Source organism: Drosophila willistoni, assembly GCF_018902025.1.
Source record: "Drosophila willistoni isolate 14030-0811.24 chromosome 2L unlocalized genomic scaffold, UCI_dwil_1.1 Seg196, whole genome shotgun sequence".
Classification (NCBI taxonomy): domain Eukaryota; kingdom Metazoa; phylum Arthropoda; class Insecta; order Diptera; family Drosophilidae; genus Drosophila; species Drosophila willistoni.
The window spans coordinates 9201792-9338725 of record NW_025814048.1 but is presented as its reverse complement, the minus strand read 5'-3'; the positions used below and the strand labels follow the sequence as shown (position 1 = coordinate 9338725).

Below are 136934 nucleotides of genomic sequence, written 5' to 3'. Positions count from 1 at the left end.
ATCAGCCTGGTCTTGAGATTTAGACCGAACTGGAGTCGTCGCTGTCATGGAAAGATTTTGTAAACCGAGTAGGAAGTCCAAACTAGTTTACATAAATTCATATATCAACTTGTAGATACCCTCTAGCTCGCAGGTAATGTAACTAGTTCGATCAAGGCCAATCAGCAAGTAGTACAGGGTATTCATTGTATACGAAAACCAATTGTTGAATGACAACTGTTTGCTTTTTTTTAGGGGTCTTTGTTTTGCCGCGCCAAATAGATAAACTTTTATCATTTTCTCGATAAATAATCGATTTTTATCGCGAAATCCCGATATGCATATAAAAAAAGCGCCATAATTAAAAAATGTTAATTTTGCGAATGCATCTCGGCAGAAACTTCAAATGTGGGGAGTCATGAGTGTAGGGCAATGGGAAATTAAATATGCACCAATTGCCAAAAAAGCAGAGGGACGCAACAAGGTTGGACTTGGCGACGTTGGGAAATGAAAAAGACGTATAATAGAGAAAGATATCATGAGTGACATTCACTGATATAAATTATAGGGAGCATACCTACATGAAAGCTGTAGATATTCTTTTAATTAGGAGTTGAGCATCTGTTTCGTAATGGGTCTTGTTTTAATTTTTATAAAAACTTGAATTTGTAAGTTGAAGCTTTCGCGCCTCACATTGCAAATAATGGTGGGACGGACAAAATACTGGGAGTCGGTAAAAAAATACTCTCCAAATTGGCATCTCTGTTGTTTTGTGGTTAAATTGCCCAGCACTAAAGTAAGCCAACGCGTGCTTCTTATTGTTTATTATTTATTAATTTTTTATAATGGCAAATAACTTTAATAAATTCCGCCAAGGTGAGTGATCAAAATTTGCAAAGCTTCTATTAGAGCTAATCAGTAAATTATTGCAGACGCAGTCAAAAGAGAGTTACCGAACTCTGATGATGAGGAAGAAGCGGCGCAATTGGCGGAGGATGGGGATATTTGTGAAAATGTGGTAACAGAGTTCCCATTTCAATTTAATCTTAAAGATGAGGTTGCGATATCCCTGCAACAGGATTATGTGCTTAGTTTGGGTGCGGATACACTGTTCACACGCCTGGCCGTAGGTCTATCAAACAATGCGGTACAAATTCATGATATTAATCCGGCCGGGTCATCCATTTCGAATCACTACAATCTGATGGATAATGGCGAGGGCAGTAAGGTGTCCATATGCGGTTTGCGTTTCCTTGACGATACTCCAAATCTGCTCCTGGTGGGCTCCACAGATGGCCCGGTGCGTCTGTTCGACTTGCGTACATCCGCGGAACAGGCCAGATATGAGTACAAGACACAGTCCTTTGACGTGCCCGAATCCATAACCAGTTTCGATTCTAATGCCAACGGAAGGATTATTTGCTGCGGGACGGAGCAGTACATGAGTAACACCTTTCTCCTGTTCTTCGATGTAAGGACACGCAAGCAGATGGGTGCCTTCTTTGAGAGTCATGAGAAAGATGTGACCAGCGTGCGGTTCCACAAGAGTAATCCAGATCTCTTGTGCTCGGGCAGTGTTGATGGGCTGATTAATATATTCGATATTAAAGAGCCGGATGAGGATGAAGCCCTACAAAATACCATCAATACAGAGAGTAGCGTCTATCGTTTAAATTGGCATAAGAATGTCTATGAGAAGGATATCATCTCGTGCATCACATCAACTAACGATTTCAAGAGCTATGAATGCGGGGAGGGTGACGAGGTCGCGTCCTTTGAACGCCCCGAAATAGTGACAGGCATAAGGCGTAAAAATCCCGCAAATTTCAACTTGATCAACGCCCACAATATGACGGATAACAGTATATTCCTTCTTGCCGGCACGAACCATAAAGAAGGGTAGGTCAAAACTTTATAAATTAAATGTGTTTGTCTCTAATTCATCTACTTTTAATAGGGAAATTCTGCGCTCCGTTGGTGTCATGAAGAACAAACTCCAGCCTTTGGCCAATTTCACCGGCAATAAGCAAATTGTTCGAGATAGTTTGTTTGATGCAAAACGTAATATTTTATTCACCGGCGGCGAATGCGGTTTTATTACTCTCTGGACAAGCGATACGGTGCCTGAAACGATCAAAACCAGTGGCAAGATGAAGGTCAAAACAAAGTCAAATAAAAGGACACCATACTAAGAAAAAAGTTATTTGAATTTGGAATATACCAAAACATGTTGGAAATTGAAAGGATTACGAAGTTCCTTTATAAAGCTTAAAGATGCCGTGATGTTGTATTACAGAAGTTATACATTTTATAAAATATGATGAATATTACATATTTCAAACTGAATTTGTTAATGTTATCGCATCCCAACGAATAATAAATTAAATATTAAAATTAAGTTACCTCAATTTTGAAACTGTGCTACCGGGAAACAAATTCTAAATACATTTACAAATTGTTGCATACTTCTATGCTCAACTACTGAGGTTATGACTCGAGAGGGCGACAGCGGACCAAATGTAGATAGCTATCTACACGAAAAAGAACTCAGAGGCGGCATAAGAAAAACAAAAATTTCAAAAATATATTTAAATTATAATTTTATTAGACTGCTGCTACCCTTTATTAAGCTTGAAAATCAAAGTAAATTAAATTGATTAAGAAAAAAAACATTATAAAGAATAAAATAAAGGCAAAAATAATGAAGATACAAGAAAAAATGAATAAATTAGAATTGCAGGTTATGTGACATTCCTCTTTATACATAAATTTTTGAGCCATTTAACTAATAACAGATATAGTCAGGCTCAATTCAAGCAAAATATATAAATTAAAGCTCAAAATGTCAAAAATAATGAAACAAAAAGAAACCAACCATCAATTTCAAAATAATTGTGCTTATTTATTATAATCTCTCTATTAAACTTGTAATGCTTTCATAATATACAAACAATTGAGACCCAATTTACCTACTTAGGTCAGATCAATGTGAGTTCTGCTTAGTAAAAAATTAACACATCCTTAAGCAGCATCCTGTGCTGCATTTATGTTTTCCTTTTTCCTCTATCTCTCTCTCTCTCTCTGTATCTCTCCCGCTGTAGTTTCTTTTAGAGCGTAACTCAATTAGTCCTGCAGTGGGCATTTCAAATGCCATGCCCACAAATCGCCTAATCCAACTGCCACTGACCCGTTTCTGTTGCTGTTGCCTTCTTTTTCTCTTGGCTAAATGTTGACAAATACAACACCTACGATACAAATAAAATTGCTACAGAAGTCCCACCTAAAAATATCAAAAACCAACCATCAATTTCTTGGATAGGCCTAACCGGAACGACTTAATTTTCACAAATTTACGCCAAGTCCATCGAGTGAGTGCTCCGTTGCCGTTGCCGTTGCCAGTGCCGCCACCGTTGAGAGATGGTCGTCGTCCTGCAGCGCACAGGACTCTCAATCTATACGCTCGGACAAAAACCGCCACTCACCGTGGCTAATTGCTGAATGAATAAAAACTGGTCACTGGGCACTGTGAAGAATTCCATCGAAATGGACCAAAAACTGGTAGTTGACTAGACCGAGCCATGCCGAGCAACCAAAATATTATGGTGTTCCCCGCTGTTCCAGCGCAGTCGGAGCACAAATTTGCTGCGGTAAGAAGATGCTGTTTGTGGGTCTATTGCTTCTTCTCTTCGTCTCTCTCTCTGCCTTTGGCGGCATATTCTACACATATTCAGTGGTCCTGTCGTCGTTGTTTTCTTATGATTTGACATATCTGTTGGCAGGACGCTTGACCCTGAACCGAACTACACACAGGGATGAGCTGAGATGTTTTGGGTGTTCCACTTTGATGTGATTCGTCAATGTGGTAGACTACTGGCTACCGACAGGCCCAAAGATACCGAGTGGTTCTGCTGTGCTCTGTGGCTTTCCAGCGGTGTTTGTTGGCGAATCTGTTTCGGTGTCCGAAGGTCACCATCGGTGCCGCCGCCTGTTGGGTCTCATACCGCAATACGCTGTATTTATAGTAAACGTAAAAGATTGATTTTCCATTTTGTGGTGGCTTCCCGCTAACAAACCATGTCCACAAATCCAAAGAAGACTTTATTCTAAGATTGAGGTTCGACTTGCAAATAATGAAAGGCAGATTTGGCTTAAAAATTTTATCAGATTCTAACTGAAGGCAGGACATCGTTAATGAGTGTTGTAATAAACCTTCGAATCAAGTTTTCGAATCGGTTTCCTCCCAAACTAAAACAGGCAGAATGGTTTATTTTTTAATAAAGTCATTTTGCATCTTTTTGGGTTCACTTCGTTTTAATAAAGCTGTGTTCTTATGTAACTACTACTAGAATTATGAATAGTGCTTTTAAGATGTATTTCGCAAAGAACATAAAAAAATTTAAAAAACCAAGATAAGATAAACGGAATCCAATCATTATGCTCTTCTTTGTATCCTATTCTTTGAAATGCAGTAGAATCCTGTTATAACGACTCCGCCTATAACGTCCGTCCAGTTATAGCGACTAAAGTTCGATGAGTGATTGGTTGGTCCCAATACAAACTTACATATATGAAAGGGCCTCCAGTTAGTGACGAGGTAGTGACGAGAGCTGAGCACCGCCAAAAAATAGTTTGTTATAAATATATTGCCATTCAAAAAGCAAGCAAGAGTTGAATCTATTCAGCTGAGAGGCACTGTATTTATGTATTATCTATAGACAATGTTTGCTTACAATATTATTATTTTTTACACAGGATACTAAACAATTTCTTTATATGGGCATTTTTTTTTTACACAGGATAGGAACAGGACAGGAAAATTTCTTTATATGGGTATTTCCGCGGAAGTGTCAACCAAGTGCAAAAAATTAAACCATCTTGAAACTCTTTGTTTTTTTTTTTAAATCCTTATCAGAAAATGTTTAAATTTTAATATTTTATGTATTTTGAGAATATATGAATTTACCGTAATGAGCAAATTGAATGCAATCATATATGTTTAAGTAAGTACTTGAACTAGCTTATGGCATACTTTAAGGGGGCAAAGTTTTACCATTTCACAGCCTTCAACTATGTATGTATGTATGTGTTTACCTTGATTCATTTTTAGCGAATGATTTTAATTTATTTCGCAATGGCGACAATTAATGTAATTTTTGTGTAACTAACTATATACTTGCCTTTGATTGAAATATAGTCAAATAAAATACAGAATTTATGAAAACATACAAAACTTGCTGTTCGAAAAGTCGAAAAGTGGTCATAAATGGGTTAAGATGCTATCCAAATATTCTAAAATGTATACAGTTTTCCATTAGTTACTCGTACTAAGATAATAAATATGAATATGTTATATTATGATTCTTTAATTCATTTTTTATAGACTTTCCAATCTCATAATGAACTCATTTGTCGTCTTTTACTTCTGTTTGTTTTTTCTGTAGCCATAAGTATCTGCGGTACTTTCGTGTTCCCATTTTTCCATTCTTAAAAAAAGAAAACCACCAAATCATATCCTGACAATGCCAGGACAATCGCTCACCTAATTATTTGGCACAATTGTTTAGGGCCTCTTTAGAGGCTCGTGCTTGTAGTGTGGACCAAAAACAAAAAATAAAAAGAAAAAACGCGAGCCAATTTTTAAATTTTATGTGCTCTTTTTATGAGTTTTTTCTATTGTGTTTGTCTAATTTTTCAGCAACATTTGTTTTATTTTTTGTGTTTCTTTCTTTCTTTGCTCATGCTGACCTACAAATTGTCCTAATTACTAGGACCTGACCCAGGTTCTGGGTTTTGTATTTGTCGCATTTTATTACGCGCTCGCATTTCCACTAAAAATTGGAACGAACCTTTGGAAAAAGAAGGAAGAAGGAAAAAAAACGGGCAAACGGTAGGTAGGTGATCCGGACGCGCCTTTTTATTAGTGCAGAACCTTCGGCGGAACTAGAACAACGACACCAACGACCACAACAGCCCACAGCGGGCCACTTCGCCACTCCGAGGAGATCGCTTTGCATCGAGAGAGTATCAAGCGGCGGCGGCGACGACGACGTCGACCTCGACAGCATTAGAAAACTAGATCAGTTTTTTGTTTCGGTTTTCTTCCGATTTTTGTGCTGCCTTAGGTCTTCGTTCGTTCACATTTTATGATCTCGTTTTCCATTGTTTTGCAACGAAAAATTATGGTATATGCAGATTTTTATGGGCACCATTTCCCGGGAACATCCATATCCTGTCGCGTTGAACGGTATTAAGAAACTAGATCAAGTTTGTTTTTTGTTTTCCACTGTTGGTCCCCATTGTTTCGATTTTTACGCTGCGCTACTTTTTTTCCTCGAACGCAACGAAATGCTCTAATTTTTTAATTCCTCAATTCTTCAAGACGTGGGTTTTTATGGTTCAGAGTTTTTCCACAAGGTTGTTGCTAGTCGTCTCTATGGACATTGCTCTATTTACCTGTTAATTGTGGCCATAATTTACATTTTCTTCAAATATATATATTTTTTTTTGTTATTTTTTTCGAAGGATACATTTTCATATTTTGTATACAAATTTTTATTGAGATCTTTTCGAGCTGTTCGTTCACAAGGTTGCATTGGCATTTGCATAAGCAAAGTGTTGGACCATGCAGATTTTTCTTGAAATTTAAAGACTTTAAGGAACTTAAGAGAAAAAAAAAGGAGGTTGCCTATATCTCACTTAATTTTCAGTATTTTTCACACATATTGTTTTAATGCTGTATTATCACACGGGCAAAAAAAAATTTAACTGAGACTATACGTATCGCCAATAAAAATTCTTTAAAAATTACCGATTTGTGCACGAATTAATTATACTCCTCCCTTAAATCAAATAACATAAAGCCTGATGAAAATACATTATTATTAATTATTAGGTATATTAAATATTATATGCACATAAGTTGGAATTTTTCCAAATTTTAAACATTCGGTAATCAGAATTTCCTATGCAAATATACAAGTACCACATATCAGACTGAAATTGAACTGAAAAATCGCCAAAAATTTTGAAATTTTTTTTTTTTAATCTGCTGGTTTTTATTAAAAAATTATAAAAGGATATTTGCTATATAGCCAATAGTTAAAAATATTTGTATAGAATAGTCAACGATATCCCAACATTTAGGTATTTATCTTCCAATAGTGTTTACTTCAAGAATGATTATTGTTTGCAAAACATTTTTTACGTTAAATGTATTGTTGAAAGAATAATTCTAAAACTAGTTGTGAATTACAACTCAATAAAGAAAGAACACATTGGCAAAGCTTATTAAAGTATGATCTGCCTCAAGTCTGCTTATGTGATACTTCAATACTCCTTCATTCTTTTTATCCAACGAAAGTTATGAACTAAATACACAAAAAACTGTTAAATATTGGAAGATCAAATGTACAAAAATTGTCGAACAAACCCTCTATGTTATAAAAAATTTTAAAAAAGAATATTTGTTTCTTATTAATTTCAAAAAACATTCAAAAAAACTGAATGACAATGTAAAATTTCCTTGCAAAAAGTCTTGGCAAAAAATCTTTTTCAGTTTAGGCTTTCCTTTTTCAATTTGCATGGTGAAAATGTTTGGTTTTATAATTCTAAATATCCTGATTATTACTTTATCACACAAATAAACGAATTGTATTTATTCAGTCATTTATTTGCCAATGGCCTCAAGGTTTTTATTGCAAAAGGAAAAAAAAGGGAGACAGGAGGCGAGAGGAGAACAAAAATGTTGCAAATTGCATCTACTCCTAAACACACACATTTCCCAATGATGACGACCATAATCAGCGAGATCGGCGCTTTGTAAGTGCAAAATGTGTCATAAAAATCAAACAAACGCTGAGAGCAGAGTCTTCCCCGAAAGGAATGTAAACGAAAGGAAAGGAATGGAAGGGAAGGGAAAGAAAAGGCAAGGAAAGTGTTCAGAGCGGATTGAGTTTGAGTTTTGAGGTGAACTGAACTAAAGATCTATGAACATCAGGTAGATACATAGATCACTCTGATGATGTCCGACACTTTCGCCAGTGAAAGGTCTTCTCATTGTGTGAGTGTATCTGTGTGTGTGTGAGCTGTCATAAAGGGTATTTACTGTCGCTGCCGCAGTGTCGCGTTGGACGGACTGAGATCAAACAAAAAGCCCATGAATGCACAATAGGCAAGGTTGCGGGTAGGGTTCGCAGTGGGTCAGTCAGGAAGGCTTGGACTTGGGCATTTACCAGGTCAATTTCCAGGTTTTAATGCCAGGTAGATATACCTATATATATATTCACTCAGGTCGGATCCAGCCAGCCAGCCAGCCTCAGCGAGTTAATGCAAATTGCCGCGCAATATAACCCAATAATTTTAACTAACTCATGGAATGGGCAAACTAGAGCAGGAAGGATGCCTTAGTTACTTGGGAACTATGCTGAGGTAACAATAGGCCCTCTGGGCAATGGTTGAAGGTTACGTTAATCCGTTTGCCATCAGCAAGATTATTAGTCAATTTCAGATGAGTTTTTCACTTTTCCTCATCGTTGTTGCCTTTCGCTTTCCGCGGCGTTCCGACGAGTTAGATTTTATTGCAGCATCTTGAACAATCAACTTGGATTTGGTAACATGCTGCGCGATGTGCTCTCAATTTTTCCTTTCAATCCATATAGATGTATCCTTTGCATTTATAGAGAATTTTACCTTGACAAAGCCAAGCCAAAAGCAAACTAAATGTAACCAAGAGGCAATCGACTGACCGGGTTGCCTCTGGAGTTTCCACAACTTTGTTTATTTGTTATTTGTTTGCGGGATTAACTAGTCCTAGGGGCTTGACTTGAACTCTCTATCCCTGATCCCATTTGGCAACTTCATTAGAAAGTCATAAAAATGCATAATGATGTCGATGGGATTAGATGGGAATGGGAAGCGGGATGGGTCAGGTAGAGTAACCCCATCCAAACCGTTGGGCACTTGCTCCATCTTTAGCTGAAAGTACAGTTGCCACCACATCAAGACGCACATGATTGTATCATCATAATAAATGCTTTTCCTGAAACGGAAACTCTTCCCCCCGACTCCTCCCATCTCTCTTTCCCACAAAAACCAAACAAAATGGAAACTTTTCAAATTAAGTTTTCTAGCTACCCAAAAAAAAAAACATAAAAGCAAAGCCAAGTAAATATTTCATTATAATGGACATACACAAAAATGGTTACATTTTGGTGGGGGGAGGGGGGTTCGAAAACTTTGGGTTCATCCCTGGGACTGCGACTTCATCAAGTGTGAGTCTGTTAAACGTGCGGAATATTAAGACTTCATAAAAGGCGCAAATAATTTGGTTCACTGACGATCGATACTCTCAACCCAAACCCAGACCCATACCCAGACCAAGACCAACCACCAGCTATGACTTTGACTCTGGCAGAGAAGGCATTATGCCATATCATTCTTGATGAAGCTGATAAAATCCCATTATTAAGGGGGCACTCACGTCTCATTCGCTCCTGTGGAGTTGCCCGCTGGCGTTCAAGTGAAACAAAAGATTCGCTCATACGCTATGAATACAAGACGAGCCATGCAGCAGCAGAAGTCCCTCTCTCTCTCTCTGTGAGAGAGAAAGAACGCCCACTCGTTCTGTATTGCTCTTTTTTGCTCTCTCTGGGGTAGCTCCCACCCGCCTTGAGCTTTTTAGGTCTGCATTTCTCTGTTTGCTTTTTTTCTGTTCCATTGTTCCGGCATCGTAATTGCCTTCATCGTCGCATAATTGCCAGCCCAGCATCCTCAGTCAGCACCGCAACATTAGCACCGCTGCTATCTTCCATCTCGCTTGCACACTACACAGTTTTCAGCGACCTGCTCTCTCATTGGCCGAGTGCGAGAAGACAGCCATTGCCAGCAAAGTGAGCGAACAGCGAGCAGGGAGGTATAAAAGGTTGCGGGGTTGACTGAGAGAGGCACACTTGAGCTGTAACCATCGCAGAGTGAACATCGCACACACACATACAGACACACATCAGTTTGAGGAACGTTTCTCATCAAGTTTCGTCTTTGGCTTCCCTTTGAGCCAACGCCCAGAAGAAGAATTTTACTCTCTCTCTCTCTACATCACCATGCACGGATATAGAACCTACCAAATGGAGAATCATCATGCACATCAACACGACAACACCGCGGTGGATCAAAAACCGTTGGTTGTTGATCTCATTTCCGCACAATACGGCAAACCCCAAACGCCGCCACCTTCGCCAAATGGTAAGTTAAAAATTAAACCGAAATTTCAAATTTAACAATTTACTAATCAATTGCTTCTCTTTGTGTTTGCTTTTACAGAATGCCTATCCAGTCCGGATAACTCATTGAATGGTAGCCGCAATTCCGAGATTCCCGCTGATCCATCAGTTCGTCGCTATCGAACTGCATTCACACGTGATCAGTTGGCACGTCTCGAGAAGGAATTCTACAAGGAGAACTATGTCTCCCGTCCACGTCGCTGTGAGCTGGCCGCCCAGCTCAATTTGCCCGAGTCCACCATCAAGGTGTGGTTCCAGAACCGCCGCATGAAGGACAAACGTCAGCGCATTGCCGTCGCCTGGCCCTATGCAGCTGTCTACTCTGATCCCGCTTTCGCCGCTTCCATCCTGCAAGCCGCCGCCAATAGCGTGGGTATGCCCTATCCTCCATATGCTCCAGCTGCCGCTGCTGCCGCCGCCGCTGCTGCAGCCAATCCAATGATGGCCACAGGCATGCCCACTATGCCAGTACCCGGACACTCGCCCTATGGTCAATATCGTTATGCTCCATATCATATACCAGCGCGTCCAGCTCCACCAGCTCCTCACATGCATCCGCATCATATGATGGGTGCTGCAGGAGCCGCCGCCGCTGGACCCATGGGCTATCCTGGAATGTTGGGAGCCGCCGCTGCTGCTGCTGTGATGCCACCAAGCTCCTGCTATGCCGCTCTCTCAGTACCAAAGACACAGACGCCCCCTTTGGATTTGCAATCCTCCTCGTCGCCGCATTCCTCGACACTGTCGCTGAGTCCCGTCGGCTCTGATCACACCAAGGTCTTTGATCGCAGTCTGAGTCCTTTGCGTGCAGTTGCTCCAATTCAGTTGAACAGCAATAACAGTTCCGCCACAACAACAACAAGCAGCCCACTGCCTGCTCCTGGTCTGCTTATGCCCAGTGCCAAGCGTCCAGCATCTGAGATGTCGCCGCCTCCAACGATGATATCTGAGCCCAAGCCAAAGCTGTTTAAGCCCTACAAGACTGAGGCGTAGGCCCACCCCCCGAACTTTTCTCTCCCCTTCTACCCTCAAGAATTGTACAAACTAGACTTACTCCCCTCTACCCCCTCCCTTCCTTTTATCCTTTTCTCTCAGTGTGTAGAGTCACATTAAGCTATTATTTATTGAGGATTGATTGTATTATGAATTTAATTTGATAATTTAGTTTAAAATTAATTAAGATGCCACGACAAAATCAAAAAAAATAAATTAGAAAAAACTCATAAATGAAAAATTACTTGAAATTGTTTTTATTATTTTCCTACCTGAGCCACACCCTCACCCAATGCAAAACGCCCACCCACCCGCCGCCCAACCGCCCTCTCTTGGGTTTGGGTTACCTGAAGCAATTCTAGTTTGTTTTTTTTTTCTTTTTTTTTTTTGAAATTTTTATGGCCCAACTGAGAGTTGGATTAGCAGTGGAGAAACCAAAAGACAGCTGCCGCACCTTTATAGGTAACACATCCCTTCCCTTCCCTCCCTTCCTTTGGCTCACCCTCTCACAGTCTAGTTCTGGCTCTGTAGGGAACTCTTGCAACAAATTGAAGTGAGAGCGTGCCATGAACGAACGACCTTCGTCTTCTGGCCGGGGGACACCTCACCTGAAAGTGCAGGAAATGGCAGAGAGAGGAGCAACGACGGGAGATTGGCACAAGCCCATGTCCCTGTCCTCTGTCCCTGTCGATGCTCATCCCTATAACCCGAAGAATTGCTTATTAATGCGATTAAAGCAAATCGAACTCCGCCTGGCCCGCCTGCTGATTGTCCTTGGATGATGGGCCTCCCTGCCACGCGTCAGGCAGGTTGCCTCTGTGTGTGAGTGTATGTGTGTCCCTGTGTGTGCCTAGTGAATGGCTGTCAATGTTTATCCTTGTGCTCATTAATTGTCACCTCGAGTCGGTAAAGTCAGTGCCGTCTGTTTGTTTTTGTGTCATAATTGAGAAATCATAAGCAAGGATAACCCAAGGATAACACACCCAGAGAGACAGAGAGAAGTGAAATTGTAATGTAATTGCCCGTGCCCAAAACATGTGTTTCAATTGCCCCTCAAAGGGGTGTCAATTGGTTATCTCCCCCCTTCCCAAAAAAGTTGCTACTAAAAAACTCACAAAAGGAGCGAAGGAAGCGGCAAGGATAATCAACAATCAACCCTCCCGTGTGCGTAAACCTAATTGTGCTCGGTCTCTATCAAAACATGTTTTGACACTTGCCATGGATATGGAGGGAGGGCACATAAAAAATTGACTGCCTCAAGTATGATGCACCCCTTTCCCGAGAGTCTTTGCTCATTGCGTGGGGGATGCTGCAGCAGCCAAGTGGCAACATTTTATGATTTGATAATAAAGATAGAGCTACAGATGCGGGGCGGGGCGGGGCTCAGCCCTTGGGGAAAAAAAGGTTACACCGAACGACAGATAGATAGATAAATGGCGAGACCAAAAGCGAAGCGAAACAGTAAATTAAAAAATAACTGCCAAAAAAGGCAAAACAAAATCTCTGCCAGCAACAGAACAGAAGTGTTCCAGGGGGAGGGCGTGTCGGGCAGGTTGATAATTAATCATGTGGGGATTAGCAATGTTTTTCACCAAATGTAGAAATCATCAGTTTGTTTATTGAAAAATTATGCGATACATAAAAAAACTCAAGCGAATTCCAAGTAGATGACTTTGGAGTCATGGAGATTGAGATGGATTAGCAGGAGGATTCACAGAGAGTCGCAGAATGGACATCAGCTGGTCTTAGAAGCTGTAGCTGATGCAGCTGTCCATAAACAATGAAACAAACAGAATTACAAAGAGTTAACACAATTTACAGGCCTTGTTCTCTCTCTCTCTCTCACTCTCTCACTTTGGCTCTAAATGTGGTATTATTATCAATTAGGCGGCTGTATCTAATTTGGTGGCTTTTGTCGAACTGATTTTATTGGGGCAATCAATGGGATTGGTCGGGGGCATGGGGAAGCGAACATAAACATGAATGGCTGCCACTTCATGAGAACAAACTTCTCCCACACTGTCAAAACAATGCATAATTCAATAGATTTCCCAAAAATAAAGAATATCATGGGCGTAGTTAGAGTTTTGTTTTGTTGAGAGAAAGAGATAGGGAGATAAGAAATACTTTAAAAAAAATTTTTATTTCAAGAAAGTACAAGAAATGTTAATAATTTATTTATTAGTATTGATTGTTCAAAAAATTACTCCAAACATACTCGTCTCAAGAAAAGTATGAATAATATTTACAAAAAAAGATCAAAAATATTACTGATCTATTTTTTAAATAGAACAACTACCTAATATAGACCATAAATCATAATAATTATTCACTTAACTAATAAATATATATTATTTATCTGAACTAATAAATAATAAATATTGAATAATTTGCATAAAATAGTTAATTAGTTAAATTATGTATCTACATATACTGTAACTAATTTTGTAACACAATATATTAATCGTAATTTTAAAATAATATTATTTTTTAGATTTAAATAATTTTTACCTACTTATGACTGTTACAAAGACAGCAAAAGGGTAATAAAATAATAATCAATAATAATTCCAAAGAGTTTTCTCTATCTTTAGAAATGTTCTGATATAATTGAAAATTTTAAAAAATATTATTTATATATTAATGTAAAATTAAATACTTTTCTTTTTAAGTAACGCATAGTTAATATTAACTAACTATATTAGACAAAAAAAATTTAAATCAAAAAATTCTACAAATTAGTTTTTAAGAGTTTTTAAAATTATATTTATGGATCTCCCAAATCTTTAAAGAAATAAACCTATACCACCCATTGTAAAATATTACCCAAACTCATGTAAATATACATAGGTTAACAAAAGAAATGTAAATAATTATTAATTATAAAGAACTGTATAGTATACATATTTTACAACTAGCTTAAAAGCAGTTATAGCTAGCACATAGATTAGAGGTAATTTATAGTTATCTACTAATCATAGTCTAAATAAATAAATAAATAAATAATTCAGAGTTTAATTTCCAGTTAATTATAATTCATTCAACAGGTCAGGTTGTTTTAAAGAGTTTTTCTAATGTTGCTTACTAATTTGACCGTGTTAATCCTGAATCTTCACTCAGTTCATTTGCATCATCTCTAATAATTAAGATATAGGTAGTATCTTGAATTTTGATGAATAAGTAAAGCCTTAAAGCGTTAAAGCCTTAAACCTTAAAGCTGCTTTTAAATATTTCTTCTTAGTCCTTTCTTAAAAAGTATTACTAAAATTGAGACTGCGTACATGACAGCTAAAAACATTTGAAATCTTTTTTTCTTCTTAAAATTCTCCGAATTGAGGCTTCAAATTTAAACAACAATATTTAAACAACACAAATAAATAGATAATTATCTTAAAAGTTAGGTCGTTAATATAAATTATGGATGCAAAATAGCCATTTTAACGACACTACTTTTAAGATTATTATATATTTATTTGTGTTGTTTAAATAATGTAATAAATCAATTTATATAAAGTAAAACATTTCATTTATAAATGGAGCTGAAACAAAAGTTGAAAAGCAAAAGTAAAGGAAAAGAAACCAATAAATTTGCTTTTTAAATTTAAAACATTTCATTTGAAAATGTAGCTAAAACAAAACATACAATGGCAAAAGGAAAGGAACAGAAAATACTCAGCTGGCATTGAAGGATTTTGGCAAAGAAATCAAATCGAAATATGGTTTGGAAAATTATCGACATTATCGAATTCTTCCATACTTTCCTGGATGTTGGCTAGTAGAACAACCATTAAAACCTCAACATCACAAGGTTTATTTGTCTATCGTTCCCCTTTTCCCTCCACCCATGTTAGCCATAGACATCTATTCTCTAGCCTCACTCCTTCTAACAAAACTCAAGTCTAGTACAAACAAAATTAAGTTTTATTGGTGCGCACAAAACAGACAGATGATGATGAGTGAGTGACTGAGTGAGCCAAGGATTCGGTTTTCAGATTCGGATACTGTCTTTGATTTCTTTTAATAGTGAATTAGCACCTCAGCCAGAGAGAGATGAAGTTGAAGTTGAAGATGAAGACCCAAAAGATTCAAAGAGTCTGCGGTTTATGGCACTTTCCCGTACAGCCTCAAAATCGCAGCTAAACCGATAAAAGGCAGCTTTTGTATAGAGGGAATGTCTTTGGGAATCGGATATTCTTTATGATGTATGAAATTCACACTAACTGTCATTGAATACCTTACTATATAAAGTGATCATCAGAGAGAGAGAGAGAGAGAGAGAGACTGGGGGAGTATTAAGTTTGAGGCGTGGCTGTCCCACTGAGATTTAAACGGCAAAGATCTGAGACTTGTATGTTATACAATCAAACAAAATGCCAGAGAGAAACATATGGACAGAGAGGGAGAGAGTGAGAGAACCGTCTCAGACCACTAAACGACGTTGAAAATGTTTTATGATTATGCCAATAGGTCTCCCTCTTTGGCAATCTCCCTCAAGAGCCTCTGTATGATGTGAGGAGAAGAGATGAATAAACATCTTTGTAAAATGATGATGCCAGCATTGAAATAATTTCACACGTTTTACGCACACACAACTCACCCGAAAAACATGAATACATGAAACAAAACTCGTTTGTCGTCTGTCTGAATGGATTGGTCATATGTATCTAAAACGCTTGGACTATATATCAGTTGGATCTGGCTATAGGCCAATTTGCACGCTGTCCCCATTAACATAAACCAAATGCCTTTTTTTTGTTTTTGACATTTTGCCAGCCTCATCATTTTCATGGATATTAACAACTGATAATCGCAACAATCAAAATCAAATTGCCGAATCTGCCGAATGTTTTGCCAACAAAATACATTTCCATATCGTGTCCAACCCCCTCACACGAGTAACCAAAAATTCCTTATGTTTAAGGGTAGAAAAATAAATCGGAAAATAGAAATCAATTGCCATTTGATGAATGCTGCGGCTGTCCGAAAAACTTTTCCAACTTGGAGTTGGAGTTGGAGTTTTAGGGTCAACGGAGACGTCGTCGTCGTCGGAGATTGTGCAGCAATGGCCATAAATCTGTAGCTGGAGATAATGAAACTAGAATGATTGCGGCAATCACTGGTGTGGCCGAACAGGACCTAGTCCCATCCTGCCCATCCTTCCCTTTCTGATGGTGAGGGATGGGCTGTGGCTGTGTTTGGTCATTGCGCATGTCAAGGATGTATACATGTATCCCAAATAGGATGAGTATATGTATATACAGAGTCTCATACATTATGTAGTCGCCAAAGTTGAAAGAGTCCAAGATTGAGTCCTCATCCTGCCTACCGTGTCCTGCGCGCAACGTGTCAACTTTATTGCGGTTTGACTTTGCTGCTTGAAAAGTCAGTCTTAGATCTTGGTCCAAAATCCTAAAACAGTCCACAACGATGACGGTTTCATATACCAAATGACCATGATTTACAGCTCTCGTTTTTTTCGCGTTATTTTTTTAGGGCGTTAATGGCCATCGTAAAGCCACAGGACTTGCTTTCTCTCTCTCTCTCTCACTCTCAGTCTCATTTCGCGAACTGGATTCTAAAAAAATGAAATCAGTTTTTATGAAATTTCATGTTGTGAGTTTACAGGACATTTTTCCTTGCTCGACCTATTGTCTATGCCTGAAGAGATGCGTTTTTTTTTCTTCCTTTTTTGCCAATTTTTCGTCCGTTTCATTTTTTTTTACCTACATTTTTATGGACAACAAAAGCGGCAAATGCTGGCAAATGATAATATTTTGGTTCCGTTTTTTAGGATCATAAAAAAACTGCATTGGAATTCTAGTTCTAGTTTCAAATTTTTAGATTTTTAGGTTTTTAGGTTTTTTTTTTTAAGGATCTCATTTCGCCGAATTCGGAAGCGGAACAATCTGGCCAATCATTTTTTTTGACCTTGTCCAATGGCCAGGTTATAAAAAAATTGACTCGCTGCGGTGTGCAAAATTTCATTTCAGTTTACTTTAGTTTCATTTCGTTTCGTTTTTTTTACGAAAATGACTTTTTCCTAGTTCAATTGTGAGTGCAATCGTAAAAAAAAGATCAACAAAAAAATATGATTTTTTTATTAGACGATCTCACAAAGGAAAAGTAAAAGTAAACCTAGGGTCACAGCTCAGTTTCAAAGGTGCATCAAGGATTCTTCACCATTTGCCATTCTCTACAAATTTCCCCATCATCTGAATTTTCTCTAGTTTTACCTACTTTCCCTTGGCAGAGAACAGACAATTATTTGACAATTATTGCATTAAATTCAATTAAATCATAAAAGAATTATCATTTTGATTCTAATTATAATACGATTGTGATTTTATCTGTGTTTGTTGCCACGAAGACAAAGTAAAAACCTGAAAAACATATACTTAGATTTAGAAACCTCCATGATACAAGGCAGAAGGATAAAGGATCCTCATAAGTCAGAGAATAAAGATTAAATATTTAATTGCTGGATTTCATATACCTAAATTCAGTTTGTTGTAAGTTTTAATGCAAAATTGTTAATATTTGACAATTTTTTAGACTATTTTAAAGAATTGCCTACAAAATTTCTTTTTTCCCGAAAAATGCCTATAAAAATTATGAAAATTTTTTGAAGAAGATAAAGACATTACTTTTTTAAAGTAGTTCCAAAACTAAAAGAGTTTAAAAGTGGTAAAATTTGGATTTTTGTTTAGATATATTGTCTTTGCCCTAAATCAATGATCAATATTATGGATTCCACATATCCAGTAAATCTATATAATAAAACACTTTTGCAATCAGACAGTAAATATAAAGAAGAATGTAAACATATAGCTCTACTAGAAATCCGCTTTTGAAAAATTAAAATTGCGACTATAATTTGAGATTTAAACTATCCTGTCTCCAAAGTTAGATTGAACTGCACATGGTGTGCGAATTTTATTATAATCGGTTAAGTGGTTTAGGAGTCCATTGAGGACAAACATTGTGACAGATTTATATATATTAAGATATAGGCATTTCATAAAGTTTGTGATGGTTTCTTTTATAGAATATTGTAGAAATTTATATTTTTATTTTTAATTAAATTCTTTTGGAATGGAATAGATAGATTCAACAATATGTAATGAATTTAGTTTGAGGAGAATGCTTTGAATTATTTTGTATTGTTTTTATATCAAAGATTTATTATTATTATTAAAGTATAGGATATAGTTATAAACTATCAACCTAACTATATTTTACAAGCACTGGCAACTGAAGCCTAAAACTACATCCATACACTAGCCTGGGATTCGAACCCGGATCTTGCTCAGTACTCTAAAAAAGGTATTTAGGAATGACTTGACAATTTTCCTCAAAGTCTCATTGAAAAACACTTATTTTGAGACCGCTTGAATCTGTCAACAGTTATTTGCAAGCTATGACTTACAGCATTTCTTAGGTTGACCATATTCAAAATTTCTTAGGTTTTCAACCAAATTGAATTGACAGTTTAAAAAATTATCTCACACTGTGCAGTTGGTCATAATAACTAATAATGTCAATACTTTAAAACTATTATCTAAAAATATACGACTATATGAAGTAAAATTCATATGAACCTTTTTTCCTATATCTAATTCAACATCCTTTTATCCAGTTACAAGAATTTATATATTTCTTATATTTGGAATAAATGCAAGTACATTTTCACTTCATTTTTAATCAAACCAAAATGAAACAATTCTCAAGTGCATTAAGGACTTTTTTAGGATGTCTTTCCGGTATTAAAGAACAGAAAACAGAAAATGTTTTCCACATAAATTGTGTAACAATCTTGACCAAGTTGCATGTATTTGCGGAAAACCGCAGGATACAATCAATGATTCGTTTAGATCAAAAAACATTTTTGCGCTTTTCCGCTATGCGTAATTTTCCCATGAATTTTCGCACCATTAGCGGCATTTTCCCCCTTATAACTAACTTCTCGTTTTCCTCCGTTTTTTTTGTTTCGTTTTCGTTTTGAACTGCACCGACTCGGACATGCAAATTATGGAGATTAATTGAAGCAAGGTGGTCACGCCTCAGAGCAATTGGCCTACCAAAAACCAGCCGTCTGACCAAAAAGTAATGGCCTTGAGTTTTTTCCAATTATTAGTTGTGTGTGAGTTGCTTCTCATTTTTTTTTTGTCGAAAAGGCCATTTGCGTTTTCATTGCCCTCTCTATCTCTGTGTGTGTGTGTGTGTGTGTGAACGTTGCCTGTTTTTGCGGTCCTTTTTAGCATGTTGTAGAAAAAATCTGCGCGATCTTAGCCGGAATTTGTCTTGGGATTAAGCATTTATGATGGCATCAATAAAACGCTAAGCGCTTTCTGTAACTGTTGATTTTTTAATGAAAAAATCTTCAAAATGGCCGTGGAGATCGCCAGCTCCCTCAATTTGGATTGGTTGGGCCTGGAACTATTTGGGAGGGAGGGGAGCTAAAAATAAATGGGATACATCCACTCCCATTCCATATCCATGACAATGCCAATCAATTAGCATACAATTAAACGATGCTTAAATCAACTTGAGAGTTTCTTCGTCTTTGAGATACATTTTTGTATCTGCATCTGCTTGTAAGTGGTTTTGGTTTTTCTGGATGTTTTGGTGGAATGGAGATCAAAAGCGACGACAAACATAATTGCTGCTTCACTTCACAGTTTTCCCCTCATATCCGACTTTGGTCTTGAGTGGTCTATATATATGGATTGATCTTTAAGATCTTTGCCTTATCGATCTTTCGACTTTTTATGTCTTTTGCGGCTTTGTTGGTGGGTTTTCGATGGCGCCATTTAGTTTGCTTCCGTTTTGCCTTTAGCTAATTGAGTTTTAAGTAGTAGGAATCCACTTGAACGGCATGTCCTGTCACTTCCTCTTAGGCCAAAATGAGAGAGAGAGAGAGAGAGTAGTCTCGCTCAGTTTCTTAGTTCAACTCTTTTGCCTTTTTGGGGTTAGGCCCAGATTGACCCGCTTGGCCTCTGTTTACCACAGCCAAGTGGCCGAAAAGTGCAAATCCTTTTGCCGTAAATCGCAAACTCAAGACAATGGCAAGAGAATGAACGACAAGTAGCAGACGAATTAGCAATCCTATCATGCTTTTACGACCAAAAAAGGATTCGCGACCAGTTAAAGGTGACTTCGGTTGAAGTCTTACTCGCTCACCCTTTTAGGGCGATAATCCTTCTAAATGTTTTGCATTAATTTCGGGGCGTAAACGGATTAAGGGCGTTACCCGCAGCAGAAACCGCTGCTAAGGAGAGAGAGAACAAGGAGGACACCGACCTGCAAGAACGACCTGCACCCACGACAGCAGCAGGCTGCCACGCCCCTGCTAATCCGCCAGCCAAAATCGGTCCAAAAATTTTAATCCTTTCGCATTTCGCCGACTGACTTCTGACTTGGCCCCAGAGTCCGAGCCCTTTAATCCTTTGACTCTGGTACAACTGGTAACGGGATTATCGCCGATTACCCCAGATGATCCGCAGAAAGTCAATCTGGTTCGGGCCTAATTGCAAATAGGGCCTGAACTCCCAAAAGGCCCCGAAATTTAGTTACGCGTTCCGCGTTTGCTATGTTTATTTGTTTATTTTCGTTTGTTTTGAGAATTTCTGACAATTAACTGCAACTTGGGGGCGTGCGAAGCAAATCCTTTTACCCATACCTGTCCCAAAATCTGCTCAACCAAGGACGAAAAGTCACAAAGTCAGAGAAACGAAAAAAAAAAAACAGAAAAGAAATATTGTTTTGATCTTTTGTTTCTTGTTTTTTTTTGGCAAAGATTATGCATTGATTGCGTGTAATTATGAAGTCCTGCTGGCTGAGAAGGATAGACAATTCGCTATAAACACTTTTGCAGAAACCCTTTTGTCTGCCAGGACCTTGGCCAAAAGGCAAAAAGGACATTAGTCAGGAGTTGTAGCTGCTTGCGTAAAATTTCATAACCCTATGCGTTTCGTTTTCTCTTCCCTTTTGCTTACATTCCTAGAAATTCGCGTATCCTTTTTACCTCTTGCCAATCCGTTGGCTAAAAAATGAACAAGAAATCCTTCCGAACTTCCGCGTAAAAAACAAACATTCAACAATTGTCCAGGTAGAGGACGAAAGGAGCAAATGTTTCGCAATAAATACGCAACTTAGCGAGGAGTTAGGTCCGGTTATATAACGGGGTAGAAGGAAAAAATGCTTAAAAAAACGAAAACAAAAGAGGAAATCCATTGTCCTGGCTTAGCGAGGGACAGCGTATGGACAGAGGATGACAGAGGAAGCAGCGTTAATTACTCACCCAAAGGCCAATTGCTGGCAATTATAAAGAGCGCAGATGTGGCGCATCTTCCCGGGAACCAAGAGCCGAGAAGATCTAAGTGTCGGTGTGTGTGTGGGTGGGTGCACGGGGGGGTACATGGAACGGGTGAGTGATAAATGTGCGTGATTTGGAATGAATGCGCATCGATTAAAACCGCAAGGCAATCAATTTGCGCCTTTTACACCAAATTGGCTCGTACACAACCAATTAATGTCAGCGGGTGAATCCCCCCCCTACCATTCCATCTGTCTCTCACCCTTCTGGATTTTACACCCTCGCAAACCAGAGCAAAACAATTACAGGAGGGTCAGGGGTAGGGGTAGAGGATTTTTGTCTGCAACAACATGAGGAGGGTGGAGTGGGGGGTGGGGGGGAAATAAATAGGACGAACATTCCACACAATAAACTTCCAATAAAGTCAAACACTGTGCCGAGACGAGGCCTCCCTCCTTGCTCTAATTGCTGTTCACTCATCAGAAACGCTGCTAGGGGAATCTTTTTAGACTCCTCTGCTTCCCCCGAGTGAACTGGAGCGCGGGGGCGGGGAGACACTGCCAAAGCGTTTACCTAGAGGTTGTTTTGCATCATCCAACACCGCAATGAATGAGTGGCCATAATTGTGACTTTTAGACGATATTGGCGACGTCAGCGCCAACGTTAACGCCAAAAGCGACGACGGCGACGGCAGCAGCAGCCATTTTTATTGCCTTCCTTTTCCCCCAAAAACCAACTTCATCAACTGCAAACAGCTTCCGTTATTTTGAGAGCAAGCAACTCTCTCTCACTCACACTCCCCCCCTCACTATCACTCTCTCTCTCTCGTTCTCTGGTCTGCGCAGACTCTTTGAGCGTCGCTTGCTGATTGGTTTAAATTTTCTTGGAGCCATTGCTCCCATTTTTTTTTTCGTCTGTTCTTCTATTTTGGGCGTGGCATCTTTGACGCCGCGGTACTACGGCTTAAAGGGGAGTTGAGGGAAGGGGCCTGCTCTGCTTAAAGCTAATAAAGTAAAACAAAATAAAATGCTGCCATAATTGGCATCGTTAATGCTGAAACCATGAATACTAAAAAGTTTTTACGAGTTGAGAATATGAGGCAGATGAACTGTAAGGAGGGATATCAAGTGATGGCAATGCTGCAATTTCAAGATACTTCAATTTTTAGAAAAAAACACTGCACGACTCTTGGGAAAGGGCACTGGATTCATGTGTTCCATGCCATTTTCCTAATGGTTGTGTTTCTTTTGTTTTGTGTCACAGTTTTTTCTAATTCACTTAATTTTCTTTGCTTAGACATCAACAAAATGTAAAATTCTTTAATGGGTAGCAATTGTCTATTACTATTAAACGTATTTTTTATATTGTGTGTTTATGGCGCCTCTGAGTTCAAGCTGTTGGCATTTTCTTTGTGTAGTTAGCTATCTACATTTTGCCCACTGCCGCCATCTGGGCAGTGCTAGTGAACCAAACAAGAGCTCGAAAATATGCAACAGTTTTGAAGCAAAACTAAAACAAATTTTTACCGGTAGCACAGTTTCCCAATTTACGTACCTGAATTTTGAGTTTAAATAATAAATCCAAAATGGGTCCTTGTAATGGCAAACCCCCTTATGCTTTATTTGTATTGTTTTTTTAATGTTTGTCAATTAAATTTCCATAAAATTGTAACTTAAAATATATTTCATTACCTTTAATATATATAAGAAGTCCTTACGGAGGTGAGCTTTCTATTTGTTTATCGCTAAGATCGACCCGCAAACGTTTCCTCTGATGCTCCTCCACCAATTCAGAGATGCAAATGTTATTGTTGGACATCTGCAGCCATTTGACATACTGCGCATTAGTTTTCATACCCGCTATATGAAGATTGGCCTCAACGTTATCCAGTCGATGTTCCGTCTTGCTGATCCTGCTCTGGTCATCATTCTTTGATATGTCCAGCAGATGACGCACTCGTTGACGCAGTGTCTCGAAGATTATTCGCCCTATGACATGATTGCTATCATAGGGTGTCAAATAGCGGCCGAATTCATAGAAATAAGGATGTAAGCGCCCTAATTCAATGTGTGTTGTTTCTGCCTCGCAGACGGCCTTGTGAACATTTTTGTAGATTTCCGGAATGCAAACGGTGAAATAAGCATTGTTTACCTTTAGCTCTTTAATGTACCAGAGAGGCAAGTTGACAATGCGTCCCGGTTCCAAGTGGTCAGTTTGCGAGTCCCCCGCATCCAAGAATCCCATTCGCTGCAGCCTTGTGTTAACCCTGCACTCCACCTTTTCCTGCGTCACAAAAATGTCCTCGATGGAGTAGTAATGTGGAAAATAATTCATTTGTGCAGAAATTTGCCAACGATTTTTGCGCCAAAATACACTCACAAACCCAAATGTTTGGTCACACTGACAACACAGCACTATCCCCCATATTTATGTATTTCGATAGTCGATAACCGATCAGTTAAAAATCCCACTATTTTCATCCAGAGAGAGTGTGGCTCCACTCGATAAAACCGATGAGAAATATCGATCTATCGGTTTGTTGTTGTTGTTTTGTAACAGAGAAAGGTTGTGCGGGCGGATGTCGAATTTGTTTAAAACATTAGATATTTTGTTAACTGAAAGAAGGAGCGTGCATCTAGAGCCGAGAAAAAATCTACATAAATTCGATTGTACAAAAGTCGCACAGTGAAAACCGCATAAATCACTGCAACGCGTATTGCAAACGCGAAAACGTAAAACCAAGTGTAAAATCGACGGCATCCGCGTTAGTAACTAATATTAACTAAAAACCCGCAAAGTGCTACAGTTTCGAAACGAGAAGAGGAAAGAAAAAAAATATACATAGAAATTGCGGCGGCAGCAACAACAACAACAACAAAAAGTGAAAGTATTGGGTCAACCAGAAAGGAGGAAGAAGAAGAAGCAGAGAAGCAAAGCGAAAAAATCAGAATATTAATGAGAAATTAAAGTGCTTTAAAAAGAAAATTTTGTGAAAAATAAGAATCATCAATCACTGCTGAAAAAAGGCGTCAATTAAAAGGAATTAGTTTAGTTAGTTTACAGTGCAATTTTCCTCCTTTTTTTTTTGTTGTTATATGTGACGAATACTGAGAGAAAGAGCGAGAGAGAGAGCGCAAGAATATGGGCACAACAAAAGAGCAGCAGCACCAGCAACAACAAAATGAAGGCGATGCCGACGCCAGCACCACCCACACTTCGCAGTCGCAGTCGACAACGACGGCGCCCGCACCAGCGCCAGCGCCGACGTCAGAGGTTTTAATCATTCCTGCCACACAGGCCTCCACATTGGCCACAAATGCCGCCAAAAAAATACGCCGAGCCTTCTCAATGCCACGCAATCCATTTCGTTGGTCCCGCAAATTCAAGACCACAGCACAGGGTGTTGGAGGAGTGGGAGGAGGAGGAGGAGGAGGTGGGCCTGGTGGAGGAGTCGCTGCAGCCGGCAAGGATAATAATGGCAGCAATTCAGCCATTTCTTTTTGCGTCAGTGGCGGACGTGGTCGCAGTGGCAGCATTGTGTCTCTCAATAGCTATGAAGCAGCCTCCGAAAGAGTCACCACCAGCAACAGCAACAACAACAATAATAATAATACAAGCAGCAATACTACTACTACTACTAACAGCAGCAGCAACAACAACAACAATAACCAGAAACGGTCACGTGCTCTACGTCGTTCGTCCTTCAGGAAATTTCTAAATCGCATTGCCCAGCATCTGAGCTCTGGCATAAATGTGGGTGTAAGTTGAATCACCTCTATAAAAATCTCATTTAGTTATAGTAAATATATATGCATATTTATAGACTTGAAATAAATTTATATAAATCTTGTTGTTGTTCTTTGTTAGACGCTGCAGCTGCCTCTGCCGCTGCCGCTGCCTCTGCTCGAGTCTTATCAAATATTTTTATAAAATGGCAAACAGCAGCAAAGGGAGGCAGCAGCTGCAGCAGAGGGTAGAATCTTATACGATACGAATTAGGGGAGAGTGCAGCAGCAGCAGCAGCAAATCCCTCTTATAAGCGACGCCTCTGCTCGGTCAGGCAGCATCGTTTAGTCGCCTGTCTTATCGTTGACTTTGTTTTGCTCGTCTGCTGCATCTCTTTGTCTTCATCTTCGTCTCCCGCTAGTTGTGTTTTTTCTTCTTTTTTGTTTTGTGCAACGCACACACCCAAAGAAAGGGAGAGAGAGAGAGAGTTGGTATGTGTGTGTGTGTGTGTGTGTGTGATGGAAGAAAGAAATTTACTCCTGAGACTGAGTTATGTGCGTGTCGGCATGGCCGTTGCCCACCCACTGGGATAGAAGAGGAGGCCTCAAATCAACTTTTGCCACGTTTTCATGTACGTTTTTTTTTTCTTTTTTTTGCTGTTTCCTCTTTCTTTTTTGTTTTTGTTTTGTTTTTTGTTGTATTTTACTTTGCTGAGTCACATTTTTGGCTTGTCGATGATAAGAGCGCAAAGAGACAAGCTTAACCGTACCCCAAAAGCCGCTTGTATTGTTAGTCTTATCCCATACCCTTTCCAATCAAAGGGTACACCACTCATTGGGTTAATTTACTTATTAGTCGTTGTTTAATGAATTGGATAATGGATTAATTCTGATCTCAAATTTTTTAACCGATTTTTCAATTGATTATTTCATTTTTGTTTTTGATTTCGAAAATGGAAACAAATTATCTTCAAATTGTTTCTTAGTATCTTCTAAGGGTATTTTGTGAAAAGAAGTAAAATTAGATTTTAGATCATAGGATCCACTTTCTCATTCCTTTCAAAGATTCCTAAAACTCCTTGACACAAATATATTTTTATTATTAAATCACCTTTCATTATGAAAAGTGAGCTGATTATGTGTTTACAATTCTTTGTCCGAATAAATACAACGTATAAAAATAGCATTTTAAATATTTTTTATCATGCCATAAACTGATCAAAGTACAGTTGCATTCAACTTTTTGAAAAAGTACCCAAGTACAGTGAAAACTCATTTTGAATAGACAAAAGCCGAACCTTTTTGTTAGCTGGCTTGAAGACGATGAATAAGAACACAAGATTTTGTTCTCTTTTCTTTTTTTCCAATACATTTCGATCTTCTTTGGCTATAACAACTGGAAAATGGGAAAAAACATAAGTTTTTTATACATAAAACAATTAACAAATTTTTGTAAAATAAATATTTTAGACGCTTGACGTCTGTTTTGTCCGACCAATCCAAACTAATTAATCGATCTTCATCTGCTACTCCAAAGTTAATCAGGAAAACAGAAATATAAAAAAAAAAAATTGCTTTAACCAATCCTATCAGAGTATTTTCATTTAACCATGGAAAGTTTCTGATCAATATTTTAGAGAATTTAGAAAATTGAACAAGCAGTCAAATAAATTTAGAGCTATTCAGAATCCTCATTGGCAGATCCTTGAAGGGGATAAGACGAATGAAATTTACCTCCCCAAAAATGAGAGATTTCTCATCCCAAAATCTGCACTTGGATCAATTGATAAGCAAATATAGGACATTTACATAGATCCGCTACTGATTTCTTTGTGTGCCATTTATGACCTCTAATAAAAATTATATTAGTCAATTTTTAATTGTTCAATAGAGAAAGAGCGATACAGAGGAGAGGATGTACATATACAAATTCTCCGACATTCAAAATGATCATTGCTCGAGGACAGTCTATGGAAATTAATGTTATTTTTAAACAATTGCTGTCTCATTATTATTATTATGTATTTTCGTTGTTTTATACTAAAGTGAGAGAGAGGGAGATAGAAGAGACAGAACGTTAGTGGGCGGAGGGGAAAGCAGTTAACAAGTGTAACTAGGTGTTGAGGGGGACAAGGAGGGTAAGTCTTTTGTTTCGCAGACAACAATTGTTCAAATAAAATTGTGTTTTTTTCCCTTTCCCCAGTTTTTTTTGGCTTTTTTGTGTAAATGTTGGCAACATTTGTTGCTCGCTCGCGATATAATAAACAAATAATAACAGCAACAACAACAACAACAACGAGAAAAAAATTTATTTTTTCAGGTCGTGCGCTGTTGGAGCGCGAAGTTGCCGAACAATAAGAAAAGGGAACAGAGAGAGAGAGAGGGAGTAGTTGCCACCCTCTCTTCCTCTCTCTCTTACTTTCTTTCTCTTCATTCCTGCACTGACAAATGTGTGCCACGCTTTTGTCAAGAAAAATAACAACAAAGAAAAACAAGACAAAATCTCTCCTACTAACCATTTTCACCGAAAAAGAAAAACCAGTCGTAGAATGTAATGACAAGAAATGAACTGTCAGATACCGTGTAGGAAAAGAGCTGAATATGTGATGTTCTTAGTTGAGTTAAGAGACTTTCTTACTTATGAATGAGAAAACCTTTAACATTCTAGAACTTGCCAGTCAACTGTAGATACCCTGCTTCATTGCAACAATGCAGGGTATCTATCCATCAGATGAAGACAAGTGCAGGGCGCAATGACACACAGACAGACACACATACAATCCAAAAGGCAAACAGACAACAGACACAGTTGCCAGTAGTATTTGTTGTTGTTGTGCCTCCGATTGTGGAACAATATGAAGATGATGGCATTCCAGTAGCAACTCAGCAGCAGATCATTGCAATTGAATTTGATCTAATAATAAATTGTATACATATATAAACTTGTGTCTATTGTGGTTGTTGTTGTTGTTGTTGTTGATGTTTTGTTGTTGATTAATTGTAGAGGGCAAGACCTTAGAAAACATTTTACTATTTGACCTTTTTAACGCTTTGAATTCCAAATTTCGCCCCTCCCGCTTCACGTCGTTTCAGTCGTCATCGACGTACAAAAACTGAATTCCAAATTAAAATTAAATGAAATGCAATGCAAAGGCGCGGGGGTGCAAGTGGAGCGAGTCGGCCAAGAGGTTCAATGAAATCGAGACAGCAGCGAAAAAAAAAAGAAAAACGAAACTAAATAAAAAACAAAATATAAAAAAATAAGTAAACTTCTTGATTGTTGATATCAGAATACAGTAAAATCAATTTGAAACGCTCATTAAATACTTTTTACAGATTATGCAAAACAAAACAAAAACGAAATAAAATACAAAAAATGGGATTTTTCTGTTGGTTTTCGATTTCTTGGAAATTCTAATAAAGTTTATCAACAATGTCAACTTTTACAGTATCGAAACTTTAAAGCCTTTAAACCAATTGTTCTTATACATACACTTGATGGGCTTAAATGTAAATTCTTTATAGAGTTGGACAAATCGAACAATTCAATGAGGCAAAAGTTAAGTGTTTTTCTAATTTCTGAAGGCTTGTTTTTGGTTACAAAAATTTAGTAGAATGAGTTCGAAGTTATGTTCTTCTAATAGGCTTATATTTGTTTGTGATCAGCACTACGAGAAGAGTCCATTGGGTGCATAGGCGGGAAAAATGAGGGAAATTTGCTCCCAAAAGTATGCAATAAGTCGAGAAGAACTTGATTTTTGAAACATATGTAAAAAGCAATTTTAGAAAATTCTGCGAATGACAAAAATTCTAAAATCAAGCATTGCTTGTACACAAAGATATAAACTTTTTTCAAATATTCAACACTTCCAGCCTATTGCATCCCCCGTTCACAGTCCTAGATCCGACCCTATAAGGTGAAATGGTACATTGAAGTCGCCAAAATGTATGTAACAGGCAGAAGGAAGCTTCTCTGACCCCATAAAGTATATATATTCTTGATCAGGATCAACAGCCGAGTTGATCTAGCCTTGTCCGTCAATCCGTCTGTATGAACAATTAGATCTCAGAGACTCTAAGAGCTAGAGTAACCTACGGTGATCAAGTTTATTTAAAATTTTTGCCACGCCTACTTCCGCCCCCGCAAATGAAATAAAACAACTTTTCTCAAAAACTAACAAAGTGTTAGAGTCACCAGATTAGGTATTAAAATTGCTCGCAGATTATGATTATTTGAAATTTTTGTTTTTTTCATTTGATTCCTTTTCGTGGAAATGTCCATATATATTTTAACATGTTCCAATTAAGCCAGGAAAAGTTTTTATTTATTGAACGATTACAACAAAAGCTTATTATAAGCTCTAATTAGGTCACATTTTATCAAAATCAGATAAATATATCATTTGAACTTAGTTAGTAGGCCATTGGTTGGTAGAAACCAAAAACTAAGAAAAAAGTAATGAAAAGATTTGCCTCTTCCTGGTCTCTGGTTTTTCTTTTGAATATAATCCTTATCCTTATCCCACTAAGCCTGAATATAATTCAGATCACCAAATCAAAAAGTTATAAAACTCCATATCGAATATTAACATTTGTTTAATATTCAAATTACCCAAAGTTGTTCCAAGTTTTTTTCTTTCCCATTTAAATGCATAAATTCAAATCGAATGTATTACTTCATATTTTGCGCCTAGTTTTTGTTGCTATCTTTTGGCATCTTTCACCACCTTTCCCAGTCGCAAAAAAACATAAAACAAAGGGAAAAAGAAAAACACAAAAAAATAGCTACCTACTTATTGTTGTTGTTAATAACATAATGTTGCAATGGGGGTCCATTGTTTTGTTTTTGTTTCTTTCTGCTCTTTTTTTTTTGTGTTGAAGTGGAAGTTGAGGCTGTGGCTGCTACCGTGTGGCCGAAGAAGAATTACTTCATTCATTGGCTGCAATAGGTTGGCCTTTTTGATTTATGATTCATGCTGTAAGCATGTTCAAAACAAGTTGAAAAGACAAGTGGAAAAATGACTTATTAATATGCCATTTGTAGTTGCATGAGGCGACTATGAAGATCTGGCAAAACACGTGAAATGTGGGGGAGGGTGGAGGGATGGATGGTTACCTCGAGACGACTACCTTCTCCTAGATATTTCCGTAAACTAAAGAAAGAGCGAGAGAGAGAGAGAGTGCGAGTTAAGCGTGGCTCGTGTCGTTTGTTGTACTTGTTGATGAGCATGAGAGATTAGTACGTAACAGGGCGTTTACGGGGGGTTGGGCAGAGAGGGGCAGCTATATGTATCTCTGCTCCTTCTCGCTCTTTAGCTTGCTGTTTGTGTTTGCTGATTTTCTATGGCCGTATGAGAGAGTGTGGGTGGAGAAGGGGGCCGCCTATGGAGGAAGGACGTGTGCGGTGTATGTATTTCCGCTCAGTGGCTAAATACGTAATGTTTTCGGTTTTCGCACGTTTTTGCACAATCTCTCTCACTCGGTGGTCGCTTTCTCTCTCTCTCTCTCTCTCAATTCTCATTCAAGGTAAAATCAATTGAGATCAAACTAATTGAAAAATGTTGCTCGTTTCGTTTGCCTCTCATAAACAATAAAAATTTTCAACAATTTTTCGTTCTCTTTTTCTTATAAAAATAGTGTATTCAAATGGCCATGAACTTTTCATATTTTTAGATAGGGTAACGAGGTACACGTCATTGTCTAACTTAATTAAGCATATATACATATATATATTTAGATATAAATCTCAACCCAAGCAACCAACCAACCATCCACCCTCTGGCATGATTTATAAACTTGTCTCGTAGACTTAAATTTACGGTTAACGGGGCCCGTCCCTAACTAACTTATTTAATAATGATTCAACCGTTTGTCCTCTACATACCAGCTAGACCAACGTCGCGTGGTCTTTTTACCATCGTCCCTCTCCATACATATATATATGTGTGTACTTAATAATAATATCGCACCCCCACAACCAACAACAACAACAAAAAACAACATTGTACACGAAAAAATGATAAGCAAGGTGGTCTGATTAGAGAAGCCACCAATTTCAATTCCATTTCCACTTCCAGCACTCGCATGGCAATTTTTTTTTTTTCATTTTTTGTAGACACAACCTTGACAAAGCATTTTATTTTGCTCTCTCTCTTAACGTAACAACAAGAAGGCGTGCCCCAGCCCCCCCAACTGGCCCACTCACACCACGTGTGAGAATCATTTACGTAAACCAACCGCGTAAAAGCAGTGGGCAAACAATGCGCTAATTATTAGATCGCACTTGTTAGATAGGGTGTCAAAATCTGTTTGTCAATTCTCTCACTCTATTTTTGATATGATAATCAAAAAAAATCACTTCAAACTTATATAGTTATATATAGTTGCCAATATTTAATCTTAACTGATAGCTTAATAAGCAGAGTATAAGTTATAAATAGTTTTTAAATTGTTAGATTTCTATTTGAAATAGTTCTGACCATGCGTGAGTGAGGTGTTTGAGTATATAGAATTCCATCTGAACTCTATTAAGAGATACTTTAATTGCTTGCAAATTAATTAAAAAGCAATTATATTATTAACTAACTAGATCTATAACTAATGATTGTCAGTGCCGCAATCATAGGCGAATCTAGGCGGAGGAAATGAGGGAAAAAAGTTTTGGAAAATTCTGCGAATGAAACAAATTCTACTATCAAGCATTGCTTGTACACAATTTTTATGTTACAAGGCATAACACCACCCTAACAATTAAACATATAATCGTAGAATGCAGAGATCTAAATCGAGCAAGAACAGAACTCCTGCACCCAAACCCCTACGAAACCATAGCTTACCCTTCCAACAAAAATATCACTGCACTAATCAAATTTTTAAAAGCAACCAACATATACCACAAAATATAAAACCCCCCCAATAATTTAAAATATTAAAGGTAAAATCCCTCTTTATATAAGAACAGCTACTTTAAAAACATATTTAAGTAGATTTAAACAAAAATCAATTAGTCCATTTGTTAGCTTAAGGCCTAGTAGCTATAGCAAGTAAGAATATTGGCTTTAATTTACAATCACTGCCCAATCATATTATAAATAAATAAATAAATAAGTTACAAGGCATACGAAAAGTTAAAAACTTTTTGCAAATATTAAACACATCCAGCCAGCCTATTGCATACTTAAAGGAACTTATTTCCCCCATTTTACAGTCCTAAAGGAGCGCCTATGGCCGCAATTAAAACTGTCTGTGGCATTAGTAGTCTTAATTATATTATATTTTTCAAAAATAGAAAATATGTCCTAAAGGGACAGACAAAATTAATGCATTTTTATAAAATTTTGTGCGAATTTTGACTTTAACAATTAAGTGTAATGTTAATAAGCAAGTTTAGTGTTCTTAAGAAAGTTCAGGACCATCTTTGATCTTTATTTCTAAAGTTTTTTTGTGTAATTTATTTATATCATCAAAAACTGGTCATTAGACCATTATAATTAGGCCATTATATCATCAAAAACTGGCTTGAGAACCATAAATCTTATCAAAAATCAAGTCTTATTATCAGACTTTTTAATGCTAAAACTTATTGAGAATTATAACTGAGTAAAGCGAACAAAAAGATGTAGAACGCTTGATACAACTTGCAATCAGAAAAAAGAACAGTTCGAAAACAAACAAACTAAATAAAAACATTCATTTCAAATAACTAAACTATCTAGATTTGATCATAGTTAAATATATTTAGCATACTTTTGGCTTTAAGCGATTTAATTAGTTTCGAAAAATGATTTTATCGATATCAGACATGAGTAAAATTTATTAAACTAGTCTAGAGAACCCCATCGATTTCAAGGCCTGCTGTCCTAATCAATTGAGCGAGCTTCTTATCTCAGTTGTCTGACATAACGAAAAATCAGTGCAAAAATGAAATAAAACACATTTCAAGTTTCGCCGCTCGGTTAGTCAATCATTAGTCTGACTGAGTTTGTTAATATATTTTCATGTCAATTAAGACTAAAATATGTGAATCGGTATCAATAGAATATGTCACGTGATCCGACGTCAACCACCTGAACTTAGCACCAAATCGAGAATAACTGAATATGAAAATCGCTTGATTTGGCATGACGAATGACAAAACCAAAAAAAAAAAAAAACGAACGAACGAACGATAAGGCGACTGTCGCCTAGTGACTCTAATAATAGTTTTTTTTTTTTTTTTGTTTTTTGGTTGGGCTTATATGAAATGCCGTCGAACCAGTCTCAAAGCTCTCAGAGAGAGAGCTGATAGAGATCGACTGAGCTAAGCCAATTTTCATTCATGCTAAAGTCAGCACTGAAAGTATATATAGAAATAACAACGTCACGGCAGCCGCAACAACAATTATCTTCAATTATTTACAATTATTTAATAAACAAACAAACAAAGAAAAAAGGTAAACTAAAAACGTAACTGCATCTAGTGGCACTTTTTTTTCGTTGCTGTTGTTGTTGTTTTTTCTCCTCTTGTATTTGGGTTACGTAAAGCTAAATACATACATATACTCAATTCAGTTCAATTCAATACCCCTCCGGTTTTTAATCGTATCGAAGCGTATCGAAAAACTTGCCTGGCTAGCTTATCAAGCACCATTTTGCTTTAACTACCTAAAACCAATTGGAATTCTTTCGATGCCAGACAAAAATCGACACTTCAGTATAAGTAATCATATAATAATTCAATACTCCAGTTTAAATGGAATAATAAACATTTTCACAAAACGTAAACAAATGTAAAATTTATTGCAACGAAACAAAATATACTCTAGAAATAATTTGAAGTTTGGTCAAAAGAAAAAGATTATTTGAAGTCTTAATCTTAGCATTAATTGCAAAATGTTCATTTTGGTAATTAAGTTCCATTTAATTTTCGAAAAAAACTGTCGATCTTAGTTGATATAGTGGATTTGTTAGTGGATTGCGTTATTCTTAGTCAAAGACTATCTTTTACTTTTCATTCCAATAACTTTAAGATGAAAGATTTAATAGCAAACATTTCATAGAACGAAATTTTTAAGTACTTAAATATTTTATTATTATTTTTGGGTTCATTTGCATTAAAATTATGCGCTTGATGTTTGAAACCATTTTACATAATTAAAGGCAATTGCCATTCCAAAGCTTCAGTGTTAGAACTAGTTGGGAATTCTAACAGATTAAAGCGAAAAAAGATTGGCAAAGCTGGCCACAACTTGCAAATCAACAAAGCTTTTGACCTAGTCAAATGAATTAAGTACTTCAATTCAAATAGCTAAACTAACTTGATAGGATCAAAGTTAAATATATATTTTGAATACTTTTGGATTAAGTTGATTAATTTAGTTTCAAAAAATGAGTTTTTTGATATCCAACACGAGTATATTGTATTCCTGCTGAAAGCAGAAGATTTTGAATTCATTTTCATTATAAAATATCAAAATTCATTCCTATAAATCTGGGTTTTGGTCCAAATTATGGTACAAGCTTGTAATCTCAAAAGGATTTAACAAAGATACTTAAAAAACCATATAATATTAATAAATTTTGCTTCACTCTATTATTATTATTCAACTTAGACAGTATTTTCTTGAAAATATTAAACAATCTTTCCGACATAGTGCAAAATAAATGCCAATTTCGAATGCCCTTAAACTCGGGAAGGTACAAATGAAGCCACAAAATCTAAACCCCCCATTAAATGCCCTCTCTAAAAAAATAAAAACAGCAGCACATATCGTATAGTATAAACAATAAACTTGCCACTTGAGGCGAACCAAACGTCGTCTTCTCTTTTCGCCCATCTTTCCCCCCTCTGCTTGTTCTCTATATGCTCCTGTTGCTTGTTCAGTTTTTGCAGTCTATATATGTGACTTTAATACAAACAAAAATAGAGAAAGAGAGAGAAATGTGCTTAAATTTATAAATAATAATAATAATGATGATGATAAAATTGCCACAGTAAATTGAGACAAGTGGCAAAAGCAAACGACGATGTTAGACTTCTATTACCGGGGCCCACAGTCTCAAGCAGGCAGAGAGCTCAATTAACAAAAAAAAAAAAGAACAGAGCAAAAATATAGAAGGAGAAGTAAGAAGATGAGGGATTCAACTTTAGCCGGTATACGCGGCGTATGGGTAATATATACATATACATTTTCTGTGTTCCATCTCCAGCTGTGTGTGAGAAATACTTTACATATTGGCCGCGATTAGGTCAGCAGAGACTGTTCGAAGAGGAAAAAAAGGCAAAAATTCCACTCAATTTACTTATTTATTTGAGGCTTGACGTTCCGTTCCGTTCAGTTCAGTTCAGTTCAGTTCAGTTCAATTCGCTTCGTTATCGTTATATTTTAATTTCTTTCCTCTCTACCTCGCTACCTACCTTCATCTATATCTACCTAGCACTTGGCCACTTTAAGCCATAGAGCTTAGGTTCGGTTTACATCATTAGGATTTCAGTGTTTAGGTTTTTGTTTTTGTCTTGTTTTAATTGGGTTTGTCTAATGAACTAAGCTCAACGGCTTAAATTCTAAACCGGCTGTTTTTTTTTATTGAGAAAATCGGCTTATTATTCGCCAAGTATTAGATAATTAAAGCAGATGCAAAACAATAATTCATATTATGAAATCATATCTTTTGTTAGATTTGACCAATTGTTCTGCATTGCCAATGCTTTTGGCCTTGTTTGCATTTTAAAAAGCCAAGTTCATGCCCTTTTCAAAAACGCAAAAACTTGGCAGTATCAGGCCACTTATTTGCTGCATCAATTGAATGTCAATTTGTAAAGAAATGGAAGAAAAAACAAATACAAACACACACACACACACACAGACAGACACACACTGAGGCAAAATCACAGAAAATTGCCAATGACGTGATTCACAGAATAACAAGTTCAAAGTTTTAAGATCTATATGAAAATTAATCGTTATGTTTTCAAGTATGCATCTGGTTTTTGTTTTATCTTTATCTTTAGCTTTAATTTTAGACATTTAGCATTAAATGACGTGGGTCATATATATATTTATATATATGGGCAATAATCTTCTTTCGTCTAGAATTTCAAGAGGTTTTTTGCCATTTAAATGAATATTAGGGATGGATTTTAGCAGGTCACATCCTTAACTTTCCATTTTCTAGTTACAACTATTACTAAAATATAATCTAGTTCGATTGGCTCCTTCTTTACCTTAGCCCTACATTATATCCTTTATATATTTTGTAAGGTTTACAGTTGCGAATTTACAGTAATGGTCGTCCTAGGTCATCATTTGGTCCACAATAAAGTATACGCACAGTGTGACAGCTAAGTTTAGCTGTTATTAGTTAATAACATTTACGTTTCGGCTGATTGCTGATGATGTGACTGATGACGGAAGTTGCAAATTTACATATTCCACATTTAACACATTTATTGTAGGACACTAAAATATTTTGATTTTGTTTGAGTCATACCTAGCCAGCTCAAGTTTAATCTTTTATCTGTTTAGATTACGATTTAATCTTTTAATAAAGAATAATCATTTGCTTTTAATGTATGTACATTGTATATATGCCAGATTAATTCAATATCTTTACAATCTGTGCCTATGACCTATAAAGGAATACAAACTTGGAAAATCTTTTGATTCATCCACAGTAGACCTGTATTCCTTTATAGGTCAGAGTTGCTGAAATGATTAAGGATAAGATTTATTGCATCTAAAATCTTTAGTTTAAAAGTTACTTATTTTTTATCCAAACTTTTAAAATTGTAAGCATTTTAATCAAATCAAGACCTAGTCATAGTCAGTAATCACAGAGAAGGCCAGAACGTGAAGATTTCAAAGGTGTACTTATAAAAATTATATTTCAAGTTCTACGATCAGAAAACTTATTCTTAAATATCAATCTTTACCATCATGAAGTAAAATAAGTAAGTCCCAGCAAATTAGTCAGTTAACCCTAAAGTTGGTCTGGACATAATAATCGGAGTGTTTTAGACATTATCAAAAAACAAATTAAACAAAATTGAGGTAATTTTTTGCAACAAATCTATTTCTTAAATAGGTGATAGTATTAAAATATTAAAAATGCATTAGTTAGAACTTGTTTGTAAGAAAGGATTATGGATTATGCTGCTCACTGGGGGAAACAAGCACGAAAATTTTGAGTGGAAAAGTAAATCTTTGGATCTTATCTCTAGTAAGAACTTTTAAGAACAACCTTAAAGACCAATTATTAAGCCTGATGGCACTAATATCACGTAATTTTTAGGGGGAAAAATCCTATATAAAATCAGGATGCCATACCCCGTGTAGAATCCTGCAGGTAAACAATGTCGTCCGTGCCTTGGCCCAAAAAAATATTACTTTACTTTATTTTACAAGGATCACTTTATTTAAAGAATTATAGTTGCACAAGTGAGTGAGACTTATGTACATAGAAAAATTAAGAGTGCAGGACACACAGTAACATTTTCTACTTAAATATGGTGGAGTAATAGAGAAATTAATTAGTTAATGAAAATTAGTTCAGTGATTCTTAGTTGAGTGATTCTTAAGTCTTAACATCAATCTCTTGAAAAATAACTTTTGTCTCTGGATGGACATTTTTGCCAATGTCCTTACAATTTCGAATTTGCAGTTTTTCTTAATTTAAATCTACAATTGAATTAAATTAAATTGAATTGTAAATTTTTGGAAATTTTGGTGTTCATTTAAAATACCTATAAATTCGGCTCATCTGCCACAATCAGAACTCAAGATTGGATTTGCTTGTGTAAATTTCCCTCTATCTTCCGTTCTTGTTAACAACTAATCTAAACTCTAGAGTCCACATATGTCTTTCATTCTCCCCCTAATATTTATTATTACTAACTTACTATGTTTTCACACATTTTCATCTCTTTTCTTCTTCTTTTCCTGTGTCTATTTCGTTCAATTTTTGGTTTTGTCTATTAGTCTGCAGAGGATAATAACTCTGCTGGCTGTAATCGTATAACACTTATAGAAATCGTGCCATTCTATACCGGATGCTGGCGCAGAAAAGAGGTAAATAAATGGTTTTTCCTTCAACTTTACTTTTTGTTGTTGTTGTTGTTGTAATCGCATGTTTGGTTAAATGTCATGATCATGCCATGCCAAAAATAAAGAGGAAAGAAAAAAAAAGCACTTTTCAAGTACCAAAACACGCCAATTCTTCTGCTGCGAGACCTAAAGACGCCTACACACACACACACACACACACCCGACCACACACTCACCGCCCACGCCCATCGTTTGCCTTTTTTTTTTTTTAGGTTTGACTTAGGTCTGGCCAATTGACTATTATGCCGTTGATTTCTTTTCTTTTCTGTTGATTTTTTTGTTCCTTTTTTGCTTTGTTTGTTGCGTGGGTTTTCGCTTTCAACAAATAAGTATTTATTATATATATAAATGTATATATATATATATGTGTATTTTGGTAGAGTAGAAACCGGCTTTTGTATCTGTGATTTGCGCTTCTCACTCTATTCATTGTTTGGCTCTTCCCATCCCCTCCCCAAGATTTTGGTCTATTCATTTATTTTGTTTGGTTTCTTCTGCCAAATCGATTGATGACGCTTTGTTTTTAACCACATCTGTGCCCCGTCTAATAGTTCTTCCTTCTTCTTTTGTTGGTTTTTGGTTTCGTCATTATCTTGCATTTCCTATGGGCAGCAAATAAAACCCACTTAGCATTGACCCCCAAATAGCCTCGGGGCTAATGCAACACCGAAATGACCTTTAACCGTTTCATAATTCATAAAAATTCAACTCATTCCACTTTCCAGTCCAGTCCATTTAGTTTAGCCCCAGTTACTTAAAATGTTAACTGTTTTAAAGTCAGCCAAAGGGAAAATGTTTTGCAATTGTCTAAAAATTTTATATCTTATTTGACTTTGCTCTATTTACAGTCCAAAAAAAAAGTTTCATTTAACCATGAACAAAAACAAAGAGAAAACTTTTTTTAAATATTTAAATAGATTTTTGAGAAGAAAAACTTTTCTTTAGAGAAATTGTCGTAAGAAATCGATCAAAAACTTATTAATAAACTAGGAAAAACTTAAGTAAAAATTTTCTCAACCATTTTGTAACATATTTTTACCTTAGGGTAAACTTTTAGCCTATCAATCATTAAAAAATTTGGTGAGAAATTCATTTCTGATTTCATTTTCATTTCCATTTTTTTTTTTTTGTTTGTTAAAGTTGAATGAAAACTTCCATTCTTTGAATTATTTATTTACAAAACTTTCCGCTCAATTGCCTCCCTTTACCCAGTTGATTAGCGACCTTTAGATAAACTTAACGTGTACATATATATCTGTATCTGTAATTTGGTTATTAAATATTTACTTAACACTACTAACAAGGTTATTACTATTATGATAAGAGGTCTAGACTGTAGACTGAGATACATATGTTTGGTAGTAGTGTGAACCGCTAGAAACTGGCTTGCAAATCCAATTAATCCACAAAAATCTCTACACATTTCTTGCAGGCTAATAAAAATGGACAAACTGCTGTTGGCCTGGGTACGACGACAACGGGAAATGGATCTGCTGGTGGTGGTGTTGGTGGTGGGGAACGTGTGCCCCCCATTGGTGGCTATCAATGGCCGGCTGATCAAACGCCAGGTGTTATGGGTCTTAAAAATCATGGTAACACCTGTTTCATGAATGCAGTTCTGCAGTGTCTCAGCCATACGGATATATTGGCCGAGTATTTTGTATTGGATCAGTATAAGGTGAGTTTGAAATTACAGTGAAACCTCGATATAACGAACTTCGTTATAACGAAAAACCCAATATAACGAATTTTTTGTTAAGTCCCTTGAAAGGACTAAGGTTTTACATTTCAGTACCTATAGCGAATCAATAGATATAACGAATAATTTTGCGATCCCCCTCAGATTCGTTATATCGAGGTTTCACTGTAGTTTCTTTTCCCATCACTTGAACTACTTTTGACCATTATTTTGCAGGCCGATTTGAAGCGTCGCAATAAAATCAATTCACGTAAATTTGGCACCAAAGGTGAACTAACCGAACAATTGGCCAATGTTTTGAAGGCTCTGTGGACCTGCCGCAATGAGAGTGATCATAGCACAGGCTTCAAGGCTGTGGTCGATCGTTATGGTTCACAATTTCGCAGTTCCACACAGCATGATGCCCAGGAGTTTCTATTCTGGTTGCTGGACAAGGTGCATGAGGATTTAAATACGGCCAGCAAGCGACGCTATAAGAGCATAAAGGTAAAGTAAAGAGAAACCAATATGATTCCTTAATCCAACTTGTCTTTTGTTGCTTTCAGAATTCCTATGGCCGTTCGGATGAGATAATCGCCGCCGAGACACTGGCCAATCATATACGCTGCAATAATAGCTTTGTCCAGGCTGTATTTCAGGCTCAGTTTCGCTCTTCGCTGACCTGTCCGCGTTGCAAGAAGCAATCGAATACCTTTGATCCGTTCCATTGCATTTCGGTGCAATTGCCCCAATTGACGCAGCAAACGATATTCGTAACCGTCGTCTATATGAAACAGCAGCCACGTCAGATCAAGATGGGTCTGCGGGTGCCGGCGGGTTCCCCAATTGTGGCACTGCGCGAACAACTGCAAACGGACACGGGCATAGCGGCCTCTCGCATGGTTCTGGTGGATCTTAATGCTGAGGGATTCACGCGCGTCTTCTATGACACGCAGCCGGTGGAGACGCTATGCAGCATTGAGACTATCTATTGCATTGAAGTACCCGAGGCAACTCCAGTGCCAAAGTCGGTTAACACACCGACACCGGCTCCGGTCAAAGATGGGGCAGAGAAATCCAGTGTTTCGGCGGGAGGTCAGGCGGCTCCAACGCCGGATCTGCTACTCCTTGTGGCCAATGTTAAGAGGGATAAGAATGCCAAAGAGTGTTTACGTTTCGGAGCCCCGTTCAGTATGAAAGCTCCGCGAGATTGCTCCTATCAGGAGTTGCAGAAACGTATGTTACGTGAAATTTCCACGCTGCTCAAGCCGGAGGTTTTCTCCTATGCCACACCACTCACCGATATGTTCAGAATACGACTGCAGGATCCGTCAGCCGATCCGGACACTTATCTGGAGCAGGTGGAGCATCCTCTGCTAACCGAAATGATTGATATGGCCTTGTCGGTTCTCTCCACGGAGGCAGGGCCGCCGCACATTAAACTCCTGCTCGAATGGAGCTCCCCTGAGGATCATTTCGTAAAGCTCCAGCAAGAAGAGTTGGTCGAACACGAGAGCGTCGCTCGGCTGAGTGCCAGCAAACCAAAGGACACGGCTTCGCTGACTTTGGAGCAGTGTCTGGAACACTATACCAAGGCGGAGACGCTTAGTGCCGAGGATGCATGGCGTTGTCCACACTGCCAGCAATATTTGCCAGTGGTAAAGACCTTGGGCCTCTGGTCATTGCCTGATATTTTGGTGGTGCATTTCAAACGCTTCCGACAGCATCAATCGAAAGGTCCGCAGGCGGCCAAGTTAACCACAATGGTTAAATTTCCGTTAAATGCTTTTGATATGTCGCCGCATTTAGCGCGCGGTTTCCATGAGAGCAATAGCAACTCCTTGGGCTTGGATGCCCGGAGTAATAGCGGAAATCTCTGGAAGAAGGCACGCTCCTCGGGCGATTCACGCTCCTCCACGCTCAATTCCCGCAACGAGCCCAAAGATACACGTTACGATCTGTATGCCGTGTGCTATCACCAGGGTGACACTTTGGAAACGGGACACTATACGGCTGCTTGCAAGAATCCCTACGATCGCCAGTGGTACAAATTCGATGATCAGCGTGTAAGCAAAGTGCCCGAAGATGCTATCGAAGAGGACATCATCAACAATGAGGCCTACATGTTGTTCTATCAGCGGCGCAGTGTCGATGCCGGCGAATGCTCGGGTTCCAGTTCGAATTCGGGTGATCATTGGGTATCCAAAATAACCCCAGCGACAAGTGTTGGCACCACCAGCAACAGTGGAAAGGAGAAACCAGATGCTTCAATTCCATCCAATGAGGTGGCGCCTCCTGCCGCTGCTGCTGAGCTAGAGACAGCAGCGGCGCCTACAGAGAAAGCTCAATCCAAACCAGTAGATATACCCAAAGTTTGTCAGGATACTGATGAAGGTGAGATAATTGAGTGTCCTTTTGATGCTTTTAATATTAATACTTTGCATTTTATAGTCACCCCCATGGAAGTGGAGGAACTCGTTGTGGTGGAGCCAAAACAGGTGGCTCTTAATGTGGAGGACTTGGCTTTTGCCGATGCCGATATTGAAGTGGAGAAGACAAAAACTGAATCCAATTCTCTGCCAGTTGACACCCCACCAGTTGCCTCTCAAGAGCCTGAAATTGCCATGGAGGAGGCGACACAAATATTTGCCATGGACGAGGATGATTGCACAGAGCTCAAATCAGAAGCATTAGAGGAACTTGTGATACCAAAGGAACCATCTATTGAAAGCCAACTTGTATCTCCGATTGCTGAGATCAAGACCAATGGACATGCGAGTGCTTCACCCACATCCTCATCCAGTTCAGCCTCATCGGTGGCATCGTTATCATCCAGTTCATCGCCGCGTTCGTTGACCACATCGGTGACGGCGGCATCCACATTGCAGAATAAATTCAATGGCTCATATGGCCCAACTGCCGCCGCCCTCTTCAATGGCCAGGCCACACCCCAGCTATCGTCTAGCCTACAATTGTCACGCCAGGTTTTGCATAATCACTGCAACAGCAATCACAACTGGCATGGATCACGCAGCAGTGTGTCGGCTGTGGAAAATGCCACTCAACAGCAGCAGGCAGCAGCCGCCAGCATTAGTTTGCGTCACTCTTTCTCCACCAGCTCCAATTACAAGTTGCGCGAATGCAGTGAGACATTATCCTCGCTGTTGCGCAACTCGGCCAATACTTGCAGCAAGGATACGCTGCTATTTATCGATCAGCAGAGTCATCATCATACATCGGGACTGATTGAGGACGATGATGATACCTATATGGGTCGATCCCTGTGGGTCAGTACAAACAACTTACACTCGTTTTTCATTGAAATTGATTTTAATAGTTTACTTTTCTATCTCTCCGTCTCATTATAGATTTCCCCAGTGACGCCACACAAACTCATAACCGTTTCGCCCAAGAATTAGTTTTCAAAATTGATCCACACACAAAACGCACTATAGACATAAGCCTAAAGATTACTTTATATAAAACAAAACAAAAAAACAATTTCTATATATAACGAACGAGCATTACTTTAAGCTATATACACTCATATATATATACATACATATATATACCGATATCTACAATAGTTCTGCCATATTGATGGCACTAAGTTTGAAAAGAAAAGTTGAACAACTTTATATATATATATATATACATACATAAGTTCTTAATTCCATTTAATTAGTTTTCTGTAATTTATTTTAAAGGCAATTTTTTTCTAAAAACGCCAATGACGATTTTTCTTTGTAACCAATTGACTTTGCATTATTTATAAAAAAAAAAAAACCGAAAACAAAACACAATATTTATTTAGCTAAAACTTAAAGTACAATATTCATATGATTTTCTTTATATATGATTTCCCATAAAAATGCCTGGCATATAAACATAATTTTTTCACAATTTTTGTTTTGATTTTCCTATTTTATTTTATATACGAAACCAAGTTTCAAATTCTATAAATATATATATATATTTGATTTCAATTACTCATTTCTATATACTTGTAACATTTACACGTAAAATAAAAAAAAAAAATGGCACAGCTGCGTAAGGGAAAAACAAATATTACTTGAATAATATTAATATATTGATTTTCTTTTTCATAAACCGTTTTAAAATTGTATATTTAGGGCAAAGCATTAAACCAAAAGTAAACAAAAAGAAACATTGTTTTTTGCATAATGTATACTTTATTATACAAAAACGATAAACATGATTATATATACAAAAAAAAAAAACAAAATATATACGTACATACTATATTATACTTATATACAGAGTAAATCGAGATGTGTTTGTATGTAAACGATAATGTGTCGAGGAAAATTTCCGAATTACTTCATTTAATCGTAATGAGGCGATAAAACAATGTGTAATGTTCATTGAAAAATTTGTTGGATATGAAATACGATTTTGAAATAAAAACAATATATTACAAAAAAGAAACCAAATACAATTAACAATTTAATCTTGAATGAAGTTGAATTCATTTGGAAAACTTTGTAAACTTTATTATCAATTAGCTTTTGGATCATTTTTAAAAAGTAATAGCTATAAAATTTTGCTAAGCTTTGGCGTTAAATTCTGGAAATTCAATGTGAAATCTTTTGAAAATTGACAAAAAAACAAGGGATAATATTTCTGAAATTTTCCCTTTTCCTGATATGAACTTTTAGCTATCCCTTGTATCCCACTAAATAGTTTGAAAGCATATTTTGGCATTAGAATTAGAAAATGTTTGTTGCTTTTAGTCTAGAGTTCCTTTTCCCTATTTAACAATAATTTGACGTTTTTAAAGGTGTTAAAAAGGAAGGCAACTTGTTAAATGTTTATCTTGGAAATGTAGGCAGCAATTCTGAATAATTTTGAACGCCGCACAGTTAAAACATGTTTTAAGAGACTTCACTTATTAAACTTTAACCATAAAATATTAACTTTGAGTTAAGTGAAGTCGCTGAAATGGCATGCTTAAAAGTAGACTACACAATTGTTAAAGATATCAAACTAGAGAGAAAATCCCTCGCTCTCTCTCTCTCGCTCCGTCACACAGGTAGTTCTTGTGGGAAAATATTACAAAAATATTCAAGGTAAAGCTTTCTTTCCACTTTCTTGCGACCAGGCCAAGAGGTTCAACGTTTGATGGCCGTGACTGGCCTCTTCAGTTTCAGTTCAGTTGTTGCATTTGACGGATCGTTTTTGTTGCCACAACAAAAAAAAGAAAAGAAAAAAGGAAAATAAAATCCAGTGTTTATAATTCACTTGAAAGTGAAGAGGCAAAGGCAACAAGTGTGTTTAGTTAGAATGGATTATCGCCTTTTGTTGGTAAGTTTTTGTTGCCCCCCGCCACCAATTTTTTTGTTTCTTCTGTTCTTTTTGTTCTTTGCTAAGTCAAGTTCGTTGCCCAAGTCATTTGTTTCGCAATGTGCTAACTGTATAATATGGCCAAGAGATTCTAGAGCAACAAGAAGAACTTGCTATCCGCTATTAGCCGTTGGTATATGGACTCGGACTTGGACATGGACATGCTAATGAATTAAAGTGACGGGGCAGACCAATCTCTTGCAGCAAGCAAGTTCGTGTGTCGCTTGCGATCATTATGTACAATTTTTTTTTTTGTCGTATATATATAGAATTTATTTTTTTTTTTTCTGCTCGACAGCTTTCCCGTTAGCGCCAAGAGAACGTATTTAGAACACAATTTTCAAAGCGGTTCTTCGACTTGTTCTTGGTTAGTGGGAATGGCACATAGATTTACGGATGCGGGAATGCGGTCAATTTGCAATGCAATTTAGTATAAAAAATATTTCGGTATTATTTACTTATGCTAATGCCAACATACTTAAAACATCTCTCTAAAACGAGGGAAACGCAACTCATTAGAATAAACAACTCACAAATATGAAAAGACTAAGAAACAAAGTAAAGAATTGGTTAGCTTTGACCCAATTTCACATATTTGTGGCTTTTGTTTGGCATTCCAAGCACCCGCATCCATGAAATACAATGGAGAAGAAGTTGACACTAGGGGGAAGAAAGAAAGAGAGAGAGATAGCAAGTGAGACTTGTCTGGCATAATTAACCATGACTGCCAGAAAAATCCGCCCACCACACAATGCCACTTGACTTGACCCGAATCTCTACCTGAATCTTTCTCTCTGAGAAGAAAAGTCTTCTTCAACTTTTGATTTCATTCAGTTCAGTTCAGAATTTCAGGGAAAGTTTTTCTTATTTTTGTTGCTGTTGTTGTTGTTGTATGATTAATTTTCAAGTGCCTTAACAATAAGAGCTGCAGATGCAAAAGTCTTCTACTTCCCCCCCCTTCTCCATTACCAGTTTTGTTTATTTTGTTTTTTTTTTATTTTTTGAAACTTTCGCGCTTTCGCCAAATAACTTCAGACTGAGAGCATTTCTTTCTTCTCAATAGCCAGACAATGCCTGACCATTCAGACTGCTAGCTACTCCATTCCATACCATTCCACTCTGCTGTGCTCTGCTCGGTGGGGCAATTAATTTGATTTATGTGCGTTCTTTATGCATAATTTTTTTTCGCCTAGTCGATCATAAAACACACAACAAAATCAGCGGATGTCATATCCATGAACTGACTTTAAAATACCCTACATTCGGGAAGAAGAGGATTATAATTTATAAATTTTGTCGACTTGGTTTAACTTGTCCACCACTTTGGGACATTTCCAATCAGCTGGTCACTTGGATTTTTTAGGCAACTTTTTTTAATAGCTATCCTTATTTCTTAAAGTCGATGTTTCTCTTAATTTTAACTTATTAACAAAGGAAATATAAAAGTTGGTGTTCTTTTTGGCTATCGTTTTTGTTTGATAAGGTATATAATTAGATATTCCTAATGAAATATAAGTAGATATAAGATTGTCTCCAAAGAAGAAAACCGTGATTTCTTGTAAAACTTTTAGTATATTTTTGTTTTTAAGATCTCTGATGTCAAAATCTAAGGAATGGCCTTACCCTTTTTCGACATAAAATTTTAAAATTAAATCTTTGGAAATCAATCCCTTAGAGACTATATAAAATTTTAAAGTTAAATCTTAAGAGATCAATCAATATATAAAATTTTAAAATTAAATCTTTTCTTAGCCTCAAAAGTGCTTAAAATCCATGGAGACTTTTATGTAGTCTTAAATGAAATCTTTTTTAAGCCTCAGAAATGCATCTAAGACCCATCAGATTCTTACCAATTCTTTATGACCCAATCAAAGCTATCCTTTTCGTGTTGGCATCAACTTCTTGGAGTGGATATTCAAATCTTTTTTCAATTCCTATTTCTAAACAAATCTGAAATTCGAAACTTTGTTGGAAATGAAAAAAGATTTCAATATCCACTCCAAGAAAATGAAGGGACATTCAAACACGTTGAAATTTAATCAGAGCTATATTTCGTTTATCGTTTTGAAATCGCTTTCTTGGAATTGATATTTACTTACTTAAATATATCTTAAATTCGAGTCTTTTTGATCAATATATCACCTCAAAAACTTTGAAATTTAAGTATAAAATTCTAATATGAAATATGAATATGATAACGTCTTACTTTTGATAATCACTGAACAGGCTTGGAAATTGGCATTAAAGATATGAAAGAAGGGCAATACACTACCCAAGGCGGCATTACTGATAAATCCAATCCCGTAGTCTCTTTTAGTAGCAATTTTAAGCAACTTTTGGCATGGACAGACTCTTCGTAATGGAGATCATAAGTAAACACTTATACCCTTTAAATGCAGGGTATATACACACATTTGAATATCGCCTAAGGTTGCCCCTTTTACCACTGTTTTTTTTTCTTCTCTTTGTTGTTTTTGTTTTTAGAAAATCATCAGCTTTCTGTTGTTGTCCCACTTTGGAGTGCAGCAGCAGCAGCAGTCGCCACAGCAAGCGAACCAACAGCAGCAACAACAACAACCAGATGTTGGCGGCGAGGAGCAACCACCGGAGGGTTATTATGCCTTTGTGGAGTCACCAAATGCTGTGCCACCTCGTGTACGTCCACCGCCATACACCTTTGTGAATGTGGACTGCAAGGATGTGGCTGCTGGCAGAAAATCCGCAGTGTCTGTGCATAATATTTGCGGCGATTTGAACAAGGGACAAATACCCAAAAATCCTCTGGGTCAAAATGTCCTGGGTGAACCGTATCCTTTGTAAGTGCCAATGTCATGTCCTTTGCTTACTTCGATTCTCATTATTTCACACACACAAATCACACAGTGAACTCATCCGTAATCAGACATTGAAATTCCTGTCCAAAACTTTGCCCGTTTTGAAAGCGGATGACACTCTGCCCAAGGTCACTCAAATCATACGAGATGAGCCAGTGGAACAATTGGATAACAATAATATAGATCGTCATTATCCAACGACTTCTACACGCATACGACGCAGTGTGCCGGAGAGTGTGGAGAACAATGAGTATAGTTACTTTGATCCTGCCCTAGATGAGGAGCAGCGCAATCATCAGCAGGAGCAGCAACAACGTCGGGCAGCGGAAGAGCGCAAACCACGGAAATTCTGTGATGGCGGCGGAGTGTAAGATTGATAGATTGAATAGATTCTGGTGTCCCTTGCTAATCCATTTCTTTCTGCAGTTTCTGCACTCTCTATAGGGCTATTCAGGGTGACTCTAGTCCTGCTGTCCCAGCTCCCACGGCCGAGCGTCGCGAGGAAGTTGGTCCCATACGGTATGAGGGGCCACCGACCCCCTGCCCCGCCAAGGTGGAATATGCCACACCAGTTTTTGCCAAGAACTATCAGGGAGCCTGGCGCTATGTTGTCCAGATCCCCTACGAGGGCTACTTCACCCAAACCGTTGAGGTTACCCGCTGCATTCAGGCTCGTTGTCATTATCTCGATGGCGGCTGTTTGTCCTCTCCACGTTGGGTTAGTCTACTGGTGGCCGAAATCTTCTATCCCAATGCCGAGGACACTGTGCCCATCAGTTCGACAACACCGCAGACTCCATCCGTTCAGGATTTCCAGGCATATCAACAGTATTTGCAGAAACGTGCTGGCGTGGCCACCGCCTCCGATGGCACTTCATCTGGCGCTGCTGGCAATTCCCAAGCCTCGACACCGGATGCCCATTGCGATGGTCATGATGAGTTGGGCTGCTTCCAGGTGCGACTCTATTACGATTGGTTCTTGATTCCCGGCTCCTGCAAGTGCTGGCGTCCCGATTACTTTGCCAAATATGTGCGCCGAAAGTCGGTGGCCGATTTGTGAGGTGGCCAAAAACTAAGTTAATTTTTAGCTAATAGTTGAGAATGAAAAAAACGGAAATCATCCAGATGAAATGCTCATTCTAGCAATCCCTTTAGATCACAGCAGCCACCTTTAAGCTGGAGAGGAATGCGCAGAGTTTGCAGTTCAATTTAATATTATAATTTAAGGCACTATATATATCTTTGACTGAATAACAATTTTTTCTACTCATAAATAAACAAAATATTTCTGCTATAATTTTAAACCACGGTCTCAATACTCTTCTACCTTTCCGAATGTGTGTGTGTGTCTGTGTGTTAGTGATCCACCAAAAGCAAATCCCAAAAACAAAAACCTGTCTAACTCTTCCCCTTTACCCCATCTCCCTCTTTGAGGGGGGCATCAGTCTAACCAGTTGCTTGTGTGTGCAGTGTCTTCATAACCAGTCGGTTGGGTTTGAATTTTATTTTGTGTTTTGGTTTTGGTTGTGGCTTGTGTTGTGTCTTGTGTCCCCCCTCAATTGCATTTAGTTTAGCTAGAGCTGCTCCACAATATTGTAGCAACATTTCCATAGGTGCAAAAATTGTGCGAAATACCTTGACGAACGGCCTCAAAAAGGCTGACAATTACTTGCCAGCCAATCTTTTCCGCATCATACAGAAAACGAGTGAGTCAAATGGAAGTTTGCTTTACAATTTGTTTGGAAAATGTTCTTAGAAAATTGTCTAAAAATATTAAGAGCCGGGTTTTATATGGATTCTACATTACTTTGAAAATAAAAAACTCAATAAATTCAATTTTCTAATAATATTTATAATTTGTGAATCGTTTTTGTCGTAAAAATGTTGTGTAAAAATTACAAACTTTTTTTCTGTTCCGTTTTTGAAAACCATCTTCAAAGAATAAAGTTTTTTTTGTGCCTGGGAATTTTTTATGACATTGTTTGTTTTTTCTTAAAAATCATCTTCAGTTTTTGCTGCTAATGCAAATGAGTTTTTTTTTTTTAATGAATATTCAAAAATCAGTGTGGGCGAAATTTTTTTTGTTAAGCCTAATCTACATATAGACACACTTTCCCTGTTTCATTTTTTTAGAGACCAAGACCCAATTTCAAGTCCAAAGAGATGTTGCGTGGCCAGAATAGCTCCAGTATGTTGGCCTTAAACACAACCAGCTCCAGTGAGGGATCAGCAAATGCTTTGGATATGGATGCATTGCCCAAACAATTTGTTTTATCGATGAAGAAATTATTTGATATTCTGGATGATAAGCAAAGTGGTTATGTGAGATTTGCGGATATTGAAAAGGGCTGGCAAGATGATGGCTCAAAGGGTTTACCAAGAGGAGTCCTTGACTCTTTACGTCGTGTTACTCCTAGTTGTGGTTTGCTTTCATTCGATCGTTTCTGTGCCGGATTAAAATTATGCTTATTAAGAAATCAACAGCAACAACAACAACAACAACAGCAGCAGCAGCATCAGCTTCATACAAATGAAAAGCTAACGAAATCTCTGAGGCCACCATCTGCTCCACAGTTGGATAATAATGTGGTGACAGCAGCAGCTCCTTTGGCCAAAGTGCGTCCCCGTTCACAAGTGCCATTAAGTCCCGGGCCAGAGATGGAATACAGTTCTCCGGCGCCACCACCAAAGCCTCCGCGTCAGGTGGTAGCCAAAGCGGATATTCGTCATGCCTTGCAAAACTGGCAATTGAATATGCTGAGCAATGAACGTGATCGGGAACGAGATCGTGATGTGGATGTCAAGCAAAAGTTCGAGCATCGCGGCTCGGCAGATGGTGGATCTTCATCAGCCTCGGCATCGGCTACAGACTGGGGCCTAGCCCTGCCTCCCAAGAAGATAAATAGCAAGCGACGTGAATCCCGTAGACATACACTCCAACATGGAATCGATTACAATATGCTAAAAAGGATGAAGCAGCTGGAAGAGCAGCGAGAGCTTTTACTCTTTGGTCTGGAAGGTGTTGAGAAGGCTAGGGATTGGTATATGCAACAAGTGTTCAATATCCAAGAGCAGATCAAGTATTTCGGACGCTTGGGCAATAGATTTGTAAGTCTGGATCTATATACCAGCCGATTTGGCGATTTAAAATGCCTTTTTCTTTGCAGGAGCAATGGTCAGAACTGCAGCAGGAGCGTTTGAATTTCCAACGTGCCCGTGTCTTGGAGGCGAATCGAAGTCTAGCCATTCTAACCGATACCTGGGAGCATGGCGGCTATCCGCTTCATATTAATTTGGCGCTGCCCGATCTCTTGGGTAGAGGAGTAGCAGGACGACGAGAGAACAAGTCACCACTTCTGTCCGATCTCTATGATCACAATTTACGTGCCATGTCTAACTTTGTGCTCAGTCAGCCATCGCCTGTGAGTCAATCTTCTGCCGGTCTAGGCGATGCTGATGTCGTATATTAGGAATCTAGGATTAGGCGGTATAGAAACGATCTTTACTGGTTCAGTTATTGTACATAGTGTACCTATAATTATGATTATTAAATGACTCAACAACAATTAACTGCGAGGGTATCTACTGGGGATTCGGAAACCTTCGCATATATTTGTTTAGTTGCTTGTAGTTCAAATTGCTGCCAGGCTGGACAATGCCTTGATTGACGGTTTTCTTGGCCTCAAATTTCCGATCCATGTAGACCTTGTAGCACTTTTGGAACCTGCTGATCTCCTTATCGCAGTATTTCTCCACAAACTCGTTGTCCTTGAGGCAGGCAAAGAGCACACCCATCTCCTGGAGGCATGCCACATCCGAACCCGAATCAGCCTTTCCACTAACTGTGTTCTGCATGAGGAGAAGAGGGAATCAAGTCGGATTATCAAAACATTTCAACCGGTCTTACCTTGAGGCGCAGGGGGAGTATTTCCTGGAATGGCACTTCCTTCTCGTTCTGTGGGGCTCGGCCACGGGCCGCATATAGCGCTCCAGGAATACGCATTCTTGGACTTTCAGTCAAAAAATCGAAGGAAATTCAATTAAAAATGTTTCGTTACGTGAATTCCGTGTGTTTTGGTAAGCAGTGTTGCCAAATGCCCACATGTGGTTAATCTGGCAGCTCCATATCGACTATCAGCTGTTTTCTGCCTATCGACTTATCGAGTAAGATTAAATCAAGGAGGAACAAAAACAACAACATTTACTAACAATTTCCACGAAAGATGGAAGCCGCTAATGAACGGGCTGTCCATCACGCCCACATCCCTCTGGCCCAGGAGGCCGAGGCGGATGACGACGGAATCGTGGGTGTGGGCGGAACCAATAGCACGAACTACAATTACAAAAGACAACTATGCCGCTTTCATCCGTATCATGGCTCAAATATACAACTGGACGACGATGCAACTGTGGCATATAGACGGGCCAGCTTTGCGGATGCATTAACATTCTCGGAACGCCCACTGGCACCGGGAGACATTTTCCTTGTGGAGATTGAGAAAATCGAACGCGGCTGGTCGGGACATATGCGACTGGGATTGACAGAGCTGACACCAAATGTGATTGGCACACGAACCGGTGGCCTGCCGCACTTTGCTTTACCGGACTTGGCCAATTTAGGCAATAGTTGGATATATCCTTTATCCAAATTTGATATGAATCAACGCCAGCGTCATGAGGACCCCAACGAGGAAGATGAGTACGAGCCTCTGTCACGACCCGCACGGAACTCACAAAGTCTTCTCGGCGATGCCACACATGTACGAACGCCCCGCGGTTTGCTGCCCAAAAGACTACTCCGACCGGCCATGGACAATGGCAATTCGGATATCCTGCTTACGGACAGAGGCTCACGCATCGGCATCATCTATGTGCCCACAGAGACAGATGCCACCAAGGGTGAATTGCACTTTATAATCAATGGCGTGGATAAGGGTCCCGTTTCCAGAGACATTCCACTCAATCGTTCACCTCTCTATGTGGTCATCGATGTATATGGCACCACTAAACAGATACGGATCATACAATTGGAGGGAAGTGAGTGCCGCCCCATGAATATATATCGAATAGAATGGTTTTTAATTCTAATTAATTGGCTTCTTTCAGTTTTGTCCTTGCAAAGCGCTTGTCGTAATGTCATCTTGGAGAGTTTCACAGCGGCCTCCATTACATTGTTGCCGCTGCCTGAGAGCATAAAACGATTCCTACTGCGCCGAGATTAGGAACACACACACACAGACATGCCTGCACACCAGAGTGACTCTATGTAATAGATTGTATGCAAGTGTGTGTGTGTGTGTGTATGTGTGCATGTGCATACGACGTGATAGTCTGTTTAACCATATATATTTATATATATTTTATAGAGCAGCAACTGGGCACTTCAATTCATTGACTCTATATATGTATATATATATATATACAAGACAGACGCCGCACTAGCCCTTTGTATTAACTTTTTCGTTCTGTAGATATTATATATCTTTTATAAACTAACAAACAAAATTACCTTTTTTCTGTTTCACCCAGTTCATAAGAGACACGGCTATGTTAATGAACATAGTAGAAAATGTGCGAAAATTACGAACATTCAGTTGAAGTTCCAAAGTAGTGAGAAATATATATATATTCGAATACTTATTTAAGATGTAGCCCTTATTTCAGCGCAAAAACCCATTAGTTGTATTTGATTGTAAAAGACATTTCCCTCTGACAATTTTCCTTGTTTTTTTTTTCCAACAAATTTGTTTTTTTTTTATGCTATTATTATTAGGTAACTCAGCCCAGAAACACAGCCCATGCCTTTATATAGTGTTTCGTTTCCATTAAAGTTAAGTAAATTGTTGCTACATGTAAGTTAAGCCTACAAATACTTCTATTAAATAAACAAATCGAAAAATAAAACAATATAGAATTTATAAACTAAACGTTTTTATTGCAAGTGTGTGTATCAGTGTGTGTGTGTGTGTGTGTGCCATCATATTGCAAGTGTCTGTGTCTATATATAAAGGTGTAGTTATAGGTTCATATATTATATAAATGACATCCATTCATCTAAACCCTCTACTTGCCGCGATTCGCAGCGAGCTTATCCTTGAAAATAGTCTTTAGTTCTTCGGCACCAGTTTCATTGATCTCCTTGTAGTAGGGTAATTGGGCCAACAATTTCAACCAGGCCAACACTTTGGGGAATTTAAACTCATCAATGGGTGCTGCATCATTCACGGATGTCACTGTGGCTGCACAACAGAAATCAGCAATGGTCAACTCATTGCCACACAAATATGGTTGATCCTTGAGGAAATTCTCCAATATTTCATAACATTTCTGTATATAGGCAATCTTATCAATTGAGCAATCTGTCGAACCATAATACAAAATGGGCTCGTAGAGGAAACGAAGACGAGCAAACAGATGACCCGAATCCAAATGCAAACGAGCATCAACATTGGCACGTTTCACCAAATCCTTGGGATACAATTGCTGTTGGTCCTTACCATATTTCTCCACCAAATAGGCGCAAATGGCATGAGAATCGATCAATGTATCATCGCCATCAAGTAGCGTGGGAATGGTATGCTGTGGATTCATTTTGATGAATTCTGGTGTCAAATGTTCACCTTTGATTAGGTTAATTGGTCTGTGAACGATTCGTTTAGATGCATTTATTAAAATCTAACTCTTAATTGGCGAATGCCTCAACTTACCTTAATTCAAGTTTAAGACCAATTGCTTTGGCGGTGAGTAGAACAGCCCGGGAGGGAGGACTTAAGGTGGCATAGTAAAGGATTGGCTTCGACATGTTTAAAAGACTGTAAAGAAATCAAAAATAAAAAAAAAATAAACACGTTTTCCTAAGCTCCCAACCAAAAAAAGAAAGCCTTTTATCATATCTAAGTTAATCTAATAATTCAAGTAGTTCTTGCCTTATCAAATATTTGTAACTTAAAAAAACTTTCCGAGTCCAAATTCTAGATTAGTTTAGACTTATCTTCATAAGAAATTAAAGTTCTTATAAGAACTTGAAAAAATGTAAAACAAAAAGCCTTAAAGATTAAAAATTGTTGACCTACCTCAAGAAATATCCTTAAAGTCTAAATTTTAAAAGTTCAATTTTAGTCTTTTCTTATCTAAATTTTACAAAAATTGCCTTATCAAACATTTACAACTTAAAAAAGCTTTCAGAATCTGAATTCTAGATTAATTTAGATTTACCTGGACAAAAGCAGTTTATAAAATTTGAAACAAAGAATCATAAAAATTCTAAATTTTAGACCTACCTTAAAAAAAATATCCTTAACGGTGTCTATTAATCAAAAAGATATCTTTAAAAGGACAATTTCAATTCCAAATCCTTTTATGAGCTACCTCAACACAAACTTTTAACTATTACAAACTTTAAGAAGGATAATTCTAGTCAAATATTTTAATTTTAATTAGATTTAAGAGCTACCCAAACGGATCTCAAAACTTATATGTCTTCTTATTCCAAGGATTTCTTACTTAGATCTCGACTGACACGACTGTTCTTGGAGAGCTTAATACATGTCTTTTATAAGCCGTCTTATCATTATTTCTTGCAAAATCTTGTGAAATACTTTGCCACTCGCTGCTGTGACTGAAGCAGCGCAGCCTCTGTCTAACGAATTGATAGCCGTCTATGACTCGATTCAGTCATCCAAACATCAGATAACCCCCCCGCCCCCTCAAAACAACAAAGCTTAATACAACAAAATGATAAGTCCATTATCAGCAACACAGTAAACAAATACAATTATAAATAAATGAAATTAAACCGAACAAACACCTGGAAACATGATGAATTTTCCTCTAACGACAACAGGTTATCGCTCGAAAAGTCTCTCAAACAAGAAATTTTGACATGGAGGGGGGCTCGAGCTTTAGAAAATGTATTTAATTAGTGAGGCACACACAACACACACACACACATCTCAACACCCCATCACATAAGCACACATGTACATAAATCCAAAACACAACGCAATAGGAAAAGTACAGAAAATAAAAAAAAAAATCGTGCCCTGAGATCGCCATCGTATTTGCCGGCAATTTGTTTTTATAGCACTTATGCAGTTGCATCTGTATGTGTTTGTGGGTGTAAGTGTATCTACCCCACACTCCCCTCCCCCAACATTCTCTTCCTTTCAGAGCACTCACAGTTTTTTCTTGTTGTTGTGGTTTTGCTTTGTTTTTTTTTGATTTCTGCTATGACCGTTCGCTTTGAGCTCGGAAACGTAACTAAAAAAACTTAACGACAGAATTTCAGGGGGCGAGTTCTGCTTTAGATAGAGACATAGGTAGATAGAAAGATAGATGGATGGATTGCATTAGTATGGGTGTGCATTATTATGGGTGAGAGCAAGTTAATTCCTTCGTTTATTCATAGAGACTTTTGGTACAAGTGTAAACGTAATATATATGTATATACACATACATATATATATGCATTAAAGTCTACGAGTATATAATTATAGATATATGTATATAGATAACTATTATATCAAATAATGAAATATAATACCAGCATTTTGGATTAACCGCAATGGCATACAGACATACATACATACATACACACATCTGAGTACCATTGAGCACGAAATAAATGTATATTGTATATATATATATATATTATAATATAGGTATAATGTATAAAGATAAATACAGTTCTAACAAGGTAGCATTTTTCGGGGGAGATTTTCTGTTACTTTTTTTTTTTTTTTTTAAATATATTTATATATGCACACATCACATTCACATTTTGTTAAACAATATAGAGCCAGAAGAAGAAAAAAAACAAAAAAGAAAGAAAATGGAAAAGCACCTCAATTATCGATCATGCTACGCTTGAGGGCCTCTTCAAGATCGGCATCAAAACTTTCGGGTTTTGAATAATCAGCTGAGAATTTCTCAGTTGCTTTCGGTTCAATTTTGTTTTCACCAATCGCATTATTATTATTATTATTCTTTTTCTTGGGGGTACTGCCATGTTCGTTAAATGAATTACTAAAATCATTTGAAAAATTATGCGCATCGAATTTAGCAAAAGAATTATCCAATTGTTTGGTTGTTGTTTGTGTTTTTGTCACACCAAAACAATCATCTTCATCAAAATTGTCATTGAAGGCATTGAAGAGTTTCCCATCAGCGGCAACAACTGGGGCAGCAATTGTGGTTGCACCACCACCAACACCACCAGAAGATGCAGTTGCAAATGCATCAAATGCAACCGCTGGTTGCAGTTTCTTATTATTGATTTGTTCATTATTGGCCAATGTCATTTTGTTGTTGGTTGTTGTTGTTGAGTGGTTTCCGTTAAGATTAAAATTGTCATTAAATGCATCGAAAAAGGAATCATTCAGTTTGTTCGTATTGCTCGTCTTTGTTGTTGTTGTAGTTATTATTGTTGCACTAGCTGCTGTTGTTGTCGTTGTTGTGATTGTAGCAAAGTCCTCAAAGTCAGCAAATGCATCCAGCGCTGTTTGTGACTTTTTATAATTTGAGTTCGAAGCACTTGAATGATGCGATAAAGCCGGACTGGCATTCAAATTGAAGGCCTCAAATTGTTGTAAGATATCATTGCTCAAAGGTGTCCCAGATTTGGGTGGAATCATGTTGTGATTGTTATTGGCCAAAGCAATTTCATCTGCATAAAAGAAATTTAGGGATTAGTTTAGATTCGAAGTATAATTAAATGACAAAAAATACCCTCTGAGCTAAAGTCCTCGGCAAAGTTCTTTTTCCTGCCAACTCCTCCGGCAGTTGCCTCCTTTTCCTCTTCTTCGGTGTCATCGGCAAATGGATCTTTAATGTCAAATGGATCCTCATACCTATAGTCTTTGAATGGATCGTCTTTAAAGTCTGTGGGTCCAGTGATAATACTTGGTGTCGTTGTCTTTGGTTGACCAAAGGCCTCAAATACACTCGATCCTCCAGCTCCGACGCCGACGCCAACTCCTCCTGTCTGCAGCGGTGTATTGGAACGCGACAAATGTTGGTTATTTGTGGTCGTGGTCGTGTTGGTACTTGTGTTCATAGTGGCAGTGGAATTTAGTGTGGAAGTGGCGGCCAATGATGAGGAGGCTGATGGTGATGCTGATGATGATGATGTCAGTAGCAAATTGTGCAATGTTGTTGATGGTGTCGATGTGCTAGCCGCTATTATTGGACTTTGTCTTGAATTTGGGGTATCTTCGAACAGCGAGAAGCTATCGAGCAGCATTATGGGCGTGGCTGTTTTGCTATTTGGAATGTTTTGTAACTGTTTAAGTGTTTCAATGTGTGTGTGTGTGTATAAATGAGTCATAAGTGTGGGGAATAAAAAAAAATTAAAAGAAATGAAAATTAATTAAGAACAAATAAACTTAATAAAAACAAATAAAGAAAAACTCTTAATTAACTATTTTTTCAATTAAGCTGCAACCACAAGAAATCAATTCGGCTAAGCCGAAAATTGTATACTCTTGCAATAAATTGAAAAAGGTTTAATTAACACTCATTTCTGAACAAGTTATACATTTTGATCTTTGATCTTTCTATTATTCAATCGTTAAGTGTTTGTCATAAGATGAGCTAATCAAACAAAACGATTGTCAATTACATTGATTGATAATGTCATAACAAGTTGATTATATTATATACATTTTCCATTTCTCATATTGATTGCAAGAGTATTTTAAAATAAATATTTTGGGTTAAAATAACTTTTGTCCATGGTTACAATTTGGTTTATTACAACTCTCATTTGTATTTTTTTTTCATTTTTGTTTTTGGTTTATATGCATATGTATTTCATATATATGTATTTAATGATGTTGAACATAGATATCAATTATTAATTAATTAATGCAAAAGTTGTTTTCGTTAGGTATTTAAGGTAGTTAAGAGGATCCATCAATGATTTTTAGGGAAGCTTTCTGTTTACCATTATCATCTATAGTTTCTGTGTGAGTGTGTGTGTCTGTGTGTGTGTTTGTGGAGAGAAGCTATCAAAACTTTCAAGTCGAATTTGAACTATATATGCGGCGGCAGTTGTACATATATATATCCCTATATAGTATATATGCTTTATTCTGTATAATTGCTATAAACGTTTCGTTTTTTGTTTACTTTTTTTTTGTTTTTCTTTTTTGTTTTTATAGTATCAATATGCAGAAACAACAAACAACTTGCATTCGAATAAACTTTACCCTTAAAAGAACTGATACAGATTGTTGATATTCTGACTGACACACTGATTGAAAATATTGAAAACTCAAAAATTTGAATTACAATATAATTAAAAATACGATATTGCACAACAATTTGCTTTTTGGTTTTGACTACATTTAACACGACATAACGTTTAATTTTTGTTTTGTTTTTTTGTTTTTAGAGAGATTTTAGGCACGATTTCTCATCGGTCTACAGTTTATAAAGCTGAAGTTAATAACTTTGAAGAAATCGTTGCTTGTTATTTGCTTTTGATGTTTTCTTTTTTTAATTGATTTAGTATATTTAGCTAATTAGGCAAGTAATTTCTGCTAAAGAGCTGACTGGGAGGAATGATAATAATGCTGATCCAACTCTGATATATATATATATATGCTTGTATATGTTTGTTTTTCATACGCTAAAAATTAATTTCAATTAACTGATTAAGTGTGTGTGTGTGTGTGTGTGTAAGTGAGTCTGGGATGTGTGTAAGTACTTTAGTTTATAGATAATTATGTATAAATGGGTTTATTCTTAAGATGTTCACTGAAAATATATAGAAAATTGCCAGAGAATGAGAGAGAGAGAGATATATAAAGAGAGCAAAAAAGAAATGCTTAGTTAGTCTCAGCTTAATGGCTTAAGGGAGATTTTTGTGTTTTTGTGTCTTAAATCAACTACAGAAAAGAAAAGTTCTACAATTGTGATTAGCCATTTGAAAGGTTTATTTTGTTTGGATATGATTAGTTGATTATTTGTGTTTAGTTAGTAAGTTTGTTAGCAAAACAAGAACAAAACTACAAACTTAAAGAATACAACAAGAATAAAAAAATTTGGGACGGAAAAGCTAATTTAAGTGTTAACTATTAATATAAACAATAAATATATAACAATCAAAATGTGTCAAGTGGTTTTTGAATTTGTTTTTTTGATTAACTATAGATTGATGGGTATATTTGGGTGGTGGGGGTGGTAAGGAAGAGGAGTGGTGGTGGTGGTGGCGGTGGTGCATGCATTACCACCGATCCCAACGTACACTGAAATTGGTGGTACCAACCTTATTGTCAAAATCATCGAAATCAGCAAATCCCCCGCTTCCGCTTACACCTCCTCCAAAACCACTTGTTGGCTAAAATGAAGCAAACAACAAAAAATTTATATAGATTGTTTAATACTAATCAAATTTGAGTTATTACCTGGCTGGCCCTTGGTGGAGCTGGTCTTGGAGGCGGCACCTTGGATTTCTTTGGCGGCAAGGCTGGGCTTGGTGACTCTGGTCTGGGTGGTGGACCTGATTTCTGTGTATTGGGACTTAACACTTGACCCTGTCCCGTCGGAGCATGCAAAGCCGCAAATGGATCGCTCCCAAAGTCATCTTTGCCGGGCTATAAATAATCACAATCAACACAAATTCAATTTGATTTCATTTCTCGTATTTTACCTCTGGTGTTATGGCATTGGTTTTGTGACCACCAAAGGCATCGCCTCCGAATGGATCACGTTGCGTTTGTCCAAAACCTCCTGCTGCCGTTCCACTCTGTCCAAAGGCATCAAAACCACTATCAAAACCGCTTGACATACTGAAACTGTCATCGAAGCCCGTGCTGATGGTTGGTTTGGCGGCTCCTCCGAACGGATCACTATCGAAGCCATTGGCAGTTGCCTTATTAGCGGCTCCACTATTATTCTCATCGAATGGATCGTCTTTGGGTATATCAATTTGCTTTTCCAGTGTTTTGCGTGCGTCGTCAAAGTCCGGTTCGATTTTCAATTGATATTCCGAGACGAGCTCAGCATTTGAATTTTCCATGGCAGCGCGACAAATCAACAGGGCATCGGTCATTTGTCGCTGAGTCTCCATCAATTGAGTGACCATGGAGCGCACCTAAATTTGTCATAGAAAAATGTGAGTTAAATTGAGATAAACACGCGAGAACGTTAAGTTTTCTTACCGAGCTTATTTGAAGTTGGGTATTTTGCAGATGTTTGGTCAGTTTGTTAAGTTCCCGATTGTTGTCATCATATTCCTTTTGCAGTGATGTCTCCTCGTCCTTAAGCTTCTGTAGTTCCGAACGTTTGGCATTCAATTCGCCTTCCTGTTCGTTGATAGTCTCTTCTTGTTTCTGGCACTGATCGCGTATTTTGGTTACCTAAAACAATAAACAGAAATCGAGATTAAAGAATGCTTATTTCGACTGTTAATTAACAAATTTCGCACAACAACAACAACAAACTTACTAATTGCTAATTAACATAAAGCCAAACAAAACGAAAAACAAAGACAACAATTACAACAAATATGCGGAAAATAAAAAGGAAACTGAATTGAAAACAAACCTGATTGCTGGTGCGGGATATATCAAGACTTACATGGGCCATTATGGCCATATTTTGTGTAACCTTAGATGATAATTGTATATATATTTTTTGTTTGTTTTAGTAACGTTTTATGTGTAGGATTGGGAAGTGATGAAAACCAATAATATATAAAAGAAAGAGGAAAGTCAAATCAAATAAATAAAAATCAAAACAAAAACCCAATTAAAATAAAAAAATTTGAATATTAGATGAAAAAGAAAAGCAAGCAACCCTAAGCAAGATTCGTGCAAAATAACTACTTGAGCCTGGAGATCATCCAAACGTTTTTGAGCCTCGCCACGTTGATTTTCCAATTGCTTCAGTGTAGCCGTCAAGGTGTCCAGTTCGCTCTATGATTAGAGATTAAATTGGATAAACTAGGAGAGAAAGATTCTTCGCATTATCTCACCTGAAGACTGCGCACTTCGCCATTCTTAATGCGGACATCGGCTTCCTTTTGTGCTATTTCCGTTTCCAGGGCTCGCCGTTCTCTAGCTAGTTCTTCAATCTCTTTGGATATCATTTCTAGTTCGGGATTGGAATACGTCGGTTTGGCTTCCTGGGGCTGCAAATCCACTCCAGAGACTATAGAACGCATTGATGGCGGCACCATATTGGCATTCAGAACATGGGGCGGATCAATGCCTCGTTGTTTTCGTTCCACAAACCACATGGCCAAAGCGAATTGCTCCACGGTGAGTTTTCCCGATTGATTGGTGTCGCAGAGGGCCCAAATGTCGGCCAAACTCCTCTGAGGTATACCCGATTTCATGAAAATATCCTTCACTTCTAGGCCAGAAACGAGTCCATCTTTATCCAAGTCGGATTGCCGGAAGATATCCTCAAAGCGTTTCATTTCCACAGCACTAACCACCCAATCAGCATTAGCAGTCACCGAGGGTGGAGCACCAATGGGTATCAGAGGATCAGTTTGTATCAGTGGCTGACTGACTGCTCCAACTGGCGGTATACGTGTCATTGGTGGCACAGCCACGGGCAAAGGTGGTATGGCTGCCGGCGGAGCAATATCCTTTGGGAAATTGGCCACAAATCCACCATCACCGAAACCCTCGCCGCTGGGTGCACGCGGCATGGCCGCCGCTGCTGGTGGTGGTGGCATGGCGGGTTTGACAGGCGGCGGACCAGCACTACCTGGCTTCCTAAGCTCAGGAGGTAGCACACTCGGTACCGTGCGCTTTTGCAGAGTCTGATAGACCAAATGCATGGCCACAATAAACTCATGCTTATCCAAATTGCCATCCTTATCCTGATCGGCCAGATCCCAAATTGTACCCAATATATTCATTGGCAGCTTCGAGTCCATTAAAACGCCCTTCACTTTATTGCCCGGAAGCATGCCAGCCTGAGGATTGAGGGACTCAAATAGTTGCTCGTATTTCAAGCGATCGATTACACTTATGGTCCAGTCTCCAGTGCTCACCCCACCGCCACTGGGTACTGGAACAGTTTGAATTCGAGACGGCAATACTTTAGGCAGTTCACCCTGAACGAAATTAATTAGAGATTAATTAGAATGACCTCATGACGATTTTGGGCTTTTCAAAAACTCACCACTTTGGGAGCATTCGCCGTCTCCACATAAATGTTATTCATATTGGCCACCAAACCAGCCTGTGATAGCGACACCAATTTGAGGGCCACAAAGAAACCCGGTTTGTCCAGAAAACCCTTGCCATTTGGATCCGATAAGTCCCAAATGCGGCTTAAGACGACATCACTAAGTCCGGATTTCTTAAGAAACTTGGCCGCCGTCATGGCCTCAATGCCTCCGGTGCCTTTTGGGTCAATCTAGGGAAAAAATCAATAAGGGGTTGCACAAAAGACCAAAACGAAAATCCTGTCAAACTGCTCCTCTGCTTCAATTCTCACCTGTTTATAGTAGGCCTCATAGATGCCTATGTGCTTGCCGCACACCTTGGCAAAATCCAAATTCATATTTCAATCAATTTAATCAGCCGAAAATACTACAACGCGAGTAAGCCCCTCTTATCAAAATCGATTTTTCTTCCTATTGGCGGAGGGCGGAACTCTATAAAGAAGAGAGAGGCGCGCGCTGGTTTCCTGCTCAATAGTTTTGGGTCTTCTAATCTCGTCAGTTGCCACGGTTTACACTCACAATGCTACGGATGACATTGTGGCCATAAATGTACACTTAAATTTGTTAAATATTAATGAATTGAGCAATTTTCATCAATTTTTTTTTTATCAAAATATTATAGAACACAAAATGCTCTCTTCTCTGTCTTGCCCAACACACATTCGATAAGTCACGCTCTTATCGAAATATCAAAAAATAATCGATAACATTGAAAAGACGGTTAACAGACAGTAAGTCCAAAAATAATATGTACATACCCTTTTTTTAAATACCATAATCTGCAAATACTTCGAAATTGTTGAATGAAGCTATAAAATTTCTATCATATTTCAGAAAATGGGTTATCAAAAAAAGAAAAATCCCTTTCTTCAAACAGCTTAATTTAGGAGATGTTGAAATAAAGTTTATTTATTTTATTTTGCCATCATTTCATCTTTTACCTTATTTTTAGTTCTATTATATATATTTAAAGTAATCTTATGCGGCAATTGGCAGCTCCACATTGACAATAGAGAACCTTGCCAGGAACCACACCAACTTCATAGTTATAATTCCAAGTCAATTCAGTGCCGGATCGTATGTGCGATGCCGAAAAGAAGGCCACCCAAGGGAAACGAAGATCATGAGTGTCCACGAATACATTCTGCACGAATAAATTGGGATTACAAGAGTGCTGAAAGAGAAATAATTGAGAAATTATAATTATAAACCAAATGCTGCAGTCTGTGATTATCTACCAACTTACATTGAAATAACGCCCTAGATTGCCAGTTGTCTTGGCATCCATAATGTAAGGTGCCTCATCTTTACCAAACAAACGACGCACAGAATTTTCACGCACTGTTTCATCTAGATCCGCATTCGGATTGAAATTAATGACCGCTCGCTCTTGCGAATCCAATTCATTGTTTTGAGTGGAATTACTGCGTGAGACACGCAATCTGGTGTCCCTCTTACTGGGCTGATAGTGATTATGTGGCCTGAAATCATCATCACCATCTTCTCCATCACGTCCCATATTGTCATCATCCATATCATGCTCCGAATGCTCTACATCCGATTCGAAACCTTCTTTCAATTGTTCTGCCACTTCGATATAATCCAAATCGGCAAAATACTCATCACCCGCATCTTGACCACCCTCATTGGCTTTAGTCTCGGTTAGCAGATGTCCGGCATAGATGCAGATAAAGGCTCCCTTAGGTATGTCGTTGACACATCGTAAGCCCCAACCACGATTGGAGGTCTTGAAAACTTGCAACTTCATTTCCAGCGAATGCTGCACTACACGATTCAGACAATTCATTTTGCACTTGCAGCGGGAATTACATTCATAGATGCCAGTGGGCACATGCTCATGGAGTCGTTTATACTGATAGCCAATTTCCTCAATGGGCTTTGCGGAATTACAATATTTTACGCCAGCTACAGTTAACTGCCAGCATGAGCACTTGGATTTATCGGAACAATCATCCTCACAGTCGCAACCAACTAGGAACTCTTCATCGAGATTCAAATGCACTCCCTCGGTGGGAATACGTTGCTTTGCATAGGTGCAGGGCGGTGGCAATGTGTTGTCATAGTAGTTAACCAGTGGAATGGCCATCTTCTCTTGACCCTTTGAAATATCCGCTTCCTTAACAATTGTCGGATCAATCGAGTACTCAGCCAGACATCTCAAATCGGGAGTAAAATCAAAATTATCCACATTTAAAACATTATCCGTGGCTCTTAAATACTGATGAACTTCAGCAAGATTACGAAAACTCTTGCCACATGGACCACGATAGACTACACTTCGTTTGATCTTCTGGCGCAGGACTAGACGCTCCCAACCCGATAGCAATGGCTTGGCTAAAGGACTATAGCTATCCAGGCGATGAACTATCTTAAAGAGACAATTTGGCGTGCATTCGTGATGTTTGTAGATCTTAGGAGGTAAATTCCGTTTGGCAGTGAAGTAAACCACATGACCTTTTGGACGATTCTCATCATCCACATAGATCGTAGAATTATTGAGATGTTTCACCGTGCTGGCACTGGTATTAGTTCTAGATGCAGCCGGTGCAGCGTGTGATTGGGATGCCGATGAGGATGTGGCAGCAACTTGTTGTGGTGCCGAGCTACTCTTTCTGGCAATAGCACGCATTTGTTGATTCACCTGCCTGCTGCTGGATTCCATCTCTTTAGTATAGCGTATAAAGGGCTCAGTGCGCTAAAAGATTAATTGAAATTAATAGATGATCTTGCTGCAAGAGTACAACTTACCCTTGGCACTCTTGTCTGATGTTGCATGCTATTCAATGAGTTTTGCGTCTCCTTGAACACAGGACCAAGACGCAAGGAACCACGATAGATCCATTCTGTATGATTCTTATCACCCTCAAACTGCATTAGCACCAGGCTGCAGTCTATATCGATGACTCTGGCATATAACCAAGTACCATTCGATTCCGTATTCATGCTCTGTCCACGTGTGCACTGCACCATGGGCCTATCTACTGAATATTTCTCAACATATTTCTGTATGAAATCTCGTGAATTTGGATGCACATCCTCCCACACTTTCTCCGATGCTTGACAAACCAAACGTACATCTTTATGCAACACATACTGGGTATAACCATCATCGTAAAAGATTAAATAACGAAAACGATTTGCCTGTTTTATGGGTTCGGCTATAATGCCAGGATAAAAGGCGCTCTGAACCACACCACGTTCCTTGCGCTCTCGTCCACGTATGAGAGTACTGCCATCGAAATAAGCAATCACTCGAGTGCCTAAGATAAAAGAACTTGGTAAAGGAATCAATTCAATCAATTTTACACTTACCAATGGGTAATCTCACTGGCGGCGGCTCAAAGTATGCTATATGCTTGGCTGTCACGGTTTTAACCATTTGATATGGTGTATTTAGATATTTGATCTTAAAACTCTGCACTGTATTTCCACCCACAGTGGTGCTTTCCACAAATTCAATAACTTTAATGGACACCCAACTGGCAATGGCTTTGTTTTTCACCGCATAATAAGTCTCATTTAACTGAATGGGAGGACGTTCAATTTCGCCAGGCGGAGGAACTTGCTATGAATTAGATGGAACATATTAATGGATGTTTGGTGAGTCATTTAGATCCGTCAGCCACTTACCACATAGTCGCTTAAATTCTGATACAGATCCAATGGAGGTTTATGCTGTTGCACCACTTGACACGAATTATAGAGAGCGAAATGCATTTGATCTGCAGACTTTTGTAGTCTACCCAACTCTGTGCCGACCACTTTGAATTTGTTTTCCAATTGCTTGTATTTTTCTGTTAATATTTTCTTTGACCAAGTGATTTGTTGCTTAATGTCCACCCTTTCGAATACACTTTGTATGGCATCTTCCAATTCACTCTCAATCAATCTCAAATCGTTGCACGAGAATTCACCTTCAGCTGCAATGGGAAGGAGTTATAAGGATTAAGTAATAAATTAGTTCATCGAGTACTTACCAGGTGCCACTTCGTTATCCTCTTCATCGCTACTGTCGAGAGCTACAAATTCTGTATGTTCCTGCTTAAATTCTTTGAGTAGCAATGGCTGTTTGGCAATTAGATGACCTGCATATTCCTATAAAATTTATTCAAATTTATTCTCTGATTCGAAGGAAAATGGATTCCTACTTACCTCATACATTTCTATGGCGTTATCATGGCATCCCATGCAAATAAATTGTCGTTTATTCGCCTTACGGGGAACTCGGTAATAGTTAACAACTGCTGCACTGGCCAAAATAAATTGTTTATGCTGATGTTGGCAATGACAATTGAGGCATTCCTTATTGTAGAAGATATCCCCATCGGAGATGGATTTATCTTCAGGCGGTTGGACCACCTCTGGTTTAGTCTCTGTCTCTTCCAGTTTGACTTCAAATTCATTTTCACTCTTGGAAGCAACTTCGTCAGTCGCAGTTGATTCTGCTGCTGTTGCCTCTACTTCCATGACAACATCTTCAATTACATTTGTTATTGCTGTTGGTTTGTCTGCAATAACTTCTTCTTCCTTTGAAGACATATTGTCATCTTCCGGAACATTTTTAACCTCTGCAGATGATTCTTTGTTTATTTCTACTTCTTCGTCTACTTCCATGGGAGTAGCTTCGATGGCAAGCTCACTATCGACTTTCTCATCTGTCTCAGAAACAGTTTCCTCTGGAGATTTCTTTTCCTCTATCAAGCTTTCAGGCTTTTCGGTGTGATCCTCTTGCTTTTCAGTCTCTTGAGCTGGTGTAGATTCCTCCAATAATTCAAGGTCACTGTCATCTTTTGATTCATCTATGGTATCCTGTTGCTTTAGTGCCTCTGATTTTTCTGGGCTTACTATAACTTCAATACTGCTATCTGATTCGGGTTCTTTTGGCTTAGCTTCCGCCTGTTGTGTCTCCTCATTGGGCAATTCTTCTACTGGAACCGTCTTGGGACTTTCAATTAGTTCTATGCTGCTGTCCAAGTTATCTTCTCCAGCTTTACTGGGTTCTTCCAATTCGTCCACATCCCCACTAGACACAGTTGTGATTTCTGTCTCATTTGGTATGGGACTGCTAATCACCTCAATGCTATTATCAGCATCTGCATCCTTTACATTGATGTCCAACTCCTGGACCATTTCATGATCTGCCTGCCCCACTTCGCTTGTTTTGTCGGCAGGTGAAGCTGGCAATTCGATATTATTTGAATCATCTTTATCCTCATCTTTCTGAGTTGGTGACGCTTCAACTTCGTTTGTGGATTCCTTTTCAATAGGCTTTTCTGTTGCCAACTCTTCTGTTAAATCCATAATTTCTGCATCATTTATATTTGCATCCCCGGGTGTTTCCTCTTCCTTCTCTTTCTCTTCGCCCACAACAACCACACCGCTCTTAGGTATTGTAACTTCACCCGGCTTTTCAGCTTCCACTTCATCTGTAGCTGTGACTAGAAGCTCACTTGGTGGTTTCTCTGCAGTCTCTTCGGAATCCATTTCTCTTAATTCGGAGACTAAACTTTTCGTAAAATAATTAAACAAAATAACTAAATGCCGCAGAAAACAAAAAAAAAATTCTGCATTCACTCGCACAATTAACAACACTTAAAAAAAATTTTGATGTATTTTACAGTACCGCTTTCCCAGACTTCTCAACACTGTTTTTGCATCAAACTAAATTCTAACGGAAATAAAAAATCTCGATTTGTTTTCTTGTATGCAGTTGTTCTTCGTTTCGTTATTTATTTTTTCTGATGGTTTTGAATTCACTTAAGCATGCACAACTGGATGGTAACCGGTATCATCAGCCGTGTAGGTAACCTTGACGGGAGAGCCATCGGGAGCAATGTATTCATATTCACCGTGCACAACCCAGTTGTCATGATCCTTCAGTTGTCCTTCCTGGGACACTTTAATATGATTGTCGAGTTCCAGGTTGTATTTGAAATCCTCCACATTTACTTCACTATCCTCATGCAGGACCTTGGCATCTTCATTGGCAAAAGCGATGGCCAAAAGGCAGGCAAAAACAATCTAAAGAAACGATAATTATTTTTAATTCCAAAAATTACTGCATTTTCTTCTTAACTCACCAAGAACTTCATGTTGAGCTGAGTGAAACAGATCTAATGAATTTCTGCCGAAATTCAATAGCTTTTATAGCAGTTCCCTGACATGAAGTAGCGCCGTATAAATCTTTCAGGAACTGGAACTCTTGACTTTATTAAAAACAAAAGAGTCAGCAGTGCAGTTATTTTGCATAATACTTTATGAAATAAATATATTTTATGAGCAAAGATACATCGGTAGTTATCTGATCTAATGAATGTATTTTTAAAGCAAGATAATAATAAATTGAAATATAAATCGAGTTTAACAGATGTTGATAAGAAAAGAAACCGGTATATTAATTATTTTTGGTTTGCTCCCAAATTTGCATAATTTCTAAATACACACTCCACTCTCTTAGAACAGGTTTTCATATTTCAAAAATTCGCGCTTAACTATTAACAGTGTTGTAAGATGTAATTAGGCCAGTTTTTCTTTTTTATTATTACACGTGCTGATACGAACAGCGGACCATTTGTTTTGTTTATTATTATTTTATTTGGCTCTACCATGTCGGATTCAGACAGTGACTACGAAGTGGAGGCATTTGTTAAGCCCAAGCGTGTTCGGCGCACAGTCCACGGTGATTCTGCCGATCTTCTGGGTAATTTTGATGATGAGAAGCGCCAACAGATTTTCGATGGAACTTATGTGGACAAAGAAGAGGAAAAACAAATTTCCAGTGAATCCGAGAAAGACGAAAGCGAACCCGATGAAGAAGGAAAGCCAGATAACGAGGAGGACAAGAAGCAATCCGGATCCGAGCAGGAAGAATCAGAATCGGAGGAGGAATCGGTACCAGAAGGTCATATAACAAAGAATCAATTGGACAGCCTTTTGCGCGGAGCCTCTAAGACCAACAGACATGTCCTCTATGTGACAAATCTAAACTTTGAGACCACAAAAGATGATCTAGAATTGCACTTCTCTCGCGTAGGATCAGTTAGATCCATAAGGATTCCAAAGAAACGCCGCGGCGGCTTTGCCTTTGTTGAGATGAACGATTTGGAAAGTTTCCAGAATGGCTTCCAGTTGCATAATACTGAACTACAAGGACGTAACATAAAAGTCCAAATATCCGAAGCAGGCAAAAAGAAATCGGCCAACAAGAAGAATATAATCAAACAAAAAAATCGAAAGCTAGCCGAGATGCGTAACGAACAGAAGACTTTCACCAAAAGCGGCAAGTTCTATGACAAGGATCTGAAGAAGGAAAAGGCCAAGGAACTGAAAGCCAGAAAAAGATGGCGCAAACCGGCATCTAGACCTAAACCATAAATAAATTCAGTGCAAAACTAAATTAAAGCAAATATCTTATAATTAGGTCAACAATAGAATATAACTTATTTCCAGCGTATGATATAAAAATTGCGTTTTCCCACTCTCAGCAGGGAAATATCATTGCGAAGTATGTGAACTCCAGTGGTGATGACTTCGGCTATGTTCTGGACTCGCTTCTGATTGACATAGAATCCACCGGCATTGATAATGCGCACAGCATCGTCTGAGATAGAGATTTGAGGGAAAATTAATTTATACACTTAGTTTTTAGTCTAGAAAAACTCACTCTCTGTGGGAAAACATTTAGCTTTCAGGGCTAGTTGGAGTATGGACATGCCAGATTCTTTTAACATATCCACTAAAATGGCTCCTTGAAGGGTCTGTTTGATTTCTGCATAGTTAAGTTCCGCTAAGGCCTCTACATTTCCTTTATATAAGGCATTTGTGACACGTTCCGCCTGCTTCAGGCCATTCTCTAAAGATATAAAATTCAGTAAACATTTCAAGTCAAGATTTAGCTAATTTTACCGCCATGGACTAGCAGTGTAACATCTTCTGCCAATAAAGTCTGGGCCTTCCTCTTCTCCGGCTCTTTCTGGTGTTCTCTGATCAGTTGCTCCACCTCGGGCAGGGGTATAAATGTAAAGAGCTTCAATAGCTTCTCGACCTCTGAGTCCGGCATGCGCAGGAAAAACTGATACAGGGCAAATGGTGAAGTCTTCTCTGGATCTAGCCAAACGGCATTTCCTGCAGATTTGCCAAATTTATCGCCCTCCTCATTCGTTACTATAGGCAGTGTAAGGCCAAAGACTTCACGTTTGCGTTCCACACGACTGATTAGCTCATGACCAGTCATCAGATTGCCCATTTGATCGGAGCCGCCCATTTGGAAGCAGCAATTGTGTTTTTGTAGTAAATGAAGCCAATCGTAGGCTTGGAATATCTGATAAGTAAACTCGGTGAAGCTCATGCCATCCTCTGATTCCAAACGCGATTGGACAGAAGAGCGCGAGAGCATGGATCCCATACGAAAATGCCGACCCATATTAGCTATAAACTCCACAAGGTGCAGATTGGCATACCATTCGGCATTGTTGACTATACTGAGGAAGATAGATTCATTAGTTTAGTTGCCATTCGCCTACATTATCATGGTCTTACGTGAGAGGAGCTAATGGGGACTTGTTTTTCTTAGTATCCCAGAGGCAATCCTCATGGTTTTTAAAGACACGAAGCAACTGTTGCTCTATAGCCTTTAGGTTCGTCTCAATTACAGATTCGCCTAGCTGATTGCGCTCAGTTTTCCGTCCACTTGGATCACCAATTAGACCAGTGGCTCCACCGACTAAGGCAATGGGTTTATGACCGGCTCGTTGGCAATGAAGTAAGCCCATGATCACGAGGAGATTACCAACATGTAGGCTATCGGCAGTAGGATCAAAGCCGGCATAAATGCTTTGCCGGCCACTGGTGAACAAATGCTTCATCCTAGGTCTGCGGGGGAAATAGTTTTCATTCAGCTTGACAGGATTTCAAGAAACTTACGCAGCTGTATCCGGAAAAATACTTTGAAAGAAACCCCTATCCGTTAGCTCCAATAGATTTTTGTGTGTGAGATGACGGCGGGGAGATAGATGGGTGACTTGGAGCCGCCGGAACAGCCCAAGACCCAGTTTAGGAGGAAACATTATGCAAAAGGAGGATGCAGAATATTAAATCAGAAACCACTTTTGTCAGTGTTGTGAAGTGGTTAAAGGCACCACGCTGGAGGCTCGAAAGGTAGCACATTTGGCATAGCATGAGAAGGTTGCGCCATGGAATTTAAAATAAAAGTGTTGAATTTCTATAACTAAAATCAATCGACAGCGTTTAGCATTTAATTTTTTATTTATTGATTATTATTTAAGTTGATTAACTTTCGAATGGAATGGAAATTAATGACGTAGTCACTCATTTCTTGTGTTATCTTTTGATTATGGAACGTTTCTTTACCGTTCAGTGTTGTATAACATCATTTGTTATTGTACGCAGCAAAATTGGGAGTCCAAATTCTGAACCTGGAAATGGACTCCTCCTGACCACAAAAGAGATGTTACTCAAAATACGCCACGCCCTCATCGAAGTGGCTAATGCACCAGGAGCCAAGCAATCGGCTATTATAATAAACAACGATATCATCATTAGCTCTGGTAGCCTAATCCAAAGTTGTATTGAGTCAACGGGAGAGAAAGACAAAGGAGCGGAAGGTGGTTCGGCCGCTGGCATTATATCAAGTCTACAACAATGTGAATTGGTCAAAGTCCAGGATGAGGACAACGAGGCATGCAAATATCTTCGCTCCTTGACTTATCTGGTGACCTTTGATCGACAGCGCCCCCAACTGAATGCCACTAACCAAAGTTCTCCGACCTTGATCCCTGTCAATCAGAGTAAACAAAGACAACACATTTTGACACGTTACTCAGCCCGACCATTGTATGTGTTTTGTGCCGCAGAAGTGTCTCGAAATTTACACAGAATCCTTCTCAATGCCGATTCCCAAGATGCAAATGCAATTTTACGCTCCAGTTTCATACTGCTGAGCATGCGCCCCTCCACAGAGTCCACGGAGTCGTTTCAACGTTTCTTAGACAATATTGCCAACTATTTAAGGTATTTGCATTCCATACACACACTGGACGATGTTCTGGTTATGTGTTCGCCTTTTGGGTTGGAGAATTTCTACAAGACTATAAGCATTGGCAAGGTTTCCAATGTTATGGGACGAGGTGCTTGCTTATTTTCACTGTCAAATGCCTTACCCTTGGGCTGTGAAGGCTCAGCAGTTTTTAATAATAAGCTGTAAGTAGGATGTCAACCAAAGCTGAAAAAGTTTTGCAATTTACTAACCGATTCCTTTTATATTTAAAGCCGTTTAATTGGCATAGTGATATGCACGTCATTCCAGAGGCAGCAGGAGAATGTTAATCTCACGTTAGCTGCCAATTTTGGTTATCTATTCAAAAATTTTATGGATCAATTGGGTATACCTATAGCCAGTTTTAATCTACCCAGAGATTCCACAAATTTTCCCTGTAAGTGGTGCCTATTTTTGTTTATCATATTTTTGTTTATGATATATAAGATAATTTGGAAATATTCTTGCAGGGGAACGAACAATTGTGGTGATCCAATCCCAAGGTCAACAGGGCACTGGCACTTTTATCAAGGTTCGCAATAAGCGTTTCATACTCACATGTGGCCATGTTGTGGGCCAGGTATGTCATCTTTATTTATTTATGCCATTTTAGGCTATACGCCCTTTCCTTGTAGGTGAATTCCCAGGTTATTTGCCGAGCAGCTGATCGGGAATTCCAAGCGGATGTGATTTGGTCAAATCCCGAGGATAATCGACCCTATGATTTGGCACTACTTACGGCTCCCGATGATGTGCCCGAAAGGCATTGTGTACGCTTGGCCAGACAACGTGCCACATTGGGCCAGACTGTCTATAATGCTGGTTTTCCCTATTTTGTGAATTTTAATTTTAAATACGATTTCAATCCATCCATATTCCAAGGAAGAATTATAAAATGTGATACGGGTGCCATTATGTCGGATGGCAGTGTTCAGGCGGGACAGAGTGGTGGACCGATGTTTGATCAGAATGGTTATATGATTGGTGTCTGCGTCTCCAACATTAAAGTGGATGATATGATCTATCCAAATATAAATACAGCCATTCCAATTTGTGATATACGCTTTACTCTCCATGAATTTGCAAAAACTAATGGTATTTTATCAAAAGCATAATTAATATGTATTTTAAAATAAAAATAATAAATTTAATGCGGCTTTCTTTGCAGATGTCAAGATTCTCAACAATCTGGTTGCCAGTCAGGATGTTCATCGTGTTTGGTCTCTTGAGATGCCACCAATACAAAGTAAATTGTGAATAATATAACATAGCCGAAGCGATATTTTCAATTTCTATTATATCTATGTATATATATATATATATTTGATACCTTAAAATTAATAAAAAAAAAATAATCCCATTTATGTTAATGCTGGTCCAAACAATCATTTACATGGCTCTGTAATACGCTGAGAGAATTGAAAGATTTGGAGCAAATGGGGCAACGTAAGTTATACGAGGATGTTTGCGCAGCTGCTCCTGTTGGATCCAAAACCTAATAAAGTACAAGTAATCATTAGACGCTTACAATTTGCAAATCAAAAGCGTAAGCCTACTCTTACGGGTCGCTGATTATCTCGGAGGCTATTACTACTTGATGAGCCCAACGAAGTCGACGCCGATGATAAGCCAACGGATGGGCTATTATTTTTATGCATTTGAGCCATATCCTCGATAAGCTTCTGATTGCGTCGCTGTAGATCACGCAAGTCCATCAAATACTGTTCCTTTTCGCCGGCATTTTTCTCACGATCTGCTCGCTCCATTTCGAAATCTCTGCGATAGATATCATTTTGGGTTTGCAAATAGGCAATCTGTTCTCGTTGCTGGGCATCATTTGTTTTTAGCTCTTGTATGTCCCGCTGCATTCTGCCAACCAACTCCTCTGCACAGGTTAGGTTTACTTTCAGGCAATTAATTTCATCAATATAGATTTTTTTCTACAAAAATTAATATTTGTGTAAATTTTTGAAATTTCTCGAATATTAAATCATTTACCATTTCCATAGTTTCTATATTTTCAGCCATCAATTTGGACATTTCGCGTTCAAGTTCCTTTATTTTAACCGCCTGTTTATGGCATTCGTCACAAGATGAGTTTTCTTGAATTTTCTTTGCATCCGTTTTCTCTTCTTTCTTTATTTCCTGTATAAAGTCATATGATGGCTAAATGAGTAAATAAAACGTATATATTTATGATAAGTGATCTGATCGGGGGAATTCACACCAAACATTCTCGATTTTTCGATGATTAATGAAAATGTAAATATCAATATTTGCCTACCATTTGCTGTTGCGATAGCTTTTCAATTTCCACACGCATATTTTGAATCAAGGATATTTTTTCCGACAAAGTTTGTCTTAGCTCCTGGGTTTCTTTTTGTGTGAGTTCCTCTATGGACTGTACTGCTGTACGAGTTGATGCCACCTCATCTTTTAGTTGTTGATTTTCTTGACGTAATTGTTCTATTTGCTCATTGAGAGATTTTGCCTGCTCCTGGTAACGTAATTCTCGGGCCGCTGATTCTTTATACCTTTCTTGAGAGATTTTATAATACTCTTCCATTGTGGCATTAACTTTAAGCAAAGTCTCTAAATGAGAGAAGAAAAACATTTATTAATATCCATTATGAGATCTTATTTGGTTGGTTATTCCTACTTTTTAGAGCATCGTGTTCGGTTATCAAGTTTTGCAACTTTACCACATCCTCGGCACAAGACTCCAATGAGGTCAAGGTGGGAAACTGTGAGTAAACGCTAGTCTACAAGTAAAGAGAGAAGGTGAATATATAGTTTGAAAGATTATTATAAACTTTTTGAGGCTTACCTTTAAGACAGAAGAGTTTATTTCGCCCAAAATAAAACTAGTAGCCAGAGATTTGGGTGCATGACCATTAGTGCCATTACTTCCATTTGTTTTCACATTTTTATCTAGAGAAGTCTGCAAACTGTTTTCATTGCTTTTGGGTTGAATGGAGCTGACACTTAACTGTGTCAAGCTTGCCGATTCCACTTGAGATGCTTCTTTATTTTCTTCGCCAATATCTGCAATCTTCTTATCATTATGTAAGGCATCGTCAATCAAGCCAATTCCATCCGCGCACAGAGAAGGAAGAGGCGAACTGCCCAATATAACAAACGATTCCTCTTCAGACATGGCGCCTATACACGTTGGCGATCGCTGTTCAACTGAAAAGATTATATGAGCTAATTCGGTATCTAAGTTTTGCTGACAGATTTTACATGGGAAGCCCCGACTTTTACTATTTTCGACACTCATTTCATCTGTTTATTACCTGATGAAGGCCGGAGGGTAGTCTGGGCCCAGGGGTAGGTGCAGTTCAAAATCAATATATAAAAATGAAAACAAATTGACTAATACTTCTACGTAAGTAATATACATATATGTATATTCATACATACGTATGTATATAGATAAAAATGTATATTAATTCCAAAAATATGAGCAAAGCACCACCTGCATTTGTTGTGTGTGATTCATTCATTGTGTGAAAAGTGTGATTTTTTTTAGCTGCGTAGCTTTTGCAAAAAAAGGAACCAATCTTGAAATATTTACCCTTATCTGGCGATATTGTGCTATCTATTATTGTTGTGCTGTAATGCGGTGTATGCGTTTCTAAATTTGGTACTTTTCCAGATCAGGGACTGTTTTGCGTTTTACTGGCTAGTGCAGACAGTTTAGCCGTTTTCACGCCAGGCTAAATGTGTGAGAAGCCAAGTTGCTAAATTGCCATTTAAGTCTAATAAAATATAATGTCCGTCAAGTTACCGACACTGTTAAACTCGAGTTAGCGACGGTCCTCTGTTAACCCTCCGTTAATTTTTTTGTAAATTATAAAAAATAGATGAAATTATCGTTTTAATTCAGTTTTGGGGGTTTTTGAGCATTCCATGTATTGACAATTTCTCCTCGAAAAAGTCCTTTTTTCGCTTTCGTGTATATCCTTTCCAAAAACATGGCTCAATGAAGATTGAATGCCAGATTATTCCTCAGTTATTCATCTATATTCCCACCAAGTTTCATTATGTGGTTTCATACAGTTTTCGAGAAAATTGCATTTTTATGAACCAACCATGATTTTCCCCATACAAAATGTGCCAAAAAATAGATAGATTTCAACGGGCAAAAACTAGCTTCAAGCAATATGGCTCAATGAAGATTGAATGCCAGAATCATGGGAGTTCTTTTTTCAACATGTTTGTCATAGTCCCAATACCCAATAGCGTAAGGTTTTCGAGAAAATTGTTAAAATGTGAGGGTACCTTTTGCCCGCAAATTTTGTTCAAAGCCAATTCGCTCACCCATATGAACCAATTCGCCACTCGGTATATGGTCACAAAATGTATGAAAAAATGGGCTGACTTTGTTGGGCAAAAACTAGCTTCAAGCAACATGGCTCAATGAAGATTGAATGCCAGAATCATGGGAGTTCTTTTTTCAACATGTTTGTCATAGTCCCAATACCCAATACCGTAAGGTTTTCGAGAAAATTGTTAAAATGTGAGGGTACCTTTTGCCCGCAAATTTTGTTCAAAGCCAATTCGCTCAGCCATATGAACTAATTCGCCACTCGGTATATCGTCACTGACTCACTGACGTCACTGACAAAATGGGCTGACTTTGTTGGGCAAAGTGCAGACAGTTTAGCCGTTTTCACGCCAGGCAAAATGTGTCAAAAGCCAAATAGCTAAATTGCAATTTAAGTGTAATAAAATGTAAGAATAAAGTAAATTCTCAAAGCAGAATTATTATTTATGACTAATTATGCTTGAAATTGACTTATGCGTAGTTATGATTAATGTAAATTATTATTCAAAATTGTTATGACCTTACCTGGTCCTATGCTCGTCGATAACTCGAAGAGGCTCGCCGGCTAGCTATAATCGGGTCGTGGGATTCGATAACCCTGCCTCTTTCGCGCACAACAATAAAAAAATGTATCAAACACAATCCAGGTTACATCATTGAGGACGACATCCACTGGAGACTGTTACTCAAGACTAAAAAAAAATATTACTACATATACTTCGGTCATTATACACACACAAACGCTTCACACCCACCGGCTTGGGGATCTGGCCTTGGGCTTTGAATTGATCCCGGCATACCCACCCTTCCTGGCAGTTTTGGTATCCTACTGCCCCATTTAAACACATTCGCTGGTATTATCGGTTCATTACCGATCGCTCATCCCATTTCTCCGGGTTTTACTCACCGTCCCCCCCCTCTTCCGAGAAACCAAACTACTCGAAATGCATCATCTTTCCTCAATCGTTTATAATAATTTAGAAAATGATAGGTTAATCTGGCTGACAGCACTTCTTCCATACGCCTCCAGCTTGTCGTTTGAAAGATGCCCGACATTGAAGGTGGTGATGCTGGCATCAATGTCGAACACCTTTTTCAAAATTTTTTCCAATGAAGTACTAAACCCCCATAATAATTGTAGGGTTTTGTAATTTGAACCATTGCACATCGTCTCTATATCGTCCAGTTGGCTCTTATAAGACTCCCTCTTAAAAAGAGTCGCCAGTATTTCCTCCATACTGGCCCGAGTGAACGGGTCCTTCTCCATGTTGAATTTACTGGCAATCTGTGTCGAATCAAATATGACAGGAGGTAGATTTCGCCCCAACATTTTCTCTGCGTCCTCCAGAGCCCGCACATTCATCTTATTCCGGTCCGACACCAGCGCCACAATATTTTTCAGGCGACATGGTGGGACCTGATACATGACCTTAAGCAAAGTCACGGCGACCTCTTCCGAATCAGTGAGCTGCAGCAAAAAAAAAAAAATGAATTCAAATTAATATTATCTATGTATGTACATATACACATTTTGTCAATTGTACTTACAAATCTCTTTGTCTCCGTCCTAGCGCTTGGGCAGCAGTTGGCAGCGTATACCAGCTTCATGTGGCCCGTGTTCAAATTTGTGAGGAGCACTACAAATATCTGCAAATGTATGTGAGACACAATTGATTAGTTTGGAGCCTTGCATTCTTGGATAATGTTTGGTCTTACCTTATGGACAAAGGGGAGGGTGTGGTGCCAGAACTCATCAATATTGAGGCTGTATGGCACCGATTCCTCCATTTCGCAAAGCACATCAGGATCAAAATAGGCCCCATTGATCAACCTTTTTATATGGCCCTCCATGGTGGCCACGAAATTCTTTTTTACATTTTCCTCCAAATTCCCCAGTCCAGGAAGGGCGTCCAAATAAAATATCCTGTTTTTGTATGCGAAAGACATCTTTATATATATATATTTATATATCTTTATATATTTATCTTTATATAGCCAAAGTGACGCTTAGTGATTCTTCTTCTTTTTAATAAGAGTTTAAAAAGTTTCCTTTCAAACGGTTAATTTTAAAAGCTTCTTTAAAAGCTCTAGAGCTTTTAGAGACGCCGTCGCCATGATGTTTTGTTTAAAACTTGTCCCTTTATTTAATTTTGTTTGTGCCGCCAAAATGTTTAAATGCCAAAAGTGTGAAAATTTCGAAACAAATGTGCAAAAATGTTTCAAGAGGCACTTGTTGACCCACACCAGGGTATATGAAGGGCCCTACAAATGCTCCTTCGAAAAATGCAACTTCAGGACATTTACCAAGCGGTATTTGCCTGAACATGTGGCAAGGAAGCACCCGGCAGGAACGCCTGAGAAGCCCGACGCCCCCGCTCCAGTCCCAGTGCCGATAATGGAGGGGAGGAGGACTTTCATCCCCTACCCTCCATGGAGTCTGCGCCAGAGTCCCCAGAAGAATTGGAGCTCCAATGTGGGCTCAAATGGCAGAGCGTGGCTGGGCAAAAGAAATATTTCTATAAGTCCATACCGCCAGTCGAGAATGACACTGGTGTGGATCTGTTCAGGTATGTGTAATTCGTATGAATTGAATGAGTTTGAATTCATCTAATGGGTATCTCTTTTTAGTCTCTATATTTCCGTAGAGTTTCGGGGTGGGTTTGATAATCCACCCAATTGGAAATACGTGGCCCAGAGAAAGGAAGCGATTGCGGGACCTTAAGAATAGAAATATACCGTTCTGGTGGGACTACGGTGAGTATGTCTCTAAGACATACCAGCCAGTCCCACACAGACGAAAGCCGTATGATATTTGTACAGTGGAGAACACGCTGTACAAGATATATTATAATTATTTTATACCCAGCATTGGGACACGCTTCTGCGTGAAAGACTCGTGGTTGTATATAGTTAGAATGGATCCGCAGGATCTTGTAGAATATATGCGTAGTTTTAAGTAGTTATAAGTTGTAAATCTATGTGTAGTTTTAAGTAGTTATAAGTTGTAAATCTATGTGTAGTTTTAAGTAGTTATAAGTTGTAAATATGTTAATAATAAGAAATAGTCTATGTGTAGTTTTAGGTAGTTATAAATTGTAAATATATAAATAATAAAAAATAGTCTATTTTGTAGTTTTAAGTAGTTTAAGTAATTACAAGTTGTAAATAAATAAATAATAAGATAAGATAAGATAATATGTGTAGTTTTAAGTTAAGAGTAATTATAAGTTGTAAATAAATAAACAATAACATATTGTCTATAAGATATTATAAAATGAATTGATTTTGCATTTCTTTCTTCTCGATATCAATACATGCATCCTGATCTTTCGACACCAATTCCTTATGCAATGTCAATGAATTCGACGCCGACTCCTTCGTTTTCTCCTTATTTGTTTTCGTTTTGGTGTTTCATTTTCCTGTTCGCTGTCAGGTAAATCTTCTATTTCCGGATTCCGGAGTGTGGTGGAGGAGGAACTGCTTCACTAGCATCACTAGTTCTGTTTTGAAGTATTGGTAATGCATCCTGTTCTGGGACCGTCTTGTTTATGGATTTCGATCGCCTTTTATGGCGATTTTGATTCTCAGATTTTTGGACAGGCCCTGACATAGCCTCTCTACAAGTGACACTCGTTCTTGATACGATTTTGCATGGTTTTCTTAAGAGCCATATAGGTTTCCAATTCATTGGTCTAAAATAGATGAATTTTTTTTACTAAATTTGATTATAATGTGAGTTAATAAAGCTTACTATGGGTGGTGGACCCATTCCCATGTCCATTTTCCTGATTTTCGCTGACCAAATCTTCAGATTTACTAGCATCGAGATTCCTACGCATTATTGGATAAATGAGGCGTCGATCGAGATTATAGCATTCTCCTGATTTTCGGTAGGTATCACTACTAGGGTGTACGAAAGAATATCAAGAAATAATGACATCATTTTCGTATGTATCCCGGTGGCTGTACCGATAGAGTGCTCGCTTTGTGATGTATCTTGGGGAATGTCCCTGGTTCGATTCCCAACTCGAAATCGTCGGCTTAAATAAGTTTTTTTTTCTATTTTATAATTTTGTTTTTTTTGTGGATTTTTTGTTTCTTTATTTTTTGTTTATTTTTCTTTTTTATTCATTTATTATCTATTTATTTTTTATTTATTTATTTATTAAAAAATAGAAAAAAAACCATATTGGTCGGTCCTGAAATGGGAATCGAACCAGGGACATTCCGATCGACAAGCGAACACTCTATCGGCACAGCCACCGGGATACATACGTAGATGATGCCATTATTTCTTGATATTCTTTCGACAGCGGCATATCCTATTCGCATTGTCGCTGTTTTGTCGAAAATTAAAAATTTTGGTCGAGCGAGCTGTTGAAATGCGATGTTGTACAACTTCACGTCACACACACACTACGAAGCCTGAGCATGTACAGACGAGTGTACACATACATAGACAGAACGAAATCACAAGCGACATAGGCCTGCCTTCGTCGTTCTGTAGTCTGTGCTAGACTGGGGTTCCATGACTAGGCTAGCGTTTGCAATCAAAAAATCATGAGTTTGTCCCATCTATGTGTTCTATGGTTAGTGATACTATGTCCGGGATAGTTTGCAGAATCTGTAGAATTTTTTGGTGGCTTCCACTTCCATGTGATTAAATTAGAAAAATCAAATTAATTTTAACTTTATATCAATTAACTTCATTTATTTAATGATAACTTTTTAACGGTAACTTTTTGCTTTTTCGCGGTAGCTTTTTGCCGTAAATTTTTGCCCTCTCGCCGTAAATAAGAGAGTGCAGGCAATTTAGCCGTTTTCACGCCAGGCAAAATGTGTCAAAAGCCAAATAGTAAATTGCCATTTAAGTGTTATAAGTTAATTGTATGAAGTAAGTTCTCAAAGCAAAATTATTATTTATGACTAATTATGCTTAAAATTGACTTATGCGTATTTATGATTAATGTAAATTATTATTCAAAATTAAATTAAATTACTTGGCTATGATTCTGACTTTTTTCCGGTGAAAGATTTAGCAGCCCTGCAACTGTTGGATAACTTGGCGCCACTGTGCATTGTCACGCCATCTGGTTGGCGCTAATTGAAACTACGTTTACGAGATTTGAAACCTGCCTTCTTTATTTTTGAATTGACCTTTTTTTTTGTTTTTGAATGGAAAAAGCCCACAAAGTATAATTAAGTGGCGTTTTGTTAAAGAGGCTTGATTTATGAAGCAGATTTGCCAGTTACATTCTATATTGTAATTCCAAAGAATTTTACGTATTTGTTTTCAATTCTAATTGGGATTGCCATTAATACATTTTTTTTGTTTGCTGAACCGGATTTCCATTGTTCAAGATTTTCAACCTGATGTGGGTTAATAAGACTTTCGCGTGTTCGCGAGCCCCAGACACAAGGAACAGCCTGACACAGCTGGAACTGGCTTTATAAAGATGTGACTTTCATTATGCATATACTTAATATTATTGTTATTAACAAAACCAATATGGTCCGAACCGGTTTTGTCATCTTTTGTGCAAGTGCAGAAACTCTTTTTGTTGTTGTTAATAAACATAATGTCGGAATTTTTTATTCAAGAATCTCTCTTTCTAGCTGTCATTCTCTGTTGTCTCTTAGGTCTAGTGCACACACAAATAAATTAAGTTTATACTTAAGAAAACTTATAAAACAAACACATAATTTGCCATTTGTTTGGAAAAAAAAATTAATTAATGTTCTCATTCATTCTAACACTCATATCACATACAGAAATCTCTCACGCATTTAAACATAAGACTTAGGCTTAAAATCTAAATGAAACTAAAGCTATACAATTTACGCCTGCGGTCCATAGTAATAACCCTGGGATACGGGCATCATGGGCATGGATGTCTGACGAAATTGACGACGCTGAACCTGGTAGGGTGGCTGAAGATCCCTCTGCAAGACGGTGGCAAAGTGCTGCTGCTTCAAGGCACTAATTGTGGCTATTTTGCGATGACGATTGGGACGACCCACAGCGGCTGCTGTGCCCAGGCGAAAGATGTCCAGATCATCATCACGTGGCAAGGGGCGATTCTTGTCCTCCTCAACGGGTGAGCCATCTGGACGCACACGTATCACAAGCGGGCCAGTCAAATAGGTTTTTGGTGGTTCACCCGTAAGTGCAGCCGCTTGGGGTAGTTCACTGCTGCTCATGGAGGGTGATGTTGGTGGTTTACTGTCTGGCTGAGCACCATAACCATATGCCATATCCATATCCATGGCATATTGGAATTTCTGCTCATTGCCAGTGCTGGCAAAGAGAGGATTCTGGGATGGCTGCTCTTGCTTCTGGCTGAGAATGATCAACGAAGAGGCTGGCGGAGTGGGCAATGGTTTCCGTGTCGTTATCAAAGTTGCACTCGGATGCTCTCGCATTATTGAAGACCAGACTGGCGGAAGAGATAAGAAAAATGTGTGAGTGTGTGTCTGTGTTATCACGTATTAACAGTTAAAATTTGGGTTAAAAGTTCATCACGTCTTGCGGAAGCTATGAGACTTTCGATTCCCACAGAAGACGGAGACAAAAGATAGTCTATCTGACTATCTTTGCGAGCATTTGCGTCATCAATCATCTTTACTTACTCAGCTCATTGGCATCGCGTTGATAGGGATCCAGTGACTCTAGCTGCGCATCGGAGAATGTCTGCAATTTCTCATAGCCATATCCCAGGAGATTATGTTTGCATTGATTCACTGGCACAGCGGCTCCGCCCACAGCTCCGGCCGTTGACTTGCAGTGCACGCTAACCAGTTGGGCAAATGTGGAATACAGGTAAGACATCTGCAATGCACAATAACAACAACAACAATAAGAAGAAGAAGAAAAACAGAAGATGATCATGATGATGATGTTGATGTGGAGCAGGTGAAGATTAGGTAATCACATACGATGCGTGTGTGCAGCAAATGAAATGTATTTCGAAAAGGTCTCTTCCATTGCTCCAGTTTTGAAAATTTTACGGTTCAGTGGCCAAATCAGAGTTAGATCACCTCAACCCCCTTTACCCTCCACACACACACAGACACACTTAACTCATTGTCTATTCTTTTAGCTTAGCCAAGCGAAAAGCTGTTTAGAATATTTTAGCCCGAGACTCAGACTGAGAGAGATTGAGCATCGCACCAGATGACACATCTTCATAGAGTGCTTTGGAGCTGACGTCAGTTTTAAGTGCTAATCGTATTTCCAGAAAAATAAAAAACCCCAAAAAACAAAGTAAATGAAAAGAAATCCGGGCAATTCCTCAGCTAAACAAAGAAAGTGATCAAATTAGAATCGAAGGTCCTAAAGTCTTTTTTTGTTTTGAAAATGGTTTTGGGTGTCTTCCACCTTTGCCACCTGCCACCTTGATCTGCTTCCAAAAAGCGCAATCAAAGAAAAACAAAAATAACAAAAAAAAAAGAGTTTCATTTGCATTCGGATTTTACAATTTTACGCTGTTTGCATAATGATATGCGGTGGGTGAACAGCAGCTCGAAGGGGGTGGAAGGGACAGGTTTAAAGGGGGGTTAGCTCATTTTACAAATTACCGTTAACGTTAACCCCACAAAACAACAACCTGTTGTCGGTCCGTTAGCTTATGTATATATATGTATATGTACAACTATTGACCACAAAACGTGCGCAAAATGCAAAATAATAAAATGCAATTGATACCTTTTGTTATGTCTCTTAAGTCATACCCTGTACGAAAAGAGTTGCAAATGATGGGGTATACTCGAATAGAGCAAAAATCTTGAGATAGGCTAGGGGTCTCTCTATTAGAGAGCTTTTTGGAAGATCTAGAATCTTGTTTTTACTATACATATCTATAAATTTTAGAAACTGAACCTTAACAACCAATTGAAAACCACAATTTCTAAAAAAACTGATAATTAAGCCGTATTAAGTGATGAGTCAGTTAGTTACTTCTTCAGAAATCTATACCAAATAGAAGACGACATTGAATCTCTTTACAACATTATTAAGCATTATGTATTAATATATATTAAGCATTGTTTTCTTTGTAGAACTTTAATTAGCAATTACATAAATAATCATTGCTTAGATTTTATAACAATCAATTCTATAAATAACAGAAAACTACAACTAATTTCAGTGTTTAAAAAAGTAACTCAAAAATATTAACAAAATATTACTAAAGTTAGAAAGTTGACTGGATAATTCGTTCTTAGTAAAACCGAAAAATTATATTTATAAGAACACCCCAGAAAATTGTTATCTAAGAAAATGTTACCCAAGGAAAATTGTTATCGAAATCAAAAATCATTTATATCAGTCGAAAATATTTTCGACGAATAGCTAGTGATGTATGGTGTCTAAAACATCGGGCTAATATCTCTATGCATCGATGTATGTTTGGTGTTTTTCTAAATTAATAAAGTTTGCTGTTTTCTAGTAATTAAAAGTTCTCATAATAGTATTTAAAATTAATCTTAAATGAATAAGGTATTAATAAAATAATGAAACCAGCTGATATCTTTTCTAATTGGTAGCCTTATCTTTCAAAAACTATTTGATAAAGTATTTATGGGTTTTACTTTCCAAAATAAAATTTCGTTTACCTGATTTGGCTTTACGAATTATAGCTTAAGTTAGGTTTGAAAGGGCTTTTTTTAAGACAGCTTCATTTAATTATATGATAAAATTTGATAAGTGGCAAATAGAACCGATGTTTAGGTGAAACATCGATACAACGCTGAACATCGACATTGATAAAAACATCGGTATACATCGAGAAACATCGCCAAGAGAACATCGATGTTTCTTTAGATCACTTATATATGCAACTTAACTTAAATTTTATAAAAATTTCTTTTATTACATTCATTTTTACTTTTTAAATAAATAAATTACATCATTAAAGGATTATGTATATTTTCTTAAATTTTGTTTTGTTTTTTTTTGTTTACTTTTAATATATGTGTGTAAATAAATTACTCATTTTAGGCGGCTAACAAAAATTTATATTTCTCTTTATATTTTATTCCTTATCTGATTTAAATAACTCTTTCAACATTTTTACGATCCAGACCCTGACACAATTAAATAATTAGCGAGAACTCACGAAAAAACAAAACATGAGACATGCAAATAATTTATGGCATATGAAAATTGCAAAATTAAAATAAAATAAAAAAAAAACAAAACGTAATAATAATAAAGTAACTAATGTAAATAATAATTCCAAGCGGGTGTTGTCAAAGTCATGAGTTTATACACTGGGCAAAACAAAAAGGGAGTAAGGAAATCATTAAATAAGGCAAATTCTTTACTTAATGAAACACTACTGAGTTTCTTAGACAAAAAGATCATCATAATGTAATCCTTAGTCTAATGCGATATCTATATATATGTATAAATATATATTATAGAGATAATGCATCTAATATTTCAGAGTTTTGTTATTAAAATTTAGTCTAAAATCCTATCTTAATCTTCTTCTAAAAAATTTTCATAATTTCTTTTAATTATTCCTTAAAAATTTATTATTTTTTGGCGACCCTTTTGGTTGATTATAAACCTTTTCATATTCATTATAATTTAAAAAGGTTTAAAAACAATTTGATATTTTTTGAACATTTTTTAAAGATAAACTTTAATAATAAATTTTTGCAATTTTTATTGAACTTTGCGTTAAGGCATTTAAAATGTTTTATGTAATATTAAATTAAGATTAATTAAAGATTCATTTATCATTTCAGAATAAAGAATTTGATATTTTTTAAACATTTTTTGAAAATAAACTTTAATAATAAATTTTTGCAATTTTTATTAAACTTTGCTTTAAGATATTTAACATTTTTTATGTAATATCAAATCAAGATTAATTTAAGATTGATTTATCATTTTAGAATTCTTTCTATCTAGAAATGGAATTGAATGAAATGATTTCCTTGAAAAACAATCAGGCATTAAAAAAACTTTAGAAAATATGACAAAAATTGCTAAAATGATAAACATTGTAAGTTATCTAATATAATCTCACTCCATTTCTTAGTAGTTACAAAAATCTTAGGCTTCCTATGCAACTGAAAGATCCCACATTATCCTCTATAAGAATATTGATGCAATTTCAGAACTTGTTTTTGCATTATGGAAATGATTTTTATGCTAACAAGTAGAATTTGTCTTGTCTTGTTGCTCAGTGTACCTGGTACCTGTCATAAGTTTATGTAGATTTTGAACATTGGGAACTCACAGGTAGTTAGTTATTTATTAGCCCTCCCCCCTCCAGTTCCATCAGGCCTTTGGGGGGGCCTCCAGCATCAGCATTGTTCAATGATAAATCTGACATGAATGGCAGGTAATGTATAAAATAAAAATTTATTATAAACTGAAAAACTAGATTTCTCTTTCTGACTAACTGGCGAAACTTGCCTTCATTTATTTATGTTTTGCTATTAAGAAGGTTGAGACAATATTCAATTAACATCGATTCTCATCTAGAAGTTGAGAATCAAATGGAATGCCCCATAAAACTGTCTGGTAGATGGGCTTCCCGATTCACCAAAAAATGATTGGGGCGGTACATGAAAGATGCGATACATAAATATCATAGGTGGATATGGTCAGAGGTTCAATAACCTGTTGATATGCTCTGGGGTTACATTATGAAACATAAAAATTGCTAACAAAAGAAATCAAGGCAAACGCAAAAACATTTCATTTCATAACTACGTAAAGATAAAAAAAACAACGGAGAGTAAAAAAAAATGCCGGGACCTGAACAAAATAAAGCAACAAGCTTAATACACATAATAATAATGACGACGATCCGCGATCCCGTTGTTGATCATGATGACGAAGCTGAGGGCCTCTTTTTTTTTTTTGTCTTTTAATTTTAAAATTTTGTTTTTTTACGTAAATTTATTTATTGAAGTTCGAACCGCAAACCGGCTAAACATGTTGCCACACAAAAACCAAAACATAAGGGGCAACCCAAAAAACAAAAATATATATATATAAAAAAATATCTTATATACATTAAATTGAATATCGAAAGCGCTGGAGAGAAACGGCAGCAACATTGCTAATAACAGGAAAGTAAAGTGTCTAAAAATAAACAAATACTTTTAAATATGTATGTACATAAGTACATTCTAATTAACAATTTAAATGAATTGCAATTTTCAATCGTCTACTAAAGAGCTTCCCGCATGGAAGTAACCAAAAAGGGGGCAAAAGTATTTACATAATTGAAAACTTCAATAGGATTGGCTAACAATAATTACTCTTTTCTCTAATAAGGAATCTCAAAATATGATTCTTTGAATTTCTGGCACTTAAAACTTTCTTGATGTCATAAAATTGGTTAATATTTTGAAAAACCTTTTACTACTTAGTCTTTGATAGTCTCACATCTTTGTGTTAGGTAAATAAAGAATTTTAAATTATTTAATTTAAATATTTGCAACTCCCCGATTCAATGGGTAGATTCAGTACGCTACTAATTATCAAAATTAATAAAATAATTTGTCTTCTATACCCACTAATAAACCAAAAGTCTAAGCTATCAACCCCCAACAAATTAATCATCTTTAAAAATATTTTTATGCCCATTGTACTGTTTGGATCTTCCACTTGGGGCATCTGTGCTGCTACGCACATCAGTAAATTGCAGGTGTGCGAAAATAGGCTTCTAAAACTTTTGTTAGATCTACCATACTTCACCAGAACATCTAGCCTCTACGAATCGACAGTTCTTAAAACTGTTAAACAATCAATAAATAACTGATTTAGGTGATTGAGCATCACCTCTCTTAAATAATCTCCCTGATTGTTTAAGGGCATATTAACATTCCTCATTGCAATCGTTGTTAGTTCTAGTACTAAGCCGCTAAATTGAAGTTAGCTTCCTTTAGTATCTGGATCCTAGAAATAAGATAGTCTAAGATAACATTAATGGTTTTCTTTACTTTTTCCTTTATAATAGCATGTCAATTATTTTTACAAGCCTTTAGTCGAACAGACATTTGAATGTCACAGATGAAAAGCCTATGCCTAAAAACACTGTTATCCTTACTTGAACTTTAATGAAACATTTATATTACTGGAAATAAAGTATACAATGAATGAATGAATAAAAATTCAAAGGTCTTATCATTATGATACAGACCCTAAGAAAGGATTGAACTATTCTTTAATCAAAAACAAGAATTTATACAAAGAAAATATACAATAAAACATTTTAAAATAAAGGCAGGACAACAAATATTACAAAACTCAACAAAATAAACATATCTGGTTAGATTACGACCTATTATACAATAAATATATTGTAAAAATGGGAATTAACAAGAAGTTGAAAGTTGCAATAGAAAAAAAAAACAATTTCAAAAATGGCCTTAAACAACTTTAAAAATTGGTCAAAAGAAGCTGATGAAAACTTTAAAAAAGTTCACCAAAAACATCTAAATGCTTAGAACATTTTTTAAAAACTTGTCGAATATATTAAGATCCTTCTTTATCCAAGATATGATCTGAGGATAAGATACTTTGAAAATTGTTTAAAAAATCATAGAATTATTCTTACAATTTTATATAGTTAGGATACCTCTTTATCTAAGTTACCTCTGGCTTATTAGAAATTTCTCTTTAGAGACAATTAAAGTAATCCCTTCTCAAAAAAGTCTCCAGCTTAGTCCGCTTATGGTTTACTTTTTTGTTGGTTAATAGAATTTGGCATTTAATTTGCGTAGCCTTTTTTTCCAGATTCTGAGTTAGAAATTAATTTCTCATTTGCGTTTTGTTTGGTTTGGTTGATGTGGGTGCCGGATATAGAGTCTCTCCAGTTGGAGATCGCATTACAATTCTTTTTTTTGTGTTGTTACTTTTTTTTTTGTAGAATTCTATTCAGTAAATAATAGAATGAGCAAAAAAAAAAAAAGAACAACAACAACAATCAGAAAACAATAAACAGCGGGAAGCTATACAAAATTTTTAAGGCGCAGTTCGCGTGCGGGTAAAATTGATGCGCTCTATCAAAAAGCTATATACATATATATGTATATAAGTCTAATGACTTGGCAAATTGAATGAGTTTGGCATATCATATATTAATAAACATTTTAGACATTAATTAATAAGAAACATTATTTTGCTGTTGTTATTGTTGTTGTTTTAGTTGTATTTAGCTGGAGTTCATTAACTGCCTAGCGGACCGAAAAAATGGCCTGGAGCCCGAGCTGACTTTGTGTAATTGTCACGCTTTGTTGCACAATATTGTAATGTTTTTTTCTCTCATTTTTTTTGTTTAAAAGTGAAAAGTTTTTCTTTTTTTTGTTTTTTACGAGAGGGATGTTGAATGGGGAGTGTTTGGGGTGTAGCGGAGGGGATTGAGCAATTTACAGGTATGGCAAATGTGAATTGAAACTGTTGTTTTTCATAAATGTACAAAAATGTTAATGTTAATCTCTTTGGTTAAGCTCTAATGGTTTAGTTGTCATCCATACTCTTAGTTTAGAGTGGGTACTTTAGCTTTGTTTGAAAGTTGGTTGTATATAAAGAAATGTCCATCTATCTAGAGAGCAATCTAATAAAAAATGGGGTTTCCCCGAAACTGTAGAAAATTGTAATACTTTTGCACAAAACTTTGTTTTGTATTACATCTTCGTTTTTGAGCTGAAGTCTTTTGCTGCCATAGCCATGTAATAAGCTAGCTTTTAATTTTATATTACTAAGTTAGCTCTTAAATAAATAAATCACACTTCGTTTTTGCTTGTTTTACTTCTTTTGCTGCTTGAAACTGCAAGAAAATTACATTTGAAGCTGCAAAATTGCACAGATTTATTTAAAAATAGCCAATTCTCTGAATCACACAACTTATTATGCCATAGATTCAGAGAATAGAGAATGGGGATTCCCTGAAACTGCAGAAAATTTATATACAAAATCTGATGTAATAAACTTGGTTAAAGAAAAAAGCTTATTGTAACGAATTTTAAGCCAATTTCCTTTAAAAAACTCATACGTTTTATTAATTTCACATAGCAAATCGATAAATATAACAAAGAATTTAGTGAGTCCCCCTAAATATCGAGGTCTTATTGCTTAGACTAGTGGCCTAAGAAGATTTTTAAGTAGATTTTGGCTACAGAAATGGCAGAAAGATTGCATCTTATAGACATTTATTAAAGAGTTTCATCTAAGCTTGTCATCAAAATTATGGCCAAGTGTGTGTTTAGTTAATCTTCCTAGGACCTAGGTCCTTAACTTCAAAGGACATAGCTTCAACTCCATCTTCTAAGTAGTTTAATCAATTACAATAATAAATGAGAATCCCATTTTCTAGCAAAAAATTTAGTAAAATGGTTGTTAATATAAATAAAGGCGTAATCAAAAAAGTGCATAAAATTTTATACATTTCAATATAATTTGAGATGGAATCTCTTTACATTTTTGTTATTAATAAATCATTTAGTTCTATTCATTTAAGGATGGAGTTAAATTTTCTTTTCTTTTTCGGAATTCCATTTAAAATGCATTATAAAAAATTATTTCTAAAAGAGTCGAAGGCCTTGTAGCTAGTACTCTTTGTTTTTGTTTAGGTCTAGTATTTAATACTTTATCTAAAGTTGTAAATAATCTCTTTATTTGAATCCTACGTCATTGAATCTGCGTAGATTAGGTAATTACTTAGTTACATTATTTAATTACCAAAACTTTAAATGAAGAGTATATATTTTTGGGTAGTTAACAAAAAATTTCTTTCTTTCATAACTAATGCCTCGTAAAATAAAAATTTATAAAGCTCAAGATGTACATTTACTAAAATGTGTACCAAATTTAATGAAAGTCATTTAAAGTAAGTTAATAACTCGAGATTTCAGAAAGCAGATCAATAAAGTTTAAAAATGTAATCGAATTTTGTACATTTTTTTTAACTAGAGTTAACCAAAGTTAAATGGCCATAAAAATATTACTTTATTACTTATTTAATTTAATAAAATTTGGTAAATATAACCATTTATATGCAAAATAATATAAATTAAGTTAATAAATTAAAATTTTGTATACACTTACTTATTTAGAAAGCATTTTACTTAAAATGATTTGCTTTATAAAGTATCAAACTTGATTTTTAAAAGTTTTCAAAATCTAAACATTATATTTGCATAAGTAAAAGTAGAGATGAAGAGTCAGGATAAAGAGTAAAAATACTAATTAATAAAGAGTCACGATAAAGAAGGAAAATACTCATTAATAAATCTAAATATTTAACAATTTGATTCATTTATCAATTGACTAGAAATTTATGCAATATGAAAATACTTCGGTAGATTAATTGTTTAGAGTATTGGCAATTAAATTTGCTATTTGCTATGTAAATATGTAATTGCTCAAATGATTAATTGAAAGTTACTGCCTAGTCTAAGATTGTCTGACGAACAGTTTGGTTTACCTTCAATTTATGAAACTCGTATAATTTAAATAAGTGTTTTCTATTTATAGATAAGTTTTCTTTGTTTAATACTTTCTCTGGCATTTCTTAAGCTTCTGATCATGATGGTCAATTTGTTGATACTTTGACTCTTATCTGCATATATACAAGTTTAAAAGTCTAAATGCATATGACTATATATTTATATATATATTCATGTCAAGGATGACTAAACTAAATGTTGGGCCAGACGTTCTTCAATAACTTAACTATCTATGAAAAGTGGCTTCAAGTATTTATTGTCTTTATTGTCTTGCACCTTTTTTTTTTTTTTTTTGGTTGTAAAGGGGGGCAAAAACAGCAGCTGAACCGCTTCTGCTGTCGGTACAGTTATGCAAATTAAGTTAAAATACCGCTCACTGACTTTGAAGATGCCAAAAACCAAACCAAAAACCGATCGAATCGTATCTTGTTATCCATTCATATTCAATATCAATTTGTTGTTGTTTAAGTTTATATTTTGCCTTTTTGTTTTTGGTTGTGTATGTGTGTGGAAACACAGATGACATCCGAACATCGCGACATAACACAAAACACACGCGCTGATTGTTAAAAACAAAAGAAAGACTTTAAAAAAAAGCCGTTAAATATGCATTATAAATATTAAATTGAAGTTCGTTTTTTTTGGTTGTTATCATAATATCAATAACGAAATAACTTTATGTATATCTACAAGTTATTCAAGTGCAAAAATATTGTGCTAGTTTTAGACAGATGGCCAATGCCAAGGACACTTCAAAGTCATAATTGGAGCATACCGGGCGTATACTTAATGCAGTGTTCATTGCAATCGTTTGGAATGAAATAAATGTTCAATTTATGAAACTCAATTCAGTGCAATGAGGTTAATTGCTTTGTTTTCATAACTTATCATTTGATTTTGTAAATTGATTCATCAAATTTGTTAAATTTTTGTTGGTCTTTCTTATAAATATCTCAAGTTATTTAGTTTTCTCTTTCTTTTTGACCACAAAAATTCGTGGAACAGATGGCAGAAGATTTGTTTGTTGGTTTTTGCTTGTTTTGACAACTTCCAAGAAGAGAATTCATTACTTTTCCTTAGAAATCTAAGGAAATTAAGAAATTCTTGAACTTAAGCAGTTTAAATTAATTGTTTATTTCAGTTAATTTTTGCTAATAGCTTGAGAATTTCTACTTTTTAATCTAAAACGTTATTAGCAATATCTAAAAATACCAATTGATTGCACTTTTTGAACATGTTATCTTTTTTTTTCGGCCTAGTTTATGAAAAATATATATAGAATGGCACAAACAGTTCTACGATTGCATCATTTTATAAAGTTTTGCAACTTACTTAATCAAAATGCCTAATAAAACAATTGCCAGAACAGTTTGCCAATAGTTTAATTGCCAATAGTTTAACGGAAATTCTTAGTACTCACAAAAGGTTGAAAATATTTATAAAATTATAAAAATGTTGACCCAAAAAAGGCGATTTATTACCCCCAAAGTATCGTATTCCATCCATATTCAAGTGGGTGATCCCCAGAAGTCGATTTTAAAGAGAAATATAATTTCCTAAATACAAAGTTTTTCATTCGAAACTATTGTAAATTGTTAAATAACAAATGATAACTTGTATTTTCATAAAAATATAATTTTCATGAACCAATTAAAGTGAAATCCACAAAATTTCTTAACTCTTTACATGGGAAATCCCAATAATTTCTAACAAAACTTTCAAATGATCAAATAAATTTCTCCATTTATCACTTAAGGTAAGTTTTTTGACCTAAACCAAAGACTTATCTGTTCTTATCAGGTGCAAAAAGTGAGCCAACAAATATATTTGCCTTTTGTTGAGTCGATTTCCTTAAATGCATTTTGCTTACCTTTTCATTGCGTGTTAAAAACTCCCAAATGGGTATGGCTGATGACGAGCTCATTTGCATGGCGAATGCAGCGATCAGGCAGCTGGCCAAGATTACTTTCGCCGCAGTCGTCATTTTTGTGGCTTATTGGAATTGAAACTTAAAGTACGCAAAGAGATTTTATTGTCTTTTTCTATGTTAACCGCGTGATCCGCTTAGCCCTGGGTCCAATTGTGTAAGATTTTTTGGACTTTCTTTTTTTTTCTTTTTGTTAACTGAGTTAATTAAACTGCGTTTTGGTAGCCCATTTGAAGCAAATTAACACAGAAAAACTTTCTATTGTTCGAACTGTGGTCTTTGTTTTTGTTTTTTTTTTTGCACTTAATTGAATTAACAGAAAACAACTAGCGTGGCTAATTTGAAATATATATATATGTATGTATATGTTTTTTGTGTGCTTTTGTTTATTAAATGTTTGTTTTTTGTGTTTTTTTTTTGGTGTTAAAACGCAAAAAGCTTGTTTCACGCCCACAGTGACGATGGCAGGAGGATTGGGTGGGTGAGGCGGCGAGGGGTTTCAAGCGGGGATCACGTACACGTTGAGTAAAAATTCCTTAACACACACACACATATACACGCACATATGTCCAAACTAAATAACATCTACACACATACACAACCGGCAATGACGGTGTCTGCGACTCTTCTTCAAACGAACTTCGCCCGGGCACTCGTATTTAAGCTCTGAGCTAGGCCTGAGAGAGCAAGCTTAAAGCAAAGCCCCAACAAAAGAGAGAGAGAGCTGCCCATTGAGAGAGGCCTGAAGATGGAAGAGCATACAAGTAATCTTACTCTCTCTATCTCTCTCTCAAACTTGTTCTTCGCCTGCACTTTAAATAGAAATTGCAAAAAAAAAAAACATTTTATAAGCTACTATTATTATTTGTGTTTTGTTTTTTTTTTGTGCAAATTTTCAAAGTCAAGTTTGCCTGCTGTCACCGACGTTAACCGTCGTCGTCGTCGTGGAGTCTGCTGCCAGCAGAGTTTTGTAATTTATAATTATTTATGGCTTTTTAATTACTTTATATGCACAATTTTGCGATCAATAAAGAATAAAAAAAACCTAACAACAAAAAATGTTAACAACAAAACGCTAATTAAACAAAATAAATACATCAAAAAAGTTTTGCTAGATCTATGACAGTTGGGAAGACTTTTTAGATACCCTAAATACTAAGATAATATAGAACTCACTCGAACATACTCAGAAGTACGCGATCGATCGATCTATAGTAGATATTTTAGCCCTATAAACAAAGTATTTAAAAATCCTGAAAAATGGGAGAAGATGAGATTTTCTAGATGATCTACACTTGAGAGAGAGTAAAAATTGTTGTGGATGTTATATTGCTTAAAAATGCATTCAACTGACTTTGTGTATTTTTTAAACAGTATTCGAATATTCCATTTGAGTAATATTGACGACTACTTTAAAGAAAGTGATATAAGCTGTTTCAAATAAATCTTTAAAATAGATAAGGCATTCTCATTTGATAAAACTTAACCCAGTTATCCTTTAGAATACTCTTCTTAAAATCAAGAGCCTATGCTTATATTATTCTTTTTAATCGAAATATGTTGAATTAGATACTCTGGCGGATCTAAGGCTGTGAAGTGGAGAAAATTTACACCCTAAAGTATGCAATCAACATTTTAAGAAAACTCCAAAGTAAGAGAATTTTTTAAAATCGCTTTGGAATATTAATGAAAATTTCAATGGAATATTGTTTATATATAATTTTTTAGTTACAAAGCATGCAAAAAGTTATAAATTTTATTGAACACAATGAATAATTTTCCAGTCTCTTACATATTCAAGTTCTTCAATTCAGTCTATGATCAAAACATACAAAATTAGGTACTTTGGATAGGATTTAAGTTGTGAAAATAGGGAAAAGAAGTAGCTTTTTGAAATATTTAAAGAAGCTATTCAAAATCGTGGGAATAAAGAATAAAATACATTTAAAGTAAATATTGTTAATCGACAATTACGAAAACTTATAAATTTGTTACAAAACATAAATAATTTGGCAGCTTTGAAGGCCAAACTTTCTAAATTGTTCATGCCTAGTTCCACCTATGAATATGAAAGATAATTTTTAATTTCATTTTGTTTGTTTTATTCTTTCAAATATTTATCAATCATTCAAATTAATGAGACAATATTGTAATATTATAATATCTTTTATTAATTAATGAGATAATATTCATTTTATATATAGAATGCAAGGGCTCAGTAATTTGATTATTTGTTTCAAACATATTCGGATTTTTTAAAGATAACTTTGATCACAATTGCCACATAAGAACATCGTAATACACACAAGTGATAAAAAAAAAGTTTAAAAAAATTATTAATTTATCTTTCATTAAATATGTATGTATCTTGGTATGCATGTACATAAAAAAAACCTTTTAAAAACAATACATCTACATAGTTTTTAACAATTTATCCATTTTTTGTCTACATATATAAGAAAAACCCTTTGTATAAAATACCTATGGGATTTTAGCTTCTAAGCTTGAAATTAATAGACTAAATTATTAAATAAGATCAAAGTCATATAATTATAGCCTTTAAGGTTTAACTTTCAAAGCAATTTGTCTACGCTTTTGAAGCAGATCGGGAAAATTCATCATAAATAGCTAATTCTAAAGAAAATCCTGCCCCTTGTCTTTTCATCACTGCTGCTAACGTTATATGAAAACTTAACAAACCTGTTATGAGTCATAATTACAGGGTATGAGAGTTCTATAAAAATGATTTCGGCGCCAAGTGTCAGCTCCTGTTTTTTTTTGTTATTGTTTGTTTTGTTTTGTGAAATTTATATGATTTGGTACGGGAGAAATTTGTGTCGCAAAATTAAGATCAGACAACAGATAAGCAACAAAAATGAAAACCAGTTCATATTAGTGGAATGCGATCATATTTTAAGGCTGGAATTTCCTAAGCTTTTAAAATGATATTATCAAACAAAAAAACAAAAAAAAAAAAAATTACATTTATGTATATATAATTTGATTGAGTCATTAAGTGAACGCATTACTCTGAAGAAATGCCTTCAGAATGTTAATGGAGTAATTTTTTTTTTGTTTTTTGCTTGGGTTGTTGACCGATTTTTTTTCTGCTTTGAAGACAAGGAAAACCGTTAAGAAGTGTTAACTTAAGAAGCTGCAATTTCTTTATTCTTTATTTGGTTTTTTTTTTTGGGTTTATTTGCTTTGTGTCTTTTTCCGGACTTGAAGATGTAGAATCTGTGGTTATTTATTTTCAGGAGACATTTGTGGTATATAAAATCACATTTACACTGTCCTACAAATGATTGTATTTCATAAAGTTGCGATCGAAACGACTGCGACTACCATATAGATCTCGATCATTGCTATTCAACATTATAAAGTCACCATTCTGCTCATTGTTAGTACCAAAAATGGGTATATAGCTATTAAGATTGAGATCTTCCTTCAAACGTTGATCGGGCCGGCGTCCCAATTGAATGACCTTGGCATAGAGATCCATATCGGATTGTAGAGCACGATCAAAGTCCTTCCAGTGAACGAATTTCACTTGCTCACTGGGTATGGCATTCTTATCGAGCAGCTCAATCAAAGTATTCGAATTGACAGGTTGCACCACATTCAGTTCCCTTTCCAAGGCTTTGATTTGATCCGATGTGGGATAGCGACGTTTTACAGGCTCTATATCCAAATCCCATAGCCAGGCCATCAGAGGAGTCACAGAAGAAGACTGCAAGGATTTCAAATGTATTTAAAAGAAAGGACTTAGTTGGTTGAACTCACCTGCTGCCCTCCAATAAAGCTGCTACGTCCTATACGTGGTATATTTTTCATAACAAAATTCTCGCTACGTTTGCCCAAACGTGGAACATTTTTGGTTATTTTCAAAAAGAATCCTGGACTATCATCAGCAAGGACTAGATTCAGTACAAGCCCAACAAAAGCCAAAATAGTTAACAGTCTCATGATCAAACTTTTTCTGTTGCCAAAAGTTAAATTGGTAAAGACTTTTATAGGAAATGTTTACCCCTATATCTGAATACAAGAAATAGGAAAAATGCGGGAAGCATTAAACAAAATAATGCAAATCAATATCGATCGAATTTGACTCTTAGATGATAAGTACAAGAGTGACCTAAATACATATATTACAAATGGAAAAACTTACAAAAAAAGTTTCTGGAGTAACTTAAATGGAATATAAACTTAGTTAAAAAGACTTGTATATCTTAATATTAATAACGAAATACAAATTCTTGGCTTTATTTTAGCAGATCTCAATTGAAATCGTTTAACTTTTTATACATGTATCTTAATATTAACAATGAAATACAAATTCTTGGCTTTATTTTAGCAGATCTCAATTGAAATCGTTTAACTTTTATATTTAGTAGATAAAAACAAATGTTAAATTATATATAAATAAAACAAAATTTTAAGGAAATTAAAATTGGGCTTAAACTAGATTAAATAAGCGAACTCTGTGCCCATTGGGCCACCTCAGTGGGTAAGGCCTGATAGCGTTGGACAGCCTGTTGTATTTGGCCATATGTTAGGGCCATTTTGTGCATTTCAAATTCTTTCTGGATCTTGCCCAGGCCGCTATTACTGGACAGAGGCATTATTAGTTCGCTTATGCGTAAATGCTCAAAGGCTTTAAGTACTACGGAACGTTCGACACCCTGCATGGTGGACGAAACTTTGGCAAATTTGGAGAATCTTGCGAATATAATCTCAAAATTAAATGGATCACGATCATAGATCTCTGAATGATGTTTAATGGCTATAATCATGCATATTTCCAGTACTGAGAGTCCGCAGAGTAATTCAATCTTGTCATCGGATTCATATTGCTGGGCCAGCGATGACATCTGCTCCAGAGTGATGAGAGGAGCACTTGGCTTCACTCTGGACACCAGACGTAGAATGAAATTTTTGAGAAATGCTTCACTTATATCAAAATCGTAAAGCATTTGCAGAGTTTTTTGGGCTGCTGGCATTTTGATTAGCTTGTCATGATGCTTATTCCAATTATCCACAAATCTCTTATCGAACTCATAGGCAGCGCCACGGAAGTGATTCCTTTGGAAGGTGAAAGCATCCGATTTGAGCAATTCCAAACGATCAATGCGATTGGCTGTTGATTTCAATGCCTTGTCACTGGGTATGGACAATAGTTCTTGGCATAGCTTGACATAGTCTTCGAATTTGTCCGCATTGGGAAAGAGAAACACTTGTCTATGGGAGAATCTCGACTTGACACGCTTTTCCAGCAATTCAATCACATCCAGGCGGCAGGTGACGCCCAGCACACAAATGGGAGCCTGAGCCGATTGGGATACATCGAAGAGATTGTAGAGAAGCGTCTGATTGTGATGTGTGCAAAACAAATCGAATTCCTCCAGTATGAAGACGACACTTTTTGATTTCTTATTGCCAGCCTTGAGGCACTGCAGCAGAAATGCAAGATTTTCGGCAAAGGAGCCAAATACCTTGCCATCGGCGGCATTTTCCAGACGCATCTGCACTGTGATAGATTTAAGAGCTATGCGATCATCAGTATGAAGATTTCCATCCAGATGCACGATTAGTGTATTCTCCACGAAAGATTTGTTGTCCAATAGATCCGCCAGCACCGCATTGATGAGCTAGTGAAATGGAAACCTTGATTAATCATTGACAAACTTCATATAAAGGAATCCCTGGCTTCCCACCGTGGTTTTTCCCGCATTACGAGGTCCTATCAATAGCAGCGAATTGGATTCGCCTTCACCTGTGCGCTGGAGCAACTCCCGGACATTGGAACGCTCTGCCTCATAGCCTCGTATGGTTGTGTAGTTCCTCTGAAGGCGCTCCTTAAGAAATCTGCGGGCTTTGGATAGCTCCTGCGCCTGATCCACAGTTGGCATCTTTTTGTTTGTTCTAAGTCACCACTGGCAGCCGAATCAACAAATTGGACAATGAAACAATCAAAGAATCACTTAAAACATTTCAATTATTTACTACAACAAATAAAAGTAAACAAGCCGCCGCTGTCCAGACGTGCCGCCGACCAAAATACGCGCGAACTCATTTTGAAGAGCGAAACCTCGTTTTAATGCGTGGCAAAGAGCATAACTATCTCGATTTAATGAGTGAAACTCTTATGAAAATGAGTAACAGCTTGCTCAGTTTGAGTGGCTCCCTTTGCAGCTCAGTGGCGCTGTGTGGAAGAAAGGAGTAACTGCATGCTCAGTTTTAGTGGCGCCCCTTACTGCTCAGTGGCGCCTTCTGGAAAAAAGTTACTAAAATTCGAATTTTAAAAGTTATCAGTGAGGTAAAAACGTTACTAAAATTCAAATTTTAAAAGTTATCATTTTAAAAAAATGTTATCTCTTAATGTTTGAGAAATGTTAAATATCTTTAAAATCTTTTTGGATCTTAAATGTAGTTAGAATATATTTTATTCAGTATGAATTTTGGGGACTTGGAATTAGCTTTAAAATTAGATTCAAGCTGTGAAGCATTCTGGAATTCTGGCAGTTACTTTAGCCAGCATACTGGCTTTTCCTTTATAGAGTAATTCTCGCATGCGCCGAGTTACTAAATGGTTATTTAGATTTTTTTTTTTTAATGATTAAAAATCAAAAGTTTGATATGAACTCATTAACACTGGCAATGAAGCATTAACTGATTTTTGGTGGTGGCAGTTTTTCTGTTGGATTACTCAATTTAGTCTACTTTGAATTTTGGCAGAATAATGACAGTTTTACCAATATTTTTAGGCTTTTTTTGCCTGTCAATGGCACCTCTGCGGGTAAGAATTTAAACATAAGTATTATGATTTTAATTGTCTTTAGTTCGAAAACCCCATATTTAGATTCATTCGGCATTTAATTTTGATAATGTACGATGTATTCCACTAGAGAAAACTATATTGGATTTTGATTATTGTTATATAAAATCCTTTAATCGCACATACAAATATCTGTCAGTTAAGACAACAAAACCTACGGCTAGCATAACAACTGCAACGGTGAGTAAATAAAGTTAAAGTATAATATTTTATCCATTACTAATGTTCATTTGTCTCAATTACAGGTCACATTAAGTATATTAAGGCGTGAAAATCGTAGTGTCCTATACAACTTTCATGTCAAATTCGATGGCTGTAAATATATGAGAGATCGTGATAATGCCATTGTCAATTGGATGTTTGGTAGTGTCAGTGCCTACACAAATATGAATCACACTTGCCCCTACAATGTAAGTAATTACAAAATTACTTTACAATTCTTACTTATTTTTTTCTTTTTTTTAGGACAATATATTTTTGGAAAAACTACCAGTCCATCATGTAGGGCAATGGATGAGATTGGTTTTACCAGAAGGACGTTACTATTTCAATAGTTCTTGGGTATTGAATGGTAGACTATCTAATCTATTTTTAATTTATTTTAGCATTGCTTAGCAAAGATTGCCAAGAAATATAAGTATATGTCTACATAAACTTGGTAGGCAGTTGGTAAACTGTTTACACTCACAACAACACAAAACAATTTTAATTTTATTTAAATATATACCTACATACATATATATATATATATCGAAAATGCCATACGATTGCGTTACCACAGATGAGGTGAATTATCAAAGGTATAAATCGGATCGTGCTGAAAAGACCCATAATCATTGGGTTAGAACATTATCCTGGTATCCAAAGGAACAGGCCAGCAACTATATACGCATCGATCAGATTCATCATGAAAGTCGTCGGCAATATGGTGATAAACACTTTGCCAAATATGCGGCACAACGTCGTCTCAATCAGCGTTTCCGCCACAGTATTGTGGACGAAAGAATTAGGGAAACCCTTTACGAACCCCTTGACCAAGAGCGTTTCGATGACTACAAGTGGCCAGCTACAACTAATGGTGTCTACGGCAGTGTCAAGCCAACAAAATTACATTTTTGCTAAACGAAGAAATTTCTAATTTTTATAAATGTATCTTCCTAACATCTTACATCTAACGTTGAGTGCAAAAATAAAAGAATTCCACCTGCCACCATCATTTGGTCAAGTGTTTTTTGGGCCTTAAAACAGATCAGCTGTCACAAGAGTCATGAAACGAAAACTATCTGGGCCATCGATGAGATAGAAACAGAGACAGAGAGGGAGACAGAGAGACAGGCAGGTGTGGAGAACACTTTTCCTTGGGAGCTTAGCTTCTTCCTCAATAATAATTATAAAGATCATCGTCGTCGTAGTCGTCGTCGTCGTCGTCTGCTGCTGACAATGCAACTCTCAATGGGCCAACAACACTTCATTACGAGAGATTTTGCCCATGACCATGCGCATAATTAACAAGGTGAGATAGAGAAGGAGCAACAGAGACGAGAGACAGATCAAAACCGGTTTATTATGTCTATGACACAACCTGGTCCTTTACATTCGAGTGTTTACTGTGGCGCCGTCGTTTCGGTTCTAAGTACGTGTAACTAGTTGCAAAAGTTCGCACAGGTAATTAACTCTGCATGCTCCTCCTTCTTCTCCTCCTCCTCCTGTTTCTTCTCCACCAAAAGTCACACTGGCTTAAAAAGATGACTTGGCATTTGTTTAATGAAATATTCCGTGTGTAAATGTGTATGTGTGTGTGTGTGCTATAGTTCTATAGGAAATCGTATTGCATAAACATTTTAGATGACTCCAGATGGTTAGATGACAAACTTTTCAGTTCATTATTGGTCATGATGTGTGATGATCAATGTCAGTAATAGATTCACATCATAATCAGTTAATGAGACAAGTGAATCAGGGCTGGATTTACCTAAATTAGGGCATACTCTCACATGAAATTCTAAGGAAAGGAAAGGCAATTTGGTATCAACTAGGCTGAAATGAAATTGAAATTGCAGAACAACGAGGATCCGGGTTCGAATCCCAGGCTAGTGTATGTAGTTTTCGTCTAAGCCGAAGGCCTTAGTTTGCAGTGCTTGTAAAATATAGTTAAGTTGATAGTTTGCAACTATATCCTACACTTTAATAAAATTAATAAAAAATTGAAATTGCAATTTTTTGCCTCTCAACTATAAAAGATAGATTAAGGAAGATAATCCTAAAGCGTTATTTGATCATTGACTTATAGCATTGTTACATATATTTATCTAAAAAGAACCTAAAATTAACTTTAAATTGTGTTGACTGTAGTAAAATGTGACTCTTAAGATCAGCCAAGTTGAACATAAAACATTGATAATAAAAAAAAATATTATAATTTTTAGAAGGAATGGTAAATTTTTAATAAATTACCGATATTTATTAACACAGTGACAAGTATTATTGTTATGATTTTAATAAAGTTCTTAAGTTTTGTTCTCTATTAAGTAAACGATTTCCACAAGGCTAAATTATTTAAACTCTCATTCAACTAATAATACTTTTCGAGTTTTCTTAGAACTTTCATGGCAGATGAAGCTGTAAGAAATGTAAGTCTTATCCTAGAGATATTAGATAGTAGCTCATTTAGAAACCCTTCTCTTAGTTATTTCATTACCAAATTAAAAAAACTTTAAAAATTTTTCAACAACTATTAGTTTTTGTTATTTCAAAGATTTGAATTAAAAACTCACGAGGATTCCAGGCATTACGTCATTGCCTTTGTAAGATCCTTTTGAATATAACATTTTTTAGAAATTTATCTTGATATTTAATATTCACAATTATGAAACATCTTCTGTTTAAAAATTATAACCTCAGTTTCTAAACTTTTATAAAAATGTATTTCTTTCTAACTAAGAAAGCGAACCCATCAAAAAAATGTAAATTTGTATACATTTACTCTCTCCATTTCCACCTTTTTGTAGTTGTCTAATTGAATAGCTTTTCCATGGCAAAGTCCATGCCAAAGGTCTTCCAGGTGTTGACAATCAATAACAATTGATAGTTAGTTTCAGTTAGAGGGGGATATTTAAAAAAGTTCAATATGCAAATTAAGACATGGGTTAAAAACTTTTCCCTTTAGCAATTTTTTTCAATGTGCAAGTGTGGAAATTACAGCATTGCCTGACATTTTTCCAATTTTCCCCGAATTAAAGTTGAATGCATAGACATTTTTGCACGAAAACTGGGCCAGTAAAATTAAAAAAAAAATACATATAGAGGGGGAAAATTTAAAAAACCGCCCAGTGCGAAGTGCATTTTGCGAATCATTAGCCACATGTTTGCATTCACAGAGGCCTACCAGATACTATAGCCATGTCTAACCCATGTTGGCATATTTGATGATGACCATTAGTGAAGAGTGAAGAGGAGCTTGGATAGGTACTGGGTATAGATGTGGGCGTTACTGCGGAGAGAAAGGTAGCGTGTGAAAAATCAGAAAGCAGCGGCCCACAAAAATCGCAATGGTCACAATTAAACGGTAGCAAAATATAATTACAATCGATAGGAAAGATATTTATAATAATGATGACCAGATTTAGACAGATATACATACACATCTGTGTCTGTGTGTATATGTAAATACACTCGCAGAAAATAAATTTGACTCTGTGTTTGATCTAAAACCAGAGCTCTTTTAAAAGGTGGATTTAATTCATTTATATAAAGAATGATTAACTTCTTGCGATACTAATGACTAAGTTGTACTATTATTTTGTTGCTTAAGTTCTATATATGTATGTGTAAAAATCTCTTAAGTGAGACACCTAAAAAAACTTTTTTATTTTTTACTCAAAAGTACTTATTTCGATTCATATGAATAAAGGAAAAATCTGAAATTTTAACAGTTTTCAAAGATTCGAACTTGTATTAAAGTATGTATATACTTAATATATACTAAATACTATATATGTTAATGAGTGTATCATTTAACTATTAAAACTTAGCTTATAGTCGTTTTCTCTATCCAATTTTCGATATATCCTTGTAGAGGCAAGGACGTAGCCAGATATGGTCAGCAAAGGGCAGCCGCCTCACATAGGGGCATTCGATTTAAGGTGAAATTTTCTTAAATTTTTGTTTAAAACAACTCATTTAGCTTAATTCATTAAAAAATGTTCTATTTTTCTTTATGAGGAGTAATTTTTAGAATAAAATAAGTTAAAATATGGATGCTCTCCCCTTAATTTGAATCCTGGCTACGTTTTTTTAAAGAGTGTAGAATTAGAAGAAGATGGAGACGGGTTTGATCCCATGAAGTATATATAAATATAAGAATATATTGTATTCTATATCTAGTATATATAAATAATAAAATATATTCTTTATCAGCTTTAGCATTAGTATTATAAAAGAACGACTGGAATGAAACTTTCAATTTAAGCGTTTTTATTGCCCAATTGATATTAAGTTTAACAATTTGGCGTATCGGATCCCTATTAATATATAGCTGCCATATAAATCATCTATTAAAGTAACTACTTTACTAAGAAATATCTTATAATGTTGAAAAATAAACAAACCTTGGGCTTACAAATTAGTGAAAAATTTCGAATAGTAAAAAAATTATTGTATATTTTTTTTGTTAAATATATTTAAAATCTATCCAGACTTGGACAATGATTAAATTCGTTGAAAAACATATAAAACATGGCATTAACAAAAGTATACTAAAAAAGAAAAGCCGCAGGAGGGTTCATCGGGTGGGTCTTTAATCGTTTATCCTCTGAGACCAAGGAGACTAGCCCTACGAGTCAGGATCAGGCCTGAAAGGCAAATCCAGAGGATGCAATCTTTTTAGTCTGCGAGGTAAGTTTTCATTGGGCAGGTCTGCTGCCAGTCGGTTGGGGTGATTGGTGAGTCTGCCGAAGTAGTGAACTCCGAATCTCAGGACCTCCTTGTGAACTGAGGGGATTTGTTAGTCCCTGTGTAGAACAGAGTTCCGGACATAGAAGGGGACAGCTACCAATCAACGTAGCAGCTTGTTTTGGAACCTTTGTAGTATTCCCACGTTGGAGTGATAAAAAATATTCGAGAAACGAAACATATTCAATGAAATTTATTGAAGTAATTAAAGATTTTATATTGGGTACATAAATGACCATTGTACAAGCGTACATAAATGTCGATACAGCCAAAATTAACCTCTTCTCATTTATATTTAAACTTAGTTGCGATCGAAACCAAAATGTTTTAATCTTTAGTTCTCAATCCGAAGAAGAGAGGGTTTTTGTTATACCTACCCAAATGGCTAATGAAATGCGATAAATGAGCTCAAAAAGTTGCCCCCAAATCCATCACTGAAATATATACGATCTCTATCGATATGATCGATTTTTTATTAATTAAACTTTCAAACACAATACTAAGAATAAAGAGCATTTTTGAATATGTTTTCCATGTTTTCAACAAGTTATTAAATATTGCATAACTCTCATATTGAAATTCATAAATTTTCCATAGCATACTTTAGAGAGGTGCGTCCTTTCTGCTTGGAAATATAATTAATTTTTAATTGTTTTGATTAATGAGATTAAACTTAAAAAACTTAAACACTTTATAAATAACTAGCAGCTGATTTAAGTATATATTATTATAGAACAATAAATTTTAGAATTTTTTAAACTCTTTAAGTGTTTTTATGAACAAAAAGTGGAAAAATGTTGAACTTTTAATTTTATATACTTTATGGGATGAAAATCGTCTCCATCTTCTTCAAATAAAACGCAAGATAAACCAAATATGTTTCTAATTGATATCATTTTTTTTTCAGTGTATTTGTATAAGCAGAAGACAATTTGTTTGGCACATCTTGATATCTGTGAGAGAGCTTTTCAGTTTTTGATTGTTTAAACAATTTTTCCCATCAGAAACTATCGATGCGAACTTTTTTTTTTTTCGTATATTTTTTCTGTTGTTTTCTATGTTGTCTTTTTTGAATCTTACTTTTGTTGTTTTTGTAGAGTTTTTTGAGAAGTCTTTTTTTCTTTTTCTGTTGAATCATTGACCAAGTCGGGCAACAGTCAACAGTTGTTGGCTTTGGTGGTTGCTAGTGGGAGTTGACCGTAAAGTAAAGGGAAAGAATGGAAAGGAAAGCAAAAAGAATGAAAACAAAGGCAGAGAAAGAAAAGGTGTGCGGCCTAAAACAAATAAACATAGACACCTACCCATAGATGAGGAGTAAAAGAGAGAGAGAGAGAGGTAGGGAGATAGCAAGAGCGACCCCTTTAGAGTAATGGCAAAAAGGTAAACAACATTTTGCGGATTTCACGCCAGGACTCAGACACTGTAGAGAGAGAGAGAGGATTGCAAATGAGTATGAGAGAGGCATAACTGATCCTATTAGGCTGACTGACTGGCGCCATGTCTAGATGCAATTATGCCAGGACATGCCCATTGCTCTCACTGGCAGTCTCACCTTATGCCCATGGCCCGGATTAGGCACACACACACACACACACAAAAAGGGACTTAATCCAGTTTTGCTTAACTTGGCAGGTAAGACACTAGCCAGTCAGCCAGACTGGTTCACCTGAACAGCCAGCGGAAAAGCCAAATAAAACCATAAAAAATATACAAAAAGTCGGAACATTAAATAAATAAAATGATAAAGTCAAAGTCAGAGTTGGAGTTGGAGTTGGAGTTCGGCGATGAAGATGGATATGAAAGGCAGCTGATGCGTCTGCTGCCGGTTGGAACTTCAAATTAAAACCCCATTGGCATTTTGGCACGCATGTTTGAATCGGTTGCCAAACAGTGGCGTCGTTCTAACTATATAGGAGGGGGATCCCAGAACTAATATAATTGAATTGTGGTATAAGTCGTTTTTGGATTTTATTAACTAGTAAGTCAGATTTTGCTTTCAAATTTTAATCCTTCATAGCATATTTTTTGGTCCATTCACGGGCATTTCGTATGGCCTCCTCTTTGTTTTGTTTCCACATTTGGGCCACATCATTGGCCAGGGGATCATCCGGATTGGGGAGACTTAACAAGGCCTGGATCGACAAAAGCACGGTGCGTATCTGCAAGGCTGGACTCCATTTATCCTTGAGCACATCCAGACAAATGCGTCCCAAACGATCAATATTTGGATGGAATATTTTCGTTACGAAACGTACTTTTGGCGGCGACATTGGATAATCCTCGGGAAGAAACAGTTCCAATTCGAAAAGACCTCCCTCAAAGGGTGAATCCACGGGTCCAGCCATAATCACATGGAAATATCGTACATTCTTCTCATCGGGCACAGCATCTATCCCAGGCACTGGATCCTTAATTAGCCTCTCTGTCTCCATTGTAATGCGACGTGGCAAACGGCTCATTTTTTTTTCATTTAAGTTGCTTGTTTTTTTTTTGTTGTTGTTTTCTTAAATTTCAAGCAAGTTAATAAGAAAATATAAAGCACTCTGAAATTTATTTGGCATTTTAGTCAAAGGTTTCTACTTTTCGATAGTTATCGGGCAACAATTTTATCGTATTAGGGAGGAAACTTTTTCGATTCCCATATTTCTCCCTCATTGTGCGCCTCTGCTGCATAGGAAAGTGGATGGGGGAGAACCTACTCGATTCGTCTTGGCTCATCATTAAAAGGCCACGTTTTATGTTAAGCCGCCGTCTGGCAAAAGTCAAAAGCCAATTTGCCAATTTCTTGCCGCCAAAAACAAAAGCAAAACTTGAAAAGAAATCCAAAATAAAAACAGCCCCAAAAAAACCCTTAGGCAGCCCCTTTGATTTTTGTTTTGTTGTTTGAGATATTTCTTTCCCTTTTTGTTTTTTGTGTTTTTCGGGTAGTAAAAATCTGCTTCGACTAGATCTAAACAAAAATTACACTCATGGGCATAATTCAATCAGCATCAGCGATCATCAGCGCATTATCAATCACGGCGGCTACTTGTCTTGGCCGGTGAGTCAAGAGACAAGATACCAACTTGAGGTGAGGTGAGCTGGAGCCAAAGTGAAGCCAAGTCAATCAGCCGTTGTGAAACACGTTTGAAAGTCATTAAACTTAAATGATTCACTTTCTGAGCCATAAATTTCGCCACTAACTGGCGCTGGAGACTGTTGCCCGATGTTGCTCTTGCTGAAAGCTTCTGCAATAATCGAAAAAATTGCTAAATAATCGCCTTAAATGAGTCTATAAAAGTGAACACCCCTGAGAGACACAGAGATCACTCCCAAAATGTCCGATCTTTGACCAACACGGTGATGGGTGTGGGCGGGGGTGGGGGGAAAATGGGGGAGAACCTTAAAAGAAAAAAAAAAGAAGTAGCTCAAAGTGAATTTTCATTGCCAACGGAAGTCGTAAATCAAATATACACAAAAACAAAAAATGTATACAATATTTTTAGGCCTAGAAATCTGGCTATGAATAAATGGATGGGGTAGGGGATAGAAGGCTAGAAGGGGGACTTCTTTCATTCCAAAAGAGCATCCGCCATCCGAGTGAGGTTTGTTTTTGTTGCTACTAACCAATTTCGGGTAAGACGACAGCCATAATAATAGGGGCCACTTTGCCGCCGTCGCCGACATTGCCGTTGTTGCCGCTGTTGTTGTTGTTGTTGTAGTCGTTGCTGCTGCTGCTGCCACGCAACCGCAGCAACAACACCGCACGCTATGTTAGAAAGATGCCCATGGGCTCAGAGGGGCAGGAGGGCATCCATTGTATTGGCTAAGCGGGGGGTTCCGACAAGGTATTTGTGTGTTTCATCTACGTTTCCGTTTCAATGTTTTTCAAAAGACGCCATCATGAGAGAGAGATGAAATTGTCATGGCAGTTGCTCGGTTCCCCTCCCCCCCGATCAGTAGTCGCTGCTGGTGGCGACAACATCGAATCACAGCAACTCACGCAGCTTTTGTATTGGCCACATACACTTTCGACCACAAAGCTCTACGATTTCTTTAAAGTGTTCGAGTTGGTAATTCATAAATTTTATATCCCTCATAAATTTGTTGCAAACAAGAACGTAAGAAATATAAATATAATGAAATAAACACATAATGCCAATTTAGGAATAAGAAGAATCAAGTTAGCCCCTCTTATTCCCTCTTACTTTGAGACTTATGGATAATCAAATGAAAAAAGAAGGCCCAATCTTATAGATAACCAACTGAAAAAAGATTGGGCCCTCAAAGTATCATCATATATGTATATGCATATATATATAAGTATATAATGTGCAGGTTGTCTTTTGAGAATTTTATGAATGTGAACGATTTAAAACCAGGTCTAGAAATTGTTATAGAGTCATTCTTAACTATTTGAAAACAACTTTTAAGTTTAAGTTGGTAAAACTGATCCACAAAGTTTATGAAATTCAAATAAACTGTTGCTTTCTTGTTATAAGGAAATTTCACTATTACAAGAAATTGCTGAAGTTTGTCCAATGCCAAGTTTTAGTTCCCGCAATTTACTATTGACAAATAATACAAAAATGGTTTTTATAAATTTCAAAACGTATATAGAAGACACATTTAAAAATACTTTTCAATTCATTCCTTTTTGGCCATTAAGCAAGTTAATAAATTGATATTACAGATAGACCTCACTTTTCTGTGAGTAACAAATTAATTATAACAATAATTCCAGCAATATTGTCAATAAATATTTTCCTTATACATAGCTAAGCGTCTATATCTTTCTCTTTCATGCATAAGATATAAATATATAGTCCCCAAATTATACGATAGTCAGTTAAGAGTCTAAGAGAGAATGAATAGAATTCATCAAGAAATAAATTTTATAAACGTATAGATGTTCTCACGCAAGACAAAATAGTAAAGAAAAATTAGACAGACAGACGGTCTATAAGTTATCGGTTCGAGACATGTCCTAAAAAAAAGAGGAGATAAGAAGAAGAAATAAAAGTTACCAAAAACACTTCTGAAGCCGCAAATAATATAATTGAATATTTTAAAAGCAATCGATGCTGAAAACCTTTAATATTAAATACAATAAAATAAATAAAATTTTAATATTACATTTTTTTTATTATTAAATTTAAAATAAAATTTTGTATATTATTGGGTCAAGTGGTAATCGAAAAGAATATTTTATAAATGTAAGTAGTTTATTATTTTTTTACAGACTTAAAAAATAAATATAAATATTTTTTCGGGACTATAATACAAACTAAAAGATTACTTTCCAATGTGAAAGTTAGAACATGGAAGCAAATCGGTCAAATACGATGCAGAAAGATAATTTTTTAATTTTTCATATATGTACATATAAATTTGGTAGTCAACCAAACTTCTTTTAAGACTGTATTTTGGCCAATTTATAACCAATTCTAAAAAGTTAAATATTGATAAAATAGCAATTCAGCATATTTTAAAATGGCATCAAACACTTGGTTATTTGAAAAAGATAATTTTGAAACCAATTTTTGGAGAGAAATATGATACATCACGATTTTTTGTAAAAATTGGAAAAGTTTAGTTTTCGAGATTAAAGTGCATATCAAAAGGCATCATTCTAACTCGAAAATAACAACATCAATTTTTCAAAAATCTCAAAAATTGACTAATTGGAAATTCATGAAATTATGAATTATTGGAATCTTTTGCTGTTCATTGGCATTTTTGTGGTCTCTTTTGAAAAGCTAACTTAATAATTTTCAAGAGTTTATTTCTATTTAAAATTAAATTGGAAAAGCATTTAAAGAAGATATCATATTCGAAAATCAATTAACTTTTGGCAAAGCTAAAGACTCCCAAAATTAAAATTTATTAATAACGTTTAGAATTTTTTTAAATTAAATTTTTGTTTTATTTACCTTTTCAACTCACTTTATTTTGGTTAATGAATGAACATTCAATTTACTTTCCAATGATTTTTCAGAAGCGCTCTGACGTCACAGGGCCCTTTAAGTCACAGGACCCTTAGTAATTGCTAATCCTGCTATATGGCTAATCCATCACTGAGTTTATAACTATGAAGAAAGACAAGAAGATAATATATATTATGACCAATAGAACTTATTGTTAGCTAAATGACATTTATGTTTTAGTTCGATTGTAAATATTTATGAGTAGATTGAATATATGTAAATAAAATTATAGACATAGCTTTAGTTGCGGCTTTATCTATTAATTTAAAACAAGATTTCTTCCATCACGTCAATCAAATGACTTCTCGCTGTCTCTCTCTCTCTCTATCTCGCTGTCTTTCTCTCTCTATCTCTCTGTGTCTCTCTCATGACTCAAACTGCAATAGATCAAAGTTGTGGAAATGAAAATCGATCAAATCACATTGAATTGTGTAATCAAAACGTTTCTCATTCAAAAGCCAAGACCTCAATAAACCGAAAGCAACAAAATGAATGTAAAGCAATTAACAATACAACAATTGTAATTACAATTCTATTTGATTTCAGAACATGAACATGAAACAATATCATATACATTTCGAATGTTGTTTGATTGTTATTTTTTTGGGAGTTACATACTAAATAAAAACAGAACGAGATAGTAGATGCTTCTGGGGAAGGGGGATGAAGGTTTTGGGAGGGGCGGGAGACTGATGTTAAGGGCAACCTACAACGCAGTTTTTCCATGGCTAGCGGCAAATTGACGGCAATTTATTAATTCAAAAAAATGGCCACAAAAAACAAAAAAAAAAAACAGGCCTCAGTAAAAACTGGAATTGGGAATGGGAAAAAATGGAAATGCAAAAAAAAAAACAGAAAAAGTTAAATAAACGCAAATCCTATTTGTCAATTTATTTGAGCAAGTATGCGTGCAATCAGAAAATAGCAACAACAACAATGGAAAAAATAAAAACCCAACAACAAAATGTCAATTGCTTAAGCAAATTGCGCATAATTGACATTTTTTTCTCATTTTTTTGCCCCTCCAATTTGCTCAGTCGTCGGCAAAGGCTTTTGTTAGATTTTCATGTGGAAATCTGTGCCCCTTTCCCCACCTTTCGCCCTCCCCGCATCCCTCACATTCCATCTAAACCCCTATCTAATCATTGGTAACGTTTGTCACGCCCTAAAACCATAAAACTGTCCACTTCAAATGATTTAATTTCCCAAATATTTTCCAACATAAATCTATATATACGTATATATATATACCTGAATAGTACAATGCAATCTCAACAAGTGTCAACAACGATTGTGTTGGTGGCCACATCAAATGGCCAGATGCTTGAATGCCGCCAATGTGATGGAATTTTATGGTTATGGTTTGTTTTTCGTTATGCCATCTCCTCTACTCTCATTAGTGACCTATGACCTGTGACCAAACCCACACACACACACACATACACACACACAGTGAGATAGGGAGGGTCAGTCCTTGTGTGGCTTTAACAATTATAGTCCTTTTGTTGCTCAATCTGTTGTAACACTTGTTTCTCTTTGGCCACAATGGTCCTTGGTTTCATAATTTACGCCTAAAAGGATTTCACAGCTCATAGATAATCCCATTGGCATTATAATGAGCATCTTTTGTTCACATTTTGTTTCAGCTATCTATCTATATACCAAGAAATATCACAAAACCACATAAAGAGAGAAAAAAACTTGCTAAAAAATCCAAATCAACAGATTTATGATTTTTCAATAGTCTTTCTTTAATGTGAATCTGAATACATATATTCATAAGTTGTTATTCATGAATAGGCAATTGCAGATTATCTCTTGTTGGGATTATCATACATGAAGAAATTCTTTTTATATTTAAATCTATTAACTGGTATATTAACCACCTTACAATTGTGATTAAAGAATATAAATGATATATAGAAAATGGAAAAGTTAAAATTATACTTACAAAAAAATTATACAAAATGAAAATGGATAAAATTACATCCAAATTATTTTCTACCAACAGCTACTATAATAAGCCTTATAATAAGGTCCTTTTAAAGTCTGTGGCGTTATTAAACAAAAAGATTGAATGTCTTTTGCTGTTGTTTTATACCCTTGCAAAAAGGGTATATTAATTTTGGGCAGAAGTGTGCAACGCATAGAAGGAAGCATCTCCGAACATATAAAGTATTTATATTCTTGATCAGCACGACGAGACGAGTTCAAATAGCCATGTCCGTCCGTCTGTCCGTCCGTCTGTGTCAACGCAAACAGGAGTTGTATATCTAGGATTCAACTATATCATGTAGTCAATTACACATATAAACGACTCTGCCGAATTTGATAAAGATCGGGTAACTATATCATAAAGTTCCCATAAGAGCAATCGGTGGAACACAGTGACTTTGATCAATATCATCATTATTTCCTATGCTAAGATAAAACGTTTTTCCACTTTGATGGCTATAGGTAAGGAAAGAGTTACCAAAAACGTTGCAAGGGTATACAAACTTTGATACGGTCGAAGTTAGCCACGGCCCTCTGGATTTTTTTTTAAATTGCAACGTAAAATGTTATTTTCATATACAAATTATAAGGATATTTGTGTCAAAATTTTCAAAATGTAAAAAATAATTTGTTTATATTCTGGTTTGGTTTCAAACTTAATTATGTATTATTTATTTATTTATAATAAAGTTAGGTGCTAACAGCTAAGGCCTTCGGCTTGGTACATTAACATTTTTACATATTTAAATGTTTACTTAAGATTATAATAGGTGGTATGTTTTGGGATTGTATTTGGGATGTATTCTCTGGAGTGGGACTTGAAAGGATGAAGAGGAGGCAGTTATTTTTAAGGCAATCTTTAAGTATATGCGCAATATTGAGGTGACTTGAACATAGACAGTTTTGGCATGGGATGATATCCATGGGGTCGATATACATTTGTTGTGTGAGCCTTGTGTGTCCTAGTCTAAGGCTTAATATTTTTATTTGGTCTCTACGTGTAATGATGTTTTGGCTAAAGTATTTTAGGTAGTAGCTTGAGTTCAATTCACATTTTTAGATAAATTGCACAGACTGATAAAATTTATCCAAAGGCTAGGCTGTATACTCTTCTATGCTGTGTTCAAATTGTCGAATTGCTCAGATTTCCTATGGTTTTGAAAATATTGTAATTTGTGCAATAATTTGGATTTCTGTGTTATGTGAAGAACGATGATAATCCTTGAACAAATATGATGTTTGTTCCTTTGAATGCCCATGAATTTACTAAACTATCTTTACTTAACCCTGAGAATTATGGTTTTGAATTTTGCAAGTTTGATATTCTTTAGTTTATCAAGTTATAGCGAAAAAAACTAGATACCGAACCAACAGTTTACTGTCCTATATACATACTTGTCACTTAAGTTCTAAAACTTTTTGCCCTAGATTGCAAATTTTTTACTTTACAAGGGTTAAGCAGTGGTTAACAACAAAAACACACAAATTGCACAGTTCTATAATAAACATTTTGATGCTACATACATAGATATATCCTAAATATGAAAAAATTCCAAACTTTTGGAAAACTCATTTAGACTCAGAAGACCATAGTCTAATAGAAAAGCGTACTGTGTGTTATCAATGCGTGTTATCAATGTTATAATGTTATATGATTATCTGAAATAATATACATAAAGACATTATTATAACTACTTGGCTAAAACCAGGATATAATTGGGAAAACTGTCCTATATTACCCAACAATTTTTTTTTTTTTTTTTGTATAAGTAATTTTTTAAATACTAGAATACTGCCTGTTAGTTTTAGCACAGTAGCGGATCTACGGGGGGTGAAAACGGGTAAATTTCCCCACCAAAACTCCGAGTCGGATAGACAATCGGAGTTTGGTTAAGAAATTTTACTTGGTCAAACAAATTTTTAGCATAATGCTTTCTTGGGCCTCAAATTGTTTACAAAAGAATCAAAATAATCTGTTAAAAACATGGATCCCGTAGTAAAAGTAATGATTGATAACCGAGTTTAAATTGATAACCAAAAGACATCATTTTATTGGGAGAACCAGACGTTACAGACATTTTTTCCTTCCACTGCAACACCTGAGGATAGATCTTATGCATAAATACATTTCAGATATATTACAATAAATCTAATCTAATAGAAATGCAGACTTAATTGAAGTAGAAACCTATCCATGGTGTTAGGTAATAAATAAGGGATAAATTTTTCAAAAATAACACAAAAATGGAGTTTAGAAATAAATGTTCTATTTGAGCTTCTTATTAGAAGAATCCACAATGAAAATATAAACAATTTCCAATAGAATTTGTGAAAAATTTCTACAAAATTACCATATAGAAACAGAATTTTTGGAACTTTGCTGTTTTCTATATTATCAATTAGTCTATATAATATATATATTATACTGCTGACCAAGTCAAGTGAAACAGTTTAAATAGCCGACAAGATGATAATGATAAGTATTCAATAACTATTCAGTATATAGTCCAACTCATTCGCCCAATTGAACAGGCGAATGAACAAATCTGAACCTAAACCTATTCATGAATGACCAAAAAAATGAAGTTTTTTATGTTTTTTGTTGTTCTCTTATCGCTTAAAGGCAATCAAAACGGAAGTTGAGTTCAATTTTTGATTGGTGAAATTATCTACGAAAATGTTTTAAATCAGATCTGCTGCGTTGGGTAAATAAATTGAGTTCAAGAGAGTGGAAATCTCTGCTGTGTGAGTTGACCAATTGAATTAGAGACAAGAGAGTAAGGAGAGTAGCCAAAGGTAGGAGATGGCAATGGGAGATGGGAGAGGGGGGAGCACTACTCATGAATGGGCATGAGATCAGCATGTTTGAACCCATTTTTCTCACCTGTTAAAGTTGTAAATCGTTTAACCGCCTGTTGAGATCGTCGTCGTCTTATTCGTCTTCGTCGTCCTCCTTGAGAGGCTTCGATTGACTTCCACTTCGATTGCAGTTTGGAGGAGGAGGATTGAGTTTTTGGATTGGGTCGTTGGGACTTGGCTCGTTTTTGGGTTTTTGAACCAAGTCATACGATTTAATTGCTTCGATTGTGTCAGCAGTTTTATGTTGTCTTCATTTCTTCGCATCTCTCTCTCTTGTGTTGCGGAAGGGGGCGGTCGATGAGTTTTGGTGCTCAGAGGCGCTCAATAATTTGATGATCATAATCAATGGCTTTGACTGACATTTGCTGCCGCTGCCGCTGAGGCGGCTATGGTTTAGCTTTTCCTTCTTTCTCTTCTGGATTTCAATGTTTTCTTTTCGGCAAACGAACAAAAGAGCAAAAAAGATATAAGAAAGATGTGGAGGAGGGGGTAAAGGAAACAAAAAGTTGTTGAAAGCCGTTTTATCCTTTTGATGCTTCAAACGCAATGATGTTGCGATGTTGCAAGTCAAGTGTTTTGTTTGGGGCATTTGAAAGGATGCCGCCAATTTGTATAGACCACGAGTTCGGTTCAGCTGCAACAAGGATAACAAGGCTTCAATCCACCAACATCGACCAAGAGTCAAAAGAAAGAGCGTGGGAGACGTTGGTTTCTTTTGTTTTTCTACCTCATTTGCCTTAAATATATATTCAAAATCCGTTTCTGTTGTTTCGGTTTCGGCATACTTACTGGTTTTTTTTCTTTGTTTTTAATGTTTGAATCGCATGCGTAGGTTTTCTATGACGATTAAAACCCTCATATGTCAACTTGGCCCATTCATCATCGTCTCCAGAGTCAGAGGCAGAAGTTGGAGTCAGAGTCAGAAGTTGGAGTCAGAAGTCGAGACAGAAGACAGAGAAGAGAAGAGTAGTCGCCAGACACTTGTCCCGTTCACAGACCAAAACACGGGGACAACCATTGCCTGCCTGCCAGCCTGCCCGCCTGATGAGCTCAAATCTCATCAAGAAGTGTCTGTGTCTGGCTTTTAACATTCAGCATATGTATATGTAGCTGGAGTAGATATAAACATATTTATATTTTGGAACTTACAGCACCTACTTCACTTTCGAGTCTTTGGAGTGAGACATAGGCCCCTCTCTACAAGCCCCTAAGACTGTGTGTGCCTGAGTTGATGACTTAATTTTCATTTCAGTCTAGAGAACATGCACTGTAAAAAAATGTTTACAACTTACTCAACTTGATATCAAAGTGAAGTTTTGTAGGGATATAGACAATCTCCGGCGGGACCTCGAAAAAAGTGGTTTGCGGTGAACTCGGTACGGTAACTCGTTACAGAATCATTACAAATAAAAAAATCAAATTGCATTAGTTGAAGGACAAAATTCCACAGGTAACGCTGTCGAGTTTTTATTTTTAATTTTTTGTTTTTCGATTTTTAAAGGTAATTGAAGTTTAAAAGCCCCGTTATTCGCTCAAAAAACCGAGTTATTTGTTGTTGTAAAAATAAAAAAATTAGTGAAGAAGTACTGTGCAAAATTTCAAAACGATTCGTCCAGTAGATTTTGCAGTATCGTGTTCACCGACTTTGAAAATGGCAACTTTTCAGGAGAGCGTTTTAAAGTTTTGGACAACCAAAAATCTAATTAAAAACGGTCGGCCGACCATATAAGCATTCATCTGCTTATAACTTTAGAAGTTAACTCGGATCGATCTAAAATTTTAAGAAACTATTAAAGAGATGTGTGCTCAGAAATTAAAAAAAAAAATTTAAATACTATACCCCTCCCTTAATAAATACATCTGAACAGAAAATTGGAACACTTTATCGCTTAATAAATGCTATTTAATAAGTAAGATTTAATTTGTAAAATCCCATAGAGCTTTAAAGATTCAAAATATAGGGAAAAGCATAGTGTCTCACAACTCCCAAATCTTTAGAACATCCAACTTTTCCTACAAATATGTATGTACGAATCTGAAACATATATCCTAGGGGTACCCGATCAGAAAATTAACATTTTTGGCTTAGAAAAGTCAGTAATTTTTCAGCGAGGCGTTTCGATAGATTGAGAATTTTTCGAAATTGCGCGACCACTTCAAAGATTCACTATTTGGGTGTATAAACAGATGGAAAAAGTTAAAAATCATGGAAAATATTGACATTTCCGGAATGTTTAGATCCCCCAGACTGGGATCTTGGGTTCGTCCATACATTTTTAACAGAAAAGAAATTATGGTATACTCAAATGTAGTTGTAGATATAGTAAAACCAAGTTTGTAAAGAAATAGTTCAATCAAAAACTAAATTAAAACTCTTTATTATAATCTTAATAGCGCAAAGTCTCTTTCTGGATATAAAAATGGAACTTTTTACAAAGATATAGAACAGACTAAAGAGTTTTTGAGTTTGAGAAGAGCCCAATAAAACTTTCTTCATATAAAATATTGAATAAAATGATGTAAAGGATGATCTCTTCATGACTCTATATATCACCCAAATGGTTTTATTTCCCCCTCATGATAGTAGACATATTTTCTTTCAGTGTAATGTTCTTGGCTAAGTTCCTGTATAACCCAAATGGCCTCTACATTTACATACACAGAGTCAGCTAGCGATCGGTTTACTGGTTCTGGTGGTGATGCTGATGCTGGTGGGTACTAGTACAGGTGCCTCTGACACTAACTGAAGTTTTGGAGTTTTTTGGAGTTGGAGTTACATTTGGTGGCTGTAGCTTGGAGCCAGTCGCCTACTTGAGCGTCAGCACAGTGACACACGCAAGTGTTTGGCTTGTCTTTTGGTTTCCATCTCCAACTACATCTCCTCCCCCAAATGTTGCCAGCGTCAACGAAACCCTCAGCTCTTTTAACCCTCATCACTTGGCCATGATGCAGCGTTTTTTTGTGTTACCCTATTGCAATGTTGTTAGTCTTGTTGTTGCTGTTGTTGTTGCTGTTGCTGCTGCTGCTCTTGTTGACTACAAGTATTTGCTGTAATCATTATGGTAGCGCCTTCTGCATTGCTTTTGGATGATAAATCTATCTTTTATTAGCATTTCAAACAAATGAGTGTTGCACGTGTTGCTTGTGTGCTTGCTAAGTGAGTTGTTTTGTATATTCTAGCTGTGTGTGTGTGTGTGTTAACTTGGCCTAATCCCAATTAAAATAACATTTTTCATCGATAGTCTTGTTTCTCTTGAAATCTTTTTGCTGGCCCCAAACATAAAAAATTCAACTGAAATCATTAATAAAATACAACAACCATATAAAACAAAAAAAAAGAAGAATAAAAATTATATTTTCCAGAGATTTATAGAACCGTAAGGAAACACCCCTAAAGCATTCGTCCGCTCGTGCTCGCATTGGAGAGTCGTCTCCCAGTGCCATTTCCTTTTTTATAACTTTGTGTTTTATCTTTTTTTCCTTTTTTGTTGTTTTATATACATAAATCGCGTGCTGCACTGGAGGTCTTCAGAAACGCTTACGAGTTGATGCCCAGAGGGCATGGCATGCCACATTCACATCCACATCCACATCATCAGCGGCAGCTTCTTTGCTTGATCTTCTTCTTGGGCTGCAGACTGAAACTTGGGTTTGGCTTGGTCTGGTCTTTTGGTTCGGGTCTTCCTCTACTCGTTGGGGTGTTAACCGGGCAATGGGATGGCAGCCCAAAAGATGAAGTCTCGCTCCAAGCCTTAGGTTATATATTTGAACGAACAAATACGCCTAGCCAACAAGTCAGAGCTCCTGTCTGTTGCCAACTTATCCAGCAGAGGCTAATGGATGATGGAGACAGCTCTTAATACTTCCAGTTTTCCAAACACCAATGATATCAACTCAAATGAAGCTTATTTCTTTTCTCTGTTAGAAAACTCTTAAGAAAAATCATACAATTATCAAAAATTTGTTAACTAAGCAAGTAACTTATTTATTTTGTAATAAACAAAGTAACTTATTTATTTTGTAATATAATTTTTATTGTTTTACTAAAGAATAATTAGCAGAATAAGTTAATCGATTCCCTTGTCAGTTGGCAAAAGGCTAAGAAAGGTGGTCAATTATCTTTCTTGACCATCTCTCTTAGCCTTTTGCTGACTGACAAGGGAATCGATTAACTTATATTTCAAGTAAAATATTGAACAAGATGTCGTTACTTAAATTGATTAGTGATTATTTTAAAGAGAAAATCCATTTAAACCTAGAACAAAGACAAATTTTTTAAAAAATTTTGTTGGAAAAAAATCATCAAAGTTTTTGGATTCTAGAACATTTTAGGATCATTTTAAAGGGACATATTGAAAATTGTTTAGGCAGATAGTGTTATCCTGTGATTAGCAAATATGTACTATGGGGGGACTTTTGATCATTTTGATCACTTAAAAGTTGAATCAATGTTTGTTAATTTCATTTCATTTCATTACATACTTTATTTCCTTAATAATTATATTAAGCTTAAAGTTATATCTTTCTAGCTAAGATATTAGATATTTGTTTGTTTATTCATTTACCAAAATATAATTCTGAGCTAAAAAGATAAATTATCAAAAATTTAATTAACTAAATCTTCAAAATTCCTAAAAAAGCCAAACTTGGCGATTCTGTAACTGCCAAATTTTAAGCGATTTTTGAAACAGACGTCTAATTTTATTTTGCTTTTAATTTTAACTTTGAATTGAAACGCAAATAAAGTTATTATCAAATTAATTAATCCTTTTATTTATTTATAATGTGACTGGACAGTGATTGTAAATTACAGCAAATCTTCTTACTAGCTATAGTACTATAAAGTTATCTTTCTAAAAGATACAAAAAATGACAATGAACATAAAAAAATATTTCAATATTTCATAGAGCTCTAATTTAGTAAATTTTTTTAGTTTTTGAAAAAGGCATGTCTTTATTTTCATAGAATATTGTCTTCTAATCTGCTTTAAAACCTCAAAAACTAATTTTTTTAACAATTTTCCTAAAAAATTGTGATGTATGATGATGATTTTTTTAATTCGGGTTGAAATTAATTTATCCGAACATTAGTATTTAAAGGACCTATTTAAATATCTTAAAATATAAAATAGATTATATTAAATTTGGATTTAATTGATATAAAACTTTTTGGCTAGAATACAGTCACAAAAGAATACAGATTGACTAAGAATGCATATTTAAAAAGATCTAAAAAAAAACACATTATCATTACAAATCGTTTCGAATCGATATTCAATACAGATTGACTGAGAATGTAGACTTAAAAAGTCCCAAAAAAAAAACATTATCTTTGCGAATCGTTTTTCACCGATTTTCATTCTTGTTTTTTGAGCATCGTTTTTGACCAATTTGCTCTTATGTTCTAACTTTCACATTGGAAAGTTTTCATTTGAGTAGCATTATGATCTTGAAAATTTATATTATTGTTTGCAAAACAGATTCTGAATTTCATACAGTTCATTGATAAAAAAGTTAAGATGTTCCCTATGTTGGATATAAATTTATTAATAAACCAATTAAAAAATATATATGGAAGACTTTAAAATATAAATAATTTGACTATATTAATTAATGATATGATCTGACAAAAAAAACTTTGATTGATTTCCTAAGAAAAGAAAAAAACGCAAATCAGCAAACAAAAAATACTTTCGCCTTGACTTCCCTTGGAAATGGAAACCTTTAGTGAGAAACCGACAATAAAATAAAAACTGAGAGGTGGAGAGGTGAAGAGGCGGAGAGGGGAGTGGGGGAAGAGCAAAAGAAATAATAAAGAAACGATAACACGCAAAGGGGACCAAGTTGTCCAGTTCGAGATCATTGTGATAATGATGTTGAGAGCAAGTTACCATCTCGTGTTTTCAGTTGTCTGTTGTTTTTTTCTGTTGTCCGTCCGTCCGTCGTTTTGGGGTATTGGGGTGGCGGCTATCATGGGCAAGTCCCCGGCAGCGAAATGCAAAAACAAATTGTTTGTGGGTCAGCAGAAAAGAGGCAAGTAGAGAGAGAGAGGGGAGCCCTAACAAGAGCAGGACGAAGTTGTTGTTTCTTCGTCCATCCTCTTTTCGAGGGGCGTTTCAATGTTTCAAGGAATTCAAGGAAAAATGAAGAAGGCTGCCCCTAGGCTGGGTACAACCTCGTCTGGAGCTAACTAAGAAAATGAAGAAGGCCACAAAAAAGAGAGAGACTGACTGAAATAAGCTAGGCAGGAGCAGCAGCAGCAGCAGTAGGAGCAGCATCATACGGAAGCCTAATGGCCAAGTTAGTTGGTTGCTTTTGGTGGTGTGATTTGTGTTTCGGTTTCCAGGGAAAATGTGGCCAAGAAAAGCATCAGCAATCGGTATGTTCTATGGCAGTGACAAAGCATTGGGCCACAGCCACAGCAAATGGAGCAACATGCTGGCTGGCATGCTAATTTATGAAGTAGCAGCAACAGCAGCAGCAACGACATGGATGCGGTAATTATAGCTTGGCCAAAACGAACAGCCCGGACAAAGTGCATGAATGAAAAGAAAGCCAAGCCAAGCCAAACCAAGCCAAGTCAAGTCAAGCCAATACCAAGCTTCAAGTTTAAAAACAGAAGCTGTTCTACACTGCAGCAACAGCGGCAACAGCAACATCAGCAACATCAGGTGAACGCGCCCACCAGCTTGGCACAACAACAACAGCAAAAAAAAGGTCCTACCCCGTGGCGTTTTTTGGCTCTCTTGATGATGGCTGTTGCTCCGGCTGCAACAGCAACAAGCAACCAGCAGCAAGCAGCAGCAACGGCAGCAACATGCGGCAGCAGCAACATAGTTTACACACCTACCTCGGTTTCCCGCCAGCAACATGCACTTAACTGGTAGCCACAATGCACTTTATAATACAACTTCGAAAAACATGGCCATGGAAGGAAAAGTCTGCCCCGTCGTCTCTCTTGGCATTTGATAGATGCTGTTGCTACCCAGGGCGTTGGTTCTACCAACTACCATGGGGCGTTGCCGGCGTGCAGCACCAGCAGCAGCAGCAGCAGCAACATCACCGTTAGATGACTTGTTCTGAGCTTAGGCCTCATTTACATTTGGGCCACCAAACTGAAATTAACCCAAACGATTTGCTCTCTCTCTCTCTCTCTGATTCTTAACCTCTTTATTTTCTTTTGGGCCGGCGCTAAGGCCAAATGACCTTGACCATAATCCGTTCCGCTAGCAGTTAATCCCTTCCTTTGGCAGGCAGGCAAACTAATTAACAGGTAAATTCACTTTCCTAATGCAAATAGACAGCAGGAAGAAATTTTGCAATTGAAATTGGAGCGTAAAGTGGGAAGTGTGAAGAGTGAAATAAAGGGAAGAAAAAAAACCAAAATATATGTGTAAATTTCTGAATAAAAGAAGAAACGAACGCAGCCGCCCCTCATCATCATCATCATTGTACACACACACACACACACGCACAACCAGTCAGAGGGCAGACATTAAAGATGCCGACTTTGGCGCCGTTCAGAGAGACAATATAAATCATATCAGAGGAAGAAAGACTAAAGTATCTTTTTGCTTTTCTTTTTCTGTCTTTTTTTTCTCTTTTTTGGAGGGGAGCATCCTTTATTTCTTCTTTTGTTGGTAATTAATTTTATAACTTCTCGATATGGACACCTTTCAGTTTTTTTGAGGTTTTTTTGGCGTTTCAAGTTAACTTTGACTGTTCTTTCGAAATTTTTAGAAATCAAATCTTTTGTATTAAAGCTAAACAGAGAAACCGCAGACAGAGGAAGACAGAGAGAGACAAAAAGAGGAAGACAGAGACAGAGAGAGAGAGAGAGACAGACACCCACATGTCCTTTTGGCTCCAGTTAATATGCCTCCTACTACATATCCTTATTGGCCAACCTGAGGAGTATAATAAACTCTCAATTGTCCACCAACCGCAGTGCTTTATCTATGAGGAATATTCAAAGGATCTGAATTGGACATCTCCAAGTCGTCAGCCTCATCCATTGCAAAGTGTCACGGCGGAACATCGTCCCCTCCATCGTTTGTTTGTCCTCTTCGAGAGTATCTTCCTGTTGGTCCTGGTGAAGCTGTTGCAACTCTGATTGCATAAACATTATGACGCCATTTTAAAAGTATTTTCTTTTCTACCATTTTTGCCTTTTTGTTTTCGGTTAATTGTGATGTAAGTTGGGCGACAAATGTCACACATTCTGCGCATAAATCACATTGTGGCGCAACACGGCGATAATTTGTTCAAAATGTCGTCAACTGGGGAGGGGGTGAGCAGATGGGGGGAAATTCTAATTAAATTGTTCAAAATGTGTGTTTTTTTACTGTAGTTTTGTTTTTTCCTAGTGACGCTGGAAAATCGCTGACAAATGTTTCCGTCAAAACAACAAACATGGCTCAAAGCTCAAAGCATTCCATAATATAGCACAAAAATAATATATATATCAACAGTGGTTCAAAATGATTTGAATAAAAGATTATTTTGAAATTCATCAAGTTTTCTGAATAGAGTTTATCAATTTTTGTTTTTTTTATAAACATATGTGAATTAGATATTGATTATTATCATACATGGTTAAAGGGGGACTCGAGAATGATGCTTTTCATATGCTCTAAACTATTTTACAGTTTCAGATTTACAGTTTCAGTAACAAAATTGGTGATAATTTATATTTTCTTCTTCGATCTTTTCATACTAATATGTTAAATTAAAATATTTCTTTCAAAGGAGTCAATATTCTTTAAGAGAAGGTTCCAAAGGCAACTCATCAAAAGAAGTCGTGGCTATGGAACAACTTTTTCCCTATATAGGAGTCATTCGTGATCAGAAAATGCGGTTATCTATAACTATTTTATTAAAAAAGAGGATTAAAAAAAGATTCGTAAACGATTAGAAGTTTTATAAAAGCTTGGATGGGGCATATATTATTATACGGTGGCGGATCTTGAAAGGTAAGGTTAAATGAGGAAAGTTTTCTCCCCTACAATTACGACAATTTTGACAGTTTTTCCCCCATTCGGATTTGGGCTGATTAATCCTACCAACCTAGTCGGTGGCTCAATGGAAACCTACTAAATCTACAATTCTGCTGTTCTCGAGTTCGAACGCCGACTTAGGTGGAATTTCCCCCTGATGAAGCAATACTAAAAGATAGTTCCGTCGGGGATAATGGAAACGATTGTGGATAACAAAAAATATTTTTATTTTTTGATTTCTCCTACCAAAATTATGAGCTAAAACTCCCACCGTCATTATATCATGTAATCTAGGGACCTTGTACTATTCAAATTTCAGACTTTAAGAAGCAACTATTTAACAAAATTCTTAATATTTTTAAGAAAATAATGGGTTTTAACCGGCTTGAGGTCAATAAATCTTACTAAAGAAAATATTCAGGATACATTTTATTATTTAAAGAACAACAACAGAATAAAGTTTTATATAAATGATATAAATATTAGAAGTAAGTCTCAAAATTGATCAAAAATTTAAGTAATATTGAGTTGGAGACTCTTGAATATTTATTTCATAAATATTTCTTAAAAGTTTGTAAATGCTATCCAAATAAATAAATTTTTGTTAACCTTTAACTCCTAATCGCAATGTTTTGTTATCTTTTGAACCACTGTGCCATCTAATTTGGTTATGATTCACAATGGCTCAAACTGTCAAAGGGAAAAACATTGCCAACAAATACAAATTCAATGCTAAATTAAACTTTCAACTTGCAGAGAGAAAAAAAAAAGTAGAATCCACCTACAAAATAATTTAAAACAAATTAAACGAGCAGCCATTTGAAACCCCATTCCCCCGTGGGCAAACCTCTTCAACCCCAAGCCCAAGCCCAACCCCAACTCCCAAACCAATCGAGGTTCATCCAATTGAAAATAGCAACAAGTTAATTTAACAATCCCCCCACCCCCCGTCCACCTGTCCAAAGGAAATAACAACCAAAAAAGTGTTTCTACTTAGTTTACTTTTTTTTAGTTTTGAAAAGTCATTAGAAAAAATTTGAATTTTTTGATGTACGACGAACTGTCTGTCGGTCGGTGGTTGTTGGTGGTTAATTTAAGGTGATAATTGCTTTTTAATGTGACACAACTAAATTTACGTATTTGAAATATTGTTGTAGTTGTTGTTGTTGTTGTTAGATGCCGGAAGTTTTTCTATGCGCATGTGCAGCCAAGAGTCGCACACACATCAGACCAGACCAGACAGAAGAGAAGAGGCCAGAGGCAGGCACTGACACTTGTTATGTGACTGGACAACAACAACAACAACAACTAAAAGTGTCAACAATTATTTTCAAATTTCAAAACATTTCATTTTTGGTTTTTTTCTTTATTTTTTGGGGTGCTTAAAGTGCTTCCCAAAGTGTGAAATTGTTGAACCGTTTGCCAGACCTTTTGGGGGTCATTGAAGTTGAATTTTCAGTTAGAAAACTAAAGGGCAGTGAAGAGTGAAGATGATCACCGAAAAAAACAAAAAAATATTCCACAAAAATTAAGGAAATGACAGAGAAAATATTCTCAAATAAAATGTAGCAACAGATAACAGAGAAAATCTGATTTTGGAATCTCTGAAATTCATTCATGGGATAGATAGAATTCGGAAAGTATTAAAAATGTTGATGAATTTATATGCAAAAGAATTAAAATCTGTAAAAAAATAAAAACTATTCCAATGGTAATTCATTCTCAGTTTGAATATTTAATGTCTTGCCTGCAAAATATTTCTTTATTCCTTTCTAAAAAGGACTTTAAAGTAATTTCCAATGTTTAATATATTCCGACTCGATTTAGTAGTAGTTTTTCAACTGAATTTGTTTAATATATTTATTTTACTTTTTGTTTAACTACAAGAAAAAAGTCAAAATTATTTGATTACTACATATATATATTTTTAAATAAATGATTTAAATATTAAGATGGCATACGGCAATAATAAAATGCACTGAAATCTCTGTCAAGATTACGAAATTCTTGAAATTTTAATTAAATTTTACCGAGTATCTTCACAAAAAAAATGAACCCTGGTCTTCTAAACTTTACCAATATTTTCTTGGCTCATTAAGTTGCAATTCCCAACTAGTTTTAGAATATACTTGGGTTCGGACCCGAAAAAGGTCCTTAGACTAAATCCTATTCCTGACACATATTTCCAGTTTATTCTTTAGTATCGATCAATTTTGCATCAATTTTGTTCTATCCATAACTTAAATCCTTGATAAAATGTCAAATTTTCATCTTGTTTCAGTGCGAAATTTTCGATTTGGCCCCTTGTAATATTTTACTTGATTTATTCCTGAACATGTGCCTTAGCCATCGCAGTTCGGGAGTTCCGTATCAAAGTCTGGCAATCATAGAACTTGATAGTTCTTAAAATACTCACCTTTTCCTGCTGCCTTTGAAATAATCTACTACAGAAGATTTACCTAGAAGATTGACCGGTTTAACCGCAAGGATAACTTAAATATACATATTAGAAGAGGAAATATAAAGTAAAAACCTCATTCATTACATAAAAATTTGACTACAACTAAAAGACTGAACATGATCATTAATTAAGAATATTTTAATTAAGAATAATTTTACAAGTTTTGAAAATGTCTTTTTTTTTTTGCCGGATCCAAATTTTGGGGCTTTTTATCACAATTCATTTTAAAAAAAACCGTTAGAGATACTCCCACAAAACTTACAGAACATCATCTCAATAGAATGACCAATTGAACGCTATAAATTAACATATCAAAACATTTCACTAACATTAAGAAACAATCGATTGAAATTAGAATTTAAGGTACAAAAAAAATATCTCAAATTTTTTGCCGCCACTGTATATTGGTTCCTAAAATTTGGTTACGAAATTTTGAATCGGTAGTAATAATTTGGTGTTTATATTCCCTTAATCGTAGAGTAATGCTCTTGAAAGCTGTGACTAAGTTTTAAGCTTCAACTACTTATGACTTAATTTTAGCTGGCTTAAATTGCAATTGGTGGAGTGATTGTTTTGTTACCATTTATCCTTTTTTAAACATTTTATAAAATAGAAATCGAAAATAGCCACAAGGAAAATCCGTTACATTTATATGTATATATTTTAAATAATATAATATTTTGAGATAATTGTTTTCAAATCTTTGAATTGTTTATCAGCAAATTAACATAAAACAGTACATAATTTCAATTCAATTCAATTTTATTTCACGCTTTGTTATAAATACAAATTGTTTGTTTGTCAATGGTATCTTACAATATTTTAAGAGTTTAGACTAAGAACTAGACCAGAATAAAGTAAAAGTTATTTTTCAATTGGTTATCTTAAATTACCTTAGACGAAAATTTAATATAACACGAACTTAGCCTTATTTTCGTTTGGTTTTCGTTGGTGTTTTAAGCCTTGAAGACATTTAATATTAAAATAGCAAGAAAATAAATGATAAATTTCCCTTAAAATGGCTACTACTGTTTCTATATGTGAGTCTAGAATTTATAGAGCATTTCCAAGACGACTTGACTCTTCAACTTTTTATTTTGTATTTCATTCAATAGTTTTTTGCTTAAGTCTTTTGTTTTTGGTTTTCTTCTTTTCATTTCCATAGGCCATAAAGTCATCAATGAAAATGTTTGTCCATAGACCATTGAGATTCCTTTTGAGTGTTATTTTCGGTAGCTGAATGTGACTAGTTTTAAAAATTTGTTGGCCAACAACCACTAACTAGTTTTGCTTTTGTTGGGTTGAGATGAGTTAAGTTTGCTTTTTCAATGAATACATCAACGGGCAAAGCCTTTGGGCTGAAAATTTATTGGCGGCAGCCAATTAACGCCAGGATGATGCTCCACAGATGCCTCACAGCGACACCACCAGCACCACCAGCGTTGTGGTTGAGAGTTTCAGCTTTGAAAGAGAATCGCCGCCGCAATGAAGTCGTCGCTCAACATTCGACGTTGCCTCACTTGGCTTAAAGTCATAAAAATCTGATTTATTTGGAATTGAATGGCAAATACACCTAAGCGGAGGAAGCAACAGCTTCAGCAGCTCCATGTGGAGTCTCCTATAAGCCACGGGCGGTCTCTGACCCAATTTGGCGCCTGCTGTGGCGCTTTCATTAGCCTTCTCGTACACATCATAAACAAATTCATAAAACTACACAAAATTTTTGCTCTCTTTTTTTTTGGATGCATTTCGCATAAAATTTATGGCGTTGAAAGGCACATCGAATCGCTAAAAGATGGTGAGGGGAGACGGGGGTGCAATGCGAAGTGAAGTGAAGTGAGTTGAGTTGAGGTGAGGTCAGCGTGCAAGTAGACTGACCACCATCCCATCCCATTCCATAGCACATTGTGAGCCTGACCAGAAAAGGCTCATTAAAATGTAATTTGACCGACAGTCGAGAGTCGAGAGCGTTGGTAGGTCGGACGTCAGTTTCCATTTCATTGAACAACCCCCAGAAGCTAGACAACTCTGGCCAAGCTATTGGTATCTCACTCTAACCCAAAGGCAAAGTGATTGATCTGATACATGCGACCAAAAGGCCCTGCAAAAGAGGTTGCCCCCTCTCTCTCTCTCTCTCTCTCTCTCTCACTCTCTCTCTCTCTGTCTCTCTGTCTCTGTGGCATGTCACTCTCGTCATTTGTGGCACATTATTATTTAAATGATAAATTGTATTTGCCCGAGAACTTTGCTCATTGCTTTTCATTTGCCTTTATTGCCTGCCCTCTTTCTTGGCCCTTTTTAATTTGTGTGTGTAAGTGTGTGTGTGTTGGTTGTAGGTGTTTCCTCTCTTCTCCCCTCACCTGACCACCTGGTTCCCATCAAAGAAAACATCAAGCAAAACCCTTGACGTTTTGCGCTTTCTTTCCTGTTCCTTCTGGTATTCTGGTGGGCGTTATTCCTTCTCTTGGCCTGGCCATAAGTTGGAACATTTTCCGTGAGGGAAAATTAATCGTCTCATTTGTTCAAATGAAATGCAATGGTCGAGAGAGCGGCGCGTTTTATATTTCGGTAGTGAATTAATGTTATTTGGTAATAAAATCGATTAGGCTTCCGTTTTTGCTTGCTTTGCTTGATTTTCCTTTTAGTTTCGTAAAGGAAAATGACAGAGTGAAAGAGAAAGAAAGAGAGAGGGAGAGGGGAGGGCGGTGTCCAACATTTCAAAGTGAGATATCACAGAAAAGCTTGAATTATTTCATGATTTCATACTTTTGCTTTTAAACTAATGAAATAAAATTATGGCAATCAAGGTCTATAATCAACTGTGTGAACACAGCAACAACAACAACAACAACAACCAAATACCTACAACAACTTGGCTATTAAATCAGAACTCGGCAACTGGGACTAGGTCAATTTTTTGTTGTTTTTTTTTTTGGGAGGGAATGTCTGGCAAATACAATAAACACAAATTATATGAATTTTATTTTACCGAGGAGCAAATGAAAAACAAATTGGCTTACCTACTTTAATATTAAATGAAAATCAATGGGGCAAAGATGATTTAAGTACTTTTGTCACCAACTAAAATTGATTAACAATGTCATACGAAGGGTGAGAAGTAAATTTTTGTTAGATAAATTGAGATTTTGGGTTCAGATGAGTAGCGGATCTACGGGAAGGTGAAAAAGCCGAAATTTCCCACCCCATAACTCTCAGTCTGAAAGAAAATCAGAGTTTGGTTAAGAAATTATACTTGGTCAAACAAATTTTTAACTTCGATTTGCCACCCAAAATCGAGTGCACGATCCTCCACTGATTCAGATTGTATTAGTACATTTTTATACCCTTGCAAAAAGGGTATATTAATTTTGGTTAAAAGTGTGCAACGCATAGAAGGAAGCATCTCTGACCATATAAAGTATATATATTCTTGATCAGCACGACGAGACGAGTTCAAATCGCCATGTCCGTCCGTCCGTCCGTCCGTCCGTCCGTCCGTCCGTCCGTCCGTCCGTCCGTCTGTCCGTCCGTCTGGATCAACGCAAACTCCTCCTAGACCGTAAGAGCTACAGAGTTGAAATTTTGCATGTAGGCTTGTATATACTGCAGGCGTTGAGTCCGTATCTCGGATTCAGCCGGATCGGATCACTATATCATATAGCTCCCATACAAATGACAAAGTCACGAACAGTGACTTTTCTTAATAACTTCGTTATTTTCTGAGCTATGCTCATGAAGTTTAATATTGTTGAGTTAATTACACATATAAACGACTATGCCAAATTTAATCAAGATCGGGTGACTATATCATATAGCTCCCATAGCAACTATCTTTCGAAAACAGTGACTTTCCTCAATAACTTCGTTACTTTTGACGCGATTGCTTTCAAATTAAACATTTGTTAGTTTAATACATCTGTCAATGACTGTGCAAAATTAGATAAAGATCGGGTAACTATATCATATAGCTCCTATAGAAACGATCGGTATAAAACAGTGACTTTGATCAATATCTTCGTTATTTCCTATGCTAAGATTGTAGGCCGTTCTTTCGGAAACATTAGCCCTTTTAGCTTAAACGTTTTTCCACTTTGATGGCTATAGGTAAGGAAAAAGTTACCAAAAAAGTTGCAAGGGTATACAAACTTTGACGCGGTCGAAGTTAGCCCCGGCCCTCTGGTTGTTATTCATTTGGGCTATGAATCAAGGAGACTCTTCGATTTAGCCAAACATTATTTAACACATGAGCCATAATATTTAATATTATAAACACAAATTAGATATAGAGTCAATGTGCAAATTCGTTGTAAAAGCTTTCTGAAGTTGAGGCAACATAAAAGAAAGTAAAAAGTGGATCTGTTTTTCAGTCTTTACTATCTTATAAAGGAGATACATAGAGCCTAAAAACTTATTAAGGTGATAAATGCACCTGGAAGCCCAAAAATATGACCTGTATTATTGAGTTTCTGAGTGTATAAAGTGAGAGTGAAAACTTATTAAGCAGATATGGACATGAACATATACATACGTACATAGATATACACCAGGAAGCTCAAAGAGAAGGTCAAAATGAACTGTTTAATATATTTATTATTGAGTTTGAGAGAAACGCATTTGCACTGTCAGTGGTCGGTTATACACACTCTTGTCTTTGTCTTTAGAAATTTTCATATATCTCTGAACATATTTTTCGAATTAGCATTAAAATATTGACTTCCCAAGTGTAAATAACCACTGAATAGATAATTTTAGTTGATGCAACTTTGAAAAATTGCAAAAATTGTTTATTCTCTGAAAGCAGAGAAACAATTTTATACTATTTCAATTCTTAATTCCAACTGAGAACTTTAATATTAATACTAAATGGTTGAATATAATCCCTTTTAGTTTAAAACTTTACACTTTAGTGTAAAAACTCGGCTTAAATATGATTTCTGTTCAAAAGTAAAACCTGAATTTTCTTAAAATCATTTTAAGCATTATATATACTAGTTTGTATAGGAGAAATAATTTTAATAAATTTATTAAATGTCACTATATACAATTTTATTGTAAAATATTACTCTGCTGGTAATGAAAAATTGCTCTGAAAAAGTTCTTACAGAGTTTTAGAAAAATAATGGGTCAACAGGTCTTGAGTCACTTTGATAATTTAAAAAAACTATTCACAAAGCATTTATCTAAGAATAGCAAAAAGAAAAAAACTGGATTACAAATTGATTTCATGAAGGTCAAGACCATTACCAACTCGTTAGAGTCAAAGACACTGAACATTGTCTCCTTAGCACGCGATCCCTTTGCCTGGATTTCCAGGAATTTGTGAAAGACACGTGCCTCAAAGAGAAAGGAACTCATTATCTTTTGAAAAAGTAAACTTATTAATGCAAAAGTAAATATAAATTTAAGAAATGTATTGAAATAATGTCGAAATTTTTATTAAAAATATTTTTCTTGTGAGTTTTTGAATAAATTTCTATACACCTGACTGATTGACTTGCAGAAAAGGTGTTTGATTTGCACGTGTCTCGTGTGCATTGGTAATTTTGTTTTGATTTATGGTCAATTAATTGAGTCTCTCTCTCTCTACACACACACACACACACTGCACTTACACACACACACACACACACACACACATTGGCTGGAAAATGCAGTGGGAAAAGAAACAGCGCGACATCGATCTAATCATAATTTGCATTTAATAAATATTTCATTAAGTAATTGCAATCAATTACTTGTTTGTTATTTGTCTTTCTCTCTCTTTATCTCTATCTCTTTCTCTTTGTCTATTTTTAAGCCAATTCCCTTTGTGTGTGTGTCGCATGGTTAACTTATAACCGACAGAGGGATTAACATTTCAATTGGTTTAATGTTTTTTTTTTTTTTGCACAGAATATGTCAAGTATTTAGTTATTTAGTTCTTATTTAGTTAGTTAATCTCCACTTGGGCTAATTGCTGTGATTTTGCTTTGAATATTTATATGTAAAAAGCAACAGAGCCCAAACGGAAATCCTGCTCAGGTGACAAGTTTTTTTGTTGTTATTGTTGTTGTTGTAGTGGGTTGGGGGAAACCCCGTCGTTATGTTATGTTCTTGCTGTTGTTGTTGTTGCTGCTGGTTTTTGTCTCTTGAGTTTTTTTCTTTTGGTTATATCTTTTACAAGTGACGGCGACCGACTTTGTCTTGTGAATGAAAAATACCATAAAATGTAGCCGCATGAGAGAGTTGCAGCCAGCCGAGTTGTTTCCATACCACAAAACTACATGAATTGCCTTCCTTTTTTTGCCTGGTTTTTTGTTTTTGTTTTTTTTTGGGTCGCCATTTTGAATTTATGTGCTCTTGTGCTGTTGCTTTCTCTCTTTGTTCAACGGGTTTGTGTGGTGTGTGCTAGCTATAAGGGGGCGTTCTGTCTGTTGCTCTCTTTCTCTCTCTCTCTCTCTGTGTTGCTCTCGCTCTCTATCTGTGGAGCAGGTGAGTTGCCTGGTTTGACTGGTTTTTAAGCTAGCCCCATTTGCTCCATAGATGGCGCTAGCATGTCTTTAAATTGAATTTACTTTAATGTGACACAAAATTTTAGAGGAAATCAAAAAACCTTAAAAAAAAATTTATTCATAATTATATTGAATTCTATGGAATATTGATGCGTTTTCTTAATGTAAAGAAATGTTGTGTAAAACTCTCAGTTTTTTGGCTTTAACTCTTTCAGACAACTGTTGCTGTAATCTGTGTGTGTGTGTCTGTATTGAGTTCAAAAAAATATAAAGATTACAGGTTCAGCAATCGGCAACAATTTAATAATTGAGACCTTTTGCATTTAATCAACATTATTTAAAACGTCAAAATATTTGCACTTTCTGTACAACGTATACATTTGCATATATGAAAAAAGAAAAAGAAATACACCCAAAAAAAACCAACTAGCAAAGAAGGCAACTTGGCCACGCCTTAAACAAAAAGAAGAAAAAAAAACAGCAGCAGCAATTCTTCTATAAAGTTTTTTTTGTGGCAGGGGGCCCTACACCTAGACTCAAGATGACAAGGAGCTCCCCTCAATCAGTAGTTCGCTCTCTCTCTCTCTCTCTCTCTCTCTATCACTTGCTTTTCTAGGTGTGTGTGTGTAAGGAAATTTATGGTATTGGTACACCAACCCGCTGCAACTCACACAGATACACACAGAGAGAGATTGAAAACCGGTTCACTAGCTTACCATTGGTGGTGGGTTGTCCGCTGTACTGCAGTTACACAAGGCATCTCACTCGTACATATGGCATTTATATGGCCAACCATCTCGTTTGCACACTTCAACCACTTGGCTACAAAGCGACAAAACCTGTGAATTGTCGTTGCGAGCGGGGCAGAGCGCAATCGCAGCGCTGAAACTTTACCTAGTCGTATACGCACTTTGTTCGTGGTTGGTTCGTTGTCGCTGGTCGTCATCGTCGTTGTGCCGCTCGGAAAGCAAAAAAAAATTAAGAGTAAACCTAAAACTAACCAGATTTCATTTGGAATTTCGCGTTCGCTACCACTCAAAGCCGTCGCGTTTTCTCTGATCCCAACTTGCTCTACCCACATACAAGTACGTTCGTTCATTTGTGAGATGATTTGAGTTGATTTGAGATGATCATGTTGTTC

At 36.4% G+C, this 136934-nt stretch overlaps 21 protein-coding genes and 1 long non-coding RNA gene across 27 annotated transcripts; 10 read left to right on the top strand and 12 right to left on the bottom strand.

Moving 5' to 3' along the window:
- The first annotated feature begins 749 nt into the window (after positions 1-749).
- LOC6640429 (WD repeat-containing protein 89) lies at positions 750-2377 on the top strand. The gene is made up of 3 exons (XM_002062899.3): positions 750-855; positions 912-1878; positions 1937-2377. The coding sequence occupies exons 1-3, from the start codon at positions 825-827 to the stop codon at positions 2169-2171; spliced, it is 1233 nt and encodes a 410-aa protein (XP_002062935.1). The 5' UTR covers positions 750-824; the 3' UTR covers positions 2172-2377.
- A 7532-nt stretch (positions 2378-9909) lies between these two features.
- LOC6639962 (segmentation protein even-skipped) lies at positions 9910-11410 on the top strand. Its single transcript, XM_002062900.2, has 2 exons — positions 9910-10218; positions 10297-11410. Exons 1-2 carry the CDS (start codon positions 10077-10079, stop codon positions 11247-11249), a joined length of 1095 nt encoding a protein of 364 aa, XP_002062936.1. The 5' UTR covers positions 9910-10076; the 3' UTR covers positions 11250-11410.
- Positions 11411-23259: 11849 nt separating this feature from the next.
- Positions 23260-23964, bottom strand: LOC6640117 (DNA replication complex GINS protein PSF3). The gene has a single exon (XM_002062901.2). The coding sequence runs from the start codon at positions 23896-23898 to the stop codon at positions 23278-23280; it is 621 nt and encodes a 206-aa protein (XP_002062937.1). The 5' UTR covers positions 23899-23964; the 3' UTR covers positions 23260-23277.
- A 144-nt stretch (positions 23965-24108) lies between these two features.
- On the top strand, positions 24109-43563 carry LOC6640003 (ubiquitin carboxyl-terminal hydrolase 43). 2 transcript variants are annotated; one of them, XM_002062902.4, is made up of 7 exons: positions 24109-25323; positions 38246-38335; positions 39804-40049; positions 40287-40556; positions 40616-42443; positions 42501-43336; positions 43418-43563. In XM_002062902.4, the coding sequence occupies exons 1-7, from the start codon at positions 24706-24708 to the stop codon at positions 43466-43468; spliced, it is 3939 nt and encodes a 1312-aa protein (XP_002062938.2). In that variant the 5' UTR covers positions 24109-24705; the 3' UTR covers positions 43469-43563. The 2 variants fall into 2 exon arrangements, with proteins under 2 accessions (XP_002062938.2, XP_023037765.2); XM_023181997.2 differs by lacking the exon at positions 38246-38335.
- Positions 43564-45212: 1649 nt separating this feature from the next.
- Positions 45213-49493, top strand: LOC6640004. Its single transcript, XM_023182144.2, has 4 exons — positions 45213-45374; positions 47898-48229; positions 48297-48614; positions 48674-49493. Exons 1-4 carry the CDS (start codon positions 45354-45356, stop codon positions 49305-49307), a joined length of 1305 nt encoding a protein of 434 aa, XP_023037912.1. The 5' UTR covers positions 45213-45353; the 3' UTR covers positions 49308-49493.
- A 305-nt stretch (positions 49494-49798) lies between these two features.
- Positions 49799-51817, top strand: LOC6640111 (suppressor APC domain-containing protein 2). 2 transcript variants are annotated; one of them, XM_023182119.2, is made up of 3 exons: positions 49799-49953; positions 50381-51355; positions 51415-51817. In XM_023182119.2, exons 2-3 carry the CDS (start codon positions 50411-50413, stop codon positions 51715-51717), a joined length of 1248 nt encoding a protein of 415 aa, XP_023037887.1. In that variant the 5' UTR covers positions 49799-49953; positions 50381-50410; the 3' UTR covers positions 51718-51817. The 2 variants fall into 2 exon arrangements, with proteins under 2 accessions (XP_023037887.1, XP_046866226.1); XM_047010270.1 differs by lacking the exon at positions 49799-49953 and having other exon boundaries at positions 50239-51355.
- LOC6640305 lies at positions 51728-52351 on the bottom strand. The gene is made up of 2 exons (XM_002062905.4): positions 52155-52351; positions 51728-52096 (listed from the first exon to the last, which is right to left on the bottom strand). The coding sequence occupies exons 1-2, from the start codon at positions 52248-52250 to the stop codon at positions 51830-51832; spliced, it is 363 nt and encodes a 120-aa protein (XP_002062941.1). The 5' UTR covers positions 52251-52351; the 3' UTR covers positions 51728-51829.
- A 59-nt stretch (positions 52352-52410) lies between these two features.
- LOC6639978 (neuralized-like protein 2) lies at positions 52411-54156 on the top strand. Its single transcript, XM_002062906.4, has 2 exons — positions 52411-53284; positions 53354-54156. The coding sequence occupies exons 1-2, from the start codon at positions 52471-52473 to the stop codon at positions 53467-53469; spliced, it is 930 nt and encodes a 309-aa protein (XP_002062942.3). The 5' UTR covers positions 52411-52470; the 3' UTR covers positions 53470-54156.
- A 5-nt stretch (positions 54157-54161) lies between these two features.
- LOC6639979 (glutathione S-transferase 1) lies at positions 54162-56478 on the bottom strand. The gene is made up of 3 exons (XM_015178752.3): positions 56426-56478; positions 54955-55059; positions 54162-54887 (listed from the first exon to the last, which is right to left on the bottom strand). The coding sequence occupies exons 2-3, from the start codon at positions 55047-55049 to the stop codon at positions 54311-54313; spliced, it is 672 nt and encodes a 223-aa protein (XP_015034238.1). The 5' UTR covers positions 55050-55059; positions 56426-56478; the 3' UTR covers positions 54162-54310.
- A 136-nt stretch (positions 56479-56614) lies between these two features.
- LOC6639997 (epidermal growth factor receptor substrate 15-like 1) lies at positions 56615-64012 on the bottom strand. Of its 3 annotated transcripts, XM_023181946.2 has the most exons (11): positions 63707-64012; positions 63389-63625; positions 62226-63320; positions 62077-62166; positions 61796-61858; positions 61411-61608; positions 60900-61343; positions 60655-60843; positions 60516-60587; positions 57974-58526; positions 56615-57911 (listed from the first exon to the last, which is right to left on the bottom strand). In XM_023181946.2, exons 1-11 carry the CDS (start codon positions 63770-63772, stop codon positions 57091-57093), a joined length of 3828 nt encoding a protein of 1275 aa, XP_023037714.1. In that variant the 5' UTR covers positions 63773-64012; the 3' UTR covers positions 56615-57090. The 3 variants fall into 3 exon arrangements, with proteins under 3 accessions (XP_023037714.1, XP_002062944.2, XP_023037716.1); XM_002062908.4 differs by lacking the exon at positions 61796-61858 and having other exon boundaries at positions 63707-64011; XM_023181948.2 differs by lacking the exons at positions 56615-57911; positions 57974-58526 and adding an exon at positions 59912-60004 and having other exon boundaries at positions 63707-64007.
- Positions 64013-64103: 91 nt separating this feature from the next.
- On the top strand, positions 64104-64359 carry LOC124460043. The gene is made up of 2 exons (XR_006954000.1): positions 64104-64165; positions 64269-64359. It is a non-coding gene; the product is annotated as an uncharacterized LOC124460043 (long non-coding RNA).
- Positions 64317-69016, bottom strand: LOC6640308 (histone-lysine N-methyltransferase eggless). Its single transcript, XM_023174771.2, has 7 exons — positions 67608-69016; positions 67433-67550; positions 67086-67375; positions 66768-67020; positions 66204-66715; positions 64681-66150; positions 64317-64608 (listed from the first exon to the last, which is right to left on the bottom strand). Exons 1-7 carry the CDS (start codon positions 68937-68939, stop codon positions 64402-64404), a joined length of 4182 nt encoding a protein of 1393 aa, XP_023030539.1. The 5' UTR covers positions 68940-69016; the 3' UTR covers positions 64317-64401.
- A 134-nt stretch (positions 69017-69150) lies between these two features.
- LOC6640269 (larval cuticle protein 9) lies at positions 69151-69792 on the bottom strand. The gene is made up of 2 exons (XM_002062911.3): positions 69536-69792; positions 69151-69476 (listed from the first exon to the last, which is right to left on the bottom strand). Exons 1-2 carry the CDS (start codon positions 69545-69547, stop codon positions 69213-69215), a joined length of 276 nt encoding a protein of 91 aa, XP_002062947.1. The 5' UTR covers positions 69548-69792; the 3' UTR covers positions 69151-69212.
- Positions 69793-69989: 197 nt separating this feature from the next.
- On the top strand, positions 69990-70851 carry LOC6640270 (uncharacterized RNA-binding protein C365.04c). The gene has a single exon (XM_002062912.4). It carries the CDS (start codon positions 70062-70064, stop codon positions 70827-70829), a length of 768 nt encoding a protein of 255 aa, XP_002062948.1. The 5' UTR covers positions 69990-70061; the 3' UTR covers positions 70830-70851.
- On the bottom strand, positions 70848-72582 carry LOC6640294 (tyrosine--tRNA ligase, mitochondrial). 2 transcript variants are annotated; one of them, XM_002062913.4, is made up of 5 exons: positions 72378-72582; positions 71994-72326; positions 71361-71935; positions 71119-71307; positions 70848-71055 (listed from the first exon to the last, which is right to left on the bottom strand). In XM_002062913.4, exons 1-5 carry the CDS (start codon positions 72518-72520, stop codon positions 70895-70897), a joined length of 1401 nt encoding a protein of 466 aa, XP_002062949.1. In that variant the 5' UTR covers positions 72521-72582; the 3' UTR covers positions 70848-70894. The 2 variants fall into 2 exon arrangements, with proteins under 2 accessions (XP_002062949.1, XP_023037822.1); XM_023182054.2 differs by lacking the exon at positions 72378-72582 and having other exon boundaries at positions 71361-71930; positions 71994-72059.
- A 253-nt stretch (positions 72583-72835) lies between these two features.
- LOC6640533 lies at positions 72836-74869 on the top strand. The gene is made up of 5 exons (XM_002062914.4): positions 72836-73673; positions 73743-73906; positions 73980-74089; positions 74145-74604; positions 74678-74869. The coding sequence occupies exons 1-5, from the start codon at positions 72922-72924 to the stop codon at positions 74764-74766; spliced, it is 1575 nt and encodes a 524-aa protein (XP_002062950.1). The 5' UTR covers positions 72836-72921; the 3' UTR covers positions 74767-74869.
- LOC6640306 (NF-kappa-B essential modulator) lies at positions 74554-77097 on the bottom strand. Its single transcript, XM_047010269.1, has 8 exons — positions 77087-77097; positions 76806-76827; positions 76337-76716; positions 76169-76271; positions 75794-76101; positions 75508-75675; positions 75066-75449; positions 74554-75004 (listed from the first exon to the last, which is right to left on the bottom strand). The coding sequence occupies exons 3-8, from the start codon at positions 76664-76666 to the stop codon at positions 74876-74878; spliced, it is 1422 nt and encodes a 473-aa protein (XP_046866225.1). The 5' UTR covers positions 76667-76716; positions 76806-76827; positions 77087-77097; the 3' UTR covers positions 74554-74875.
- Positions 77098-83393: 6296 nt separating this feature from the next.
- LOC6640539 (rhythmically expressed gene 5 protein) lies at positions 83394-95858 on the bottom strand. The gene is made up of 3 exons (XM_002062918.4): positions 95184-95858; positions 84470-84668; positions 83394-84276 (listed from the first exon to the last, which is right to left on the bottom strand). The coding sequence occupies exons 1-3, from the start codon at positions 95295-95297 to the stop codon at positions 83678-83680; spliced, it is 912 nt and encodes a 303-aa protein (XP_002062954.1). The 5' UTR covers positions 95298-95858; the 3' UTR covers positions 83394-83677.
- Positions 95859-98437: 2579 nt separating this feature from the next.
- On the bottom strand, positions 98438-99351 carry LOC6639995. Its single transcript, XM_002062919.2, has 2 exons — positions 99024-99351; positions 98438-98970 (listed from the first exon to the last, which is right to left on the bottom strand). Exons 1-2 carry the CDS (start codon positions 99204-99206, stop codon positions 98536-98538), a joined length of 618 nt encoding a protein of 205 aa, XP_002062955.1. The 5' UTR covers positions 99207-99351; the 3' UTR covers positions 98438-98535.
- A 228-nt stretch (positions 99352-99579) lies between these two features.
- LOC6639996 (origin recognition complex subunit 4) lies at positions 99580-101313 on the bottom strand. Its single transcript, XM_002062920.4, has 2 exons — positions 100955-101313; positions 99580-100888 (listed from the first exon to the last, which is right to left on the bottom strand). The coding sequence occupies exons 1-2, from the start codon at positions 101147-101149 to the stop codon at positions 99707-99709; spliced, it is 1377 nt and encodes a 458-aa protein (XP_002062956.1). The 5' UTR covers positions 101150-101313; the 3' UTR covers positions 99580-99706.
- Positions 101314-102716: 1403 nt separating this feature from the next.
- LOC6640575 lies at positions 102717-103291 on the top strand. Its single transcript, XM_002062922.3, has one exon. It carries the CDS (start codon positions 102832-102834, stop codon positions 103195-103197), a length of 366 nt encoding a protein of 121 aa, XP_002062958.1. The 5' UTR covers positions 102717-102831; the 3' UTR covers positions 103198-103291.
- A 5672-nt stretch (positions 103292-108963) lies between these two features.
- LOC6640366 (ubiquitin-conjugating enzyme E2 N) lies at positions 108964-109526 on the bottom strand. The gene has a single exon (XM_002062923.4). It carries the CDS (start codon positions 109482-109484, stop codon positions 109029-109031), a length of 456 nt encoding a protein of 151 aa, XP_002062959.1. The 5' UTR covers positions 109485-109526; the 3' UTR covers positions 108964-109028.
- Between the last annotated feature and the right edge of the window lie 27408 nt (positions 109527-136934).

What these genes read in the sequence shown, in the direction of transcription:
- LOC6640539 (XM_002062918.4), bottom strand. Translation starts at nt 95,297, where the DNA reads ATGACGACTGCGGCGAAAGTAATCTTGGCCAGCTGCCTGATCGCTGCA. An exon ending in TTTTAACACGCAATGAAAAG is followed by an intron (nt 84,669 to 95,183) that starts GTAAGCAAAATG and finishes TGTGCATTGCAG; the next exon opens with ATGTCTTACCTGTATTCCAC. An exon ending in ACGCGATGCCAATGAGCTGA is followed by an intron (nt 84,277 to 84,469) that starts GTAAGTAAAGAT and finishes CTCTTCCGCCAG; the next exon opens with TCTGGTCTTCAATAATGCGA.
- LOC6639995 (XM_002062919.2), bottom strand. Translation starts at nt 99,206, where the DNA reads ATGAGACTGTTAACTATTTTGGCTTTTGTTGGGCTTGTACTGAATCTA. An exon ending in GCTTTATTGGAGGGCAGCAG is followed by an intron (nt 98,971 to 99,023) that starts GTGAGTTCAACC and finishes AAATCCTTGCAG; the next exon opens with TCTTCTTCTGTGACTCCTCT.
- LOC6639978 (XM_002062906.4), top strand. Translation starts at nt 52,471, where the DNA reads ATGGAAGCCGCTAATGAACGGGCTGTCCATCACGCCCACATCCCTCTG. An exon ending in GATCATACAATTGGAGGGAA is followed by an intron (nt 53,285 to 53,353) that starts GTGAGTGCCGCC and finishes GGCTTCTTTCAG; the next exon opens with TTTTGTCCTTGCAAAGCGCT.
- LOC6640111 (XM_023182119.2), top strand. Translation starts at nt 50,411, where the DNA reads ATGTTGCGTGGCCAGAATAGCTCCAGTATGTTGGCCTTAAACACAACC. An exon ending in GACGCTTGGGCAATAGATTT is followed by an intron (nt 51,356 to 51,414) that starts GTAAGTCTGGAT and finishes TTTTCTTTGCAG; the next exon opens with GAGCAATGGTCAGAACTGCA.
- LOC6639996 (XM_002062920.4), bottom strand. Translation starts at nt 101,149, where the DNA reads ATGCCAACTGTGGATCAGGCGCAGGAGCTATCCAAAGCCCGCAGATTT. An exon ending in GTAATGCGGGAAAAACCACG is followed by an intron (nt 100,889 to 100,954) that starts GTGGGAAGCCAG and finishes CCATTTCACTAG; the next exon opens with CTCATCAATGCGGTGCTGGC.
- LOC6640117 (XM_002062901.2), bottom strand. Translation starts at nt 23,898, where the DNA reads ATGAATTATTTTCCACATTACTACTCCATCGAGGACATTTTTGTGACG.
- LOC6640004 (XM_023182144.2), top strand. Translation starts at nt 45,354, where the DNA reads ATGGATTATCGCCTTTTGTTG. An exon ending in CTGGGTGAACCGTATCCTTT is followed by an intron (nt 48,230 to 48,296) that starts GTAAGTGCCAAT and finishes CAAATCACACAG; the next exon opens with TGAACTCATCCGTAATCAGA. An exon ending in TTCTGTGATGGCGGCGGAGT is followed by an intron (nt 48,615 to 48,673) that starts GTAAGATTGATA and finishes TTCTTTCTGCAG; the next exon opens with TTTCTGCACTCTCTATAGGG.
- LOC6639997 (XM_023181946.2), bottom strand. Translation starts at nt 63,772, where the DNA reads ATGAATTTGGATTTTGCCAAGGTGTGCGGCAAGCACATAGGCATCTAT. An exon ending in TGGATGATCTCCAGGCTCAA is followed by an intron (nt 61,859 to 62,076) that starts GTAGTTATTTTG and finishes TTATCATCTAAG; the next exon opens with GTTACACAAAATATGGCCAT. An exon ending in CGAGGACTTTAGCTCAGAGG is followed by an intron (nt 57,912 to 57,973) that starts GTATTTTTTGTC and finishes TCTTTTATGCAG; the next exon opens with ATGAAATTGCTTTGGCCAAT.
- LOC6640308 (XM_023174771.2), bottom strand. Translation starts at nt 68,939, where the DNA reads ATGGATTCCGAAGAGACTGCAGAGAAACCACCAAGTGAGCTTCTAGTC. An exon ending in AGAATTTAAGCGACTATGTG is followed by an intron (nt 67,021 to 67,085) that starts GTAAGTGGCTGA and finishes TCTAATTCATAG; the next exon opens with CAAGTTCCTCCGCCTGGCGA. An exon ending in ATCAGACAAGAGTGCCAAGG is followed by an intron (nt 66,151 to 66,203) that starts GTAAGTTGTACT and finishes TTAATCTTTTAG; the next exon opens with CGCACTGAGCCCTTTATACG.
- LOC6640366 (XM_002062923.4), bottom strand. Translation starts at nt 109,484, where the DNA reads ATGAGCCGTTTGCCACGTCGCATTACAATGGAGACAGAGAGGCTAATT.
- LOC6640003 (XM_002062902.4), top strand. Translation starts at nt 24,706, where the DNA reads ATGGGCACAACAAAAGAGCAGCAGCACCAGCAACAACAAAATGAAGGC. An exon ending in GACGCTATAAGAGCATAAAG is followed by an intron (nt 40,557 to 40,615) that starts GTAAAGTAAAGA and finishes TGTTGCTTTCAG; the next exon opens with AATTCCTATGGCCGTTCGGA. An exon ending in ATATGGGTCGATCCCTGTGG is followed by an intron (nt 43,337 to 43,417) that starts GTCAGTACAAAC and finishes GTCTCATTATAG; the next exon opens with ATTTCCCCAGTGACGCCACA.
- LOC6640306 (XM_047010269.1), bottom strand. Translation starts at nt 76,666, where the DNA reads ATGTCTGAAGAGGAATCGTTTGTTATATTGGGCAGTTCGCCTCTTCCT. An exon ending in TAAACTCTTCTGTCTTAAAG is followed by an intron (nt 76,272 to 76,336) that starts GTAAGCCTCAAA and finishes CTTTACTTGTAG; the next exon opens with ACTAGCGTTTACTCACAGTT. An exon ending in CGAACACGATGCTCTAAAAA is followed by an intron (nt 76,102 to 76,168) that starts GTAGGAATAACC and finishes TCTCTCATTTAG; the next exon opens with AGACTTTGCTTAAAGTTAAT.
- LOC6640270 (XM_002062912.4), top strand. Translation starts at nt 70,062, where the DNA reads ATGTCGGATTCAGACAGTGACTACGAAGTGGAGGCATTTGTTAAGCCC.
- LOC6640533 (XM_002062914.4), top strand. Translation starts at nt 72,922, where the DNA reads ATGTTACTCAAAATACGCCACGCCCTCATCGAAGTGGCTAATGCACCA. An exon ending in GCAGTTTTTAATAATAAGCT is followed by an intron (nt 73,674 to 73,742) that starts GTAAGTAGGATG and finishes TTATATTTAAAG; the next exon opens with CCGTTTAATTGGCATAGTGA. An exon ending in GTGGCCATGTTGTGGGCCAG is followed by an intron (nt 74,090 to 74,144) that starts GTATGTCATCTT and finishes CTTTCCTTGTAG; the next exon opens with GTGAATTCCCAGGTTATTTG.
- LOC6640429 (XM_002062899.3), top strand. Translation starts at nt 825, where the DNA reads ATGGCAAATAACTTTAATAAATTCCGCCAAG. An exon ending in CTTTAATAAATTCCGCCAAG is followed by an intron (nt 856 to 911) that starts GTGAGTGATCAA and finishes AAATTATTGCAG; the next exon opens with ACGCAGTCAAAAGAGAGTTA. An exon ending in GGCACGAACCATAAAGAAGG is followed by an intron (nt 1,879 to 1,936) that starts GTAGGTCAAAAC and finishes TACTTTTAATAG; the next exon opens with GGAAATTCTGCGCTCCGTTG.
- LOC6640305 (XM_002062905.4), bottom strand. Translation starts at nt 52,250, where the DNA reads ATGCGTATTCCTGGAGCGCTATATGCGGCCCGTGGCCGAGCCCCACAG. An exon ending in TACTCCCCCTGCGCCTCAAG is followed by an intron (nt 52,097 to 52,154) that starts GTAAGACCGGTT and finishes CTCCTCATGCAG; the next exon opens with AACACAGTTAGTGGAAAGGC.
- LOC6639962 (XM_002062900.2), top strand. Translation starts at nt 10,077, where the DNA reads ATGCACGGATATAGAACCTACCAAATGGAGAATCATCATGCACATCAA. An exon ending in GCCGCCACCTTCGCCAAATG is followed by an intron (nt 10,219 to 10,296) that starts GTAAGTTAAAAA and finishes TTGCTTTTACAG; the next exon opens with AATGCCTATCCAGTCCGGAT.
- LOC6639979 (XM_015178752.3), bottom strand. Translation starts at nt 55,049, where the DNA reads ATGTCGAAGCCAATCCTTTACTATGCCACCTTAAGTCCTCCCTCCCGG. An exon ending in GGTCTTAAACTTGAATTAAG is followed by an intron (nt 54,888 to 54,954) that starts GTAAGTTGAGGC and finishes AATCGTTCACAG; the next exon opens with ACCAATTAACCTAATCAAAG.
- LOC6640575 (XM_002062922.3), top strand. Translation starts at nt 102,832, where the DNA reads ATGCCATACGATTGCGTTACCACAGATGAGGTGAATTATCAAAGGTAT.
- LOC6640294 (XM_002062913.4), bottom strand. Translation starts at nt 72,520, where the DNA reads ATGTTTCCTCCTAAACTGGGTCTTGGGCTGTTCCGGCGGCTCCAAGTC. An exon ending in ATTTTTCCGGATACAGCTGC is followed by an intron (nt 72,327 to 72,377) that starts GTAAGTTTCTTG and finishes TTTCCCCCGCAG; the next exon opens with ACCTAGGATGAAGCATTTGT. An exon ending in TACACTGCTAGTCCATGGCG is followed by an intron (nt 71,308 to 71,360) that starts GTAAAATTAGCT and finishes TTATATCTTTAG; the next exon opens with AGAATGGCCTGAAGCAGGCG.